The sequence below is a fragment of the Scardinius erythrophthalmus genome (assembly GCF_964197995.2).
Source record: "Scardinius erythrophthalmus genome assembly, chromosome: 6".
NCBI classification, from domain to species: Eukaryota; Metazoa; Chordata; class Actinopteri; order Cypriniformes; family Leuciscidae; genus Scardinius; species Scardinius erythrophthalmus.
In genome coordinates this window covers 26,965,044-27,088,123 of record NC_138226.1, presented here as the reverse complement: position 1 = coordinate 27,088,123, position 123,080 = coordinate 26,965,044, and the positions used below count along the sequence as shown (strand labels likewise).

Genomic DNA, 123,080 nt, shown 5'->3' with positions numbered 1-123,080 from the left:
TTCCGCACTGTCTCGACTGGATTGTGGCTCTCTCTCTCAGCAGGTGTGTGTGGTCAGATGAGACGAGGGCCGGTCGAGGACAAATGCCACTCCTGATTTGTCTGTACTTGCCTTTGAAATAGTTTCGCTTCCTTTATAGGTCTCTGAAAGCATTTTTTTTAAATAGAGTCCCCAATGCCACAAAAAACACTGTTTCCCGCGGATTGTGTTCAGAATTAGTCCTTGTATCTCAAATACAAACATGTTGTCATGATAGTTTCCGCCAAAACAGTAGCATAACTAGGCTACAGTTATTAAATTAAACTGTATTACGTGTGAAAGAAAGCCTCTTATATTTTATTTAAACACTGTAAAAAATTATACTTGATCAATAAGTTTTGACAACATATGTTTTTTACTTTGCTTTAACTCATCAAAATAGGCCTAATCAGCCTATTTTCAGGCCTATTTTCAACTTTTTATAAATTACAAGAATCAAAATGTAGGCTAATGTAAGTTAATGACTTAAAATTGATTGTAGCCAACTTAAAAATTTAAGGCAAACTTAAAAAAAAAACTTTTTATACAGTGCATGCTAATTAAATTACAGATCTGAAAGTGGTCCAGTGCATAGAGTCAAACGAGTGAAACATTAATTGTTTCACAAACACTAAAACACATTTCACCCCCTTTTAGCTAATAAACTGTCAAATACATATAGCCTATGACATAATAAAGATGTTACTGCATGTATGGCAGGAATGGCAGCATATTTGTCGCAGAATTGAAAAATATGGAGTAGTGTGATGTTATAACCTCCTGAGAACCACAAAAAAGGTTTCTGACTTTTATATAAAGTATTTTTTCAAGTCATTACATTTTTTAGAGCATAAGAAACAATGGATTTTTAAAACATCAAAAAAAAAAAAAAAAAAAAAAGACATGGAATTTCATGTCTAGGAAAAAACAATGGGATTTATTTTCATTCACCAATCATTTTTTTTTAGGTTTCAGGATTTTTTAACCAAACTTTGTATAAATGCTTTGCATGTCTCAACTATGTTATAAAAGATATAATGGAATGAATTGATATACCATTTTACTTTATGCAATATGTGGTTAAAAATGCCATAATGTGTTCTTGGGGCAACATGTAATGAAAAAAGAAGTGTAATAATGAGAGTAATGATTGGCAACATTTTCATAATAATATTTCATGAATATGAATAATTCATTGATGAATAATTCATTAATAATTCATTGATATATAATAATTTATTTCCCTATTCACTTGTTCTGTCTCCCAAAATGTCTGATAAACACGCTGTAGGTCCTGGTGTCCTCCACAGTGGACATGTATGACATCAGTGTTATTTCATTGCCTATTTCATTTCTCATTTCCCAACTTCTCAGTACTGGTGTTGTTCCTCTGGAATTGAAAACTTCTGCCGTCACCCCGGTCCTAAAGAAACCTGGCCTTGACCCCTCTGACATGGCCAACTACAGACCAATCTCGAATCTTCCATTTCTGTCAAAGCTGCTTGAGAAAGTAGTCGCTGCTCAACTTAAAAGGTATGTGTCATCTCATAACCTACACGAATGTTTTCAATCTGGCTTTCCACAGCACTGAGACAGCACTTCTTAAGGTTGTAAATGATCTCCTTATGACCATTGGCTCCATCTTCATTCTAATTCTTTTAGACTTTTCTTCTGCATTTCACACAATCTCTCACAGTATTCTCATCTCACGACTCTCTGCTCTTGGGATTTCTGGCACTGTCTTATCCTGGTTCACTTCCTACCTGTCTGACCGCCAGCATTACATCCGCCAGACTAAGTCCACTACTGCCCGTGTCTCACACGGTGTTCCCCAGGGTTCAGCTCTCTGGCCTCTTCTCTTCATCATCTACATGCTTCCACTAGGTCACATTATCCGTCATCATGGCTTTAACTTACATTGCTACACTGACGACACACAACGCATCCGTTCTCACATCCGAGACATCTTACACATCCACATCTTACATCCGTTCTCAACGCAATGCTCCTCTCCCCACTAATTCCATATCAGCTAGTATTTATGCTATAAATTATTGGATGACCAGTAATTTCCTCAAACTCAACACTGATAAAACAGATCTACTTCTTGTTGGTTCACCTCAAACTACATCCCGTTTCTGTATTGACAATGTTGATATTGCTGGTATCTTGGTTCAACCTTCTACTACTGTTAAAAACCTCAGCATTATCTTTGGCTCCTCTCTCTCCTTCCTTCCTCACATTTCCTCGCTCACTAAGCCTGCCTTCTTTCACCTACATAATATTGCACGCTTGCATGCATCCGTTTTTAAATACCAACGATGCTGAGACCCTAGATCACGCTTTCATCACATCACAGCTTAACTGTAATTCTCTTTTCTATGGTTTACCCAATACATTAATAAATAAGATCCAATATGTTCAAAACTCTGCAGCTATAGGGTCCTCACATATACAAAGAAATATTCCCTACTCCTATCCTACTCAGACTCCATTGGCTACCCGTTTGCTTTTGTATTCAACACCTTATTACATTCAAAGCACTCCATGGTCTTGCCATGTTTGGTATCACTGAAAAGCCTGAAAATCTTTACAAGGACATCCAGACTTAAAACTGTGACATGTATGTTGTCAGAGAAATTCACTAAAACATAATGTCAGCTACAGTGAACAAAAATCTATTCCTGGGTCCCAGGAGGATAATGTAAATTCCACCTCATCCAGCTGCAGTTTATCTTCTATGGGACTGCTAGGCTGTAACCACTAGATGGGTGTCAAGGTCTTCCGACAACGCGCTCGTTTAGGTCTGTATTTATCCATCGAAAACATTTCCATGAAGCGATCTTTAAATACAGGTGGCCGAATAAACAATTAATAATACACTATTTCCACATCTTATAAAGACATCTTCTTTTGGCTCACCGTATTTGTGAACGAGGCGGGGTTTTAGGGCAACATCTCTGACGTAATGCGCGGTGACGTCAAGGCAGGGCGAGTCCACAATGCAGAGCAAGTGAACGAATTGCGGAGATCGCCGTGTATCAAAACACTGATCTGCATACTACCTTAAAATCATGGAGCATATCGGTGACTGGAACGTAAGTGATCACTTCTGCCTTTTTATAAAGCTGGTAATGTTTGCAGTCCGTGTGTAGTAATGGTTAAACGCTTGGAAGGGATAAAGAAAAGGGAATCAATTTTCTTTTGATATGCACAAAGTCCGTTATGGCAGAAATTGGGCGAGAGTGATATTAGCAGGTCGAGTAGTGTATTTTGAAAAGTTTTATTATAAAGCGTATTATAAGGCATAACGGAGGACGCAACCGTTCATTCAGTCGTCATCACTCTTTATTATTCCGTCATGAGAGCTGTTCAAATGTCTAACGTTAGATGTTGTCAGCTTTTGCTGCTGCAGAAGCTTTACGTTGTTTCAGTTTGCTCTAATAATGTTCCTGGAGGTAAAATAATCAGATGGGTCATACATTGTCTGTTGACATTATTAACAAGGTGCCGCTTGAACACATTATGGATGGAAACCTAGACCCAATTAACGTTACTGTTTCCATAAAATTCCGGAATTATCTTCTAGACGTTTGGTTTTCGACTTCTGTCAGCGCAGAAGGAACACTGTACTATAATACTCGGACAACGGTCTCTATACAGCGGTGACACAACATCATTATTAAAAATTACAACACGACACATACAGTGTCATTCCCCCTACTGAAGAATGACTCGGTTAAGCCGGTTCTCCGTAGTGAATCAAAACAATAGGGCTGGGACTCGATTCCAAAAAGAATCGATTCCTCGATTCCGAGGCGTTGGGAATTGAGAGTCGATTCCAAAGGTTGGAATCGATTCCATTAGGGGAATCGACTCCTCTTTAAAAAAAAAATTTTAACACAAACCGCGGCCTGTTGCCGAATTCATCTGTCAACGCAATCACGTCACCTGTAAAGAAATAAAGTTCAGACTACTAATATACTATAGTAGCCATTTATTGCATTCGCAGCGTGAGCTGGAGGAATGGTTACTGTGGGAACAGTGCTTGTGTGTAGGGGGTGCGTGCGAACCATAGACGGTGCGAATATTATAGTGTGCACGTGACCTACGTATGACACAGACAGAAAAGAGCTCTTTTCGTGCTTTATTTGTGTCGCCGCAGGTGTGCGTGTAAAGATTGTTTATATGTGTAAAGGCCTAAAACAAGTTTATATGTGTAAAGGCCCTAAAAAAAAAGTTGTGTAAACTAAAGGCCTAAAAAAAAGTTTGTATGTGTAAAATGTGCATTTGTCTGTTCCTGAACAAAATGCTTTTAGAATTTAACAGGAATTTTAGCTATAGTTTTATGATACTGGATGAAATATATGTACCACAAATAAATAAAAATCGATCTATCCACATACATAAGTGTATACACTTAGTATGTGGATAGATCGATTATGTGTGTGTGTGTGTGTGTGTGTGTGTGTGTGTGTGTGTGTGTGTGTGTGTGTGTTTAGTTAGGTATGTATGTAAAATAGAATCTACCGCATATGTATATGGTGAACATATTCCTAGTCTTTACACTATAGTGTCTACACCTGATGCAGGAAGCACGACGTGACAAATCCCCGAAGTAAATGCCTTGTTCTATTTATGACCAAGCACTCGCAAGTCGCAATACGTCTAATAGGAAGGACAAATGGATTTGCAACGGTCCCTTTGTCACGCCCTGTGTAGAGAGTTTCATGCTGTGTGGCACGGTAAGACGCGACATGTTAGACATGCTGTTGGTATTAAAAAAGAAAAGAATCGAAAATAACAGTGAGGAATCGATTCCAAGAATCGATTCTTTTCGATTCCAGAAACAGGAATCGGAATCGGAATCGATTCCAAAAAATCCGGAATCGAACAGCCCTACAAAACAAACAGTGCGACCAGTGTTGTACGATTCCTAAACGAATGATTCATTTGAGTCGGTTCTCCTTAGTGACTCAAAACAAACTGCGCGAACAGTGTTGTACGATTCCTAAACGAATGACTTGTTTGAGTCGTGCTTTTTAAGCAATTATTAAATAATTATTTTTGAATCAGTAACGCTTCTGAATCAGTCAGAACTATTAGTACTGACTTACTTACTTAACCGTAAATTACAATAGGCCTAGACAGGGGCGGAGTGGGACCAAAAAATCTACCGGGAAATTTCGTAGACCACCGGCCCTCGGTGGTAAAAAAAAAAAAAAAAAAAAAAAAAAAACCTTTGCTAAAAAATATAGCAGTGAATGAGAGAATATTAAATAGATTTTTTTTGTTCCTCTATAGTTTTTTCACAACTTTCTAAAAGAGTAAAAAAATTGCGAGAGATGGATAACGGCAGTCAGAAGAACTCAGAAGAGAGAAATATAAGTCACTTTGTCATCACTCCCACAGACGCAGCATTAGAAACCCTCACAGCAGCATTAACTCGTTTTTTTTTTGTAATTTTATTAAAGGTAATATAATATAAAATAGTGTTAAATGTAAATACATATTTTTTTCAATTGAAAATATAAAAAAAAACTTTCCAGGATTTATGCGGATGATGACCGTTAAAACGTGTCATCATCACCCTGTTGAAAAGGGTCTATGGCATTTTCACGGTGACACGACACCTTGCTCGTTAGCTTCTGCTAGTGTTAACATAATCTGTATACACTTAACATAGCAGCAGCAGCCAAGGGAGGTTACTCGTTTTAAAACTAGGAAATCTGCCACTAGTAGCCTAGATAGTCACTCAATAGTAAACTTTTTATTTGTCTCATATTTACCACTGCTACTTTCAAATTACACAAGCTTTTGGCTGGCTGGCTGCATAGCTGGTGCTAATTCCCATCTGTGCCTAGCTTTGACAACATGTGCTTCAGTTTATTTCATCTGTAGTATCTTTGCTTGTTGATGCCCGGAACATGTCTGTTATTTTGGAGCATTTCACTGCCTCCTCCTCCATAATTTTTGAGTCTGACCTTCTCAGCGCCATATTTTTTTAACGCTTGTGCTGAGGGGTGCTAGATCATTGACGGGGGAGCTGCGCAGTTATACAAATAATAATTGAGCAAAACTTGGCCACTAAATATTTAATATTCAATTATTTTAATGATCACAATTAAAGTTTTAATTTTATTAAATTGAACAAGCGCAACATTCAGCATTCAATCAAATATTCTAAAAGATGTAGGCTATTAGTAGCTTATTAATAAGGTTATTTCAACATAATATTTCGTTATTTCAACATTTATGTGCGTGCAACAAGCAAGATGTGCATTTGTAAATCCGGTAACGCGTGCATTGATTTTTAGTAATAAATTAGTGTTTTCTGACAGTGTCGGGTGTCGGCTGCAAAGATGAAGTTGACGATCGCCATATATAGTGAACGCGCCTAGAGAAATGCATGATTACGTAATCAGAGAGTAGGCAAGCCTTTTTCTTTTCGTTTTGAATTATTTCGTTTAAAGTTATTTCAAGCTTTGTGTATTTGATGTGTTTCGCATGTCTGTGTGAGGCATACACTGAGTTTCGTTAACTTAGTTCGGATGAGATGCGCTCAGTTAACGTGCAATGCAATTGACCGCGCGGGCGCCTCCATGATTAGGCTATATTGTCTGTTTGTTATATTTGCTTATTATTATTTAAAAAATGATTAAAATTAAGATACAATTTATACAAAACGAAATTCACTTTAATGAAAGGTTTTCTACAAAACAAAACTGAATGAAATGGTCAAAATCATGTCTGTCTGACCCTCTGTCTCTTGATAGGCATCATATCTTATTCGTGCTGTTCACTTTTCATAAATAAACATAAATGGAAAAGAAATGACATTATATATTTTAACAAATATGAAACTAAATGCGCTTATTTAATGGCTACAATAGGCCTACAGACTCTCTATTTGTGCAAATTGCTGCACATTCATTTAATTCTGAATTTTGCACAAGTTGAAAGGCGTTTGTTCAAATCAAGTTCACGGATAATTGTGTGTGCATTTATTAATCATTATGATACTAAAAGCATAAAAATGCTATGTAGCCTACTAAAAATCAGATGAGCCCAGAATATGAACGCAACGTTTAATTACACGTTAAGCAATTTCCTCCCATAGAAAACCATTAGGCCTAAGAACGCTTAATGTAGGCTAGCTTAATGCAGATTAGAATGCCCCCTTATTATGTCGAAATAACGACTTATTATGTCGAAATAACGAGATATTATGTTGAAATAACGTCTTAATATCTCGAAATAACAAGATAAGTTTTCTTTTTTGCCTTTCCATCATTTAACTCACTCTTACGGACGTTAGACTTCCAAGACGTGACGAGGAAAAAGAGGTGTTCGGCGGCTTTTTACATCAAAGGCCGACCCGATTTTGGGAGGGGCCGCTCACTGACCCCCCTATGTTTTTGAAAATCCTATAGACATGGTTGGACCTGCCGAACGGGTTGAGCACTTTTATATACTGTGTTGAGCAGAGAGGCTGCACAGTTTGACCAGCGAGAAGCGGCCGCACATCAGGCCGCCAGACGGGTGTTGCTAAAATAACTCGCAATGTATAACTATTATCAGACCGGCCCTCCGCGGCCTCAAAACACTACCGGCCCACCGGGAAAAGTCCCGACTCTCCCGATTGCCACTCCGCCCCTGGGCCTAGAGTTCTGTAATCAGTGGTAGGCCTATTTTATAAAAATGAATGAATGAAACATGTCGCCACTATTTTGTTTTAGTATTTGAATTTTATATTTAGGAACAATTTCAAAGGCTTGCTTTTATGCCACATGTAAAATATCTGAGAAAAGATTCATTGTAACACCTTTTGCAATAATTGTATTACATTTATTTCTGATTTGTAATATGAAATATGAAATGATCTTATCACTTAGCCCATGATCCCTAGAAAACACAAGGTTTACGTAGAGAGCCAGGCCCCCGTTACAGGTCAGATAACTGGTTGCAGAATCTTTGATAGCTCTGATATGACTTGATTTGATGTCAACCCTACGTCGCAATCAGAAAAAATGAAAATAAAAAGATGTGTGATAGTGTCACCTTTTATGTTAAAGTCTGTATAGTTTTTTTTTCCCATTGTAAATACAAGGGCCTCAGGGCAGTCCCTTTCTTCCTCAAAATTTTTCTAGTTGTTCGTTATATATAGGATTGTCTTTTTCAATTGTGACCTGTTCTTGTTGTTACATATAAAGGTTCACTGGACTTTAATATTCTCAGTACCTGGATTAATGGCACTATTGATTGGTGGATATGCCAAATACTCACATGCTGTACTTATGAAACAGTTCACAAAAGCCTTCCAGTGAGAGATCTGGGTTACTAATGAAAAGATTAGTTTCTCAGTCCTATACTTAGTGGATTCACTAGTGAATTGTTCATTTATTTATTTTGCCGTGTGAAAAGGAGGTAAATATATGATTGATCTGGGAAGAATTCTAGAATTTAAAACTGTTAACGAAAGTCTGGCGCTTTGTTTCTGTTCTAGGCTATATCATTTGGCTTGATATAAACTGATCAGGCAAATACTTTATTTCCCTATAAAAAAAAAAAAATATATATATATATCCAAGAGGTACTCACTGACCTTTACAGAGACAACTGATGTTGTAGGTTTATAACAAAAAATATAGCTGCGAGCAGCGATTACGGGCCCAAGCCGGTGGCACCGCAACCCCGATGCCTTTAGTTACCTAAAGGCACCGGGGTGGCGGTGCCGCCGGCTTTGGCCCTTCATCGCTGCTCGCAGCTATATTTATATATATATATATATATATAATCTTGAATGTATTTTTTATCATGTTGAAAAAGTTTGGTGTGAATAAAATAAACCACTTAGGAGGAGTAACTAAAAACTCTGACATATCCAAAAAATCCACATTCAAACCAAAATATCTGACTTCCTGTTGCTCGGAGCTAATGACTGTAAATTAGAAAGTTGTCCGGCTCGATGAGACCAATATGCGTACTGATTTTTGTAACTGTGGGTAAAAGTAACCCCCCCACTTTTGATAAAAGCATTTTGAAAGTGACACACTTCCTGCTACCAGTTGGTGGCGCTATAACTTTGACTCACAATAGTTACATCCATCTGACCGGCCTCTTACCATGAACACACTGCTGAAGTTTCATCAAGATCAGTTAATGTATGCAGAAGTTATAACACTTCGTGTTTCTCTTTTCTCGCCATAAATTTGTTTCCTCGCCACGGCCAAACCGTTCGAGATATCAAAAATCCGTCCGCAATTTAGCATCCTCAATGTCTTGACTTCATGCACACCGAGTTTGGTGGGGATTGGATGAATTCTCTAGGAGGAGTAGTTCACATTCCACAGCAAGCGTTTTCCAAACAACCCATAATAGCTGACTTCCTGTTGGGCGGAGCTAATAACTTAGACTGCGGAAGTTGTTCGGCCCGATGAGATCTATATGTGTACCGAGTTTCATATTAATTCATGCAAGTGTGTTTGACATATGGACCAAGTTTTCAGACCGTGTTCAAGGGGGCGCTGTTGAGCCCCCTGCCACGCCCGGGTACCAGCTTCAGCCCGGCACTGATGGCCGTGGGTTCTGACCTGTGTGTAAAGTTTCAAGAGTTTTTGAGCACGTTAAGGACCCCAAAAGCCCCTGAAACCTTGATTAACAATATAAAAGCAATAGTCAAATCCCCCCCTCCCCTCACACACACAGAGACACAGAGAGAGGGAGAGAAAATTCTTCAGAAAATCCACATTCAAACCAAAATATCTCTTTTCCTGTTGGTCAGAGATCGTTAATGTAAATTAGAAAGTTGTCCGTCTTGATGAGAACAATACACATACCAAGTTTTGTTGCTGTTGATAAAACTAACCCCCCCACTTATGACTAAAGGTGGCGCTACTGAGCCCCTCACCACGCCCGTTTCTGAAACTTTGCACAAATCTACGGGCTAATAAGTGTGATGTGTCTGTCGAGTTTCATTCAATTTCAAGTATGTTAAGAGTCTCAAAAGCATCAAAAAACAATATTAAAGTTTGATGCGTTGCCACGACAACAGTATTAAAGATATCAAAAATCCTTTCACAGGTCTACATCTGCCGTGTGTTTACATTATACACATAAAGTTTGAAGCAAATCGGGTAAAAATAAGAGGGTGATTTCAAAGCATTTTGAAAGTGACACACTTCCTGCTGCCAGTTGGTGGCGCTATAACTTTGACTCACAATAGTCACATCCATGTGTTCGGCCTTACAACGAACACACTGCTGAAGTTTCATCAAGATCAGATAATGTATGCTGAAGTTATAACACACTTCCTGTGTCCCTTATTCGCCATAAATTTGTTTCCTTGCCACGGCCAAACCGTTTGAGATATCAAAAATCCGTCCGCAATTTAGCATCCTCAATGTCTTGACTTCATGCACACCGAGTTTGGTGGGGATGGGATGAATTTTCTAGGAGGAGTAGTTCACATTCCACAGCAAGCGTTTTCCAAACAACCCATAATAGCCGACTTCCTGTTGGGCTGGCGTGAAACTTGACAGAGGGAAAGTTGTTCGGCCCGATGAGATCTATATGTGTACCGAGTTTCATATTAATTCATGCAAGCGTGTTTGATATATGGACCAAGTTTTCAGACCCCGTTCAAGGGGGCGCTGTTGAGCCCCCCTGCCACGCCCGTTTCTGAAACTTTTCACATGTCTACTGGCTAATAAATGTGATGTATCTGTCGAGTTTCATCCAATTTCAAGCATGCTAAGAGTCTCAAACGCATCCGAAAAGAATATTAAAGTTTGATGAGTTGCCACGGCAACAGTATCTAAGATATCAATAATTCTTTCACAGGTCTACATCTGCCGTGTGTCTACATTATACACATAAAGTTTGAAGCAAATCGGGTAAAATTAAGAGGGTGAATTCAAAGAATTTTGAAAGTGACACACTTCCTGCTGCCAGTTGGTGGCGCTATAACTTTGACTCACAATAGTCACATCCATGTGATCGGCCTCTTACAACAAACACACTGCTGAAGTTTCATCAAGATCAGTTAATGTATGCAGAAGTTATAACACACTTCCTGTGTCCCATTATTCGCCATAAATTTGTTTCCTCGCCACGGCCAAACCGTTTGAGATATCAAAAATCCGTTCGCAAGAATTCATCCTCAATGTCTTGACTTTATTCTCACCGAGTTTGGTGGCGATCGGATGAAATCCCTAGGAGGAGTATTTCACATTCCATTGTATGCGTTTTCCAAACAACGTATAATAACCAACTTCCTGTTGGGCTTTTGTAAAACTTAGAGCACGAAAGTTGTTCGGCCCGATGAGATCTATATGTGTACTGAGTTTCATATTATTACATGCAAGCGTGTTTGATTTATGGACCAAGTTTTCGGACCCCATTCCTGGGGGCGCTGTCGAGCCCCCCTGCCACGCCCCGGTACCAGCTTCAGCCCGGCCCTGATGGCCGCGGGTTCTGACGTGTGTGCAAAATTTCAAGAGTTTTTGAGCATGTTAAGGGCCCCAAAAGTGGCAAAAAGGCAAAAAAAAAAATAATGAAGAAAAAAAAAAAAAAAAATATATATATATATATATATATATATATATATATATATAAATATAGCTGCGAGCAGCGATTACGGGCCCAAGCCGGTGGCACCGCAACCCCGATGCCTTGTGAATAAAATAAACCACTTAGGAGGAGTAACTAAAAACTCAGAGTCTGACATATCCAAAAAATCCACATTCAAACCAAAATATCTGACTTCCTGTTGCTCGGAGCTAATGACTGTAAATTAGAAAGTTGTCCGGCTCGATGAGACCAATATGCATACTGATTTTTGTAACTGTGGGTAAAAGTAACCCCCCCACTTTTGATAAAAGCATTTTGAAAGTGACACACTTCCTGCTACCAGTTGGTGGCGCTATAACTTTGACTCACAATAGTTACATCCATCTGACCGGCCTCTTACCATGAACACACTGCTGAAGTTTCATCAAGATCAGTTAATGTATGCAGAAGTTATAACACTTCGTGTTTCTCTTTTCTCGCCATAAATTTGTTTCCTCGCCACGGCCAAACCGTTCGAGATATCAAAAATCCGTCCGCAATTTAGCATCCTCAATGTCTTGACTTCATGCACACCGAGTTTGGTGGCGATTGGATGAATTCTCTAGGAGGAGTAGTTCACATTCCACAGCAAGCGTTTTCCAAACAACCCATAATAGCTGACTTCCTGTTGGGCGGAGCTAATAACTTAGACTGCGGAAGTTGTTCGGCCCGATGAGATCTATATGTGTACCGAGTTTCATATTAATTCATGCAAGTGTGTTTGACATATGGACCAAGTTTTCAGACCGTGTTCAAGGGGGCGCTGTTGAGCCCCCTGCCACGCCCGGGTACCAGCTTCAGCCCGGCACTGATGGCCGTGGGTTCTGACCTGTGTGTAAAGTTTCAAGAGTTTTTGAGCACGTTAAGGACCCCAAAAGCCCCTGAAACCTTGATTAACAATATAAAAGCAATAGTCAAATCCCCCCCTCCCCTCACACACACAGAGACACAGAGAGAGGGAGAGAAAATTCTTCAGAAAATCCACATTCAAACCAAAATATCTCTTTTCCTGTTGGTCAGAGATCGTTAATGTAAATTAGAAAGTTGTCCGTCTTGATGAGAACAATACACATACCAAGTTTTGTTGCTGTTGATAAAACTAACCCCCCCCCATTTATGACTAAAGGTGGCGCTACTGAGCCCCTCACCACGCCCGTTTCTGAAACTTTGCACAAGTCTACGGGCTAATAAGTGTGATGTGTCTGTCGAGTTTCATTCAATTTCAAGTATGTTAAGAGTCTCAAAAGCATCAAAAAACAATATTAAAGTTTGATGCGTTGCCACGACAACAGTATTAAAGATATCAAAAATCCTTTCACAGGTCTACATCTGCCGTGTGTTTACATTATACACATAAAGTTTGAAGCAAATCGGGTAAAAATAAGAGGGTGATTTCAAAGCATTTTGAAAGTGACACACTTCCTGCTGCCAGTTGGTGGCGCTATAACTTTGACTCACAATAGTCACATCCTTGTGTTCGGCCTCTTACAACGAACACACTGCTGAAGTTTCATCAAGATCAGATAATGTATGCTGAAGTTATAACACACTTCCTGTGTCCCTTATTCGCCATAAATTCGTTTCCTTGCCACGGCCAAACCGTTTGAGATATCAAAAATCCGTCCGCAATTTAGCATCCTCAATGTCTTGACTTCATGCACACCGAGTTTGGTGGGGATGGGATGAATTTTCTAGGAGGAGTAGTTCACATTCCACAGCAAGCGTTTTCCAAACAACCCATAATAGCCGACTTCCTGTTGGGCTGGCGTGAAACTTGACAGAGGGAAAGTTGTTCGGCCCGATGAGATCTATATGTGTACCGAGTTTCATATTAATTCATGCAAGCGTGTTTGATATATGGACCAAGTTTTCAGACCCCGTTCAAGGGGGCGCTGTTGAGCCCCCCTGCCACGCCCGTTTCTGAAACTTTTCACATGTCTACTGGCTAATAAATGTGATGTATCTGTCGAGTTTCATCCAATTTCAAGCATGCTAAGAGTCTCAAACGCATCCGAAAAGAATATTAAAGTTTGATGAGTTGCCACGGCAACAGTATCTAAGATATCAATAATTCTTTCACAGGTCTACATCTGCCGTGTGTCTACATTATACACATAAAGTTTGAAGCAAATCGGGTAAAATTAAGAGGGTGAATTCAAAGAATTTTGAAAGTGACACACTTCCTGCTGCAAGTTGGTGGCGCTATAACTTTGACTCACAATAGTCACATCCATGTGATCGGCCTCTTACAACAAACACACTGCTGAAGTTTCATCAAGATCAGTTAATGTATGCAGAAGTTATAACACACTTCCTGTGTCCCATTATTCGCCATAAATTTGTTTCCTCGCCACGGCCAAACCGTTTGAGATATCAAAAATCCGTTCGCAAGAATTCATCCTCAATGTCTTGACTTTATTCTCACCGAGTTTGGTGGCGATCGGATGAAATCCCTAGGAGGAGTATTTCACATTCCATTGTATGCGTTTTCCAAACAACGTATAATAACCGACTTCCTGTTGGGCTTTTGTAAAACTTAGAGCACGAAAGTTGTTCGGCCCGATGAGATCTATATGTGTACTGAGTTTCATATTATTACATGCAAGCGTGTTTGATTTATGGACCAAGTTTTCGGACCCCATTCCAGGGGGCGCTGTCGAGCCCCCCTGCCACGCCCCGGTACCAGCTTCAGCCCGGCCCTGATGGCCGCGGGTTCTGACGTGTGTGCAAAATTTCAAGAGTTTTTGAGCATGTTAAGGGCCCCAAAAGTGGCAAAAAGGCAAAAAAAAAAATAATGAAGAAAAAAAAAAAAATAATCCTTACGAAAACAATAGGGCCTCCGCCCTTTCAGGGCTTGGGCCCTAATAATCCTTACGAAAACAATAGGGCCTCCGCCCTTTCAGGGCTTGGGCCCTAATTATCCTTTTTTTTCCCTGTCTGACCAGTGTCACGATGGTCCATGAACCTAAAGTTCATGAAACTAAAGTTAAGACAATTGCTGCCAATGACAGGCGTTTTACAGTTATTCTGCCAATTCATGCTTGAAACACAAATACAGAACATATGTTACTGTATGTCTCTTGTCTGCCCTTCTGCACTTGTTATGATTTCTTCACACCATTCAGCTGTGTGCCATGAGACAGACAGTGACGGATTGATTGGCTGCTCATTCTTAAGAGAAGCAGAATTTTCCTCAGCCATATGAATTGATGTAAGGTCTAGAGATGAAAGGAGAGCATGGATAATCATGTTTTCACCCAGACGATGACTCATCACTAAAAGGAAATGGCTGTTCACTATGATTGTTACAGCTTCAATTACACAGTTTGATATGAATCCAATCAAAAGACAGTAAATGAACAGAGATAAAATTTGATTATTTGGCATACACAGAATTTAGGGTCGACTTTTTTTTTTTAGTCTTTGCTCGAATTAACTTATTAGAGACTTAAAGGTATAGATCACCCAAAAATGAAATGAAAACTGTGATTATTTGCTCCAGTCCTAATCATTTGACTGCCAAGTCACATTTGTTTATAGCACACATGAGAACAACTAGCATCTGGCAATGATGTCAAACATGGCGCAGAAGGTAAGGGCTCAAATTTCAGATTTAAATTTGAGTCTGGTCAATATATAATATTCAGAGTTCAGAAGACTTGTGCATGAGTCATATGGACTCACTGCTTTAATGGTGTTTTGGAGCTTGACATTTCACTATGGCCAGTTCAGACTGCCAGAAAAAAATCAAGATTTTTGCATATCCAGATTTTATCCAGATGGGTTTTTGAAAGTCTAGACAGCAAAAAAAATGGAGTTGGTTTGAAATGCGATTCCAATCAGATCTTTACGGGTGCATCTCAGTCTGGATGCTCTGGCTGCTCAAATTGGATTTCAAACTGTCTTTTGCGTCACTCTTTACGCGGCACACATCAAGCGTCAAAACTGGTGGTCAAAATGGTATGTCCAAAGATTTTGGCATTTTCCTGTGCGATGGAGATCTGCACCTTATTTGGAGAGTGAGAGGATGCACCTCCATTTTTCCAACATCCGTTTTGAAAGCCTTGCAGATGCAGATAGGTTGGTTATGTCTGGAGTCTGGACGCACAAATCTTATTTGATCACTTGCAAATGCAATTATTAGTGTTGACATTCTGCCTGAAAAGATCTGATTTGAGAAAAAAAATCTGATTTGCCTGCAGTCTGGACATTGACAACAAAAGCAAAGGTTTGAATTGGCATAAGGGTGATTAGCCTAGATATTAACAGAATTTTGGATGAAATATTCCTATTAAAGATGACATGTTTGATCATATAAAGACTTCATTCTTCTGTATGAAAGTTTAGAGATGCACCATTTCATTAAGAAAAGCATCCACTCTTTTTCTCTGAAAAACAAAAATGGGTAAAAGGCGAAACTTCCAAGCACTAGCTAAAAAGTTTGGGGCCGGTAAGATTTTTCAATGATTTTAAAAGAAGTCTCGTATGCGTTTATTTGATCAAACATGCAGTAAAAACAGTTATATTGTGAAATATTATTACAATTTAAAATATGTTTCTATATTAGCCTATTTTGAAATGTAGCCTAATTTATTTCTGTGACGCAAAGCTGAATTTTCAGCATCATTACTCCAGTCATCAGTGTCACATGATCCCTCAGAAATCATTCTAATATGATGATTTGCCGCTCAAGAAACTTTTCAAATTATTATCAGTGTTGAAAACAGTTTCATGCACCTGTGCTGAATAAACAAAAATATTCAAACAAACAAAAAACTTTTGAACAGTAATATACTCATGGATTAGTTTATTTATGCACAGACCCACATGCTCGTAAAGTGCTGTTCATGCAGAACATTCTCACGCATGGATTAATTTCCTCTATAATGTTTATCATGCACATAAGAACTGTGCTTAAATAGAAACAAGGCTCAGTTCTTGGCTTATTTTTATAATTAATGTTTTCTTTTACAGATAATTTTGTGGCATGGTTTCACATTACATTGCTGTCAATGATACACACATTAATATTTGTATAGTCCAGCACAGAATTTCCACTCAACCTCAAAGTGTACATGTCTGCTAGCTTTTTCTAACTTAACCCTGACTAAACCTAGTAGGCCTCAAGATTCATCTCACTCTAATCTGTGTTTAGACTTGAAAGATGTATAAAACGCCTTCACTGACTATACCGCCTCCTCTGTAGTATTGCTTGCCTCTGTTCCTCTTTTGGTTTCAGCGAAACTGTTTTCCATACCATAATTACATTCCACCTACATTAGATCTCTTGTATTTTTTTTTTTGCCAAAGCGTTTCAAAGGATACAATACGTCCAGCACTCTTTTGATATTCTTTATTTTTGTTTCATTTCCAGTTTCCTGTCATGGATTTTGATTACAAACCATATAGGAGACAGGTTCTCTTGTTGTGTACTTGCAGAGTTGCATTTTACATCCATGAAGTCCATGAGACCGTGGGGTGTCCCACAGTCCCAGTTGACATTTTAGGTTTCAAGAAGGTGCTCACAAGTGCTATGTTTGCGGCCACTTTGCACCATGTTGTTGTCAAGCCCACACTGGATGAAACTGCTGCATTATGACCCTAGAAACAGCACTGCAACAGAGGTATTGATTATTAGGCCTGAATGTCTGTAGCATGCATACACATACCTCTGCTGAGGTAACAGTTTAACCGAAATTCTCTGCTTATTGACAGTCCCAGAAAGCTCAGCTGAAGAGAAAGTCACTCACACTTCCTGATTAAGCAAAAGGTCAGGATGTGGTTGTGAGAGGAGGTGGACTGTGTGGCAGACTGAGAACTGACAGTTTAGCACGAGACTGCAACAGCATGCGTGTGATGGTCTGTATGCTTTGGCATAGTTGTGTTTGGTCCGTCACCCATTGTTCACAAAAAATAACTGTTTTCAATCAGGTCTTGAATGTGTGTAAGTGTAAGTGGTTTGAGCTGAATAAATTGCACAAAATTGTCCAGAAGAAAAAGAAGAGAAATGAATATCACTCCGTCCTCAGTTTGTTGAATACTGAAATGTGAGTTGTATTTGTCCCAGCGTCATGTGCACAACTGGCACAAGCAATGTGGCGTGATGAGCCAGAAATAAAGTGCACTCCCTTTATTATTATCTACATTCGAAGTGTCCATGACATTGAGCTTTCAGTTTACGGACACCTGTATTTGTATTCTCTGACGGTCTGTATTTCTGACGCTGCACAGATAATCCCTGCCTGAACTGTTATTTATTTATTAATCATGAATTTGAAAAAATGTACACTACATTTCAAAAATCGGTATATTGTTTCTTAATGTTTTTGAATTAAGTCTCTTATGCTCACCATTGGCTCTGTTTTTTAATCAATGGCTTCTTCTGTACCAGTCTCCTGCACAAAGCTCAATATATGGCTGACCTGTGCTCTAGTTCCATTTAAAGTGGGCTTCTCTGTGACTTCTCTCACAAGTCATCTCCATTTTTACACAAAGAGCTTAGAGAAATGACTTCTTTGAAGCAGTGTTGGTTGTAACTTCCACTTCCTGATAATTGAACCAACAGTGCTCACTGGGGCATCCAAACACTTTTTATGCTCAGTTAGATCTGATGCAAACTCCTCGCCAAGCCACGTATCGCCTGTGGTTTACTCATCATTATATGACTAAATCGTAAAGGGTCTGTATTTGTTGAATACAATTTTTCACATATACTTTATAGCAAATACACAACACGCACATTCAGCATAAAGTTATACCCCATGAGTTGTGTGATAGAAATATTTTATGTAATGGGTATTTTCAACATTAAATGAGAAATGCAGACTAAGGATGCTCAGGTCAAAGACCATACAGTTACTAAAAGCCATACTTACCCAAAAAGTGCTTAACACGGTAGAACTAACAGTCATATGATTAGCTTAGATCATTACAAACCAATCACCAGAACAAATCACAGTTAAGAAGACTTGAGTGACATTGATTTTTACTCAATGTAGGCCTACATCTATCTTTCTATTCAGGAGACTCACTTGGTTGTTGTGACCAGTGATCTCCTGGTCGTGAATGAAACTTAATTCCTGCAAAGCACAACTTGGGAGTCGTGTCAGATATATGCTGCGCAGCTGAGGAATAGAAGTGCTAAAGATTCTACGCTTGAAAAACAACAAAAGAAACACAACAGTGATAGTAGCTTCTTGACGGGGCGCCGTCAGCATACTTCAGGGAAGTATTGTATTGTAAGTATTCAGGGAATTACCTTGAGATACTGTAGTAAGAAGTCTAGTCAGATTTAGTAGGTTTTGTATTGAGAATTTCCACGACAGTTGCATCATAATTCAGCCATAACAATAGGTTATTTTTGCGCGGTGGTCATTTCTTATTTTGGTGAAATTCATGTGAAGGGAAGTAGGTTTCTTCTCAGAATGGTGAGATATAAACTCGGAATTGCAATAAAAAAGGTCAGAATTGTAAGATAAAAAGCTGCTTCCACTGCTACTGCAGAACTGTCACTGCCACCAGGCAGGCTTCGCCCACAAAATACGTCTTCGCTGAGTAGACTCGAAAAATGTAATCCTTCCCTAAAAAAAAAAACACGAACGAGAACGTTTGAAAGCAGCATCTATCAGCGGGTACCGAACATACCCGGTACTCAGTCGGTACTACCAGTACTGCTGCAGAAATTATCATTAATCATTAATAAGAATGTCTTTTACTTTTAATCAATTTGATGCTTCCTTACTGAATAAAAGTACTGTATTAATTTCTTTCAAAAAAATCTCACTGACCTCAAACATTTGAAGATAGTGTGTAATTGAAAGAATAACCTCATTATGATTTAACCTCAATCTTTTTGTTGAAAATCACCATCACCCAGCTCCATTCTTCTCTCCATAAACCTGTCTTTTCATATTGTAAGTGGAAGTGGCAGTGTCTCTGTTAAATGTGTTTGTTGTGCTGTGAGGGATTCAGATGAGTGACTACAGCAAAAGCCTCAGGGTGAGAGACGTTTAATAAGCATCAACAAACTTCTCAACACATTCACTGTCATCTGTTTTTCCATGTGTTTCCATATTATCATTATCCATTTGGCCTAACTACTTTTTAGACATAACCTAAACATGCATAAAGTCTGAATGAGGCTTGAGAATGAAAGTGCTGAGATTGGTGGTTACTGTGCGTGAAATGTCAATGCTAATATGAGTGTCTGAGGTAATTATCAATCCTTCTGCCACAGTTTATGGAGGCGGGAGATGACTATTCTGATGACGGCCATTTCTATTCTTGATTGGTTTTAACACATTATGATAAAAGTGTTGTTCATTGTGATTAGTTTCTAGCCTATAACAGGCAGATGGATGGCTGGTGGGTTGTTGGTTGTGTGTGAATCAGCCGTCCACCCCTTCAGCCCCAGACTGCAGCCATACTACCTGCTGTTTTGCCTACGCCACAGCCCAAAACCCTCCATCCGCCACTGATGTAGCGTATTTGCATCCTCATCCATTTTCTGTCCCCCCACCTCTATGTCAGGATTCAATTGGATTGTTCAGTCCCAGCATACAGTAAAAATGATTTGCAGCTAAAGACTCAGAATGGGAAGTTGCACCACGAATAATTGCGTACAGCTATTTTTGTCGAACTAATTTGGTGTGTGCGTTAACACTTAGTTGGTTTGCATAATTGCTTCAGTGAACTGGATGCTAAAACAGCGTAAAGAGCAAATAAATATCACTATCACCACTGTGCCCGGTTCATTCTTAGTGAATGCTGAAAGACTTGCAACCTCATTTTCAGGTTTTGGTGGTAGATATAATCCTTCACTATGTCTCATATTCTTTATCTAGGGCAAAGTCAACACCATCGATTCATTTTATGAAGGGATGCATTATACAGTCATATCAGCATCAGCTGAAAACATAATATGAAAGTAATATAGGTTAATAAAATATACATTACTTATAGTATATTTTGTTAAACAATAATAAAATGGCATTCATATTTATATTTTATATCAGTGGCACACTGATATTTTGTTTCTTTATTCTATGTTATATTTGTGATAGTAATATTGTCCATTTTACTCTTAGAAATAAAAGCTGGTGTTTTTGAACAAAGTCTATTATGCTCACCAAGGCTGCATTTATCAAAAATACTGTAATATTGTGGAATATTATTACAATTTAAAATACTGTTTATTTGAATATATTTTAAAATGTAATTTATTTCTGTGATGGCAAAGCCAATTTTTCAACAGCCATTCAGTGTCACACAATCCTTCAGAAATCATTCTAATATGCTTATTTGATGCTCAACATTTCTTATTATTAGCATTGCTGAAAATATTTGAATATTTTTTTTGTGGAAACCATGATCCAATCAAATGTTTGGAGTAAGTAAATTAATTAGTACATAGTTATTAATTAGTAAGTACTTTTATTCAGCAGTGATACATTAAATTGATCAAAAGTGACAGTAAAGACATGTTAGAAAATGTTTTGATTTCATATAAATGCTGTTCTTTTTAACTTTCTATTCATCAGAAATCCTGAAAATTGTATCATGATTTTCACAAAAAAAAAAAAAAAAAATTCAACATTGATAATAAGAACCATTAATAATACTTAAGTCCCTATTAAAATATATAGGCTATGAATGATAAATAATTGATAGTAAAAATGATAATAGAGTACCAAATCAGCTTATCAGAATGATAGTTCATAGGCCTAGGCTACATTTGTAAAATGGTTGTGAAATAAGGATGATTGTATTCTGCCGTATGTGATGTTTGGTGTCATTTGAAGCATGTGTGATCTTCATTAAGCTATATCTATATAAAGTGATGGCCTGAAGCTAACAGCATCCTCTTTGTGAAACATTTCCTTTTAGTCATGAATTATCCAGTCATAAACTTAAAACAATTCTCTGGCATGACTCTCTCTGATTGCAGGTCTATCATTGTGTTCAATTATAAATGCCCTCCTATGAAACTGCATAAATATTGCAGACATACATAATGTCTTAAGATCAAGGACAAGTCTCATTCTTTAGTTGTCTCAGGTTAACCGCCTCGGGGTTTGCTGGCTCTTTAGTCTCCACACAGTTGGTGACGCAAATATTTACTCATCCTTTTTGTCCCCTTTTCTCTTTTACTTTCAGATTCAAAACTTTTAGACTGAAGCAGAGCCTGGATTACTGGAAAGAACTGTACTTGCAACATAAAGTGTGAGTGTAAGGGGTAATCCTATTGGTCACTGTAGCTGGCGGCAAGATGGCGGGAAGAGAGCGCAGTCCACGCCACAGGCCGTGGTCTGTGTACCGAGCCAACACCTTTGACCTGTCATCTGAGATGATGGGTTTAGCGTTAGCAGGTGAGCAGTTATTAGATTTTTGGCACTTAACCTTTTGAGGTTTTGGACATTTAACTTTTGCCTGTTCAGCAAGTTCATACCATAGTGATCTAAGATATGTCAATAACACATAATCAGACGTTTTCCACCAAGAAAAGTAGTTACGCTAACACTACAAAAGGACAGTTTAGAATTTTTTTTATGGAATTAAAGTGCTGTAGGGGTTTCAAGCTAAATGAAAGCATTATATTTCTGCTTTTAAAATCTCTGCTTTTTTGTTTTACAAACTGAGAGATGAGATATGTGTTACGTAACGTGGTGCTCACGACGAGGAATGACTCTAGAAGAAAGATTTTAATCATCAAATATTTAGGAACCAGGAAAAACGCTGGAGAAAACCAGATAACATCAAACGTTAACGAGAACCGGCAGAGACTGAGGGAGAACACAGAGTATATATACATGAGACAAACAAAGGACCTTACCAAGATCATTAAAGACACACAGCTGAACCAAATAAACTAATGAAGTCGGTAACCATGGAAACAAAGGAGTGGCGCGAAACAAACAGAAAGTCCAGAAACAAACAGAAAGTCCAAACACAAACTGGAATGTAACAATATGATCTTCTGAGGTAATAATTAGCATGCCACAGATGCTCTAAAGACCTTAAAGAGACAGTCCACCCAACAAACCTGTATGACGTTTTTTTCTTCTGTGGAACACAAAAACAAGATATTCTGAAGAATGTTGGCAACTAAACTGGTTTGGTTACCATTGACTTCATTTTAATTGACTTTTTTTATTTTTTTTTTTTTATTAAAGAAATCATTTGCTAACAAACTAATAAAAATACTATGGAAATTCTGTGTTGTGTTTAGGAAACAGTCAGGATCCTGATGAGCCAGTGCTTGAGTTCAGTCTGGGTGAGTAACAGCAGTTCAGTCAATCATAAAGTGATTACGGTGCCGCGTTACTAAAGTATATGTAATATAAGCCGCCAAAGCAGATATCCACTCATTCAGGAGATTATTGTACATCTGCATCCAGTGAAGAGTCCATCTCCTCGTATTCTTTCTCCTTTTTTGGCCTCCTACACTTCTACTAACATCCTACTTTATTTGTGTAGGAAACAAACTGTTTATCAGTCATACCCTCTTAGTTCACATGCAATAAACATTCATGCAGCTTAAACATGCAGCTTATCTATGGGCTGTTATTGTGCTAGAAGCTCTGGGTTTTGTCTGATTTTAGCTGTACTCTCTGACAGTTATATTACTTTTTCCATGATGAAACATCATGTAGATTACAATTAGCCACCTAGAGTTATTTGACATTTTTATGTGCCGTATTTTACTGTTCATCTCAAGACTCGTTTCAGATAGTTGCTTACACAGTCTGGATTATAATGCTTCTCTGAGTACAGTCAAACTAAATCACTTCCCTTCTTTCATGATTAACTTACCGAATTGTTGTCCTCCTTTTCCCAGCATGCAGTGAGCTGGTCACTCCATCACTGGACCGTAAGCCCAGTAGCTTTGTAGCAGTGAGTTGCACCACCCCTCCACAGGCATTTTGGACCAAACATGCACAGACTGAAATTATAGAGGTAAGGATGGATTCATGGAGACGTGCTAGAAAAACTACTATGGAAGTAAAATAATGTCAAATGTTTTTGAAACAAAAAGCCTGTTGAATTGCACTACTTGAAAAAAAAAATAGGCATTGCATTAACCATGCTAGCATTTTAATGCATTGTATTTTTAGGGCTTGCATTTTTATGGGTTGAAATTCAACATGGTTGAATATTCAAGCTGTGAATATTTCAATTAAAAACATTTCAAACACGTTTTCATTATTAAAAATTCAATAATCCATATCACCTTTCATATTTCACTTCCAAAATATTCAAACTGTTTAAAAATACAACCTATAATATAGGGCTGGGCGATATGGCTGAAAACTGTATCACGATATAAGTGTTTCATATCGGTCGATATCGATAATTATTGAATTTTTTTATAACATATTTAAAATAAGGACCAGTCCAGGAGACAAATATATTACATTTAAAGATTTTTTATTTTAAACTTAACCTACCTCTGATTATAATCCCATCAGTTATAAAGGCAGAAATGTCAACACGACCATGGAAAACTCAAAAGTTTAAAATCACAATGAAGACTTAACAATTATCTCTTAACATTAAGGTGCAAAATTAAAGAATACGTAAGAAATGCTTTATAAAGGGGTGGGCGATATGGCAAAAATATAATATTACGATTTCTTTCTATAAATTCTATAAATCTATTTCTTTCTATTTTCTATAAATTATACATTGATACTTATTAAAGCTATTAATAAAGTTATTAGTCAAGAGCAGTGAGTGATTTTCTCTTTACATTTTGTTGTTTTATTAACATTAAAGGGATAGTTCTCCTAAAAATTCTAATTTTCATAATTTACTTTCTCACGTTGTTTTAAACTCGAACAAGTTTCTTTCTTCTGTTGAAAATAAAAGTTATTTGGACGAATGTGGGTAACCAAACAGTTGATGTACCCCAGTGACTTCCATAGTATATTTTTCTCCTATGGAAGTCAATGGGGACCAGCTACTGTTTGGATACCCACATTCTTCAAAATATTAATATTAGAAAATATTAGAAGGCAATTAGTACAGGTTTGGAACAACATTAGAGTGCGTAATTAATGAGTTTTATTTTTATTTTTGGGTGAACTATCCCTTTAAGGACAAGCGGCAGCGTGTTTACTATTACTACTGTCTCTTTAAGAGCTGCGCGCGACGCGCCTATTATACACGCATTTGACAAGCAGATTTTCTCTCAATTTTCTCAAGTTTGCTTTCACTTTAGACATATCCGACTAGTTTATGTAAACCTTGTGTGTATATAACAGTATTAGCAAAATAAGACTCGAAAGATAACTTAGTATTCAGGCGCTGGTAGACAGGCTTTTAGTGCATGTGAGCTTCACATGTACGCGCTGAGAAACACACTCGCTAGAACAGCGCATCAGCACGCGAATAACAGAGAAACTGACGACGGTCTTGCATAATCTGCAGACGACATTGGTCTGACTACGGTCAGACTTTAAGTCAGGCGAGCTGACTTTTTCTGTTTTATCTAGTTATAGAGAGTGAGTGCCTTTGTTCATGCAATCAAACTTGCTTTGCTGGTTTCTTCCAACGAAAAAAAAATAATAATTATCGAACGTTTTATCGAACGCATTTTATATTGATATTGATTACGTGTCTATCGCGATACATATCGTTATCGTTTTATCGCCCAGCCCTACTATAATATTCAACAGGCAATTTTCGGTCCATTTAATTTCGCTTTGCAAAATTCGCTTCCACAAATTCAGTGGTTCAAATTCGACAGTAAATTCAACGGAATTGCAGGAAAAGCAATAGATTACCGAGATACTGTCCATCTGCTGTTAGTCAACCTCACCAGCAGGTGGTGCAAAAGCGCGTGTTGTTGACGAAAACAGAGCAACAGTTAGAGCAAGCCATTCATTCATAAAATGAAAATGAGCTGTGTCAGTATATGCGGAAAAGATGATAAAGACACAAAAGCTGTGTTTATGTTTCATTCAATAACTTCATTGTTACTTTCCCTGTGTAGCATGTCATCAGCTTTCTCTACATGAACAGGATTATAATCGGTTTCCCTCAATACCTCATACTCAAGGATTCCCCTTCTGTCGGGACAAAACGCTTAACGTAGTTTATGGACTAATACAGTGATATAAAAGACCAAACTCGCACCTTATTGGGGATGTAGGCTATAGGCTAATATATAGGCTAGATGGACTTAGGGCTGTGACGGTATAGGATTTTTTCTTACCGCGGTGAAGAAGCAACAAATATCGCGGTTTGGCGGTTAACCCCCCCCCCCCCCCCCCCCCAAAAAAAAAATCACCCGCGTCCCCATCACACACTGCAGACGCGATCAAGACCGCATGTAGCTTGTAAATGACAATGGAAATGAATAATCATAAAGCAGTATTCTTTATAAAAAAAATAAACAAATTAACATTTATATTAAATTGCAAATATTAATAATTAACTATTAATTAGGTAGTCTTACGGCCGGCGACACACTGGCTGCATGGTGTGAGTGTGGCGTTTCTGTTGCTTGTCAGCTGCGTGTCTTTTTCTACGTCTTTGCACACCAGAAACATCGCTGCTGCTGCTAGGTGACATATAAGCCTCATTGGTGATATATTCGACATATGGAGAGAGAGTTGTGGAAGGCCTATAGGCTACTTAATGTTAAACATAAATATATAGCAGCAAAGACAGCGTCGGCAGTATTGACGGCAAAATAGGCAACAGAATATTTCGTTCTACTGACAGGTGCAATATTTGAAAATCGATAATATTTTTTTAATTACATTTATATCTACATTTATGTCAAAACCTTAACTTTCAAACATCAAAATGTCATTTATTAATATGTATTCATGTCAAAATGACATACAAACATCTTTTCCTATTCTATTTTGCCAAGAAACGCTTCCAACAGGCTTGCGTGTCGCGTGAAAAATAGGCGTTGGTTCTATTTCTAGCATAGGCCTACACGCGTTTTCCGCGCGGCTCGTGCCACAACTGAGAAGCGCGTCTCACGCAGGCAGTGTGCAAGCTCTAACCTGTTAACATGGGAGCCGAAATAAAAACGGACACGCCACGCAGCCAGTGTGTCGCCGACCTAAGGTAGGTGTGCTGCACTTTAGTTCTGCAAACGCCACAGGATGTTTAATTTTTCTAAGATGTGGTAGTTATTGGTTAGTGGTATTTCCTCACGAGATACTTCTGTGCGCCTTGTCCAAATTCACCGGCTTCCCCTTAATTTTCACCTGCCTCAAAGGCGACACAGTATAGACACTAGATTCGTGGCAATTTTTTTAATCATTCGGCTAGCGCCGTCAACTGTTATTGCCTATACCATATAAGAGAGATCGCTACTTGCAATTAAAATCTAACTCCAACTGTTTACGTTATGCTTGTCTTTTATTCCTGTGTTTGTTTGTATTTAATTAGACATTATCTGTAGGCCTAAACATCACAAAACCTTGCAGTTAATTAATAATAATCAGACACAAAAAAAAAAAAAAAAATCCCCCATAGGCTATGTTTAACGGACTGTCCCTCGACTCCTTCCCTTGCGCAGGAAGCGTTTTTTTTTCTCCAGAAGCCCTTGAACATGGGACTCGCAGAATACAGTAAATTATAAGCAAAATATTAATGTGTTTATAGTTCATATCAAACACCATATGCACTCCTGTAACTTTCAGCAAAAAAAAAAAAAAAAAAAAACGTGCGGTGATGACCTCACACCGCGGTAGGCATCTCATCAACGCGATATTGCGGTGATGCGGTTATCGTCACACCCCTAGATGGACTAAGAATATGAATGTAACGTGCAAAGTTTCATGCTGAGCGTTTCGTGATATACTGGCATAAAATCAACACTTGATCAATACTAACACTTTCTCTTCTCTTTTCTCTCTCTCTCTCTCTCTCTTTTATATCACTGTAATTAGTCCATTAAGCTATACGTTAAGCGTTTTATATGTCCAGCTGGGGAATCCTGAAGTATTGAGGGAAACCCTAATAGCCTGCATGCAGCACATCGCCACAATGTAAAGTTAAGGCAACTAAACAACCAAGAGAAATATATGTCAACCTCAAAAATGTAATATTGGATCTGTATATCCGCATCGGGGAATAACATTATAATCTTGTTCACGGTAGAGAAAGATGCTTGTAGGCTACACAGGGAAAGTAACCGTGAAGACACTGAATTTAACATAAAACCGCCGTCATAATAATCACAAATACACTTGCATTGCTGTTAAATGAGTTTTATGAATGAATGGCTTGCTCTAACTGTTGCTGGTCTTCGTCAACAACACGCGCTTTTGCACCTCCTGCTGGTGAGGTTGACTAACAGCAGATGGAGAGTATCTCGGTAATCTATTGCTTTTCCTGCAGTTCCGTTGAATTTACTGTCGAATTTGAACCACTGAATTTGTGGAAGCGAATTTTGCAAAGCGAAATAAAATGGACCGAAAATTGCCTGTTGAATATTATAGGTTGTATTTTTAAACAGTTTGAATATTTTGGAAGTGAAATATGAAAGGTGATATGGATTATTGAATTTTTAATAATGAAAATGTGTTTGAAATGTTTTTAATTGAAATATTCACAGCTTAAATATTCAACTATGTTGAATTTCAGCCCATAAAAATGCAAGCCCTAAAAATACAATGCATTAAAATGCAAGCATGGTTAATGCAATGCCTATTTTTTTCAAGTAGTGCAATTCAACAGGCTTTTTGTTTCAAAAGCATTTGACATTATTTTACTTCCATAAACTACCATGATACACCTTGTTTTTATTCTTTGGATTTCATTTCAAACAACATGACATGGTATAACCATCTGATCTGGTCGATTTACATGTTAGTCAGTTCTGTCCAAGTGAGTGGTTATCAACCAGAATATGCTGGAACACATTTTAAATGCAATCTTACTAAGACATTATTGGGAGATATATGCTGCATCTGAAATTGCATAATGTATAGTAGGTACTACATTTGATTTAAACCTTGCTTCACGACTGTTAAAATAGTTTTGTATAGTATGAATGAAATTCAGACGTACTACATCCATCATGTTGTCACTGTCATGTGACCTGCAGCATCAGTTGCGTTATTCACAAATCCTCTCCCGCGGCCTCATGGGATAGTAAAGTATGCATCGGTTGCGCACTACAGAATCTCGCCGGTCATCCGGGTACCTTTCGTCTACGTTTTTGTGAATACAATGAATTCAGACATATTAATCTGCTCACATACTGTTTTTCGTCTACTATATACAATGGAAGTACAGTAGCCGTACACGGATGCAGGGATAGAGTGACAACTGATATTTAAATGCAATTTATGTATTTAAGTAGTTGGCTATACTGTTATAAATATCATTGATTTACATTACAAAGCTATCAGAATTTCATCTTACTTTTGGGTCTTATAAATATCAGCAACTTCTGCCGAACTGTATAATTTTGCACATTTGCAATCTCCATATTCTCCTATATGATACTATATGAGCCATAAAAGACACGTATCAAATATGATACTCAAAAAAAAACACGTCTTTTTTTTTTTTTTTTTTTTTTTTTTTGTCTAAAGGTTCAAAACCCATTTCTATTTTTATAGAAATGCTTTACAGGGTTAATATAATCTAATGGTTATGTTTACACTTTATTTTAAGGTGTCCTACAGTGCAATTATGCATTGAAGCACTAAGTAATAATAGCTAACTACATGTAGTTACTTTAGGGTTAGGGTTTGGTTTATGGTTAGTTGTGTGTAATTATGCATAGTTTATATGTATTACTATTGTAACATTAAACGTGTAACATGGACACTGTAAAATAAAGTGTTACCAATATAATTTGCGAACAAACTGAAAGATTATGTGTATTTTCAGTCATCTTTAGTCAAATGCATTTACATTGTGACTGTGCCTCAGAATGCAATTACTCTAACAGTGTCAGTAAAGGTGTGAACCAAATGGCCTGTAGAAAAAAATAGGTGTGAATAACAAGGAAACAGCAATACTCAGAGAAGTTTGCAGGGTAGATTTCTCATATGGCAGCTCACTATTGTTTGTAGCCCTTTCGTATTCATATATAAAATTCTGACTCGCAGACAAGACTTTGGGTTAAGATTCTTTGAAGGACGACATGCTAAGATCGCTGCTGAAGAACTGTTACACTAGAAACCTTCAATAAATGATTCTCCCCTCAAGAACACTGGTCAAAAATTAGAGAAATCTAATACATTGGCAAGCCCCCAAACAAACACTCAGCCAAATATAGAGAAATCGAACAAAACAATAAAAAGCTTGGGCATTTATGGAAATCCTGTTTAGGAAACAGTTTTATCTCAAGGATGTTTGCTGCTACAATCCATCTTTGGTGTGAAATTTGCCCTATAAAGCCTAAAAGTATCAGATTTAGCATTTCCTACTTTATTTTTTCGCAGGGCACCAGCAATCCAATCTTCTTGAGCAGCATTGCCTTCTTCCAGGACTCTCTGATTACCCAGCAGACTCAAATCAAACTGTCTGTCTACGATGTGAAGGACCGCTCACAGGGGACTGTAAGACAGAAACATACATTATTCTTAACATTCTGCATCTGTTTTGCTCAGCCTCATAAACTCGACTCTCTTTTTTTATTAGATGTACCTGCTCGGTTCGGCTATGTTTACAGTAAAAGAGCTGCTTCAAGACAAACACCACAGGCTACACCTCACACTGCGGTACGTGAGATAAATATAGGTACAAAGCCAACATGTAATCCCATAGCATAACATTAGCAGGAATTCCAGGAAATGTAGTCTGACGGGTGTTTGTGTGCGTTTCGCTGGCTCAGATCAGCAGAGAGTGAGCGGATGGGTAACATCACCATCATCGCATGGCAGATGGAGGAGAGGAGAGACCAGAGAGCTCCTCTGGCACGTTCAGACACAGTGAACGGCAGGGTGAGTGTCCATTGGCAAGACTTTCAGTAGTTTTTTAGCAGTGTCATGAAGGTTTTTTAAAACTATTAAAAAATTGTTTTAATTAAAATAAAACTGAAATTAAAAATAGAAAAGTTGAAATAAAATAAAATATTAATACTAAAATGACTAAAAATGTTAAATGAATAAATTAAAGTTAAATGTATAAATAAAAAATAATAAAAAGTTCAAAAGCACCTAACACAATTACTAAAATTAAAGTTAAAACTGAAATTTAAAAACTAAAGCTAATTGAAAATGTTAATAAATATAATAGTACTGTATATAAATATTACTAAAATAACACTGGGGACTACACTGCTGTTAAAGAGATATTTCACCCCAAAAAAAACCATTCTGTCATTAATTGCTCACTCACGTGTCGTTCCCAACCTGTAAGACTTTTGTTCATCTTCGGAACACAAATGAAGATATTTTTTATGAAATCTGAGAGTTTTCTGTCCCTCTGTTGACAGTTACGCAACTACCACTTTACATAAAAGCCTAAATTCAATCTGTTCATCATATAAAGCGATCAAGACTCTTCAGAAAATATGGATTAAACCGCTCAATTCATATGGATTAGTTTTATGATCTTTTTATAAACTTTTTGAAGCGTCAAAGTGGTAGTTGCTTAGCTGTCAATGGAGGGACAGAAAGCTCTCAGATTTCATCAAAAACATCTTCATTTGTGTTCTGAAGATGAACGAAGGTCTTATGGGTTGGGAACGATATAAGGATGAGTAATTAATGACGGAATTTTAATTTTTGGGTGAATAACCATTATATCTCTATTTAAGCCATATTTAATTCTGTAAACCTGTGTCTGATGACATCTTCAATATAATTTTCATGTTTCTCACAGATGGTGTTACCGGTGGATGAAAGTCTGACCGAATCTATGGGAGTAAAAGCTAAATCTGCCTCCTTATGTAAAGACAGTCTTTTAAAGGCAGGTGAGTGTCTAATTTTGTCTATATACTGTACAAAACCTGTGCATTTTTATTTCTTAATTATTATAGCTACATTCCATCTGGAGGCAGCGGTTTATTTCTAAATGTGCCCCTCATAACTGAATCAATGGGCCATAGCGTTCACTTCCTGCTGTGAAGATTCATGAATGCCACAGGCATCATGACAGCTGTGAAAGAGGTTCGGAAAATGGTTCCTGCATCCATTAAAGAAACACAAGAGCAGTTATTTCTAGAGTGTTAAATATTGGATGTGAATAGATTATAAAGACTATAATTAGATTAGGATTGCCTTAAAGAAATACTAGTGCTTTGAGGAAGCAACATTTTGTGTTATTTAAGTTTTAAGACTTTAGTTGTGCATAAGTGAAATGCTGCATTATTTAGCATATATCTTGTTTTCAGTTATTGCACGCAAGAATCAACAGTAGTCAAATGCATGATAAATGAATGATTAGATACAACCTACCATTCAAAAGTTTGGGGATTTTTATGATTTTAATGAAGATTTTTTTTTTTTTTGCATAAGAAGTCTCTTATGCTCACCAAGGCTGGATTTATTTGATCAAAAATAAAGTAAAAACATAATGTTGTGAAATATTTTTCCCATTTCAAATAAGTGTTATTGTTATCTATTTTAATATATTTTAAAATGTCATTTATTCCTGTGATGGCAAAGCTGAATTTTCAGCATCATTACTCCAGTCTTCAATGTCACGTGATCTTTCAGAAATCATTCTGATGCTCAAGAAACATTTCCTCTTATTATCAATGTTGCTTAACATGTTTGTGGAAACAGCATTTATTTAAAATAGAAATAATTTATGATACAAAAGTTTTTACTATCACTTTTGATCAATTTAATGCATCCTTGCTGAATAAAACTATTAATTTCTTTAAAAAAAAAAAAAAATTACGAAAATTGTACTGACCCCAAACTTTTGAACGGATATGCAAGACAATACCACTTACAATTCAATATGAAAGTATAATGTCAAAACTTCATCAATGCCGATTACATAATTTTATTTCAAACGAATGATTTCAAGTAATAGTACACAATGCTTCAGTTACAATGATTCAATGCAGTAAAATGCAGGACAAAAATGTATAGCTTTTCTTTTCCATGCATTTTCCAGTTGCATACAGCGATTCACTGACTGCCTGATTGATTGATTGATTGATGGATTGATTGATGGATTGATGGATTGATTGATTGATTGATTGATTGATTGATTGATTGATTGATTGATTGATTGATTGATTGATTGATTGATTATTGATTGCAGTGTTTGGAGGCACTATTTCACGGATGTACCGATTTCCCACCACGGATGGAAATCACCTGCGTGTGTTGGAGCAGATGGCAGAGAGCGTGCTTTCCCTGCACATACCAAGACAGTTCGCCAAACTACTGCTGGAGGAAGATGCTGCCAGGTAAACCCAATTCACAGTTAGTGCTCATGCTCAGAAAGAATCTTATGAGTTCTTTTGAAGAATCAGTCAAGCCTTTCATTTGTGCAGCGCATTGCAGTAATGTGGCATTAGCGTGTCATTAGCCTCTAACTAACCACACTCAAACACTATGAATGTATATCATATTTCTAAATGAGATTATGGTTTGTTATTGCACATTTCTATCTGCACGCAGGGTTTGTGAGCTAGAAGAGTTGGGCGAGTTGTCCCCTTGCTGGGAGAATCTGAGGAGACAGATCATTACTCAGTACCAGACTATCATCCTCACTTATCAGGAGACTCTCAGTAATCTACACGAATACAAGGGTAAGTTTGGTGGCTCCTACTCAACCAGAAAGATTTCATATGTTAAGAGATAATTAAAGGTGATATCAACATTTTTATCTGATTCCTCTCACCTACTATCCTGCAGGTCCTTCCTTCAAATCTAGCTCTCTGAAAGGAGAGAAAAAACTAGAGTTCATGCCTACAAACCTCCACGTTCAGAGGATGAGAGTGCATGGCGAGTCTGGCTACGGTGAGATGGTCAATATGTGCATTTCATATCAGACATTCTTCTGTGGAGGGCTGGTCTTTACATAACGTACATCTTTGATCAGATCGCACATATGACGTGGTGACCACAGGGGCTCCTGCGGCGCATCATCAGGGCTTTAAGGGCAGTGGACTGAGGAAACTCATTCAGAAATTTGAGGAAGCCAAAAAGCAGTAAGACCTTTTATTAAAAAGTCTTGGTGAAAAATATTAATAACATTTTTTGTGTTGCTCTGCTAGGTTTTTGGCTTTTTTAGTGTGTTAAGACCTGTTTACGCCAAGGATGATAACAATAAAGATATAGTTCTAAAAATTATTCTTAACCCTTAAATGCATGAATGTTTCGCTAATCATAATTACATATTTGGATCTTTAGCGGATCTGTATCTAACACGGATGGATCTCTACCTGTCGCGATACTATAAAACTCTCCTGATATTAGAGTAACAATTACAGAAGAATAAAATAAAGCATATTTTGATACCTTTTGGAGCTTGGAAGTGTTCAGTTTGAGCAGATGTTTTATACCATCATCACTGTCCTCATTAGAGCTCATTTCTCAGTACATTCAGCATCTGGCTAATATTTCAAGTTTTGCTGATGATACTTCCTATTCTTTTGTTTTCTGCGGTAACTATGAGTGAAACTTCACTTCATCATTGTGTAACAGACATTACCACCTTGTGGAATAAAGTCATTAAAGATTCAATTATTGTTGTGCAGAAAAATATATACTTACACTGTTACACACCTCGGCTCTTTAGCAACCCTTTACAATTTTAAAAAAAAAATGAACGGGAAACAGGCATAAAACAAAGTTCTAGTTATATTGTTTATAATCACTTGATTGGGGAATACTAAGAAGATTGATGTCTAACAGGGTTAATATAAAAAAAGCAGAGTCACCACAACTATAATGATAACAGCATAGAGAAACAATATTATTGGAATTATTCATCTTGAACTCAGCATTTAAAGTTGCAGACAAACAAAACTGCAGTGCCTGCTTAGACTTACCAGACTTATATCATCCATTGGTGTGGACGCTAATATTGTTATCATTACAGTTATTGTTCTTGGTGTGAACGGGCCTTAATTCTTGTAGTGTGAGGATACGTATATATTATATGTATATGTATATGTTGCTGTTTTATTTCACATTTAGCGCATTAACTGCGACTGTAATCAGTTGCCCTTATGTTGTTTGCTTTCTGATCCGGCTCACATTTTTTTAAATATTGACATTTTATTTCACACTTATTACGTGACTGCGATTGTAATCAGCTGCCCTTATGTTGTTTGCTTTCTGATCAGTGCAAATGAGGGTGAAAGGTGAGTTTCAGGGTTGGTGACTGTTTTCCTGTCATTTTCACATGTGAAGGTGTTTCATCCTGTTTATGATCAGTCAACGTCGAGTCCTTTACTTCCATTACATCTGAAGGATCTTTCTTGTTTGCACCAACATTTGTGGTTTCAATGATGATGTGTTAGCACAAAACTGCTTTCCTACTCCATCCGATCGTGTGCACTTTGTGTTTGTGTACGTCTTCTGTGTGTGCTTGAATATCACACCATCTCATTTGCAGTATAGTCCTCTTGGTCACAGCTTGCGCAGCTGATAACTAATGGGGAATTGGAGACTGTCTTGTTGTTTTGTTTTTAATGCTCTGTCTCATTTCAGTGCTGGAGAGTCAGCTCCACTCTCAATGCGATACCAGCCACAGGATGTGGTGAAAGCTAAAGAAATCATTTCCCATATCAACACTCTCAAGACGCAGGTCAGCTACTACACTGAGCGGCTGTCCCGCGCTGCCAAAGAACGCTCAACCAATGCGCTGGAGAGGACTCTCGCTATCCTGACAGAAAAGGTTAGAGGCTTTTGCACGGACCACGTACTGTTTACTGACCGTCTAATGCATATTGCACACAAGAGCAGGGTGAATTCATCTGATTGGCTGGCTTTACGCAACTTAAAGGGATAGTTCACTTTGAAATTAAATTTTGGTATGTTTTAGCTTACCTCAAGGGCATCCAAGATGTAGGTGTTTTTTTTTCCGCAGTAGTTTCAATTTTGATATTTTTAGGTCAAACCGTTCTTGTCTGTCAGTCATATAATGCAGGTCTATGGTCACTGTCTCAAAGAGCATGTACAGAGTCCAAATTAAAACAATTCCCCGTCGTCCAAATTAAAACAATTCCCCGTCGTCCAAATTAAACAATTCCCCATCGTAAGTACACATTGATGGCCTAAGACACGAAACGAGCGGTTTGTGTGAGAAAACGAACAGTATTTATATCGTTGTTACCTCTTGAACACAACCACGTCCAAGTGATCTGAGGGCGCGGGCGGGTATAGATGTCGCCTTGGCTACGGTTTCGTTCCAATGAACTGCAGTAGCCAAGGCGACATCTAGTGTATATATCTATACCCGCCCGTGCCCTCAGATCACTTGGACGCGGCTATATATATATATATATATATATATATATATATATATATATATATATATATATATATATGTATATGTATGTATATATATAATTTTATTTTATTTTTTTTAATGCCAAATTATAAAAAAAATGTCTTTTGGAAAGTCATTGAAACGCTATTGTGTAATCTTTTTTTTTTTTTTTTTGCTATTAGAGCGAAAGGGAAAGCAAGTAGTAGTTTTCATTCCGCATTATTAGAAGTTTACCCAATTATGATGACTTCTGCTTCTGAGAACCCCAGAACTATTGTAGATATTATGTAATGTTTCTCATGCTCAACAGATCTTCCAAGTAAAAGCTTTTGAGATCCACTTAATGAGTAAGTGCAATGTCTGCGCCGTCCTCTCTGTCTCTCTCAGACGCGGCAGCTGGTGACAGTGTGTGACAGTAAGCTGCTAACTACAGCTATCCAGGCACTGAGTGCTGCGCGTCCGGAGTTCATCGCGTCCAGAGGCTCTCCGTCCACCCACGACACTGAGCGTGTGGTCCTGAGGAGCGATCAAGGCTCTCCACAGGCCAAATGGAGCGGGAAGGGGAACAGAGCATCCATGAATTTAAACTGGCAGGAGGAGGAGTGGGTAAGGTCATTCAGAGACCGACATTATACCTTCATGATTTGACTTCTGAAAATATGTCCTCTGTAATGTTCGCTTTCTCCTCCAGGAAAAGATCTGGCAAAATGTGGACAAGAGTCTGGAGTGTGTGATCCGCTGTGTGGACAGGCTGCTGACGAGAGAACGGTTGCAGAGCGACAGCAGTGAAGACGTCTTCCTGTCTGACCAACAGGCCGACACCAGCAAGAGAGGTAGCCAGGGCAATGCATTCTGGATCAACCCTGGTGACAGGCTCTTCTCCCCTTCCTCCTCCACCGCCCTGACCTCATCACAACCTCTTTCAGATCAGTCCTCTTCACCTTCCTCATCACCCTTACTGAACCCTGCATGTCCATCCAGTCCTAACACTCACTCCTGTAGGTTCCATCCTGTGTTAAGTTTTCTTTTAATTCCTTTTAAAAACTGCTCAAATACCACAGATGCTTTCAGTTTTACATCCTCTTTTAGTGGCACATGTGATAATGCTGCATTTTTACTTGATATCACCAAATTAAAAATAATGAAAATGGAAAAAGAAGTACACTTTAGCATAGTTTTAAAAGAGTACTTTTTACGTAAATGTAATATTGAAGTATGCAATGTTAGCATTTGTTCTGCATGTGCATGATCATCAGCAGCGAGGAACTTTGACTCATTCAAACATTTTATTTGCTTCATAAAATTATTGTTTTATTTTGTAACTTTTGACTCACTCAAACATTTTATTTGCTTTAAAAATGAGTGTTTATCTTGTAACTTTTTATATCTCTTTGGGTGTCACCATATTTGTGTGACATCTTTATCTTCGCAAAATTATGGATTTCTAAAGTTGCACTATTTAAAGTAGTAAATTAATTTCCAGCATTTTCCGTGTTGAATGGAATGCAACATAATACATGGTTGTTGTTGCTTATATTGGGATATACATGCGTCTATGCTAACAACCCTAAAACGACATCACAAGATTCATTCACAGTGTTCGCATAGTGTTGGCTTTTTTTTTTGTACTGATTAATGTATTATTAAATTATAATATTAAAATAATTAGCATTATCATAGTTGTCTTTAACAACCCTTATTCTCTATCTATCCTACTTTAGATAGTCCCAGTGTTGAGGGGTCCTCTCCTGGTAAGCTTCTCAATGCAAATCATGTTTACCATCTGCAACTATATATGTGGGCTGTCCAGTTTTATGTCTATTCCTGATGTTAGCTGTGTGGTTTATGGCTCTAGGTGAATGGAGCGATGCTCTGTATCCCCTCCTTACCACTCTGAACGAGTGTGTAGCCATGATGAGCGACAAAGCCAAGAAGTCCATGGTGTTTCTACTGATGCAAGACAGCGCTCCCACTATCGCCATGAGTTTGTCACTACAGTACCGCAGAGATGTGGTGTTCTGTCAGACAGTTAGTACAAGATATATTAAAGAGATACACAACATCACTTTATTGAGAGTCAGATATAACCCGGCCCACATGAAATGTGCTCCGTAGAAAGTTCCAATTACTTCTATCGAAATGGGACCCCTTTTCATTTATAAAATTCTGTGAAATTAATTCTGTTAAATTGTCAGAGTATCAATAAAAATACATTAAGTCATTTTTTCAGGGCCTGCCCATACTGAAAAATATATATTTTCAAATGTATTTTTAAATATATTTCAAATTATATCAAAAATGTCCAAATTATATGGCTATATTTACATAAATATATCTTTGATAAGATTTTGTTACTTTATATTTCCTATTTAGTATTTGTCCTATTTATTTTTACATATATTTTTGCATTTACCCAAAATGGGTAATTTTTTAAGATTGGAAATGAATTTTCCTGCCAGTTTTAAGTACATTTTGTGATATATTTTGTAATATATTAAACCTTTATATTTAAGGCTTAAACTAAAAATATTTTAAATTTGAATAAATATAGCTTAATATATTTAGCATATATTTGATACTGTGGCCAGGCTGTTTTTTTTTTTTTTTTTTGCCATAAGGATGTTTGTCCCATAATGCATTAGTTTTACCTGGCTTGGCAGTGATGGCAAAATCATTGCGACTTTCTGAAAAATTCTGGGGGTCAAAAAACTGCATTGTGAGATATAAATTAGAAATTGCAATTCCATAAAAAATTGGTTCTACTTTCAGTGTACTCTAAAAAGATAACTTTAGTAATGCAATAATGCTACATTGTCCAGTGTACAGAAATTTCCCCAGCTGACTGTAAATAAGCATTTCATATCCATTCTAATAAAATGCATTTTCCTCCGTAGCTGACGGCATTGATCTGTGGATTTGTGATAAAGCTGAGGAACTGTCTAAGTGACAGTGGCTTCCTCCGACAACTCCACACCATCGGCTTATTGGTCCAGTTTGAGGGTCTCCTGAGCACCTATGGTAAACACACAAGCACATTTCAATTCAGCTTTCACATTCAGCTTATTTATGTATGGTGGTAAATGTATCTGAATATGTTAACTCAGAGCTCTTCTTTCGTCTCAAAGGGGAGGAACTCTCCATGATGGAAGACATGAGCGTAGGCGTCATGGACCTTCGGAATGTCACCTTTAAAGTTACACAGGCAACCTCCAGCTTCAGCCCCGACATGCTGCCTGTCATCACAGGCAACAGAGATGGGTTTAACGTGCGTGTTCCGTTACCGGGGGTGATGTTTGATGCGTTGCCACGGGAGATCCAAAATGGGATGCTGTTGCGTGTTCAACCAGTGTTGTTCAATGTAGGAATCAATGAGCAACAAACTCTAGCGGAAAAGTAAGTGTATTGAAATCTACCAAGCAGTTTGCAGCCCGATTTTAACAAGTAATGTATTTATTCATTGTACATTCTGTATAAAAATAGTTCTACAGTTCAGCTTTAATATATATGTTTATATCATTATTAAGGTTTGGAGACACTTCGCTGCAGGAAGTATTGAATATGGAGAGTCTAGCTCGTCTTACATCTTATTATGACCAGTTTAAAGAAGTGCTGCCTGAAGACTGTGAGTCCCGAACACTCATTTTTAATACACTGACTGACCTATACTGCTTTAAAAAGAGATAAAGATATAAAATACTTTCAAAGAATATAATTAAGAGTGAAGTGAATGTAATGTTTTCAGTCACTTAATTGCAATTAATGAAAGTGTTTTATAGTTTGAGTGAACCACTCAATTTGTACTTACTTTATATGTAATATGTAGTCTTTGAAATATGGTTAAAGTGAACTGTCGAATGGTCTGACAAGCATTTATGGTAAACTAAAATATACCTTAATGTCATTATATGTCATGTATTTAAATATATTTGTAACTAATTACACATTTGTAATGATGAAGTTGCAATTTAGTACATTTAAAATATATTAACTAGTCTTTTTCACATGTCCCTTTATGAAAGAAAGTTAGTGGATGTTTTCCATCAGTCCTAACAAGTTAATTGTCTCCATCCATAGGTCTCCCCCGCTCTCGCAGTCAAAACTGTGTGCCTGAGCTACTCAAATTCCTCAGTCAAAATGTCAATGCCAGGAAGAGCAAGAATGTGGACATCCTGTTGCTGGCAGCAGAGGTACAGCAATCCGCCATTACTATTGTTCATTTGTGCCTGGAGGTCTGTTCATACCACTAATAATGTTCGCCACAGAAATGCACAATTTTTCAGACCAATGAGTGAAAAACAGCAGGCGGGTTGAAAGAAAATGCAGATTCACTCTCTGACAGTAGATGGCGCTTTTAGAAAAGCAGAAATACTCCCCGGTACAAACTTTTTTTGCCACCTGCTTGTCACATGTTTTCATGAAAAGAGAGCCAGTTCTGGGCTGCGTCTGAAATCTCATAATTCCCTATAGTAGACGAAAAACAGTATGTGACAAAAGAAGTATGTCCGAATTCACAGTACTCATAAAAGAGTAGGCAAAAAGTACCCAGATGACCAACTACTTCTGGCGAGTTTCTGAAGCGTGCATACGATCAGCCTCAGATGTGAGCCCACGGTCCGTTGGCTAATCGTCTGATGCGTATGGCGCACAAAATTGGAAACATGAAGTCGTCATCTGATTGGTTGAATTGTACGGGATTTCCAGGAGACGTGTGCGTCGCGTTCTTTAACGGTCCGCCTGGAAACAAAGATGTCGTGAAGCCAAACCCCCTCATGGAAGAAAGCCGTTGTCTTTACAACTGTGACAATAAGTGCTTATCAGAATCAACTAAACGCTGGATTTTCAAAAGTATGTAAAGTGTGCGTCATAGACTCTGTAAATACGTTGACTAACGCCACTAAACATGACACGGAACAAAACGAACTGTGATTGGTTGCTTTACAGTCCTTGTCAATCGACAAAATTCGAATGTTTTGTGCATTCATTATTTACACCAAATATTAAAGGGATACTCCACTTTTTTTGGAATTAGGCTCATTTTACAACTCCCCCAGAGTTAAACAGGCGCTGTGTCATATCATTACGCCTGCTGCACTCTTGGTACGGCAGCAAAGTTTCTTGATTATTACGCAAGAATGAGAGTATAGTTCTTAGCCATATCAGCCTAGAAAATCGCAACTTTTCGTTTTCCGTCGGTCTTAGTGCACGATGTAACTACAGAAGAGTCAAGTTTTAAATAGGAAAAATATCTAAACTCTTTGGTCATTTTTTTGAGAAAGATGCTAATGGTCCTGTCCGATTCAATGATCTATGCTAAGCTATGCTAAAAGTGGTACCGCCAGACCCGGAGTTCGGCTGAATGGATTCGGAAACGGTAAAACTCTGGAAACTGGAAACTGTTTAACTCTGGGGGAGTTGTAAAATGAGCCTATTTCCAAAAAAAGTGGAGTATCCCTTTAAACCTTATTTTTGTGTGTGAAACTTTTCATCAAAACAGAAATAACATAAATATGGGAACTTCTCACAACTTCTAGTAATAGCCATTAACGCAACGACATCTTTCTCATTCGTTGCTTCAGGTTTGTCGGCGTCTGAATGGTGTGCGCGTGACCAGCTGCAAGAGTGCAAAGGATCGCACGGCCATGTCGGTGACCCTGGAGCAATGTCATATCCTCCAGCAGGAGCACTGCATGGCCCCGCAGGTCTTCACCCAGGCCTTGGATTGTATGCGCAGGTGAGACCACACTTACAGTTAGGGGTCTTTCATTTACGCATTATTCCATCCCCGTCTCTCAATCACCTCTCTGGTCCCACAGCGAGGGCTGCCGGCGAGAAAACACCATGAAAAACGTAGGCAGTCGCAAATACGCCTTCAACTCCCTCCAGCTGAAGACTTTCCCTAGGCAGTACAGACCACCAGAGGGCACCTATGGGAAAGTGGAGACCTGAGCTGACAAGAAGTCCGCTGTTCTGGCCCGCTGGGACTAGAGCTGCATGTTTCTCCTTGTTCGCTTTACTTTATTACCACATATCTGAAGGAAAAGTTTTATTATGCACAGTCATGCTCTGGTTATCATCCAGATGACACTGTTAATATTTTCAGATCCCCGAACCTCTTCTATGAACCGTGGCTCTGAGAAAGAAAGGAGATAGGGAAAGAAAATCATATACGTGAAGGTATATGAGTTGCTCGCTCGGTTGTTGCACTGAATGCAGGTAAAGACCCTGATTTAACTTATCAGAGCAGTTCCCAAAAAATCCCAAATTCATTCCATCTGTGTTTAGTTAAGTACATTTTAAATCCATTTCCAGCACCACACTTGGTCTTTGTATTGAAATGCAAAGGTTGAAACTATCAGCACTGAAGCAAAGCTGTGTTTTTATCATACTTTAGATTGTATTCAAAGTTCAGTAGGTTATAGGTAACGTGTATGTGCTGTGGTATAGTAGATGATTTGTTCCCAAAGCCAGTTTTAACATTTCTAAGGATAAGTCAGGTTAAGTTAGAGAATCAATGTATAGACCCCATTGTTAATCATCACTTCATTTCAAGTATACACAAAACTAGCTGCCTTAAGAGAGTCCACCATTGCAAACTCATTTGTTTAGATAAATATGTAGATATTTCAAAATCTGTGTGTGACTGTTTGTGATGTGACAGATTGTTTTATTTATTTACCGTAAGACTCTCTCTTTACGAAAGTGTTAGTGCTTTAATGCAGGCCTTTGCCCTCCTGACTTGCATTGTACGGGTTGTAGAGTTTAAGTTTAAGAGGACAAGCTTCCTCGTACTGTTGCCAAGCACAGCTAGTCTCTGTACAGTGAGCATACAGTGTGAATATACATTCTTTGTAAGGAAATATGTGAGAAGACACTATTGATATGTTCATTGACTGTCTGTATATGTTTTCATAGTTCAAAGTTTCTCTGATGGACGTTTGTATTGGTTGATATGAATGTCCGTACTGATCTAATAAGGAGCACTGCTGCAACTGGTCCTACAATGTGAAGAATATTTCTTGAATTTTTTTGTTGTTGTTTTCCGAAAGCAGAGGGGTGCATTTACACTTATTTATTTTATTGTAATAGTTATAAGAAAACCGTAATGTTGCATTACTGAACATAATAAAAGACTATATGTAATGACCACAGTGAGAAATCATCAGCCTTTGTATCTGCACAAATAAATGCACAACTGGAGTGTAGTTCCTGGTTTGTATATTGCAAGATTGAACTACTGAAAGCTTAAATTTGCAACTTGGGAGACAAGAGCATGTGTCTTTCTTAACCTCTGCTAAAATGATTTAGATCTGAACCAGATGCACTGCATGGAAGGTAGGCTACTAGTGTTATTTCAGCTTATACTTAATTGCTATTTTTAATAAATGTATATTTAATTATTTTACAACTTTGTTCATTTAATTTATTATGTTTCTTTCTTCACTATTGTAAGTGCAAAAGCACTGCTATGTTGTTAGAGAATGGTGTCCTATTGGTCTTTCAGTGTGTTTTTATTTTTATGTATGTTCAAATACCTTGCTGTACAAAATGCCTCTTTCTTTCCCTAAACATACAGCTTTAAAATTAAAATAACATACCAGCGTAAATGTTAAGCTACTTTATTGCTTTGTTCACTGCTATGTTATATAGACAGACAAGAAACTGAAATGATACAATAATTTATTAGTATGATGTAGACCCTCCTTTTGCAGCAAATACAGCATCAATTTGACAAGATACACGTCCTTCACAGTGGCCAGAGGGAATCTGAGCCATTCCTCTTCCAGAACAGTGGCCAGGGCACTGTGATGCTGGTAAAGGAAAAGGGTTTTCTGACTTCTAAACTCCAAAACACTCCCAAAGTGGCTCAAAAATGTTTAGAACAGCTGTGCTATAATTCAACCTTCACACTCTGCTCTTACTGGTGGAGTGTGAAATCAGTGAAGTGAAGCGCATATAGATGTGTAAATTTTATGTTTATCTATAAAATGGATCCACCATTCTACGTTCATTCTACAGCGCTTTGTTTTACAACTCCTCTTAGGCCCTTTGTCAGCTCTATGCTGGCAAAAATGTATCAAAAGAATTTTGCTCCATAAAAGTGTTCAGCAGATACGATCTGACATATTTGCTGGGTGTGGCCCATTCTGACTGTTATTCATATATCTTGTGTGCACAAAGTCCAAACTTCTCACAAGTTTGTATGTATGGAGAGCAAGTCATTCTGAGCAAACATGCTTAGTTTCATAGGTTTCACCAGATAAGAAATCTCTTATGTCCATTCTTTATCTGTTTCCACCTGTTTGAATGATAAATAAATGCTTAGAATCAGTTTATTTGTAGAACTATGCACTGGCAAGATTTATATAGTTAAGTTTACAAATAAATATGTATGTAATAGATCATTAATGTTAATTTTACTTCTATAACTATTTAAAAACATATTTGTTACATTGATAGACATGATTAAATCTATTTCTGTCCATTTAAAATGAAAAGACAATTTATTTTTTTCTCAGTTTTAAGATAATATATTTCTATGAAGAGACAATAGGCCAATTTAGCGTTATGAAAGGCATTTCACAACAGTTCACACAAAACAGTTTTACGGGTTAGAAGGCAACATAGTATTCAGAATAGAAATAAATAAGATAAAAATTAACATACTTTTGTCGCCTAACACATTTTTGAGCTGAAACTGATTATCTTCACACTCGTTTGAAATGAACTTATGATGACGTTTGTATAGCTACTGGTGTAGCCTGTGGGGGGAAAAAACACGTTATACGATGTCATCATATTAATTTCAAAAGAGTGTGAAGATAAAGATATCACTTTCAGCTCAAACATTTATAAGTAGGCTAGTCTACAGAAGTATCTTAATTTTTATCTTATTTATTATTATATTTTACATAAATACGACAGTAGGCTAATTTATTTTTTTACAGAGAGCCCCCAATATATAGGCTACAGTATATAATAATAGGCTAATACCGTTATTGCATTATACCGTTATTGTATTGCATGGATAGGTAACAGTGCAGCTAATACACCGTTTCCCGTGCAATCCTCCAGGGGGCGCTCGGCCCCGTTACAAATTACAAGACTCTTTTCTTTTTCTTTTCTTGGATACAATTGTTTAATAAAAAATAAGAATAAATGAAAACTATTATAAAAGTAATATCAACCAGCAATTTCTGGGAAATAATTAATTCCGTTTTATTTTGAAATTGCACACCACTGTGATTGGTCCACCCTGTGATACACGACGTTGCCTACTGAAGCACTGGTATTCAGTGGCGCATGCCAGTCAAATACAGATGTGCCACAAAACTACAATATCACTAAATTAGGCTATTCATTTAGGATTTTGTGTCAGAATTATGCCAGTAATAGCTGCTCAACTCATCTGTCAATCAGGTGTCACAACACCTGTGACAGTGTTTCGCAAGGTGTTTCGACAGGCCACTATCCACTGGCACATGCCCGGATGTGTCACTAAGCATAAGCGATGTGCCATTGGCTTCTGTGCGTCAGATGCCAAGTCACTTAATGTTATTAATACCTCCTCTCCTAGAGAAAACCCCTCCTCTCCTGGGGTCTCTGAGCTGGTGTAATGCATTTGTCAAAAAAAGTTAGTGTAGTATTTATTTATTTATTTATTTTTCTTCTGACAAGACCGACCCATGAAACACGTAGACAAGCGTCCCATTGGTTCCTTTCTTAAGTGACACTAGGCTGGCCCAATCACATCTTTAAACATCTGTCGTGTGCATCTGTCATGATGGGGAATAACAGGGAATAGTCATGATGGGGAAGAAACGTAAGGGAAGCGAAGAGGAAGTGCGCGAAAAAGAGAAACAGGCAAAACGTGTAAAAATAACCGACGTGTTTCCTGCAGCAGCAGCAGGAGGAGGAGGAGGAGGAGGAGGACCCGGCACGCACAGCGAGGATCATGAGGAGAGGGAGAGAGATGAGTGAGTGTGTGTAGAGCCTGGGCTAAAGCACTAAGGCTATGTCATGAGTGTAGCAACAAATAACCCCTTGAGGTGGACAAACTAGCTGTTTGCAATATTATAGTGATAATAACACTGAAAGAAAATAATAAATAATAATAATAATTGCACGCTTGCTGTATGACTGCGTCAGTTTTGCCTTGATACATTTATGAGCGCGGGCCGTGTAACGTCAGTTGGTTAGTGACGTCAGTGTTACCCTCAGAACAGTTTACACGTTGTGCACAACTGGTTAAGACAATCCTCAGATATGTCATGTCTTTCAATGCGTCTCTAATACGTTGTCTTATTGAAATTGAGAACATTATTTTGTTAACCATTCATCAACAGTGAGTCAGCTGGCACAGTATTTTTGGTTTGTTCATTTCTTATAGGCTGTAGGTGAATACTGTACTTTTGAGACCTGACAAAAATGTGTTTATAAGGAAGCCTGAGTAGGTATTTATGGACACTATAGGCTACTGAAATGAAATTTACATCCAGACTTTATTTGTTTAACAACTTTTTGTCCATTTCATATGGTATTATGCCAACGCAGCTTATAGCTTGTTTTAGAATTCATCACTGTTTCATGTATTAATAAATATTTTTCGGAAGTTTTTAATGTGTCAACTCTCTCTCATACAGTACGTGCTTACTCATTAAATGGCTTTAGTGGTTTTGAGGAGTTAGAGTTGGTATTCAATGTGTAGAGATGGTGTTTATGATCATAGTCGGCCAGCTGGTTCAAAATGCCAGAGCCGATTTTTTTTGTCCCAGTCCAGCCCTGGTCCTCGGTTCATTGAGCTGTTATCTTAAATTTACCATCATTACGAAAGATCCGCTCCAGCCGCCTAAACCGAGTCAGAACCATGAACGAATCATTTGCGAACGGTTCATTAAAAAGACCCGACCCAAAACATCCGAATCGTGTGGAAGTAATGCAACATTCTAACGTTAGATCAGAGAATACGGGCTCTGGTTAGATGTAAACACCAAGGAGGAAGAAGATTAAGAAGATCCGGTTCATCTGAAGTGAAACTCTACGGACACCGTTAACGCCTTATATTCGGACGGTAATTGTTTCTCATGTCTACGTCTGTAAAAAATAAATGTGCATGGCACCTCAGTGATAAACGGATGGCGATTTATTGACGGTGGAGGAGCGAGAGTGTTAAGCCTGTTTTTATACTTCTGCGTCGGACCTACGCCGAAGCCTCTACGGTGTAGGCAACGCGTTGGTTTTCATTTATACTTCTGCGTCGTTGTCCGCGTTGACGCACAATCCCACGGACGCGCTGCTCACGTGGTCAGTCGCATTGTTCGCTGTAAATAAAATGTAATATGGAATGATACGAATACATATTTAATTTAATAATAGGAAAATAATGTTGTATTTATTGTTAAATTATTTAAATCTAATTTTTAAAAATAGGAAACGTATATCGCTATTTTTGAAATTGTTGTCTGTGTCTTACATTTTATCTCAAAAGGATGTTATTTTCAAAATATGGAAATCAGTGGAAACAATTGTTGCAGCCTCTTATTTACATGAGGTAAAATAAAGCTGCTTGGTTTGTATTTTTGCTGCCACAATAACGCCACATTTCAAATGTTTAGGCCTAAGTTTTAAGTTTAAAGGGTTTCTCTCTCTCTCTCTCTCTCTCTCTCTCTCTCTCTCTCTCTCTCTCTCTCTCTCTCTCTCTCTCTCTCTCTCTCTCTCTCTCTCTCTTATTTTTGTTTGCTGAGGTGGAGCGGTGATGAAATTGTTCTTGTAATACTTTCCAGCATTTCAGAAAAAAAAATATATTTTTAAAAAGCATGCAAATTACAGTGAAACTAGCGGTGATCAAAAAGGATTTAATTTTGAAGTGATCTCTTATTGTAAAATCAGAGATAAATTCGCAAGGCAATTAAATTACCACAACCTGGTGTTTGCCAAAAAACAGTACGTAATTCGGCCGGGGATTTTTACGCGGGATTTTTTTTTTTTTTTACTTTTTAAGGCGAATGGCGGACTTGGCAACTATGTCTACTTCCTGCTGATATTTTTTTATAACAAGATCAGTCAATTGCATAGAGTGCGCGTGCACTTTAAGTATATGTTCTCTTCCGCATTATTTAGATGGACCTTAGTGTTTCTTAGAAGACAACAGACACTTGGATTAAACAAAACTCGGTAAACAGTTACTCCCGGTTTGTTTTGTGTTGATTTTGGGTTGGCTTACCTACAGTAACGTTATATCTCAGAATATGGGGGAGCGCGCGCTAGTCTAACACATGTTTAATGGGAAAACCTTAACGTTATATGAAACATGATTGCGTAATAACTATCCAGAGTTCCTCCGACAGATAAACTGACTCCTCTTACAGATACCGAGAGCTCGCGACTGCATCAGACAGCTTTAAAGAAACTCACACGAACATCTGCAGCCACTTCACTACAGGTAAGTTAAGATAAATCCTCAGAGTCCTCAGTCATTCATGTAACGTTACTGATCTAATTGGTCGTTTGTCTGACATGACATGTTTATCCTAAGTGTCCACCAGTACTTTTATGAAGTGTCTTGCTCAAGGGCACAAAGGCATGTGGGTTTTGAATGTACTACTTTTACAAGCCTGGACAATCAGAATACACCACCAATTTTTGTTAAACTAAATTACATTTGTTCTCATATCTTTGTGCAGAAGTCAGCATGAAGAAATTGCTTGTGGACGTGGACTGTGGTGTGGACGATGCTCAGGCTCTCATGATGGCTTTGGCGGTGCCGGACGTACAGATCCTGGGCATCACCTGCGTTCACGGCAACACTTCATTAGAAAACGTCTGCAAGAATGTCTTGCGTGTCCTAAAAGTGTGTAAGCGTCTGAAGGTGAGATATGCTTGGAAAGTGGTGTGTGGTAGATTTTTCTTCTTTCGCACCTGACTGATAATCGTTTGCACCTTGGAACCTATTTCAGGGAGTGTGTTCACGAGACACCAAGCACTGTTTTGTGCGGATGGGCAGCGTTGAGGGTTTTCTGTTTGACCGGTGTCGTGTTAGCGGCCCCTAAGTTAATAACTAATGATCTTTACAAAGGAAGTGAATCAATCTATGAAAACTAACTTTAGCTGGACAATAAGTTTATCCTAGAGCTGCTGTAAAGCCTGAACAATCTATGTTACTTTAATTTCCTATTATCACTGTAAAGCTGCTTTAAAACAATTCATATTGTTAAAAGCGCTATATAAATGAAGGTGACTTGACTTGACTTAAATTTACCCGGGGCGTCTCCAATGGACACCCAATAATCTTTATACTCTAGCTCTGCGTCTACAGTCGACAACTGGCTTCGAGTTCGGACGACGTCTCGTCCCTTTCCTTATAACACTATCAAAGTGTCAAGTAAGCTTCACTAACTATCTTGGTGCGCAGCATTAATCAGACAGACTCCAGACAATGCCTTTGACTATGCTTCGGAGGATCTCAGACAAATTTCAGAGAGAATCTCACCAGCCAAAAGAATACAACAGTTTTTATAGAATAGGAGCATGGCAAAAAGGACATGAAACATTACATAATTTCCCTACAAGTTGATTGGTTCTTCAAATGCAAACCCTTCTGTTCCTAGGTAGAAGCAAACTTAGATCTCAAATCCTTAAAAAAAAATGGAAAAGAAGTTCAGTTGATTACTCAATATGTCATGAGACTATTCTAGACTGTTATATTTTTTATTTTGTCTAGCTCAGAATTTTAGGCATTAGAACTTAGAATGTTAGGCCTAAAGAAGAAGTAAGATTAGGTGTTAGAATTATTATTAGTTTAAAATACAGTTTACTATTTTAATTATTAAAAAATCCATCACAGTGGTCAGTACATACCACAATGAGATTGTGTAACAAAACTAGCCTAATGGCCAATCAAAAGTAGCCCATTTATCGTATTCCAAATCACTGATCTATATAATGACATTCTATAAAGATCAGTGTTCCAAATACAAAAAATATGCCTCTCCCATATCTAAATTATTTTCAGTCACTGTTATGCAAACATGAAATCCACTTGATTATATCGTAATAATCATGAACACAGCTTATCTAGCACAGTTTTATCATTGGTAGAATATAAAATATTTCAATACAAGCAATTCAGTCAAATATTATTAATAGGCAAGAGTTTTAGGTTTAACCCACGGCAAGAGTTTAAAATTAACCCAATTTCACAAGAAAAATCAATTGCGGACTCAGCAACTCTGTATCCGAGTGAAATGGCTACTTGAACAAGGAAAAATTAAGGGCGGGACTTGATTTTGTCCAACGGTAATGGGGGTTATGTGCAACAAACTTCCGTATTCTGAAAATCAGGTCTCATCGGTTCCGATTCAGGTCTCTTGTATGTGCTTCCTGCTTTGTTAAAGGGTTAATTCACCTAAAAAAAAAAAGTTTATAAAAAAAAAAAAAAAACACACTTTCTACAACAAGCGGAGGCGGTGAGACCTCCTGTTTGTTCGTGTGTCGTTCTGCAAATAGCTTATTGATTGGATGGTTGAATGGTGGTTATTTTGCTATTGTTCTGATGTGAGTGACAGGTTGTCCCCCCCTCATGCCAGTAAACACGTCATCAGAGAAGAGAAGAGAAGAGAGGAGATGTTGCTGTGAGCGGGAGGAGAAGATATTTTAATTAAAGATTACGAGGTTACATGAATTTAAAAAAATAATGGCATGCACGGATTAATTATTTATAAAAATGCTGCAATATTCCATAAACAAGTAATAAAAACTCGGTGAGTGTTTTAGCGCAATTTTCTCACCTCATGGGATCACAACACTAAGAGATAGTAAATCTTTTCCTGGATTTTTTTTGTGCGTTCCCGAGATTAGACCTTCCTTAACATAATGCCGAAAACCCGAAGTCTCTAGGTGGTCTGGTTGAGGAGGAGATAGAAGTGCAAGATTGGTGCGCACAGACGCACAGAACAGAAATCATGAGTTAACAAAAGTCAATTTTGATTTCATGGATTTTCAATGAAGTCAATTGGCAAATTTTTGATTGCATACTGGTTTTGTAATTACAATACTAGCTCCTTTTTGTCAATTATTTATTTAGTAATAGAGGTTTTTCAAAGAGCTTATATTTGGACCCATTGGTATGTCTTACAAGTATTGTGCAATGTTTGCGTAACTGTAACAAACTGCAAAAATTGGTGAACCATTCTGCTCCGCACTAACAAAGGGACTCATGAACAACCAGCTCATAAGAAAAAAAAAGTGGATCATCTAGGTAATGACAGCATTACGAATCATGCATATGTGAACTTTTGAACTGGTTTATTTATATTTTAAATAAGCTATTATTTTATCTGATGCACTGTAACGACCCTTCACTGTTTTTAAAAGTTTAGGGAATTAGTAGGGGATATGTTAAATCTAGGTGTAGTCAAGGTGTGTATATATTTACTGTATATATATATATATATATATATATATATATACATACATATACATATACACATATATACTGGATTTCTGTATGTTCAGAAATATATTCTGTTATAATTCTAGCTGTTTGCATGGATATTTTGAGCTCAAATAACTGAGTAACTTTTCTTACTGCACAGTAATGTATTTATCCAGCACATGACAGCCATTCACAGCATAATTAGAAAACCTGATTGTGTCTCTGAATTCTTAGATTCCTGTATTTCGTGGAGCGACTAAAGCGCTCTTGGAGCAAACCGTCACTGCTGGAGATTTTCATGGCAAAGATGGACTCGGGGACGCCCCAGACCCCCAAGCTCCTGGTCTGGAACTGGTCCAGAAAGAGGGCGCCGTGTCCGCCATGATCCGAATAGTCGATGAGAATCCTGGAGAGGTGTATATGATTCTACAGTAGCAAATATTTGATTAATGGAAGTATTTTACCATGTGTTGTTCCTGCTTCTCTAAGGTGTCTTTAGTGGCCACGGCTCCGCTGACGAACGTGGCTTTGGCGGTGAAACTGGACCCCTCCTTTCCCAAGAAACTCAAAGGCCTTTACATTATGGGTGGCAATACAGACTGTGAGTCCCTAAAACGTACTGTTATATCAGAATTGGATGGGGCAATATATCCAATATTAGTGCTGTTAAGTTTCATTTATTTCAGTGCAGTTTAATGTGACCACTTTGATGAATTGGTTCAAAGTAAATCTCTAGAAAAAATTACGTTTTTCTAAAAACAAACTTTTACTCGGCAGTGATGTCAGTTTAGCTGCAATGATGGCTTCTCTCAATGAAATAAATCGAAATGGCCACAATTTAATAAAAATGAATCAAGGCCTTTAAGCCATGTCAAACCACAAATAGAAATATAGAGATAATATAGAGATTTTTGAACAAGATGTCTCTTATTCTCACCAAGGCTGTGTTTATTTGTTCAAAAATACAGTAAAAACAGTAATATTGTGAACTATTATTACAATTTAAAACTATTTTCGTTTTGATTGTAAAATGTAATTTATTCCTGTGATGCAAAGCTGAATTTTCAGCATCATTACTCCAGTCTTCAGTGTCACATGATCTTTCAGAAATCATTCTAATATGATGATTTGGTGCTCAATTAGTATTGGTGCTCGGTTATTAATAATGGTTCTTGTTGTTATCAATGTTGAAAACAGTTGTGTTTCTTAATTTGCTTCCTTAATTTGACCAGCAGTGTATATTTTTTTCAAAGGATGAATAGTAATTTTATTTTATGCAATACAATATTGCCCAGCCCTAAACCAGAATCATGAGCACTTTAAATGCAAACATTATTATCAATCTGATCTGTTTTGCTGGTCTTCCATATTAACATGTTTCATGCAGGTTAGAAAAATAACGACCGCTTCTCTTTAGCTCGTGGGAACACCACTGTGTGTGGAGAGTTCAACTTTGCAGCTGATCCTGAAGCAGCTTATATTGTCCTGAATGAATTCATTTGCCCAACTTACATTGCAACCTGGGAGTTCACCTGTCACAGTAAATTACCCTGGGTGAGATCCTCATGTCTTTAAAAAATATATAACAACCTAAATAGATGATTGTGTATATTGTAAATACAACTGTTGGTGTTTTCTTGTATACACAGCATCTGTGTCATATAATATTCGCGCATGTGTGTTTCAGGAGTTCTGTGACGGCTGGCTGGCCCAGGACACAGATAAGGCTCGCTTTATGAAGCAGATCTTTAAGCACAGCATGGAGTCCAGCCGGAGCGAGAGGATTGAGAAGGAGCTGGTGGCGGGGCAGGGATTCATCTCCTGTGACTCTTATGCCATGGCAGCGGCCATAGACGACAAATACATTGTTGAAACCCAACAAAGAGCGGTCACTGTGGAGCTGGCGGGGAACCACTGCCGGGGAATGATGGTTGTCGATCACCTCGACCTTCTGAAGAAGACTCACAAAGTCTACATCTTGAAGAAGGTGGATTTAGAGAGGTTTAAAGTGCTCATGATGAATGCTTTGAAATAAATGTTCGTTTGCAGCCATGTCCATAATTGGATTATGTTATTGCTAGATCATTCCCTTATCAATGTCACACATTTAATGAAATCTTTTTTTTACTCAAATCATTAAAACATTCGTCACACAGTAAATTGGTTTGAATGACGTACATCTGTTTAATGGGATATGCATTTTAATAAACTACTATTGGATATTGTTTTAGTTTGTGGATGCAGTGATTAAATGAGAAATCATTCAGAACTGGAAAGACATTTTATTCGATGAATTCTGATGTTGGTGCACTCATGAGCATCATGATTGAAGGATAACTATTTTCCACAAGAAAAATGTGCTTAAAAAGCAGAATATTTACAAGATTACAAGAAAGCTTTTTCTTATGTTTTGTCATCTTCATCCAAAACACAGTGTTATTCAGTCTCCCTTTCTGCCTCTGAATCGAGATCGGGTGTCCAGCTGTAATAAAAAGAAAGGGATTTTAGTTACAGTACATGCACTTATTACTATAAAAAATAAATACATAGTATGTATATGCAGAAAAGGACTGTAAGATACGTTGGCCTACTCCAAAAATGTTAATTGAAACAAAATAAATCTAAAACAACTTGAACTTATATTGCTTTGGCAACTACCTGAAATAAGTTTAATTCATTATTTCGTTATTTCTCAAAGATACTAAAATAATCTGTACCACAGTACAAATGCTAATAACGTGGTTCAGAAAGATGAACACATTTGTGTGTAATGGTATTCCAAGGCGGCCGCCGTTTAAAAGTTCATACTTCAACAATAAATTGGTGTAGAAACATAATTATATCATTCAAAATTTCTGCTTTTATTTGAGTGTTGATTGAATCTAAAAAATAAATAGCCAAATAGCAATTGAAATGAATAGCGATCCAGTCTATTGTTATTTGTATCATTTCATATTATAGTAATGTACCAACTGACAGGATTCCCTGTATATAGGCTAGTTTACAGCATTAGTTTTGAGAGTCTGATTTCGTTAAGAAAAATGTGCATGTACTATATATACTGATATACATTCAAACAAATCAAGAGCTTATGAATCAGAAAATTAAATTGATTCGTGAAATCTGTGTCGATACCCAGCCCCAAAAGACTATCAAAGATTTTTTTCCCCAAGGAAAAAGGAAATTGGAAACTGACCATGGATCTCTTGCACTCAAAGAAAGCCACCTGCAAGCCTTTGCAATGTCCTTCCTTCAGACACTCACTGGGCTTCTTACCTTCCTGTGGACACAACAGAGACCAGCACACACTTAGACACAGCTGGGGGGAAATAACATCTATTTACGTTCTGCCAGTGAGCTTTAGGTATTTTGTAGGTCTTGCTACTGACTGCACTTTTTTATTAACTGTAACTTTTGAACTTGGTGTACACCACACCGGACATCAGAATGCTATGAAGGAATCAAAAACAAATGCCTAGCATGTCATTCAGTGGCCCCAGATAGCAAACGTACTGCTAGATGTCTGTTAAAGACCACTTGATCTGGAAAGCATCTGATAGACCTCTTTAAGATGTCAGTTTAACATACATTCTAAATCACATGTTAACCCTTTCATGCATGAATTATGATAACCTCAGTCAGGATTTTCTGTCCTGTGTTTGTATTGCTCTTAGGGCATGAAAAACAAGATTTGAAATGTTTTTTTGTTTTTACACAAGAGATTTTCAAAAGTCCACTTGAGTGGAGCATGCATTTATGGTTAAAATTTAAGAGATACTGTATTAAACATAATACATACAGCAATATTGTTTGTATTATAACTTAACCAATCAATAAAATTATATAAAATCATGTGAAAAAAATATATATAAATGCGAAATATTGCAAAGGCAATTGAACTTCGTGCAAGTTGAACTTCACGAATCTTTGATATCAGAACATGAGGACGTGATTCCATCAGGTACAGATTCTGTCAAGGTACAACTGTGGAAACCCAACTCAGATGCTTCCCTAATTGTACAATTTACCCCTATTAGCTGATAATTCTGATTATGTTCAAGATGGACACATTTCCAACATAGCTCTCCTTTGAGAAAACCTAGCGATGTGTTGTGTTTTCAGTCTCGTCTGAAATGAGCAGTGTTTTGGGTAACGCATTACAAGTAACATGCATAACGCAATCAGATTACTTTTTTGACGTTACAAGTAATGTGTTACAAGTAACGTGCATTATGTAATCAGATTACTTTTTGATCTAACAAGTTAAGTAATTCATGGTAATCAGATTACGTTTTGATTTAATTAGTAAAGTAACGCATTACAAGTAATGTGCGCATTATGTAATCAGATTACTTTTTGATTTAACGAGTAAAGTAACGCATTACAAGTAACGTGCATTACGTAAACAGATTACTTTTTGATCTAACAAGAAATGCATTTAAAGTAACACGCATTACGTAATCAGAATACTTTTTGATGTTACGAATAAAGTAATGTGCATTACGTAATCAGTTTTTGTTTTTTACGTTTTTGATGTAATGAGTAAAGTCATGCATTACAAGTCACACATTATCATTATGTAATCACATTGCTTTTTTGTTGTTAATGCAAATTACATTCTAATAACACAAATACATTTATTTTCAGTAAAAAAAAAAAAAAAGTTACTGCAGATTCAGTGTTTTCAAAAACAACAGTCACAGTAATAGTATGAATTGTAGCTAAAATATAGCCATAGATGCATGAGGTCCACTATTGTGGACAGATGATTCATTTTAGATTAATCTAAAATCAATTGTTGGAAAGTTTCACTGTGATATGACTCATTAGATATTGTTTTTTTTTTTGTTTTTTTTACCTGCAAGAGTCTCCTAGGATAGAACGAATGAGTGGATATAAAAAATCGACACACAACGGCTTGCCACTTGGTGGCAATGTATAGGATGATCCACATCTTGCAAACTTCTAATTGACATCTGACAGAAAACGTCCTAAAAGACGTAGGCCTATTGCAGATGAGCAAACACTGAAAAATACGTCTCCCAGATGTAAACACGCACATCAAATAGACGACTCCGTGATGTACGTGTAGCCTATTCATTTAAAAAAAAAAAAAAATCATTCGCTCAAACCAAAGTAATTAAATTAGTTAGACCATTATGTTTATGTAATTGTGATATTGTAAAACTACTATAGTATCCATTTTTTAAATTGTGAGTTTTATATATCGCCCAATATAACAGGAATGATCCATATATGTGTTGTGATATTACCTTCACTACACAGTCATGCTGAAGGAGACAGGCTTTGAAATCCTCTCTTACTCCAGCGCAGGCGCGTCCATCTTCCTCTTTATCTTCGAAATATTTGGGCATTCTGTAGCGCTTTCATCCAAATGAGTTTAAGCGAAATATGGAAAAAAAGAGCAAAACAAGCTACTGATAAGTCAAATGTGAGATTATTATGAAAGCGGCCATGTTAAATATGACGTATGTGCGAAAGTGGACCCGAAGTGCGTTGTGGGAATTGAAGTTATTTTATTAAGAATTTGACTGTCCCTGTAGCAGTGCAAAGTATTTACATTGACCAGAAGATGGCACTAAAATAATGATTTTGTCCCCCAAAATATTTGTACACTTAAAGGGATAGTTCACCCAAAAATGTTTTACTCTGTCATCATATACTCACCCTAAAGTTGTTCCAAACCTGTATGAGTTTCTTTCTCCTGCTGAACACAAAATAAGATATTTTAAAGAATGTTGGTAACCAGACAGTTGACGGTAACCATTGACTTCCATCGTATTTTTTTTCCTACTATGGAAGTCAATGGCTACATACTACCAACATTCTTTAAAATATATTAATTTGTGTTCAGCTGGAGAAAGAAACTCATACAGGTTTGGAACAACTCGAGGGTGAGCAAAATCTTTATTTTTGGGTGAACTATCCCTTTAAACCACACTTAAAGATAGACTACATGAATTTTATTGCTTTAGATTAATTGTCAAACCACGTGGCAGTTATTTCAAAGAAATGCGGCACAAGCACACTTAAAGAAAAATGTTTCACAAAAATATATGTAGGTCTATAAGAGTTTGGACAATTTATTTTTGTAAGATGTTAGTGGAACATTTTATAGTTAGTCCAGGTGGTTAAGACACAGCAAAAATGGCTCACAAAAAGTTATTTCTTGCACGTTTGCAGATGCTGCCTGATATTTTGTTTTCTTTCAAAGATTTTAAGTATGACTGTGTGCATGACATTTATTATAATACAATAATTGCCTTAAGAAAATATTGTTTAGGCCCTAAAATGACATAAATCATACATGTTAATGTCACATCACAATCTAGCCTACCTTTTCAAAGCATGAAAATGTCGCTCACAGTTGCATGGTAAATAAATGTGTAAGATGCAATGAGGGAGACACTATAGATGCAGAAAATGATGAAGTATGTCAAGACTGGTTAATTTTGGAAGAGTTTATTCAAATCAATGTCAGAGCTGGAGAAAGACAGATGAAGGCACATGAAAGCCTACAATGCACCATACAAGAGGAGCATGTTTCATGTCTGATTCATCTCAATGCATGACTGAAGGGTGGATTTCAAGATGGACATCCCAGATGAGAAACGCCTCATGGGAGTTTAATAGAGCAACAGATAAAAATCCATCTTTCAGTGCAATAACAGGTGTGGAAACAGATCACTGAGAGCAAATCTGCAGCAATTTAAAAGAAAAAAAAGGCAACAATATGGCAAAACACTGAAATTCACTTGTGTTTTCACTTGTCCATTCCCAAGAAGTCACGTCACATGAGCATGTCAAGAAGGGTGATACAGTGCTCCATGTCAGATCAAGGATTTACCTCAGTCTCTCCTCTCAGGAGAGGTCATAAACAAACTGTAAACAAATGCTATGACAGTACATTGGCTTTCTATTACAAAACACACATTTCTCAAGTACTGCAATTCACAAGCAGCTCCAAGTAGTCACAAAGAGGAGGGTGTATGTAACTAAGGATAAAGGATATGCTCTGAAACTTGAAGCATCAATGATTCTACAATGATACATTATGCCAGGCTGAACTAAAACTTCCATATTATTAAAGATATATACAATCACATGAGATGAGAGCACTTTGGAAATCTATACAGCAGTTCATTCAAAACCAAGTCTCTACTACGCCAGGAGCTACAAGCTTTACAATGTAATAAACGTACAGTGTAATAAATCCATGTGTTGAAAGCAGCACACTTATTACTACTGAAATGTAGCTGTTCCATTCAATTTCCATTGTAAGTCTATGGTTCTGGTAATATTTCGCTTCAGACCAGGCCCACACAGAATCTGCACATGTAGAACTTTGAACGCTGTCAATCAAAGTTCTACACGCTTTTACATATTGTGGTTATATGGTAGTGACGGTTCCCTTAAGCGGACATGGTGATGGGAATAAATATGCGACGGGAGGTAAAATTTATGCTTCAATGCTTATTGCGTTTGTTTGTTTGAAATTATTTTTCAAAAATATTGCGTTCCCCGAGAAACTTTGCATTGCCTTGCAAAACTTTTGCATTCTCTCACAAAAGTATTGCGTTCTCCTGAGAAACTTTGCATTTGCTCGCAAAAGCATTGAATTATAGTTTTTCCTCCCACCTCAAGTTATTTCAATCAGATTTTTTTTTTTTTGCGTTCTCTCACAAAAGTATTGCGTTCCCCAGACAAACTTTTCATTTGCTCGAAAAAAGCATTGAAATATATTTTTTTCCTCCCACCTCATACGACGTTCTCTCGCCAAAGTATTGCGTTCCCCTGACAAACTTTTCATTTGCTCGAAAAAAACATTGAAATATATTTTTTTCCTCCCACCTCATACGACGTTCTCTCGCCAAAGTATTGCGTTCCCCTGACAAACTTTTCATTTACTCGAAAAAGCATTGAAATGTAGTCTGACTTTTAGCTGAAATACAATCTCATTTTCCCAATCAACATGTCCCTTAAGGGTCCCACAAGTATATTGTGCTTTCAATACCCTCAGCTTCATTAATCACATTTTACCACCAGAAAAAAAATAATCAGCAGATTCCATCTGGACTTAATCATAACTCACTGAACATTCAGATACTCTTGATACAGCATAGAAAGAACATTTTCTGACTGAAAGCAGATGTTTGAAATGAAAATGCTCAATGAACAAATGAAAACACGAAAGATTCTGGAACACAAATATGGACGATTCATGCTCTAAACTTAAAACATCCCACTTAAATCAAGCATATAACAAATTGTCCTATTCTATGATTTAAGCGTTTTGGCAGGGCGCAAGGCAGTCCTTTACCAGGCCCTCAAGGGACGCTGGATGTTAAGGCACAGAGGTGGGCGGCCCTGCACCCCTCTGAACTACACAAAGATACAAACATCAACCATCTTCACTCGACTTCAAGCCACGTCATAAATTTCCAATGAATATAAAAGCATTTACTTCTTGTAGAAATTAAAGATTTATTTCAAATAAATTAATTCACCTTCATAGATCGTCATAATAATAACAAGAACAACACCAGCAATTAAAAAAAACCTTCTGATTGAAAGCCATTATTGATTGGTTGACAATAAATTGACAAAGGGAAAATCCACTCGTGTTGACCAGGCCTAAGATACTGTATGCTGTTCGTTTTAAGAAATATATTTTTTTAGATTTTGGCAAAGTAGTCAGTAAAATAATAAACTGGTTTTTCAAAATGTCTTTAACAGAGGGCCAACATCAACATCCTAAAACAAAAACCTAAAAAAGATTTAATACCGAAATAAAAAAAAGTTGACGTTTCTGTCGCCCTACTCGCTCGTCTTCCAGCCGTAGTCACCTGACCCAGGGTTTGAGGTCAGTCACAGTCCATGACGGCAGAGCGCTGAGGACGTTCCTCATCAGTAGGGGACATTTTCTCCAGCATTGGGTGCAGCCTCGAATCCTGAACTTCAAACCTTCACGACAGCAATGATTGCAATTCTTCACGACACAAATTCAGTGTCTGGAAACATTCTGTCAAAAAGTGTCTTTTTCTGTACAGTAGTAGTCACATTCACGCAACAGAATTCAGGCAATAGTAAAAGGAAAAAACGACAGAAGGGAAAGCCAAGTAGATGAGAAGAGAGAGTGGCGAAGCTACCAGAGGAAGACGAAATGACAAAAAAAGTAAAAGTTTAAGAGCAAGGGTTCCTCCACGCGCTCTGATATAATGTCACGGTCACTCTTGAAGCGCTGTAGATGCGAGCAGCACGTCCCTGTCTAGATGACCAGAGGGTCTCAACCACTGGACACATTCAGCTAGTTATCCAGGTATCCTCTTGATATGGATCTGACAAGAGACAGAAACCAGATCTATGAAGAACATCATCGTCTATGCACATCCAAAAACATGTTCTGGTTTTGGGCACATAAGATATATTTTGGCTCGCTTCCACTGAGTGGTACGGTAAAGTACAGTATGCATTTATTTCCGTTTCCACTGTCAAAAGTTGTGAATGGAACAAAAATGTCGGTACCCTTCCGTTGGGGTACCTAGCACAGTGGTACGGTGCTAAAGGGTTAAACGTTGATTGGTTGACAGAGTGTCGTCGCTTGCGCGTGCTACAAGGGGAATGACAACATAAGAGGTGCCATTTTTTAATATATATACAGAGATAACCGGAGTAGCAGAGTGGTGCTTTCAGAAAACGCAGCTGTTCTATTAGCAGAATTACCGGACTCGCGTCCTCGGGAGTCATTCTCCTGAGTCGGACTTAGCAAGTCCAAACTTTGCGTACTTGGTATTGAGAAACGCATAATGTCGGCGCTTGTCTTCATGTGACAAACATGCCGAGAAGCGAGAACAAGATCTGTAGGCCCTACGTCAGCCATTGTTGTTTACAATGTCGCTTTCTTCTTCGCGCAATATTGACGTTGATCGCTTCTTTCCGGCACAGGCTACACCACGCCTATCAAGTAAAGGTACTGTTGGCGGTGGAAACACAAGCCGGATTAGGGTTTACCGTCCCAAATCGTACTGTACCGTACCGCTTGGTGGAAACGAGCCATTTGTGTACAGCAAAAGATAAGATTATTAAAGGAGAACTCCGGTCAATTTTAACATTGAGCTCATTTTTTTGTACATTTGGAGTGCTGTCAATACAGAGAACAACGACAAAAATCGGTGTTGCCTACACCGAGTTATTCTATTTTTAAAATTTGCACCCTGTTGACTTCAATGGGGCAAGTACTAAACCTGCTTTTAGCCTCTTAACATCCTTGATGTGTCATTACAAGTGCACAGACAATGTGAGTGATTCCTTCAGAGTAAACACGGGTGAATCTGACTGCAGTAGATGTGAACGATATTAATAAAAATGATGTTATTTAAAACTGTCACCGTCCCGTATACGGGACGCCTAACTTTACTTCCCTATATTACTATTTAATCCTAATCTAATTATGACAAACTATATATCGTTGGAAAGTTCTAAGACTCCTAAATAGATATTTAGGACTGTTTTTTGTTATAAATTATGTAGGAACAGAAATAGATGAATTTATGACAAGAGTGCACCTCAAAAAATCTACATAATAACAGGAGTTCTGACCTTCGTCACAAAAAGTTGACGCACACACTTTTAATAATTGATATGTTGGTTTTTATGCTAAAATTTCATTAGAAAATATATAATTCTAGTATTTGTCAATAAAAAAATATAAAATAATATTATCTTCTAAAAAGTATAATATATATATTATCCTCTAAAATATTGTATTATATTTTTTTATCGCTTTTTTTTATTATATTACATATTTTATTAGTTATCATAAATTAGGTATCATTTGAAAGCTTATGATCTCAGAATTCATCCTGTGAAAACTGTTTTGAAATTGGACATTGTGTTACCATAGAAACAGTACTCTAAATTATTTTATCAGGCTCCTCCCCTTTTGGGCATCCTTATGTTTCATAATTTATGATCAAAATATTTTCTAATCTTGACAAAACACATATTGTCAGAAAGGTCTGAGTCTCAAGGTTCCATATTTTGTGACAGAAGTGATATTTGGACAGAAATTTATTAATTTGTTATGGTAGAATGCATACAGTAAAATTCAATGGAATTCAATGACACCCGGTGGCTATTTTTGGTAATACGCCCAAACAAAATCTCATGGGAACTTCATTTTTTGAGATATCAACTTCAAATTTGGAACACAACTTGGTTAGATATTTGGCTTTGATTTTATAGTAATTTTTTTGTAAAACATATTTTGTAAAATATATATTTTATATAAAATAAAAATATTAAATAAATTATATTTGATTTAATGTAAATTTAAACTTCCATAACTTTTTCATACTTTAATTTTTTGAGGTGCTTTCATTTCAGCAATAATCTGCTATTTTTTACCTTTAAAACAAGACCAAACTTAGGTCTATACTCCAAAGCATTCTTGAATTACAACCATTTAAGCTTGAATAGTGCATTTTACTGTCCATTCTCAAAAAGGGGGGTGACAGTTAAGGAGTTAAGCCAGCGCAAATACCTGTGTTTACATCCTGTTTTCGGTTGAAGTCCAAAGTAATCGATTGCCGAGTTCACACGCGTGATCATAGGTAACTAAACCTATGCACGTGAACTCGGCAATCGACTACTTTGGACTTCAACCGAAAAACAGGATGTAAATACAGGTATTTGCGCTGGCTGAAATAACATCATTTTATACATATCTTTCACATCTACTGCAGTCAGATTCACTCGTGTTCACTCAGAAGGAATCACTCACATTTTCTGTGCACTTGTAATGTAAGAGGCTAAAAGCAGGGTTAATACTTGCCCCATTGAAGTCAACAGGGTGCAAATTTTAAAAATAGAATAACTCGGTGTAGGCAACAACGATTTTTGTCGTTGTTCTCTGTATTGACAGCACTCCAAATGTACAAAAAAATGAGCTCAATGTTAAAATTGACCGGAGTTCTCCTTTAAGATTAAATACCAAAATGACAAATAAATGTTGAGTCTGGATCAGTTCAAAAAGAGTCTCACATTATGCAATACTTGAATTAAAACAAAACCAATAATAATGAATATAATGCAACCTGCAACAGTAAAAATACAGCAAAATCTCTGCTAGCATATATACTGCCCAACCCTAGCCTGGTCTAAAGCAGAGGAAGCAAGCAGACCTCGCTAATAATCGCCCACACGGCGGAGTCTTTCTGGACCGTCAGACGCACAGCCACCACAGGGTTAAAGGCGGGCTCAACCGTCCCCTCTGCCAGTCCTTTCTCAAACTGAGCTGAAGAAAGAAATATTGTTACATTAAAAGGGGAGAACAGGAGCGATTGTAATATTTTACAATATTCATTTAGCAGACACTTTCATCCGAGGCGACTTACAAATAAAGAAAATCAGAAGCAATTTGAACAAGAGAACAACACTTGAAATACTGCGATGCCATTAAGTAAGCAGAGAGTAGGGGAAAAAACAAGTTAAGTGGTTTAGTTATTGGAAGAGGTGTGTCTTCAACGGTTTCCTGAAGGTTGTAATGGTGTATACTGGGTATATATATAAAATAATGATTCTTTTTAGCTTTGTGTTTTGACAGCTAAAGTACTATTGGGACCTACACTACTGTTCAAAAAATGTGGAACAATATTTGAAAAAAAAAAAAAAAAAATCCTACTTTTATTCAGCAAGGATGCATTAAATTGATCAAAAGTGACACTAAAGAAATTTCTAATGTTACAAAAGATTTCTATTTAATATCAATGATGTTCTGTTGAACTTTTAGCTGAAAAAAATGCACAGGAATAAATTACATTTAAAAAAATATTAAAATAGAAAACAGTTATTTTAAGTTGTAATAATATTTCACAATATTACTGTTTCAATGTGGTATTATGCAAATAAATGCAGTTTTCTATTAAAAACATAAAAACTAAATATCTAACTGAACCCATGGTCTAGTAAAACTGTGTATGGTAGCTACCAGTTCAAGTGTTAGCATTTGCAAATCACGTTTGTGATAAAACAGATATGAGTTTACATTTAAAAACATGGTCACATGATCTAAAGACATAAATAAAAAACAAAGTAAGAGCATATGCTGAATAATTGTTATTGTAAAAAAGCATACATTTCTTTAGTGTGTAAAGTTGCAGTGTGAGGATGAAAAAGGTCTGTTAAGTCACAAAGCACAAAGTCACTGCAAAGGGAGTTATTCTCTATATCAGTATCTGTTCTCACTAGGGCTGTCACTTTTGTGAAAAAATCCTGTTCGATTTTTGCGACATAAGTATTCATTGAATCGATTGTAAAATCGATTTTCCATGTCTAAAGACGTTTCCATTTCAAACGCCAAACATAGGCAAATCCACGGACAACTAAAGCCGAGTTCAGACTGCACGATTTTCAAAAGAGTCGGGTCACTGTTCTTTTCACACTGCATGACTATGCAGGGTAAGATTAAGTTGCTGGTGTGTTCACACTGCACGATGCATCGGCGACAGGAGGTTTCACACTGCATGACTTTCAGGAGGAAGAATCGGCGACAACTCCTGTCTGGCCCGCAAACTACGTTTCGCAACCAAACACACGTGAGAAGTGATAAGGAAATAACGCAAAATCCCGCGTGCGTAAGACCGCAGCTCTCGCGCGAGACTGAAATTGTTATTAAAAATGATAGCCTGCAAGAAGCTTGCGACCCAAATTGTCTGTGCACTGATTTGCAGCGAAAAGGAGAAAAAGAAAAACATTATGCGTGAGGAAATGGCTGGGAAGACAAGGGGAGCAAGGACTGTGTGTTCTGCAAAGAGAGTTTGGGGTAAATAAATAATGTTGCAATGTGTTGCTGTTGCTGCTGGTCAAGCAAATGTTTGTGCTTTGTTTCTGTTTGATATAATTGTAAATATATCTATTAAAATACTGATATCGTGGCCTATAACTCCTCCCCGAACTCCCCGCTGCTCTGTATCTTGCTCTCTCATTGGCTGTCGGTCATCGCCGATGTAGTTTTCAGTCAGAACACTTTTCACACAGCAGGATTTTGAATCGCCGACAGGTCCAGATATTTAGCATGCCAAATATCTCACGGGCGTCGGCGACTCGTCGGTGATTCTCTCAGATCGCGTCTTTGCTCATTCACACTGCGTGATTGTCACTCGCGTGAACGAGCACCAATTTGCCTGTGATTTCGGGCATTTGTCGGCGATTTCTCAAAACCTGTCGGCGAGCCAAAATCGGGGCTAAAATCATGCAGTCTGAACTCGGCATAACAGGCATTAGGACGAACGTAAAGAGGGCGCGCCACGCTTGAGTCAGCAAATATTCCTGATGATTTATTGGCGTGAAGTTTCATGCACAATGACAAACAGGAGCGCAACATTCTCGAAAAACAATAACCAGACTGCCATAACATCACTGACAAACATCACTGCAGTCTTCAACATGCCTGTGTTTACGGTTAGAAATGTCAAACAAATTTCACCTCCGTAGGCGATTGTAGACCATAGCCCGAATCTGTATCTCTATGCATGAGACTGTCTGAATACCGGCAGAATTCACAGTTTTGTAGTAAAAAGAGACACATTATGCAGAAGAATGATTTGCTGTTATGTGTGTGTGTGTGTGTGTGTGTGTCAGAGCCTGCAGTCGCTGTGTGACGCGCGTTCGCTGCGGGCGTATCGTGACGAGCTGGACGCGCTCCGAGAGAAGGCCGTTAAAATCGATTCCCTGTTTTTGTTTTCGAAACTTGTGTTGGTTGGTCCGATCGATTGTGCAATCGATTTTCGAACGTAAAGTGACAGCCCTAGTTCTCACTGAAACGCCTCAGTTGTAGTCTTGAGTTTTCTATCAGGAACATACACGGTACAATATTCTTTATTTAAATAAAGAGCCCAAAACATATGCAAAATAACATGGGGCGAGGCCTGGTTGAGTTGCATTAGTAGTGTGTTGAAACTTGCAGTTATGGTAAGGGCTGTGAGATTTCAGAAACACGCTTGAAGCAGTTGACCAATCACAACACACTAGTCGAGCCGACCAATCAGAGCACATTGTGTTTTTCAGAAGGAGGGTCTTTATAGAGACAGGAACTAAAAAGAGTTACTGACAGACTGGGAAGAGAGGTGCTGCAACAATATGAAAAACATTGTTTTTTTCACATTTAGGCATGAAAACCTATACTAGTAGACCCAAAAACAAAATCAAGACTTTGTAAAAGAGACCCTTTAAAGAATCAATGGTCTCCCCTATTTGCAAGCAAAGCACAATAATTTGCTTCAAGTGCAAAAATGCTGATTTATGCGTGCATGTAATAACTCACCAAGTTTATAGAAGCGATCTTCTGTCCGTTTATATTTCTCTTTGGTCTTCACCTCAGTGTCCTGCAAGAGATAGCATCCTCATTTAGAAGCACTTAAAGAGCCTGTGTGCAAGGGACCACCGCGATGCTTAACAATGTTAGACAACTGTGAGAGCATTGTTTGTATATCACGATAAAAAAGTAAGTAAAACCAAGCACACGAACCCATTTACACAAACTCGGATGTATTACCGGCCTCATTTATTCAAGGAAAGTCTTCAAAAACAAACATCAAAGCCCTTTTGAAGGCTTTTTAAGCTCTGTATCACAGCAGGATGGCAGTACGCTGCCTCATTACCACGGTAGCTCAACCTGCGATGGACTGAAATGAGCCCTGGTGGCAGCGTACACAGGAGACCTACACCAGATATTCCTGTCAACCTGCTGATGTTAGACTCTGTCACCTGGGGCTTGTTTGGACATTTAGAGGAAACCATGGAAATATAATTTTTTTTTTTTTTTCTTACTGAAAATGGCAGGATCTCGACAGTAGTGTTCTCGATTTTGTCTCCTGGGTGCTCCTGGTTTCCACTGCGAAAAAGGAACCTGCCAATCAAAGGCTGATTGTTAATGAATATGCATGTACAGGCACAAACTCATGAATATTCATCAACACGCATGTACAAACACTGGCAGGACATGGACAAGAGTCTAACTTACACTGAACACACACTGGCATGCACACAGATAAGGGGGCTCTAAACAGGCCCCTACTTGAGCTGATAATTAAATACAGTCACACGTAAGTAAAATGACACTTCCATCTTGTCAGCACTGCTTATGCTCAAGACAAGAAAAATTTGAACGGATATAGATGCGGACAGACAGTCTTGATCTGAAGTACTCATAATCTCTCTGTCCCATGCTTGATGTTCCAGGAGCAGTGTGAGAGAGTCTTGGGCCTTTGAAAATACAGTAAAAACAGTCATACTTTAAAATATTACAATTTAAAAAAAAAAGTAAAAAAAAAAATTGGAATATATTTTAAAATGTAATTTATTCCTGTGATTAAAAGCTGAATTTTCAGCATCATTACTCCAGTCTTCAGAGTCACATGATCCTTCAGAAATCATTCTAAAATGCTGATTTGATGCTCAAGAAACATTTGTTATTATTATTAACATTAAAAAAAGTTGAGCTGCTTAATATTTTTGTGGAAACTGTGATATATATATATATTTTTTTACTGAACAGAAATTTTAAGAGACAGTTTTTTACTGTTATTCTAAACCTGTATGACTTAAGGCCCGTTCACACCAAGCACGATAACTATAAAGATAACGATAAAGATAACTATATATGCGTCCACACAAACGACCGATAACAGTCTTTTTATTCTAAGCACGCGCGCAATGTTAAGTTTTTTATATAGATCCATAGATCCATTTTAAATGCGCGAGACCTTTAAATTAGAATGGATTCTGATTGGCTGTCAGTGTTTTATCGTTCGACAGCTGGAAAAAAATCGTTCTGAAAGTGATCCCAACGATATCGTTCCTCATATCTTTATCGTTATAGTTGTGGTGTGAACTCTGTTATTCTTTAATATGGAGAACGATTTTTAGAATTATATCTTTATCGTTATCTTTATAGTTATCGTCCTTGGTGTGAACGGGCCTTTACTTTCTGTAGAACATGAAACAAGATATTTTGAAAAATGCTTAAAGGGTTAGTTCACCCAAAAATGAAAATTCTGTCAGTAATTACTCATCCTCATGTTGTTCCAACCCCGTAAGACTTTCGTTCATCTTCGGAACACAAATTAAGATATTTTTGATGAAATCTGAGAGCTGGCTCACTCCTTCATAGGCTTCTATGTAATCCCAGACACAGTGAAAGCATTCATGCTCCTCAGAAGAAAGTAAGTCAAACAGGTTTGGAATGACATGAAGATAAGTAAATGATGACAGAATTCTGTTTATTTATAAGTGTCATCAACTTAATATCCAGTTGGCTGACATAGATGAGTGTTTTTACAAATTGCAATAATGACCGGAATGATCACAGCAGCAGGAATGGGTTATTTCAAAAGAAATGATTTGTTGTAAACTTAAAAGAAAACTTAACATTTAAAGTAAATTCTAAATGTATTTTTGTTAGCACTTTACAGTAAGGTTCCTTTGTTAACATGAACTACATTGGTACCATGAACTAAGAATGAAAAACACTTCCAAAGCATCTATGTTATATTAGTTCATTTTTTAACATTTGCTAATACATTATTAAAATCCAGAGTTTGTTAATATTATTTAATGAGCTAACATGAACCATCAAATGAACAGTTGTATTTTTATTAACTTACATTAACAGATATTAATAAATACTATAACAAATGTATTGCTAATGGAATGCATTAACTAATATTTTCTGACACACATACAGACTCGATGCTAAAAATACGGGCACTACTGGCAGGGCAACCAAAAATCTGAATTTGATGTACTGACCCAGATTTGGCCAGCAAAATAAATAAATAAAAATCAGTCTTTCAAATAAATCTAATTTCATGGAGATCTGTGCATCTGCTCAGCAATGTTTTCTCCATTACACCTCTCTCTGTCTTCCTCTCCAGAGGTTTTTGGTTACCGCGTCTTATTTTAGAAGCTTCTCATTAGCCACCTCTCCTCCCCTGTGAGGACAGTGAGACGTGTGAATGATGTGTCCTGATTCGAGCTCAGTGAACATCACTTTTAGGAGAAGGTGAAGATTACAAAAAGAAATCATTTGGGTGTGTGTATGAATGGTGAATTACAGCAATGCGTATAAATGCAGCACTGCTCTTTAGTTTGGCCTGAACCTCTCTCACACCAGCCCCAGGTCATCAGGCCATCATTACCGCCCAGCCCTGTAAATGTCTGTGTATCTCTCTCAGTCGCAGACAGACTGACCTTTCTATGTTGACAGGCCGATCAAACTTGAACAAGACATAGTCTCCAGCCATTGGAGTAATGGCCCAGAAGAAATCCTCGCCCATGTAGGTCTTCTCAAGCGTGTGGCCTTGATACACTTTAAGAGAGGTGGAAACCTCCGCCGGTGGGTTCACGTGAATCTTATGCAGTAGAGGTTTCAGGAAGTCTTTATCCTGACAGAGTAAAAGACAGAGGAACTTATGACTTAAGTCCACAGGAAGCATGGCTGATGGCCAAGCTGATTTATAACAGTCCTTAAAAGTAAACACAGCTAACTAGATTTGGGAAAAGTTCAGCTATTTAAGAAAAAAAAGAAAGTTTGTCAAAAGAAAACAGGATACAGGGGTAAGACGAGATGTTATAAGATAACAGGAAGCTTTGTATGGAAGAGAATCAAACTTTAAGAGCACACTGTTGTTTCAGCTTAAAGGGTTAGTTCACCCAAAAATGAAAGTTATGTCATTAATGACTCACCCTCATGTCGTTCCAAGCCCGTAAGACCTTCGTTCATCTTCGGAACACAGTTTAAGATATTTTAGATTTAGTCCGAGAGCTTTCTGTTCCTCCATTGAAAGTCAATGGACGGCATACTGCTCACATCCAGAAAGGCAGTACAGACATCATCAAAGTAGTCCATGTGACATCAGTGGCTCAATCTTAAGTTTATCAAGCGACGAGAATACTTTTTGTGCGCAAAAAGTAAACAAAAATATTGACTTTATGCCACTATTCATTTCCTTCTCTCTGGGCCTCAAGTGAGTTCGCGTAGTGTTTTAGCGTAGCGCGTCTGTGTTGTACGTCACACGTAGGCTCACTATTGGCCGACGCTGGTCATGTGTGATGTACAACACAGACGCGCTACGCTGAAACACTACGTGAACTCACTTGAGGCACAGAGAGAAGGAAATGAATAGTGGCATAAAGTCTTTATTTTTGTTTACTTTTTGCACACAAAAAGTATTCTCGTCGCTTGATAAACTTAAGATTGAGCCACTGATGTCACATGGACTATTTTGATGATGTCTGTACTGCCTTTCTGGATGTGAGCAGTATGCCGTCCATTGACTTTAAATGGAGGAACAGAAAGCTCTCGAACAAAATCTAAAATATCTTAAACTGTGTTCCGAAGATGAACGAAGGTCTTACGGGCTTGGAACGACATGAGGGTGAGTCATTAATGACATAATTTTCATTTTTGGGTGAACTAACCCTTTAAAAAAAGTAAGTGTTCGTGCTGCAAAGTTTAGTCAACTCAAATTTCTAAAGTCACTTAGTACAACCTCACATTTCAAGTTGACTAAACTTAAAATTTTAAGGCAGCATGAACACTTTAAAGGGATAGTTCACTTTGAAATTAAATTTTGGTATGTTTTAGCTTACCTCAAGGGCATCCAAGATGTAGGTGTCTTTTTTTCCGCAGTAGTTTCAATTTTGATATTTTTAGGTCAAACCGTTCTTGTCTGTCAGTCGTATAATGCAGATCTATGGTCACTGTCTCAAAGAGCATGTACAGAGTCCAAATTAAAACAATTCCCCATCGTCCAAATTAAACAATTCCCCATCGTAAGTACACATTGATGGCCTAAGACACGAAACGAGCGGTTTGTGTGAGAAAACGAACAGTATTTAGTGTCCAAGTGATCTGAGGGCGTGCGCGCATCCTGGTGTGTGACGTGTACGCAGACTGGTGCATAGAGATATACACTAGATCAGGGGTTTTCAAACTTTTTGTGTGTGTGGACCACTATTTGTAATCAAGAATTTTCGCGGACCACCTCATAATACACATAATAAAATATGTCTACACAGAGTCCTACCTGAATTAATCTGCACCTCTAAATAGGCTTACTAGCTCTAAAACTATCATTGGTCATCACATCAGTACAACAGGCTTGTTAAAAGAAAGTTTACTGCACACAACGGCTGCCACATATTTAATTTATTTATTTACTCAAGCGCCCGAGGGCATAATCAGGTTCATTTGAACAACAGGCTTATTTCCATAGCAATGGAGTATGAAATCTATACAGTAATAAGAACACTGGAATATAGTCAACATTTCAAAACCTTTGGTGATTTTAGGGGATTATTAATCTTCAGAATTTTACAACTCCTCAAAAAGTACCTAGGCTTGAGTTTGTCCACTTAAGAGCACATCCGCAAAACATTTCAGAAACGCGAGATCAAGAAACTAACTGGAAATTAAAATAATAACAGGCCTTATTCATTCCATTTATAAACATTTCGTTTCATATAAACTGCCTATGCCTAACTGTGCGTTCACACCGGACGCGAGCGCGTCAAATTCAAAAAGGGATCATATGTCAAAATCGCGCCTGCCCCGTCTAGTGATACGCTTGACCACTTTGTATCAATTCCCGCGTCATAACAAAAGTTTGAAGCGAAATTTCGTCCGGTGTGAACGCACCATTAAAGGATATGCGTGTGATGTGATAATGAGATAATATTTGCCTCTGCCCTTTTCCAGTGTTGCCAGATTGGAACGGTGATTTCCAGCCCAAAAGCTCACCAAAACCCGCCCACTACAAGAAAAAACCGCCCAAAATTTTACTGCCAAAATAATATGATATAATTTCATTACCATGTCATTCAAGGTTGATAAGCACAATTTGTATCTCCTTAAAACAAATAACAATGATAAAAAAAAATCAAAAAAAAAAAAAATCCAGGAAAACAGATCAAAACGGCAATAATTAAGGAGAATTAGCCAATATGACTAAAATGTCCAGATGGACACTGTCAAAACGGCAATCAAGAAATGAACCGATGACTTTAACCCTCGGAAGTACACATTGCAGAACATAACGCAGAATTTAGCAGTCAAAACTGATTCATCGTTGATTCAAACCTTTTTCAGCAGGTGTCAGGGGCGAGTATAGTGCAGTCTGGACGGTGTAAAGTTGCCGATGTCTGGTACGGTTAGGCTAGTGTGCACATGACCATGGACATAACTGTGCTCTCCTCTCAGAGTTATAGTCACCATCGATATATCCCACCACGTGTACATTTTTAGAGTTGCTCACTATCTCACTCTTTACTGTGTACATACAACTTAGTAGAGGCATTAGCCATCACTTGAATATACAGCTACAACTTATCGCGCTCAATCGCATCTGCCTGCTGATCGCTGATTGGCTAAAAGTGCGTGCTCGTCGGTGATGTCAACACCAATGCCAGCTGACTCTGCATGGGCGTGTGTGTACAGTAATGTCATGATGACTGATTTTATGGACTACATGCACACTTTATTTTAGTTTTTTAACCAATTAGACTTTAAAATGTAGATGTTTGAAAACCGCCGAACTGATACCAAACCAGCCCAAATTTTGTCCACCCGCCCAAACCCTTTTTAACCCGCCCAATCTGGCAACACTGCCCTTTTCTCTTCAGAGAACCTGTTGCTATCCACCGAACCAATGTTGTGGTTCTAACGGCACAGACTTGAATGTCACGGCCGAACACCACTAGGCTTTTTTAGTAATCACACAATAACTTGACAATTTAATTAAAATGTTACATCAATATAGGCCTACATATTCTTTTTACTTTTTTTATGTGAATTTCCTGGTAAAATGAAGGTAAAAAAAATATTATTTTATATTTCATTTTGCCTTTCCACGGACCACCTGCAGTACCCTCACGGACCACTAGTGGTCCGCGGACCACAGTTTGGGAATCGCTGCACTAGATGTCGCCTTAAAGACATTCGTTTCAATGAACTGCCGTAGACAAGGCGACATCTAGTGTATATATCTATGCACCAGTCTGTGTACACGTCACACACCAGGATGCGCGCGCGCTCTCAGATCACTTGGACGTGGCTGTGTATAAGAGGTAAAAACGATATAAATACTGTTCGTTTTCTCACACAAACCGCTCGTTTCGTGTCTTAGGCCATCGATGTGTACTTACGATGGGGAATTGTTTAATTTGGACGATGGGGAATTGTTTTAATTTGGACTGACCATAGACCTGCATTGACCATAGACCTGCATTAAATGACTGACAGACAAGAACGGTTTGACCTAAAAATATCAAAATTGAAACTACTGTGGAAAAAAAGACACCTACATCTTGGATGCCCTTGAGGTAAGCTAAAACATACCAAAATTTAATTTCAAAGTGAACTATCCCTTTAAGTTGAAACAACCTTTTTTTTCTTCTTTTTACAGTGCAAGATGAAAGATTTGACAGATGTCAGAGTCATGAAGATCTTACTAGTAATAATGCCTATCTTAGATGATCTGATCACAAGTTGTCAGCGACAGGTTTTGGATAATGATCACTAAAACTACATTTGTAAAGTAAACAATAATTTGTTCTGGATAACAAATGAAGGTCCATCTACTGGCTTGTCAATTATCCACTATGCTAAAAAAAATGGTTTTAAACTTTGCTGGTTAGGTCATCCAAGAATGTTTATACTAGGTGTAAAGAGTGGCTAGAAAAATATAACAATCATGAAATAAGAGTTACCGTCAGTTTCTGGATTTTCCCAGCAAGGGAGGAGTGCAGGCCTACATGCTGAAACAAAGAGGGTCTGAAACGAATGCGCAGACTCGACTTCTGTCTCTCACAGTGTTTCTGAAGAGAGAAAAAATGAGGAGGACACGTACAGTAAACTGTAAGAACGAAGGAATAAAAATAGGGTAACAGTTATAAATAGTGACATAATGTGTACGTGTTTGTAGAGAGAAAGAAAAATAAATATGAAAAACACACAAAAAAAGTTCCCGTTCTGCTAAAAGCCTCTCATGGTCACAGAAAGACACTCGCAGGCAGAGAGTATTAACTTACGGCATCTTTCTCTGGGTTGCATACTTTGACCCAGAGTATGTGATCTAGCAGCCAATCGATGGGCTTCTCCTTATAAAACATGAAGATAAACTCCACAATCAGATTTAGATCTGGGGCTTGGAACATTTTACCTGAGAGAGAAAAAAAAATTCATTCAAAAATTTGGGACAAACCAAGTTAAGACAAAGGCTGCATTTATTTGATCAAAAAAAATGGTATATGAAATATTATTAGTTTAAAATAACTGTTTTCTGTTTTAATAAATCACGTCACATGATCCTTCAGAAATCATTCTAATATGCTGATTTGATGCTCAAGAAACATTATTATCAGTGTTGAAAACAATTGTGCTGCTTAATGTTTATGTGTGAACCGTGATACTTTTTTTAAGGTTTCTTTGACGAATAGAAAGTTCAAAAGAACAGCATTTATTTGAAATAGAAATCTTTTGTGACAGTAAATGACTTTAATGTCACTTTTGATCAATTTAACACATCCTTGCTGAACAAACTTTTCTGAAAGAAATACATTTTTTACTGACCCAAGTGGATTTACAACCAATGGCAGGAAGTCTTAAAGAGATGGTTCACTCAAACAATAATTCTGTCTTCATTTACTCGCCCTCATGTCATTCCAAACCTGTTCTTTCCTCAGTGGGACACAAAAGGAGGGTAACACTTTAATTTGATGGACCACTTTAGACATTCTACTAACCATAAATACCTTTGCAACTACATGTCAACTACAGTCATTAGAGTAGTAGTAGAATGTCTTATTAATATCTGCTAACACTTTATTTTGATGGTCCGCAAACAGACATTCTATTGACTTGAAGTAACTTCACAACTACATGTCAACTTATAACACCTAACCCAACAGTCTAGTAAAACTCTAATGAGAGTTAGTTGACATGTAGTTGCAAAGTTACTTATAGTTAGTAGAATGTCTAAATTGGACCATCGAAATAAAGAGTAACCAAAAGAAATGTTTTTGAAGAATGTTTATGTAACTCAAATATATATGAAACACTATTATGGTGCTTTCTGAGGCTTGATATCTCCTGGACACTGTGTGCCTCTGTTGTATGGCCAAGAGAAGTGGGATCATTCTTTAAAATCTCTTTCAGTGGTCCACAGAAGAAAGTAAGTCATACAGGTTTGGAACAACATGAGGGTGAATAAATGATGACAATTAAATTGATATCTGAATAGCTGTACATATTAAACAAATAAAGATATTAAAAACATAAAAGTCACACCAATGAAGCCCAGCTGTGAAAACTCAAGGATCATCCAGTCCTCAGTGGCGAGTTGAAGGGCAAAGTTTTTCATGGTTGCAAAATAGTTGGGCTTGGCGACGATGTCATCCTCTAACTGTAAGAACAACAGGAAACAGATATGAATCATACAGCACAGCTCATGAACCACATACATTTACTGCACCTACTAAAAATACACAGTATTAAACTAAAAACCCCAAGAATAAAAAAAGCAATTCTAACATCACACTTCACACACAGACACTCTTGCCACTAATATACGTAAGCACACACAAACACTAAGTTAAAGCATGTCGTCCTATATCCTTGAGTAACTTGAGTTCCCCCCAAAAAACATGAAAGCAATACCTTTCCCCTCTCCTAAGAGAGCACAGCGTGTACTGAGAGCACAAAGACACGAAGACACTGGAGAGATTTATTGAAAATTAAACCAAAAAAATAAATGAAAACATTCAGTACAGTGCAACACACAGACTGACAGAAGCACGTGAGAATGAGGAAGACATGAAAGTTGAAAGACATAAATGAACATGAATACAAAATTATGCTTTTTTTTTTTTTGTCTTGGGAAAAGGTGAAAAAGTTAGGCAAGAAAGACACTTAAAGGTGCAGTAAGTGATTTTTGAAATACGCTGTTGAGAAGTAGATCAGACTGAGCACCAAAACACACTTGTAGCCAATCAGCAGTGAGGGGCGTATACACTCATGATGGAGGAGGAGAGAGAACTCAGAGGTCACCTTTCCGCCGGATAAATATTGATATTTTTCTTAAAAAAAAAAAAAAAAAAAACGCATTGCTTCGCATGAGAAGGCCTTTATAACCCACTGGAGCTGGATTACGTTTTTGATGGATGGGTGCGCTTTTTTGGCCTTTTTTTTATTTTTGTTACCATTTAATCCCATTATAAAGCTTGGAAGAGCGAGGGTATTTTTAATATAACTCTGATTGTGTTTGGAATGAAAGAAGAAAGTCATATACACCGAGGATGGCTTGAGGATGAGTAAGTTATGGGATAATTTTCATTTTTGGGTGAACTAACCCTTTAAGGAGCAGGAAGTCCTGAAAATGGACGCCGAGGTTGCGTTATTGCTTCTCGATACACAAGTTAGTTTCGAGTTTGTTTTGCTGAGGTTTTTCACAGAACTAAGATATGCTGTCTTTACTTGAATATACTCATGAGGCATCTTCACTTGTTTGTTCATAGAATTATTATTAGCCTGGAACGTCTAAGCCTCCACTGCCCGTTTCAAGCATCTGCTCCCAAAGTGTGTCAGAAAAGTGAGATTACATACTCCTAATGTATGGTTTTTCTTTTCTTTTGGTTCCCCTTTTAGTGATCGCTATAACCCTTTCTTGTCTCATTTGTGATATATTACTTACTATTTTGTTATGATCTTTTCTTTTTTTGGGACAGAATTTTGGAATTTCTAACAAACTGCTTTCACTTAGTCATGATATCATCCCCTCGGTTTCACATCCCCACAGCAGATTCCACTATAGTCATTGCCTGAGTTGCATAATGTGTGTGTGAACTGTGAATGTGGGGGCGGAGGAATCAAGATAGGGTTTTCCTTTGGGGTTGGGTTGTGTTTGTTTTTGGAGATTTCAGATATCAACATCATTTACCAGAAAACGCTTACTGCAACTTTAATACGCAAAACAATTCACTACCATTCAAAAGTTTGGGGTTGGTTTTTGAAGAAGTCTCTTATGCTCACCAAGGCTGCATTTATTTGATCAAATATACTGTGAATAATTCTGAAATTTTATTACAATTTAAAATAACTTTATTGTATTTTAATACATTTTTGAAATGTAATTTATTCCTGTGATGGCAAAGCTGAATTTTCAGCATCATTACTCCAATTACTCCAAAAAATAAATATTTTGTATCATACATTTTGGGAAGTTGTGCATAAAATTTTCATGGAAACTGTGATACATTTTTCTCAGGATTCATTGAGCAGAATTTCAAAATAACAGCATTTATTTGAAAAAAACTTCCAAATAAAAGTATTAATTTCTTTCTGTCAAAAAAGTCTCACTGACCCTAAATTTTGAAAGATAGTGAAAATGCAATAAAATACATGAAATGTTTTAGCTTTTTAATCAAGAGCAATTGGAAAAGTAAGAACATATTATAAAATCTCATCATCCTCTATTCACAAGTTTGATACTAACTCCTCGTTAGTATAGTGGACAGTATCTCCGCCAGTCACATGGAAGACCAGGGTTTGATTCTCCAACGTGGCCTATTGGTTAGAGCGTTAGACTTGCAAACTGAAGGTTGTGGGTTCGATTCTCAATACTGCAGAGGACAAATACTGAGGCCTTCATGCCATGTGATATCGCTTATATCCTTAACATAATTTGGGACAACTATGAATATAAAAATGCATTTAATACTCAAAGTCTTGTTGCAGCGCATGAACTGTGCCAGGTGTGGCTTGAGACATAAATAGAATTTATATGATATGCATAATATTCACTGTAACTGATTTGATGAAAAGCACACATTGGTTGCAGAGCACTAACCATGAGGGATTACAGTTTACATCTCGCATGCGAACAAAATTATCAGTTGGCAGAGGCTTCTGCTTGGTCTCTTACATCATGTTACGGTTTTCACGTTTGTTTGTCCTCCAGAGAGAAACAAATAAGAGGTGTCATGTCGAGTGCTAAACCGCTTTAAATCTGCTGCGACCATGTACAGCTGCTCTGACTGTAGCGAATTCTTTCCCCTGATCATATTCCCAGCTGTAAAATCATCATCACTTCACAAAAACTGAAATGTCCAAACCACAAAGTCACGTTCCCATGACAACCGCTACAGAGCCAAAGGATGTCTTTAGGGTAAATCCAGATAAATGAGTTACCACAGCAACCCTTGAGCAAAGAGCTTTTGGTGTATCTGATTCTGATTCTGAACTGAAGAGCTTTCAGTGGGGATCTGGCGCACTAACTAGAAACCTAAACAGAAATATGCATCGCTCGGGAAACTGACTGTAAGAGGAAAATTCAATCAAAAGATACTTCATAAGCATTTTAAGCTAAACACAATGGTCTCAATTGTTCAATTTCACATGTATTTGTGACATGCAGTCACTTAGCCAAGACAATAGAGACGCACAGACTGAGGTATAATTATATTTATATATTTATTTCTAAATAAAATAAAAACATAACACCAATACAAATTTTCTTAAAAGTGAATTTGGGCATTACAAAGTACCATATGAACATATTGATTTTGAGATTGGTTGAAGATTACATTTAACACTGTTATTTAATTATTAGCGTTTTTAAAAATGAACTTAAAAGGTAATCTAAACGTAAAAAAAAAAAGTGGAAACTAACCTGTGCAAATATTAAGTGTTAAATATTCAATATATGTGTCTATATAAACCCATGAGCCAAAACATTATGACCACCTGCCTATTATGCTGTTGGTCCTCCGCTTGCTGCCAAAACCGTGCCGACCGAACAAGGCATGGGCTCTTCAAGATCCCTGAAGGTGTCCTGTGGAATCTGGCACCAATACATTATCAGCAGATCCTTCAAGAGCTGTAGGTTGCGAAGTGGAGCCACCGCGATATGGTGGTATGGATTGAGCTTGTTGGTCCAGCACATCCCATAGATGCTCAATTGAATTGAATTCTGGGGAATTTGGAGGACAGAGCAACACCTTGAACTCTTCATCATGTTCCTCAAATCATTCCTGGATGATGTGTGCAGCGTGGCAGGGGGCTTTATCCTGCTGGAAGAGGACACTTCCACCAGGGAACACACCTGTCATGAAGGAGTGTACCTGGTCTGCAACAATGTTTAGGAAAGTGGCACGTGTCAAACTGACGTCCACATGAATAACCAGACCTGGGGTTTCCCAGCAGAACATTGCAGAGCATCACACTCCCTCCAGCAGCTTGTCAACGTCCCACAGTGGAGCACAAGTACATGGATGTCCACATAATGTAAAAGAAAACAGGACTCATTGGACCAGACGACCTTCTTTCATTGCTCAAAGGTCTATTTCCGATGCTTGCGTTACCATTCTACAATCGAACATGCACTTCCGACAGTCATCAGGTGCACCCTGACCGGTCTGCAGCTACGCAGCCCATACGCAGCAGGGTGCGATGTTGTTACACATTCCTCCCATAACCATCATTAAAATTTTCTGTGACTTATGCCACTATAGCCTTCATTGCCCTTGTGCATCAATGAGCCTTGGACGCACAAAGCCATGTTAGCGATTGTTTGTTGCTCCTCGGACCATGAGCATCCCACAAGGCTTAACTTTTCAGAGATACCTTGACCCAAGTCATCCTGCCATAACAATTATGCCCTTGACAAAGTCTCTCAGGTCTTTACACAATAGAATACAATAACTGATTGTTCAGTAATCATCTAATCTAGAACTAGAACTACTAAGATCTTGGCATGTGTCATTGTTAGGAAATGATCAACATTTTTCCGCTTCACCTGTGAGTGGTCATAATGTTTTGGCTCTTTAGTGTATACACAAACACACACACAAAATTGACAAAATGCTGACACAAATGCTGACAATTAACAGTTTTGATCGTCATACAGGTGATGTAATTGTAGCAGAGACAAATATTTTTAGTATATTTTATATGCAGAAAGATCTATAAGTGCATAGCTTGATTTACCAAACGAGTGTAAACACTAAAGCTTTCAAAACAATGCTCTGTTTCTATTTGCATTCTGACCAGCCTGAGACAACCACACCGACTCAACCAAAGGAGTGAGTTTGGGGCGGGACGATCCGTTTGTCAACCAATAGCAGATAGGGGAGTGTTTGGGGAACCTTTATGACAAGTCATTCTGTTCAGGTACACTTGTGGTGTAGATAGTAAACAATTCACCTTAAAAACTGGTAATTTGATTACCTGGACATAATAGACCCCTTTGTTGACGGCATACATCATTAGAAAGGAATAGTCCAAATTCTGCTTGGTCCTCCATCTACAAAGAAACACAAATATAATACATCATACATATGTTCAAAAAGGGAGATACACAGTGCATGTCCAGTAGCCTGAAAGCCGAGGTTGAACGTGGGAGTTAGCCTGTGGATGAGTCAGCTAACTGACCAGGAGTGAAACTCTAGATGGCAGGTGTACGACGAATGTGACTGACAGTTACAGGAACCAGAAACATACACACTGCAAAAGGTAAATAAGGGCAGTTTGAAGCTACAAACAAAAACACATCACTCACATGTCCTCAATATAACCTTTGTTATTCATTCGTCCTCTGCAGTAAGGGGTTCAGAAAATAGATTAAATAATCAAAAAGAATATTAAATACGATGTGCATCAAAGCAGCTCATTTCCTTTGATCAAACGGACTCAGATAAGTGGATGAGAGGAGAGATTGTGGTATAGTATAAGAACTCAAAATCACACACTTAAATCAGACACACACACACACACACACATCTGGTTCACTATCTTTGTGGGGACTCTCCATAGACTTAATGGTTTTTATATTGTACAAACTGTATATTCTATCTCCTCACACTAACCCTACCCCTAAACCTACCCATCACAGAAAACTTTCTGCATTTTTACATTTCCAAAAAAACTCATTCTGTATGATTTATAAGCTTGTGTACCCATGGGGACCTCGATTTAGGTCCCCACTGTGACACAAGTCCCCATGAGTCTGTGTGCATTCAGGTTGAAGTCCCCACCAGGATAGAAAAACATGTACACACACACACACACACACACACACACACACACACACACACACACACACACACACACACACACACACACTTTAAAGGGTTAGTTCACCAAAAAATGAAAATTCTGTCAGTAATCATTCACCCTCATGTTGTTCCAACCCCGTAAGACTTTCGTTCATCTTGGGAACACAAATGAAGATATTTTTGATTAAATCTGAGAGCTTTCAGTCAATCTATAGGCTTTTATGTTATTGAAACTTGCTGGCCTAGAAAGTTAGTAAAGACATGTTTAAAATAGTTCAAGTGACTACAGTGGCTCAACCATAAGTTTATCAAGCGACGAGAATACTTTTTGTGCGCAAAATAACGACTTTATTCAACCATCTCTTCTCTTCCATGTCATTCTCCTAAGCTGTTGACGTAGTGTAAGAGCGCAGCGCTTCAGGGTTGTACGTCAGAACGTAGGCTCACTATTGGCCGACGCTGGTCATGTGTGTGATGCGTGTGATGCTGGCCAATAGCGAGCCTACGTTCTGACGTACAACCCTGAAGCGCTGCGCTCTTACACTACGTGATCTCACTCAGAGGCCCACACAGAAGAAAATGAATAGTTGAATAAAGTCGTTATTTTTGTTTTGTTTTGCCCACAAAACGTATTCTCGTCACTTGATAAACTTAAGGTTGAGCCACTGTAGTCACTTGGACTATTTTAACGATGTCTTTACTAACTTTTCTGGGATGGCAGATATCGATTAACTAGCAGCCTATGAAGGAGTGATCCAGCTCTCAGATTTCATCAAAAATATCTTAATTTGTTTTCCGAAGATGAACGAAAGTCTTGAACAACATGAGGGTGAGTAATTACTAGGGCTGTCACTTTACGTTCGAAAATCGATTGCACAATCGATTGGACCAACCAACGCAAGTTTCGAAAACGAAAATAGGGAATCGATTTTAACGGTCTTTTCTCGGAGCGCGTCCAGCTCGTCACGATACGCCCGCAGCGAACGCGCGTCACACAGCAACTGCAGGCTCTGACAAACACGCATAACAGCAAATTATCTTTCTGCATAATGCGTCTCTTTTTACTACAAAACTGAATTCTGCCGGTATGCAGACAGTCTCATGCATTCAGATACAAATTCGGGCTACGCGTCTACAATCGCCTACGTAGGCGAAATTTGTTTGACATTTCTAATCGTAAACACAGCCATGTTGAAGAATGAGGTAATGTTTTTCATTTATGCTATGGCGATCCACTCTGCTTATTGTTTTTCGAGAATGTTGCACTCCTGTTTGTCATTGTGTACGAAACTTCACGCCAATAAATCATCAGAAATATTGCAGACTTGTGCGCGTCTCAAGCGCCCTCTTTACGTTCGTCCTAATGCCTGTTCGTTGTCCGTGGATTTGCCCATATTTTGCGTTTAAAATGGAAACGTCTTTAGACATGGAAAATCGATTTTACAATCGATTCAATGAACACTTACGTCTCAAAAATCGAACAGGATTTTTTCACAAAAGTGACAGCCCTAGTAATTACTGACAGAATTTTCATTTATGGGTGAACTAACCCTTTAATATTTTGAGTTTCTGTTGAATAAACTAATCTCTTTGTATCAACACAAATTTTTAGTTTAAATGAACTCAGTTTTAAGGCAACCAGGTTAGGCTACTTTAAAAGGCAGGGTAGGCAACATTTTTTTGTTATGCTTGTTGAAAGTCTCTTCACATCCTGACATCCAGTAGGAAATATCACTTTACATTTCCAAACATTCCTTTTGCCAATAATTGCAATAATCCAGTTAGATTTGTGTATGCACAAGGAGTCTGACAACAGCCGGTATGATCTGATCTCACCATCATCGAGTCTGTATGTGATTACATGAAAAAACTGAGACAGACTAAATTCAGAAGAAACATGGCAATGTCTCCATAACACTTGAAGAAACAGCATTTATTTGAAATAGAAATTCTAAATGTCTTTACTGTCACTTTTAATCAATTTAATGCATCTTTGCTGAATAAAAATACTTTCTTCTTTTTAAATAAAATCTTACCCCAAACTTAAACTGAAGTAACACTGAAACAAGTATTTTCTGTAAAGCTGCTTTGAAACAATATATATTGTAAAAAGCGCTATAAAAAAATAAACTTTTGAAGAGGAAAAAAGAGAAAAAAAAAAATCACATATTGCTTTAATTTTTTACTAATTAATTGCCATTTAGCTAAATAAATAATTGTTTACTTGAAAAACTTGTTTACTTAATTTAGAAATAGTCGAAGGCTACATAGCACTGATTTTATTTAATTTGTTATATTGCCATTTAATTTGAATAAAGCAGTGTTGAATAGCACATTCATTGCTATTGAATATTTCTGTGGCATTTAAATTGGTTTTGAAAATAATAATATTCAGCATTGGCACAGAATATTTTTCAATTGTGACAACACACAGAATCAAAGTTATGAACGAGGGAGCGTGACACCAAGAGATAGAAGAGGCAATGAAAGAAAGAAAGAGATACCCAGAGTGACTGAGATTAAATTGAGACAGCTGTGGATGAAAGATTTAGGAAGAGATGAGAAGAGGAGTCCTTTTAGGATAGAAAAAGAAAGAGAAAGAGAAAGAGAGGAGGAAGGAGGGAGTGAAGGAGTTGATGTCTTTGACCTTGAGCTTTACTCACTTCCTGTCTCACAACAAATCTGCAATGCCTCTCTCTCTCTCTGACATCTCTTCCTCCCTAATCACATTTGTGACAGTAAATCATCTCCGACTCTGGCACTGAAATAGGAGATCCGGTCCAATCAAAACTTTATTTCACCCTCACCACAAAAATTGCCCACAATCTCTACAGTATGCGCGCAGCGATGCCCGATGGGTAGCGCAACATCACAACAGACCACAAACACCTATGCACACCACCAGTCAAACGTTTGACACGCTTGACTGAAATTATGTTTCTCTTGATCTTAGATTTTTATGTAAATGCTTAAAACTATATTTGTCGACAAATACAAATGACATCTTTTTGTAAAGACCAAAGATTGTCCTTTCATCTCAACTCAAGTATTGTGTAGAGACAAAGAGTGATGACTTTGAGGAAGATGAATTATGATAGTTTATATAAAGTAAAGTTTAAAATATGTTTACTATTTTGCTCGCTACACAATTCAAGTTCAGTTATGCATAGGCATGTTTTTGAGGGAGAAAAGAGAACAACATGCATACTACTGTTCAAAAGATTTTTTTTTAAGAAATTAAGGACCAGATTTATTAAACGGGAAAAATTTGCATGAGAGCACAATTCCACAAAAACGCAGATGAGAGTGGAAATTTCTGCTCGTGATCTACTGCAAATTAAAGAACACCAACGCAGCCGGATCATCTCTATAATGACCAACGCAATCTAACAGTTAACATTTGGTTTAAAATGTGCTTTTTTGGGGCGGTAAATAATGGTGCAAATACCAGCAAATTGACAAGCGCAAACCTTAGTAAATCACCCTGCGTGATTCTTTTAAATATTCTCCTCTCATACATGTTGTGTCTGAAAGGGAAACTCCTACAAATGCAAATGCAATAGGGTCAGCTGAAAAAAATAACCCTGTCCATGCCTTTTCAGCGCTAATTCCTCACTGTGTGTCTTTAGTAAATCCTGCCAGTAGTTTTTTAATGCAAAAGAGGGTTTGTGCTGGAGCAAGCTGTTAGTAAATCTGGCCCTAATACTTTTATTTAACAAGGATAAAATTACATTGATAAAATGTGACATTTATTATGTTTTTTGTTGTTGTTTTCAAATAAATGCTGTTCTTTGGAACTTTTTATTCAGATATGATATGATATATGATATATGATATATGATATATGATATGATATGATATGATATGATATGATATGATATGATATGATATGATATGATATGATATGATATGATATGATATGATATGATATGATATGATATGATATGATATGATATGATATGATATGATATGATATGATATGATATGATATGATATGATATGATATGATATGATATGATATGATATGATATGATAGGATAGGATAGGATAGGATAGGATAGGATAGGATAGGATAGGATAGGATAGGATAGGATAGGATAGGATAGGATAGGATAGGATAGGATAGGATAGGATAGGATAGGATAGGATAGGATATGATATGATATGATATGATATGATATGATATGATATGATATGATATGATATGATATGATATGATATGATATGATAGGATATGATATGATAGGATATTATAGGATATTATAGGATAGGATAGGATAGGATAGGATATGATAGGATAGGATACGATACGATACGAATCATATTAGAATGATTTCTGAAGGATCATGTGACACTGAAGACTGGAATAATGATGCTGAAAATTCAGCTTTGCCATCACAGGAATCAATTATACTTAAAAATATATTCAAATAGAAAACAGTTCTTTTCAATTGTAATATTTCACAATATTACTGTTTTTACTGTATTTTTGATCAAATAAATGAGGCCTTGTTGAGACTTCTTTCAAAAACATTTTAAAAATCTCACTGACTCCAAACTTTTGAATGACAGTGTATGTTGCAATTTTCAGGTGTAGGTAGGTAATAAATTTAGATAGATGTATGCAACAAGAGAACTGTTAATTACACAACCAGAAGTATGTACATTCTTTCTAAGTATCTGGCTACTGTAGGGGATAATATTTCCTGAATACTTACTTCACCCTCTCCTTCGAGTCACCAAAGGTCTCTTTCAAGTTGTTGAAGTCTGGATAGTAGCTGGCAGGGGGAGATATGACCTCCAGTAACCCAGAATTCAGTTCTGTGTAGAACCTTATGGACAACGATAGCCGAGAACAACGGTTAGCAAGGTATCTTTAGGTTAAATGTACAATTTAGATCATTGTCACGTAAAACAAAACTTGAGGAATTGGCAAAAGAAAATATCACTTACTCTTTTTCAAGGCCTGCAACCACACTGTTTACATAATCTACGTCCGTCTGTGAGGAAGCAAACAAAGAACTGGTCAGCACACACACACACACACACACACACACACACACACACACACACACACACACACACACACACACACACACACAAGCAAAGGCTCTGCAAAAATACAGGTGGAGTAACAACTGGAAGTAAATACAACGCCAGTGCCTGACAGCCTGGAAAAATACCAGAATTGGAGTGACTGCTCCGGGATGTTTGTTATCTCGGTGAGGAGGATGATTTGTCTTTTCTCACTGATTTTGTTCAGACTACACCACGTGATGAAGTGGGAAGGGATATCCTCTCTCTCACACACACACACACACATGTGCTAGGGTAACACATTTTAGATCCACTGCCACTGGGTGTTTCCTCAGAACCTAAATACCATTGTTCCAGACAAGAGCAGCTGATGACAGATCACGCAAAGAACATCAGCTAGCAGATCTAACCACAGCCCACAGACACTGAGGCGGATACACACCGTACAAGCACTGGAGGAAAAACTGGAGGAAATTAACTGAATTTATTATGCACAGACAGGCAATGCATCGAAACACTGTGCAAGGCTCCATATAACGATTAATCCAATCATTTGTTCTCTTCTACTGGTTGCCTTTTTTCCAATACTGTAGATAGGCAAATGTACATGCCATGTTATGATAACCTTCAAATTTCATACCATGATATACAGTGAGACTGGTATACCTCTGCAACCCTAACATAAACAGTGCAACTCATAGCAATGTTGACGATTACATCAACGTGTCTTTTTGTCCAGTGTACAAGAGGATGTTTGTAGAAAAGCCCACTGCAACACAGTAACTGCATTCTCTGATTATAATTATCTAATGTAGACAAATGCTAACTTATGAATGATTATAAACTTAAAAAGAAAAAACTGCCTCTTTTTATATAAAAACAAGTTCGTATTACTAACAAACACTAGTAATTATTGGAAACCACCAACATTTTTACATTTTAGTAAGGTCATGTCCTTAATTAGATCAATTATATGTTGATGTTTTTGAAAGAAGTTGTGCTTCTTAATATTTTTGTGGAAACCATGGCACATTTTCTTTTTCAGGATTCTTTGAAGAATAGAAAGTTTAAAAGAACAGCAAATATTTGAAATAGAAAGCTTTTGTAACATTATACATGTCTTAACTGTCATTTTTAATCAATCTTAATAAAAAGATAAGATTTCTGTGAAAAATCTATGTAGGTAAATAGTCCTGGCAACCATAGGTGTCGATCCAAGCACGCAAAAACACAAGATATACTCCATTCATTTTAAGCAAAAAAAAAAAGGACATTCGAGGACATTTCTATGGCGTTATTTTAATGACAAATGTCTAGTGCATTATTGTAACGCAAGAGAACATCCATGTAACGAATTTTGTGAACCGCTACTGATCATCAAGTAGTATAGATATCAGCGAGAGCGTGACTTGCGACAACACTCATGGATAGAATGTGCTTTTGTTTGGTTGGTAATGTATTTGCAATTTGTGCTTTTAATAACTTGTTTAATAAGACACTAATAACTTGTGTGCAATTCATTCATCAAGCGCACCATCGAACGAAAAAAAAAGACAGTAGCCTACTCTTGAAAAACTAACAGTAGGCTATAATTAATGAGTAATGAGAATATTAAAATGTTTTAAGGGGCATTTGTTGCGTATGTGTATAATTAGCCCAGTTATTATTTGCTTGTGGAAACAGAGGTGATTAAAAATGTGTTTTATATTTGGCTGGGAATGTATTTGCATGTGGGGAATGTGGGCATCCACTGGCAGAAACATAACACGGCGGCTAAGCTGGCAACAATGTATTTTTGGCTGAAATGACCACCCAATCAATTTCAGAACAAATATTGAGATATAAATTAAGTACAATAAAAAATGCTACAAATATAGAGAAATAATTCAACAATATCACTATGCTTTCTCTACTTTTAGACTTACTAAATTCAAGAACAAATTTTCCCTACCACTGTGTTCAGACGTACAACATTGTGGCAACAGATGAAGCGAGAGACAAATCCTGCCGGGTATGTCTGCATGTCTCCTCTTACTCTGCCCTTCAGACAGCATCATGAAAGCATCAAGACCCCTGTTCTCAGTGTGTGCCGCCCACACCCCTCCACGGGTGGTAACAAGACAACAGACAAACTGTTGACCCAATTTAACCATTCACAAAGGCAATGATGGTCTCAGTACATCAAGTGGAGATGCAACACAAACCTATTAAAACTGGACAAAAGTAAACAAAATGTTCTTAAAATGCTTTTCCCTCCAGTTGTCACTAACTCATTAGAACGTAGTTGTTTGCGTGGTGAGCATGGCTTGGCATTTCCCTCAGAACTATTTATAAATCTTCACACACAGGAAGACAAAGCAAGCCACAATGCTCGCACATAAACACACTGTCTCAAACCGCGAGAACGCTCACCTCTCCCACGAACACTATGATGACGCAGTCGAGCTTCTCCTCCGCCGAGAGTTTATCGATGAGCGAATGAAGCGTCTCTGACAGGTATGACTTTACTTTCCGCTTCACCGTGGGGATGCCCATCACCATGGAAACTGCATAGGAAAGAGAACAAAAACTCAATTCGAGGCTCATAAACCCAATTCACAAGAACATCATGCACTCATGCAGAGGGGGTTTCCACAGAGGCATAAGAGTGCAGTCCACATATTAAGGTGCCCAGGGCAAACATTACTCTGCTCTATTGTACTGCATCTCAGAGGAACATAAAGGAGATTCTGACTCCTGACACAGTCAGAGAATAAAGACCCCAATATACTTAAAGCAAAATCAACAAAGGATCTTGTGTGACCAGGCAAAAACAAAGTTTGTTTTAGGAGACAGAAACAGTTTGCCAAAGCGAACTTTGAAGTTCGGTCTGGCTGGTATACACCTTCGAACTAACTCTTGGACGTGGAAATGTTCTACAGGTCAGAATTCGTTCCCACCATGCCTTATGGCCACATTTGATTAATTTGTTCCCACATTTTTGTTAAATCATGGCCGTGTTATACTAATTCATTCCCTCATTTTAATTTAGTTAAATCATGGCCATGGTTTAACTAAAGCGAGGGAACAAATTCTTAATTTGTGGCCACGATAATATCTTTTTTTCCACCCCATGTCATGTGTGGTGCTCTGTGTACATTCCATAAAAAGAAGAGAATTTTTCTAAAAATAAAACATTAATTAAAACAAAATATGTTTTTTTTGTATTATTTTTTTTTTTATTTAAATTTTTACGTATTTTTTTAAATTACAAACTACAAAAATAAATAAATCTGGAAATTTTTTAAACAGTAAACCTGGTCTTTGAATAGAAAAAAAAAAAGAAAAGAAAAAAAAGAAAGAAAAAAACATATCAGTGATTTACATGCTTACCCAGAAAGAAATTAAGCACAGAGACAAAATGTCAGCAACAGACGGGCACTTTTCATTCGAGTGCTGGATTGAGCTGCTGTGTCTGTGTGTGTGTGTGTGTGTGTGTGTGTGTGTGTGTGTGTGTGTGTGTGTGTGTGTGTGTGTGTGTGTGTGTGTGTGTGTGTGTGTGTGTGTGTGTGTGTGTGTGTGTGTGTGTAAGCAGATTTGAGTGACAGACTGACAGAAGCTCTGTCACACTTCATCAGCACCAAACAGAAGACAGTAAAATATGTCCCCATTTTGCACTGCTTCCCACTGGAAGGCAGAAAAGAGTGTTTTAAAAGAGAACACCACGTGGTGAAAGAGTAAAGTAGGTTGAGGATGAAAGAGAGACAAAGAGAAAGCGCACATGAGGGAGAACAAGCTTATCAGACAGAGGTAAAGCACCTGAGACACCAAGAAAGAAAAAAGATGAAAGGAGCATTTTGTAGAAAAAAAAGAAGAAGCATGTTTTAAGTTAATGTGCATTCAACACAAGTCATCCTCTCCTACGCCACATCTTCTCTTTCACAAAAGTAGCGTTAGGCCTTCAGGCACTCGGTTACATAAAGAGATGCTGAGCTGCACCATTCTCCAAGAATGCTCTTTCTTCTCTCTTCAGCAGCGGTGTGAAGTCTTTATGATTCTCTTTGAGACAAACACTCAACGTGCCTTGAGACTAAACTATGGCAAATTATATCCAGACGGTCTCTAGGGATGTTACAGTGCCTTACTGAGGAGAAAACGAGTGTTTGAGACAGTAGGGGATTTCACTGAAACCCTGTATTGTTGAGCATTTTCATTTTCTAATGGGAGCATCTCTCAAACAATCCTCTCAAACTTGTCAGACCGCTCTTTTTCATTGTGTATATCAAGAGTTTTCAACCTTTGCAGGTTCAGAGACCCTCCATTCAGACTCTCAGCTAACACACTGAATGGCATGAAGCTCATTCTTGAGATGTTTTTAGTTCCGATTTAAAATTCATTTTGATATTCATTTAGGGGCATAAAGAAAAAAATATCAGTGTGATACAACTGTCCTGATATCAAAATGATGAGGAAAAAAAAAACCTATTTACAAGGATAAAACTTTTGAAGTGAAAACCTTGAGGAGTTTGACATATTCCTTCTTATTATTATTTAAAAAAAAAACACATTACCAGTAATATAACAGCGCTATTGCTTATTTGAAAAAGTTTGTCTGTCAAATTAAAGTCATGCGGTGTGACCAAAAAAACAAAAAAAATGTGTCAAGGTCAGGAAGTCTCTTACAATTTGACCTTTTTATTAGGAGACACGGTCAGTTGTAATAAGCTGTAAAATGTCATGTGGTGCAACTCTCCAAAAACATGTTATTTTTAATAATTCATAATTCAAAAATAGTGCACATATTCAAGATGTAAAGACATTAGTGCTGTCAAATCGATTAATCGATAAAAAAAGTTTGTTAATATACAGTATGTGTGTACATATATATACATATACATACACATAAACATATATATACACATATATACACACATATATATATATATATATATATATATATATATATATACATATATACACATATATATATATATATATATATATATATATATATATATATATATATACATATACATATACATATACATATACATATATATATATATATATATATATATATATATATATATATATATATATATATATTATTTATACACACATATATTAAATGCACAAAAACTGTTGGATACAATTAATAGTGATTAATCAATTTGATAGCACTAAAAGAAATATAAAATGACTTGGTTACACCATAAATTTAATTTCCTTTTCTTCATCTTTGTCATCGACTGCTTATTAGACCATTCATTAAATGTTCATGCAAATGTCATAAATATTTGTATAGATCTCCTCCATGGGCCCTTGACTTTTCAACTGTTTGCAAACCCCTAATTCTACATCGATAAGGGGGTGGCGATGAGTGTGAGAAATATGGTGCACAGTCTCTAGGGTCTGGACAGAAGAAGATGTCCCCATTTACAGCTCTAAGATTATCCTCTCCTAAGCCACGATCTCATTGAGAAGAGAGGGACCGCTGGCATGGGCACGAGCCAGAGCCAGACGCAGTCTTGCCACACAGACAGCGTGGAAGAGGCGGCTGAGATTACAGTTAGCCAGTAGGGGAGGTCCATCTGTGGGTTTGGAGGCGGCGGGCATAAAGCATGGGTGGGCTTCAGCGGTCCAAAAACAACGAGTTCTCACTCTTTTTATATGCTCAGAAAAACACCCTCCTCGTGTGACAGAGGTCAGTCACACAAGGTTTTTTTTGACATTCTCTAACGTCATTGTTGTCATTCACTGCAGTCTGTCCCAGCATAGGATGTCGCTTGTAATAAAGCCATCTCGACGTTGACTTAACTCATCTGTCGTTAACCCACATACCGCCGGATACAGTATAGTGTGGTACAATGTGTCATACAAACAAGAACAAAATAAAGCTCACCACAAAAGAGCACGACAGCTCCAGGCTTATGGTATCGACTAGCCAGATCAGTGGATTGGTCACTATGCCAGTAAAAAAAATTCCATCCAATCAAGCAACCACTATAGACATTGAGGGGGACATGAAACCCACAATATGCACATTAAAGTTCAAACGATTCTTAAACTTTTACATTTTGTCTTCCAATCTTGTATATTTGGTTAATTTGGATCATTTAATCCGGTAGATCTTAAGTGATCCAGTAGTTCTCTACTGGGTGTGATCTAGAAATGCGTTGCACGTCTGCACTGGTACTGTTGTGGAAAGTGATGCAAAATGCAACTAACCACATGTGTGTGCACACAGAAGAAAAACAAATAGGCTTGACAATTCAAAGCGAGAAAAGTGCATTTAGAATGTTGCCAGTTTACCTGTTCAGTTTCAAAGTCAATGTTAATGATTAACAATAACATTAAAATGTAAAGATACCGTACCTATGAAAAGTTTGGAAACTTTTTTTTATGAAAAAAGTATATTATGCTCACTAATGCTGCATTTATTTAATCGAAAATACAGTAAAAACAGTAATATTATGAAATATTATTACAATTTAAAATAATTGTTTTCTCATGTGAATATACTTAAAAATGTAATTTATTGCTGTGATGCAAAGCGAAATTTTCAGCATCGTTACTCCAGTGTCACATGATCCTTCAGAAATCATATTAATATGTCGATGTGCTTCTGAAGAAACATTTATCATTATTAAAGGGTTAGTTCACCCAAAAATGAAAATTCTGTCAGTAATTACTCACCCTCATGTTGTTCCAACCGCGTAAGACCTTCGTTCATCTTCGGAACATAAATTAAGATATTTTTGATTAAATCTGAGAGTTGTCTCACTCCTCCATAGGCTTTCAGAGGGACCGAAACTTGCTGGCCCAGAAAAGTTATTAAAGAGATCGTTAATATAGTCCAAGTGACTACAGTGGCTCAATCTTACGTTTATCAAGCGACGAGAATACTTTTTGTGCGCAAAAACAAACAAAAATAACGACTTTATTCCACTATTCATTTCCTTCTCTCTGGACCTCTAGTTGGTTCACGTAAGTCAAGTCAAGTCAAGTCAACTTTATTTATATAGCGCTTTTCACAATACAGATTGTATCAAAGCAGCTTCACAGTATTAAATAAAATAGTACATCAGTGTTTGTTTCTGGTGTAAAACATCCACGTTTGGTAATGCTGATCAATAGCACGTAGTGTTTTTGCGTAGCGCGTCTGTGTTGCACGTCACCACGTAGGCTCACAATTGGCAGAAGCGGGTCATGTGTGTGATGCGTGATGACGTGCAACACAGACGCGCAGCGCAAAAACACTACGAGGCCCAGAGAGAAGGAAATGAATAGTGGAATAAAGTCGTTATTTTTGTTTGTTTTTGCGCACAAAAAGTATTATCGTCGCTTGATATACTTAGGATTAAGCCACTGTAGTCACTTGGACTATATTAACGATCTTTTTAATAACTTTTCTGGGCCAGCAAGTTTCGGTCCCTCTGAAAGCCTATGGCGGAGTGAGACAACTCTCAGATTTAATCAAAAATATCTTAATTTGTGTTCTGAAGATGAACGAAGGTCTTACGCGGTTGGAACAACATGAGGGTGAGTAATTACTGACAGAATTTTCCTTTTTGGGTGAACTAACCCTTTAATATCAACGTGCTAAAAAGAAGCCATTGAGCATCGTCGAGAGGCTAAAAGGAATTGGACAGAGCCGTAACGACTCTGGAATTGGATTGGATTAAACCCGCCAATAGCGCGCCAGGTGGATAAGCCAGTTTGTGATTGGTTCCTGTGATTGGTTTTGTATATATATATATATATATTCCAGTTTTTACTGTATTTTTTATTAATTAAATGCAGCCTTGGTTAGACTTATTTGCAAAAACAATTTTTTTTTTTATGTTTCCAAACTTTTGACAGGTACTGTATGAAAGACAAATATTCAATTTACATGTAACAAACAGATTAGTGTTTTTAAAGAAAGCTGTAAACTTTACACTGTAAACTTTAACCTTCATCAGATTGCGGTCATCTAATACTCAAATTGAAGATTCAGAGTAACAAATGTTTTTCTTTTGAATTCTGAACAATTCTGGAAGTGTGTTGGGTTCTTGCTTTGTGTCTGATGTAAAATCTGGGTTCTAAAGCAAAACCAGTTTGCTTTAAACCACTGATTCAAAATCAAGACTGAAGTATAAATCAAGTTTCGGAAGTCCCAATCCCATTCTTGCAGCTTCCACCATTACTTCTTTTTCGTTCATGTCCTCTTTCTTCCCATACTACAACTGTCCTCTCCATAACCCTCGCTGAACCCAGGAGGGCTTGATTCCTCAAATGAGAATCTGATAGGCCTGCTGTGGGTGTGTGAAGGAGGGACAAAAGGTCTCCGTGCCTCCATTCAGGGCCGCTGGCTGCAGCTTCAGCTCTGACACACTGACCCGGGCCTGTGACAGCCCGTAGATAACAGGCGTGTAACACAATACGACAAGCAAGGACACGGCAGACCGCAACACCCCGCTGCTTGGCTGAAAACGTGAGAAATGGAGGGTGAAAAACAAATCTCACATGACAGCTCTTAACAAGGCCATTACAGTGATTAACATTTGTCTAGTGAACTTGGCTAAAGCCGGGCTCAGACTACAGGAGTTTTTTAAAGGTGACATTTCATGAAAATCTGACTTTTTTCCATTTTTTGCATCTACCAACCCAGAAAACATGAAAAGTGACAACCCAGTAACTTTGTTTTGGTAAGCCTTTCTCTGCAAGCATGTCAAAAAATAAGCCGATCAGGTTTCGCTCCCCTTCTGACGTAGAAAGGGGATCTTATTATAATATTACCGCCCCTTAATCTGCACGTTTCCAACCACAGCACCACCAAAAATTTGGTTTACAACAGTGTAACCAGTTCTAACGCAATGGCAAAAGTTTGAGCAAAGCACGCAAACTGTCCCGTCAATGGCTGCACAGACGAGCACAGAACACTATTTGACCAAAAATGTCACAGCTGTCTTATAAAGACCTCATTTGCATTTAAAGGGACACACACAAAAACAGTTTGATTTTGCTCACACCCAAAAAGGGTCAACTTTGACAAGCTATAATAAATGATCTGGGGGGTATTTTGAGCTGAAATTTCACAGACACATTCTGGGGACACCATAGATGTATAATACATCTTGTGAAAAGGGGCATAATGTCACCTTTAAATCTTAACCGCTTATGAATTCTGATTGCATCGTGCACACTTCACAGATTTTCTTCGTTCAAATCTCAAACTTGGACACAATGCAAGATTTGAAAATCATGGTGCATCAAACACTACAAGATATTCTCAAGATTATCATGTCAGATTTAGCACCTCACATGATCTCACGGGGGAAGCGGATCTAAACAAAATGGATACTGTCTGTGTCATGGCAACTTGCTGTAGACATAATATGAGGAGACATTATAAAGGCAGTCATTTCGACCAACCGTTCCTCCATCTACGTTGTCCACTGGACCAGTTTCAGCTGCTTGTTGTTTCGTGGTCGCCATTTCAAATGTTCCGTCACTTCCGTCGCCATGTAGTCTTGCCTCTCACTGGCTATTGTGAAAGCACTGGCGTCATCATAGTCGTAATCATGCCGATTTAAAATCCTAAATATCAAACATGTCAGGCTCTGATGTGTCAGCGAGCAGATCGATTTAAGATTTGATCTGTAAACGCCTACCATTACCAGATAATCTGGGCCGAACATCGGGAACCGACCGACGGGTAAATGACAATGACTACTTCTGTAGTCTGAGTCCGGCTTCAAGCACAGTGAAAAGTAGCACATTTAAGTCATTAAATCGATGGTTTAATCATATTCAAAAAACATCCGAACTTGAGTGCTTATTTAAATATTTATACTTGATTTTGTTTTTGGGATCTACAAGAATATGTTTTCATGCTTGAATGTTCAAAACACTAGGGCTGGATATTGTCACAAATTTCCCGATTCGATTCGCAAGCTTGTGTTTCAATTCGATTCCAATTCAATTCAATCTGATTTGATCGATTAATTTGGATATGAACTAAACAGGGAGTCAGTTGATATTACATTACTATAATATTGAGAATCAGTGAGAAGTCAGTGAGGCTTATGAAGACCCTCCTTCCGAAAAGCACAATGTGCTCTGATTGGTCGGCTGGACCAGTGTGTTGTGATTGGTCAACTGCTTCAAGCGTGTTTCTGAAATGTCACAGCCCTTACCATAACTGCAAGTTCCAACACACTACTAATGCAACTCAACTAGGCCTCGCCCCCTTTTTGTTGCATATGCCTTGTGAGGGAATTATTTTAATGAGGAATCCCGGAAGTTCCCGGAAGAAAACTAAAGACTACAATCGAGGCGTTTCAGTGAGTTCAGAAACAGTGCTTACTGATATAGCGAATAACATTCTTTGGAGTGACTTTGTTCTTTGTAACTTAGCAGACATTTTTCATTCTCAAACAGCAACATTACACAATAAAGAAACTCTCTTTAGAGAAAGTGCTATTTCAGTTCGTTTATCAGACTACTTGAAAAGCGGATGAAGTAAGTTGTTTCGCTCACCCCCGGTACGTCCCTGGCCCACCTGTACGGCGGGGTGCAGACTGCCTTCATTGTTGAGCAAGTGAGGCAGATGGTGATAGATATTTGGCACCTGGAGGGGCTTCTTGTGAGCCAAATCCTTTAACAACTTCTGCGTCTCATCTGTAAGAAACCAGAGTATTTCAGCATTATTAAAGGATGCATAAACTATGTGAATGTTCTAATCCCAAGTAAAAAGTTCAATACCCTAAAATTCATCAAAACACTCACTTATTGATCCTCAGTACTAAGAAGCATGTAGGAGTGGTTTAAATATATAATCCAAAAAGGGAAAGCAAACCACACTCAGGACACAACTGAATTATCAAGTATAAGAATGTTCCTTGGAAACATAATCAACAAGTATTTGCCCTAAATTAATGTTTGGCTTGGGGTGTGTGTTTCTTCTGTTGTTAACATTTTACAAGACATCAGCTAAGGCATTTGAGAGATGTGGCTGTAATTCTCCTACACATATTTTTATGTGCTGACTATGGGCAAAAATGTGCAAAATGTGCAAAACTGAGCTGAAATTACAGCACTCTAGTAGTATTGGTTGCTGAAAGCAAATATCAAATTAGTCAAAATAATGAGCTTACAAGATGCTCTGTGAGTGCACCAATCAGGTTCTGGAAGTAAATATCCCATTCATTTTCTTCATATGGGAATTGATTTTGAACGTAAACTTTTAAACATTTAAAGACAGTCCTCTACACCAGTAGTTCCCAAAGTGGGCGCCAACAACTGGCTAGGGGTGCCGCGGAATCTCAGCTTTTTTCTAATTTAAACAGCCTAAAATAACTTTCATACTAGGGCTGTTGGAACGAATTCCGAAATTCGAATATAATTCGAATATTAAAAAAATCAATACTATTCGAATGCTGAAGTTCCTATTCGAATATTGCTTTTTTATGTATATTAAAAAAAAAATGCAATCTTGCCTTTCTCGCCGCCTTGGCACACGCATGTGAAAATTAAATGCTTTTGTTTCGTCTGATAAACAATAAAGTTTTTGAATCGTAACACAATTGTGCACATTATCCACGCTGTATCATCATAACAACTGTCAAAAATCGCGGAGAGGAATGTCTCCACGGTAACGGAGATCAACAATTTGATTCACAGTCCACACTACAACGTGAAAACGGCGTTTTCAAATGTATCCACTTTGGAGTGCGTTTTCATTTATAAAAACGCCGTCTCATTGTGGACGGAAGGCCAAAACGGAGAGAAAGATATACCTTTTTTTTTATGACAACTTACAACCTGACAAGCTAGGCGATCTGTCCGAGGAACCGCAGTGCTAAACCAGGCAAGAATTACTTATTTTCTGCCTCTCTCATCACGGGGCTTACCAGCTGTCCGCCAAAAGGCAATAACAGACAAACTGATGGTTTATCTGTGAAGATATGAGACAGATCAACATCACGCATTGGCGATCCATTAGACTGTGTAATGTCGTAAATATTAATAATAGGATGAATTTGAGCATTTAATATTCGAATATTATTCGAATATTAAATAAAATAAGGAATGGAATTCGAATAGTATTATAGAGGAAGACTGACAGCCCTATTTCATACCATATAATAACTTTTTACAACATATATTAAAAAATATATCAAAACACCAACGTATGAGCATGTCCGAACGAAAATACATAAGCGAAAAAACACTGATATATTTCATTCATATTTAAAGTTTAAATCGCCCAATGAGCTCTGCTCTGCCCTTTGAACTGGTGCGCGCTCAATTTTATTTTTCATGCAGAGATTGACAGGATGGGCAAAGATGGAGCGAACATTCTAGAAAAGCAAAAAAAGGCAGCACCTGTCAGTGGAGCACGATCTATGAGTTGCACTATCCTCAATCTACCAATGCCCTCGACACAGTTCCATACACAGATATTTTAGTTTCATTTAAGTTATAAGGTCAGGTTTGAACAAAGCAAATGAGAAACTAAAGAAAAAAGTGTTAGGTATCAGTTAAGTCAAGTATCAATCTTTAAATGTGTTTTGTTCCTATGATTTGGTTCAAATCACTTACTGAAACAATCATTGTCATAGAATACACTTGTCTGTTAACAATGAGTTTGAACGATCTTGTTCACTTATTTATTTTGAAGATCTGAGGTGAATTGTTGCTTTCAGTTAGGCTATAAAATACACACAAAATGATATTCAAACTCACACAGACGCTTTTAACATTAAATAAAGCATATAAACAGTACCTGAGATTATCATACTTTCTGTTGTTGTTCCAGCCGCGACGTCGCAGAAATAGAAACCGTTTCTAAAATAGAATCTTCGAGTGTCGCCGTCGCAGCTGGATAGGACATGGTGTTAGGCCATCTGTTATGATAAATTCATGCTGCTGTTCATGCTTCATTTGTTGTTTGCTCAACTAGATAATTTTTTCTATATGTATCATGTATACATGTATGTTAAGTTTAATTGGGTTGGGGTGCTGAAAAAAAAAGAAGAAGAAAAAACACACTACAAAGTGGTGCCATGCTTTCAAAGAGTTTGGGAACCACTGCTCTACACTCTCAAACTACTTATTTTGTGTTTATAAGGTCTAAAAAATTCTATATACACAACCAACATCTTTATATGGATAGCTTCATATTTCTCCATTGTTTTCGTTAGGTTATATTGTTTGCAAAGCTACACAGGCTTGTAGTTCTTTTCCTCATTAAAGATTTTTTGACTTTCAAATACTACTTTTTGCTTCAATGTTCAATGTAATAATTCACCTCATAGCTGGGTTGCTTTGGTTCCTGGCTTATAAGTCTTTAACGAAGACTTTTTATAAATATCAATAGGAAAAATGAATAGGAAAAATACTTCCAGAACCAAGGACACTGAAAAAGTGGATGAGCACTTTGGCATTCTATAACAATATGAATTCCTTGAAAGAAGCAGCTATACAAAGCATATTTGTTCCCACTAATTTATGCGATACACATGCCAGTTTACGGCATGACAGATAATAATAGTAAGTTTATAATGACACACACACACAACTCTTTTGTGTACTTGGTAACATGCAGTAACCTGAGAAGTTGGCGAGAGCATCTTTGCTGCCGTTGGTCTCAGCGATGGCACGTCTGAACTGCTCGAGGATGGCGTTGAGCTCAGAGGAGCGCTGAAGGGTTCGGTGCTCTGCCACGCGCAGACGCTCCCTCAGGGCATGAAACTCCCTCTGATAGGCTACCAGCTTTTCTGCAGAGAGAATAGACAGAGAGAGAAGGATAACGTGAGGCCAGACTGAAGCAGTGCTCAAGTCCTCACACGGGAAAGTGGGGTAATTTGTGCCCCTTTTTTATTGAGTTACGTTGTTCTCTAGGCCAGTGTTAGTTTACATTTTTTAAATAAATAATAGAAATAAGATTAAAAATTCGGAAAAAAACTGAATTAAAGTAGTTAAATAGAAATGTTAAAAATAATACAACACATAACAACACTATTAAAACATAACTAAAGTGAAAACTGCAAATATAAAATACAAGATAATAATATAAATAATACTAAAATAACACTGTTCCAAGCAAGGAAATATAAGAGAGGTATGATTTAAGTTATAAAAAAATTTGATAACAAAGGTATGTGCCTAACATTAAGGGTGAACTGTCACATCAACAGTAAGTTGAATCATTGGGGAATATATAAACAACTTACATTTACATAAATGAACACAAATGAGAACGAGAGAGAGACAACACACAAACAAACAAAAAAACTAACGCCAACCCTATTCCAGCCTTATTGTGCTGCACATTATTTACATTTTCATATAGCCAAGACAAGGCTTACTATTCAAAATGTTTGGATGTAGCACAACAATATATAATAGTGTGTGTAACAGTTGGTTGCAACAAAAAAAAAAAAACAGATCAACAAACATCAACATGGGATTGTCTCAAGTTTGGGCTGAATAAAAAAAAAATAACCTCAGAAACGTTAAGAACTGTCCAACACCTAAAGCCAGCAAAAGCATTATTTTCAGGAAACAGACCTTCCTTTTCCTGATTCCATCAGTTTATGTGAAACATGGGGTTTCCAGGAAGGCTATCTTACTGCTGCTCATCTTGAAGAAGAGCGAGAGAAGAGAGAGAGAGACAGCTTGAGGTCTGAGGCAGAGCCAGTGGGAAGTGCCCTCTGTTACAGCAGATTAGCCTTGAGTAACACCGCCTGCTTTATTTGCAGACTCAACATGCAATCGCTCAGACCTCACCCTGAAACAAGACCTTGCATTTAATGCATCTGAAATGGTCTCAGAGCTTCAGGAAGCTCAATGTTTTGGCTCTACACACAACGTAGGCTGTGCGTGTGGTTTGCACCTGACTGAAACAAACGGTCAAAATCAACTTTGATTTTCTTCTAAGGATCGGAAAACTCATGGTTCAGTTTTTGTGAGGATTTTCATGTCCAATTGTCCGCAAGAACATCGATTTATGTGTAGAAATGTCAGACTCTCTTCATTCAGACGGGAGCCTGATCGCTTTGAACTTCCGCTATGACAGCTGGAAGAATGACTGTTTGTTTGACCTCTGCAAGTCTCTCACAGGTTTCCTCTTGATCTCGCTTTTATCCCAAACTTCAACAATCCCAGCGAGCTCTATCTTACAAACGAGGGGGTTTTGCGAGGATCCAGAATCTCAGCATTTTAGTTTCCCCTTCAGCTACAGTAGGACAGGGTTTATAATAGGGTTGTCACAGTGAGGAAATTCTCACACCGGTATATGAACTTGCGACAACACCGGTATTACAGATAACACCGGGAGAGAGGTGGAGAAGAATTGCTTTTGAATGTGCGCTAGCTTTGCTTTTGAGTTCACAATCACGCTTACTCTGTGTATAGGCCTATAATTTAAAGCCATCAGGGAGCCGCTTTCTACACGGGGGTATTGAAATCGCTTTTGAATGTGGCGCTCGCTTTTCGAAATTTCTATCACGCGTAACCTGTGTTTAGGTAGAGGGTGTTATCGACCGAACATTTCACAAGATAAGATATTTGTCAATGACGCTCAGGATCTGTTGTGCACCAAATCCTCCGCCATCGCCCTGTCAGTCATCTCTCCTTACTCTCGCCACATTATAAGTGAAATCTGACTCCTGCTGCGACTTATAATTGTCCAACTGAATTAAATTACATTTTCTATAAAAAAGCAAAATGACAGTGTATACTAAATTACATTTCGTATACTAAATAGTCTAATAGTGAACTGCTGTTTTTGACACAACCTTTTGAAAATAAACTTTATTGGTGGTAAAATTGCTGGTTGTGGTGGAAATAATTCCACAAATGAGGGCTAATCGTACATTTGAAAAAATATATACAAATTATAAAAAGTTCCGGTGGTTAAAGAGACAGCTAAAATATATATCTAGACAGATACAATTTACACAAGACAATAAAAACTGCAGGAAGATGGTACCCTGGTAATCCAGAGTTCTCGTGAGAGCACAAGTTGAATTTCCTCAGCGAGTTACTCTGGTGTCGAGTAATGATGCTCATTAAATATGACCCTCGATCTGAGCTGCACCAATCACATCGGGTTATCTGATATAGGCGGGCCAGAGGCGAGCTAAAGAGATGACGACAGCGCTGCGACGTCGAAGTCATTAGTAAACATTGCAAGATGGCTATGAATGAATACCAGTTGTTTGAAACGGCTTTGGCCGCTACAATGAACAAGTTAGACTTGGCTTTTTATCTAAAACAGGAACAGAAGACGGCGCTCGAATCATTCCTTTGCAAAAAGGAAGTTTTTGCTGTTTTGCCGACCAGATACAGTAAGAGTCTAATCAACCAGTTAGCTCCGCTGGTATCTAAGCGTATGGGGTTTATAGTCGTAGTGTTATCCATTGCGTGCAGTGAGATTTTCAAATGCACGCTTGGTGCCGCCCCTCGAGCTGGCCGATTTTCATTAGTCGACGCCAGACCATTAATCTTTTAGATTTAGGTCTGGATTTCCAGGCTAGGAAGATGGTGTCTGGTAAACCAATTCTGAGTAATATATCTATGCAAGAAGACTGATGCATGTCTGCATCTAAAATCACAACAGCTCACTGTGCTCAATACCACATTACTGATCAAGCTGAACTGTTACTGAACTCCTCTGTGGTTTGGGCAGGCAATCATCCAGTGCTAATGGGAAACTCTCATATTCCAAAAGATAATGACTTTAGTATGTTGAAGAGAAAAGGCACCCCATCCAACAATAACAAGGGCATCAAATGACATGTTTGTTAGCAGATCAGCAGATTTTCATAATAAATCGGACACCGTCGGCAAACAAAATGTAAATGTTAGGCCTGTGTTGCTGTAAAGAAAATGACATTACGCTGAGTGTGGGCAAGATGTGTTCAGGCTTCTAGGTTGTAATCTAAATTAAGAAGGCACACTTTGAAGGGCTGCAGGGCTGTTATGTGTTAGTGTCACTCAGACACACATAACCACAAGTTTAATAAGATGAACGGTGTTGCTGCAGCCCTGGGCTGAGAGCTTGTTGGGGGCTGAGTGATGTACGAGAGACAATAGACGTGTGCAGAATCAGCTGCTTCCATCCGGGCTTTACACCACACACACACAGGACGAAATAAGTGTTTTGGCTCAAACAAAAACCTGTATACTGAACAGCTCAGTACATATTGGGCCTGCACAACTGGTCACATCATTTGTTTCTACTGATCATATAGCTATATGGTTTGTTAAAACAGTTGCATTTACACTTGGTTACATAAATGTGTCTCCGAAAAAACGAATACAAATCTGATCTTTTAATTCCCACACTATATGCACATTTAACAGAGTTCACGTCAATGAAAGCAACAGATGCGCTGCGTTTTATTTATCGTCAGCTAATTTCAAGATCAAAGACCTCAATAGGAGAAAGAGCTGCATCAGCTTTGTCACACTACTTTGAATGAAAATGTGTGGTGAGCATCTGCGACTTTCAGTTTCATTCTAGATGCATTTACAATTCCCAGTTTCGCCTGAAGTGATTTGAGTGATCGGATTTAAATAGTTCTCGAAAGCGTTTCGGAGGGCATTTATTTACACCTGGTCTTTTTACGATCGGATAGCTATCCAATCGGAGAAAACGCATTAAGTGACCAGGTGTAAACAGGCCTGTTAAAAACAATCTATCTATTCATCAAACTATCCTGAAATGTACCACAGTTTCCGCAAAAATATTAAGCAGCAAAAAACTGCTTAAAAAGAAATGTTTCTTGAGCTGTATATTAGAATGATTTCTGAAGGATCATGTGACACTGAGGACTGGAGTAATGATGCTGAATTCAGCTTTGCCATCACAGGAATAAAGTACATTTTAAAATATAGTTATTTTAGATGGTAAAAAAACATTAGTTTTTACTGTATTTTTTGTCAAATAACTGCAACCATAAGAGACTTCTTTCAATAAAATCTCAGTGACACTTTCTCAATCCAGAGCTCCCTCCTCAGTACACTCAGACCATTCACGCCGCAGAAAAACATCTCCTTTGGAAATTTTCATGAAATTGACGTCAGAACCGGAGCACTTTACTGCCTGTGTTTACATACCTACATACGCCTCTGCAGTATTTAGTAACCTCCCTGTACAGTTTCACATGATTTATAGAAGTCTTATAGTAGCAGTGAGAAAAGCATTAAAAACCTGTTTAATTCTAATTCCCTGTTCACACAAGAACAAGCACAGTTATAATGAAGCTTGCGTCGTCGTTCAACAGTCTTCATTTATCTGTCTGTCTAGGTATACACATAAAACAAGGCATAAACAAATATAATTTATGTATTGAATACGTCGCCTCTCACTTTCATAGCAAACGCCGAGGCCAACTGTAGTCTGGATAACGTGTAAAGAACAACGCCAAGCTACTTCTAAGTCCAAATCTATGTCTGTTAGTCCAATTTCACAAAACAGACTGGTACAATTTCAGTCGGACAAAAACTTTGGCATTATTGACAAATTATTGTATCAGCCCGGATTAAATCAAAATTTTAAAGTGCATGTGTTTGGTATAGATCAGTGATTCTCAACCTTTTTGATTGAAAGGCCCCCTTTCTCATATAGGCTAAAATATTTTTGGGTTTATATCTGCAAATATGGAAAAGCTGCTTGTTTTACAACTGTTTATTAACAGAAGTACAGACTAATGATATATTTAATTAACCATGTTTCATTTTGTGATTCCAGAAGTTTCAAGAACTGTATATTCTTCAATAAAATAAATTGGTTGAGGTGGGAAAAAGAAAAATATGAAATATGATTTCTACAGATCCCCTAAAGCAGGGATGGGCAACTTCAGTCCTGGAGGGCCACTGTCCTGCAGAGTTTAGCTCCAACCCTAATCAAACACACCTGAACAAGCTAATCAGCGTCTTAGGATTATTAGAAAGCTACAGGCAGGTGAGCTTTATCAGCGTTGGAGCTAAACCCTGCAGGACAGTGGCCCTCCAGGACTGAAGTTGCCCATCCCTGCCCTCTCTTTTTCTTTCTCATATATATATGAGAGAGAAAAAGTATGTCAACGCTTTTGTGTTCTTGCACAAATGTTTGCGTTCCCCCCAAGAAACTTTTTTTCCACAACCATGTCCCTTTAGGGGCTTTTAATTAATTGAAATACTAAACTCATCCTGCGGCCCCATTGGAAGTTTACTGAGCAAAACCCAGGCCACTAGTTGAGAACCACTTGTATAGAGTACTTCTCAATTAGTTCTTTATGCATCACAATATCATGCAAGAATCTACAAACCAGCCATGAAGGACACTCAGCCCTTAAATCAGCATTACCCTAGTGTTTGTCTCAACCACAGATAGTCCACCTAATATCCTGACGGACTGCAGCCACTCTAAATGGATTAGCACATAAACTGTTGCACATCCCACTAATCTTGTTATCTTTTTCTCTCCCTCACAATCCCTGCCTCCTATCTCTTTGCGTTGTTTCTCCCAGGCCTTTACCCAGATGTACATATAAGAAGTGCATGTGATGGATGGGACAGAGTGTGTGGGGACATTCACTGCATTTCTGATGTAATACAAAAGTTCCAACCAAGTTTTTAAATCCATTTGGTGCTGGATAAAGCTTACTTTGCTAAGAAAAGAGCTGTTGATTTACATAGAGATGACAAAAAATTGACATATTGTTCAATCACGCTGTCAACCTGCCTATCAACGAACAGCTCTGAGGAAAATAATCTTAATCCTACACCAAATGGGTTTTAAAATGGGGTTGTTGTTGCTTCTGTATTTCATTACACAAACATATTTGATGTGTCTTGATGCACAATGTCATATATCATCAAAAAGCTGGCAATATAGACACATACTCAGGTCCATTCAGATACCCATCTGGAGGCATCATAGTAATCAGTGTATCTGACAACAGAAAACTGCATTTGCAACCCATTAAACTTATATAACGTGACACATGCCGAAGTGAAAGAGAATATTGAGGTGGAAATAATGTAGGGCAAGAGCTGATTTTATCCATTGGGATTTGACTGGAGCCAAAGAGGTGAAATACTGTATATGTTATGCAATGAAATAAGGAATAATGTAGTCATATAAATCACAAAATAAACCCTGTGTTTACTATAATGACTGGCTGACTGTATTAGCTCACTTACACTGCTACTTGAGACATATGGATCTTGCACAGTTATGCAGGAAATCAGCTGAACAGGACAATTGTCATTTATAGAGTTTAGCAGTTATTATAGAAAAGTAATAAAAAAATTCTAATAAGTAATAAAAAATTTCAGCCCAGCATGTAGTATTAATTAAAACAAAGTCACATTAGTGAAATTTTGGTGAAATTTCACAGGCAAAAAAAAGGTCCATTGCCCATGACTGCATGAAGCATTGCTCACAAAGAACTTACCTTCAAACCAAGCAGCTTTCTGCTGTCAACATGGCGATTTGCGTTAACAACTTGAACATGGGCGAAATACGCGTGAACTTTTATATTCAATCATGGAACACTCCAGAATTGGATTGAAGTGGATTTCAATTCAAACGGCGATATTTTGGCAAGCAACGGTAAATGTGATCGCAGTGTACTTTTTTGAGGGCATTATGAAAAGCTATATTTTCCACATTTATTTAAAAAAAAAAAAAAAAAAAAAATCATTTTCATTTGAATAATTGTTTCTTCCTAGTTTTTTGCTATCCATTATGTACAGTAGGGTTTTATGTATACGTTTTATTTTGTAACCAAGCAGATCTCGCACCTCCCCCAGCCCAAAGAAAATAAAGATTTTTTTCTTCGCCACTTTGGCCTAAATGTCTGGCATTCTTTTATATTTTATATTTTGTTACCTAATAAGGCTTTGTTTTTAAAATAGGGACATTAGTTTGGCTGTTTGTCACTTGCAAAATAGTATAACCAACATGAAAAAGAATCGTGATCAAATCTTGAATCGTGATTTTCCTGGAAAAAAAAACGTGATATGGTATTGTAAAACTGGACAAAACTGGAAGAACTGGAAGAGAGGGCTACTCTCTGAGAAAACAAAGGAAATTAACATTTGTCACACCCTCCTTGCAAATTTACTTCCCTGATCACCTTCTAATTTACAGTATTTTTGCCATATCGCCAACCCCTAATTGGGAGTTGAGTGGAAAAAGGCCAGACCGCATGTAAGTTTGCTAAAACAAAGACATTATACTAGCTATTTAACCAATAGCCAATAGTATCCTATAGCCAGTGTGGCCTACTGTAAGTGATGCCAGCTGATAAAGTTAATACATTTTAAACAAACATTTATATTTGGAATAACATGCACCAATAAATCATTTAATTTTAGACCAGAAATGTGCATTAAGAAATTAAAAACGGTTAAAGTAGATTGGATGTTGCACCAGATGCCAGACTGAAAACTGATGAGAGATTAAAAACTGAAGTTTATCATTTTAAAACAGGAAGCCTCTGGCTGCTTTAGACTGGAAATTAGATTTCACTACTTTCTAATGATGATGAATACTGCACGTTAAACAGAGGAACAGGAAGTTATTTAAACAAAGTTGTAGAACCGACACAAGCACTTTTGAGAATCACTGGGACAAGGGTATACAGCAAAACAAGGTTATCAGAGTGTGTGTGTGTGTGTGTGTGTGTGTGTGTGTGTGTGTGTTAGAGAGAGTGTCTTTAGAGGACAGTCACATGCTTTCAACGCATGCTTTTTAACAAGGACAGAGTGCAGAGGTCAAGACCCAAAGGGATACGCAAAGTTCACAACATGTTCCTTCTGTCGCATACACAATAAATGAGAAACAGGGAGAGAGCTGCAGCTGTTTGCAACCAAGATCAGCTCGCCAAAGGAAACTAACCCACCCTCTTTATTTCCTCCTCTACGGCTCATTTACAGTAACCATTCTTAAAAATGTTAGTGATCACAGTAATAGTAATAATAATACCTTAATGGCCTTATTTATAAATATCTTTAAAATGTCTTTTTTCCAAATAAATGTTTAGCAGATTTTTGTTGTATAATTACACACACACACACGTAAGGAATAATTGACGACGGGCCATTAAATTATTAGAAAAATAAAGCACACCCGAGTTACACGGGTTACCACACCTCAAAAAAAAATTCAGATGATGTATTTAAAGACGTTTGTCAGGTTCTTGTCCTAATTTGACTAATTTCTTACGCATCTCACCCCAAGCCTCCGTTGCTAATTCCAAAACGCCGTTTTAGAGCTAGTAATGGAGGCTTCAGCCACTGATAGCGGTCTAGTACAGTTATATAGAGAGAGACAGATTAAGCATGTGTGAATACCTCAGTCCGTCCGTCTCTACCAGCGTCTACTACTAGCGGAACTACGTTTATCTGCACCTCGTGAGAAACGTCATGTAGCTTTTAAGTTGCTAAACTGTTTGACTGATAAAATCTTCAGAGCAGCGCTGAAAACACGCAAGTGTGTGTCATATCAGGCCCGTACTGTATGTGTGTGCGTTTGAGTGGGAGACAGAGAGAGCACGAGAAAGATATGTGATTTACATAACAACTAATAAATGTGTAATACATAATAAAATGAATTTTGTGGCCAAAAACTTGTTGTTTTTATCCTATTCTTTACTATATTTATAGTATATATATATATTTATAGAGAGAGAGAGAGAGAGAGAGAGAATAAATATAGCCCAGTAGTATAAAATAAATAAATAAATATAATATATATATATATCTCAATAAATTGTGTGTGTGTGTGTGTGTGTGTGTGTGTGTGTGTGTGTGTGTGTGTGTGTGTGTTTGTGTGTGTGTGTGTGTGTGTGCGCGTACAAAATTGCTGAACACTAATTTGAAAAAAAAATAAATAAATTTAAAGACATCCATAAATAAATAACAATATAATGACCAATTATTAATTTAACGCTAGCAATTATAAAGTGTGTGTGTGTGTGTGTGTGTGTGTGTGCGCGTACAAAATTGCTGAACACTAATTTGAAAAAAAATAAAAATAAATTTAAAGACATCCATAAATAAATAACAATATAATGACCAATTATTAATTTAACGCTAGCAATTATAAACAAACCTGGCCAATTAAAAGGGAAATGCACGTAAGCGGATTTTAAAATCAAAATCTGATATTTTACTAAAAAATGTGTTACTCCCATCATGAAGCCAGACTGACGGCATCAGTTTTCACATTCAGAGTGAATACATGAGTTTGGCATCTCCAAATCAATTGCACTGAGATCATGTTTGGATTCATCACCACTAGGCTTGTTTAAATGAATGAAGCTAAACATAAAAAGCCTATGAATGAGGGATGCAGACAGAGAAAATGTGACAGTCACTGTGTTGGTCATATGACATGTGGTCGTGAATTGTTTTGGGAGAGAGAGAGAGTCATGAGCCAGAACAAAGGGAAAGGTAGGGGTTTGGAATGGCTGGGATACAAATGCAGTTCTCAGACCGTACAAACAATGAATGACTTCATCTTTCCTCCTCTCCTAGTTAGCTCATGTGTCGGGAAAGCAAGCAAGCAAAGGCATTCATTAATTGCAGGACATACAGAATGATGGAAATCCTCAGTCTTTTCTAATAAGTTGTAACACAAGAGAGCAGGGCCGGTGCTCCGCACACGCACATCACGCACTGCGCGTAGGGCACCAAGTGCTTGGGGGGGCACCAAAAAATCTGGGTCGTGAAAAAAAAGAATTTTTTTATTTATTTTTATTTGGTGATTTTCGTTTTTTTGCAGAATCTGTTAGTTTTACAAGCCTCTGTATGTTTGAGATAGCAGTATTGGTATATTTAAAAGCGTACATTTTGATTTTGAAATCGGCTTGTTTTTCGGAGATTCTAGCACGCAGTAGGGGCGTGTCATTGTCTGTGTGTATTTCCATACTGAATAAGCCGGCGTGGCTACTTATGATGCAGCGCTCTGGCCGGCTCTATCTGATTTCAAAATTCAATGACGATGGACGCAAATAACATTACGATGTCCAGCAATCGATTTAAATAGTAGGTTACATGGGGTTTAATTTGTCATTTAATGAGATGTAGCCTAGTACATGTTGTCAGTCCCAATATATAGATCCGCCATCTAAATTAACGTGTATCTCAATGGTCCAGTGGTAGAGCTTTCGCCAGCCGTGTCAGAGGGTGTGGATTCAAATCCGCCCTTGTATAGGTTTTTTTTTTCTCGTATAGTTTTTTTTCTCTCATCAAAACGATTAGGCTATGTTCATCCGTGGTTGTATATCAAGCAGGGACAAGCAAACATTTGCATTATGTTTTGTGATTTCAACAGAATGAATAGAGAGTATTCACAAGTTGTTTTCACTCGACGCGCGCTTCAATCCGTTGCGTTGCGATTGAAGCGCGCGTCGAGTGAAAACAGTGCGGTGTGTGCGCGAGCCACGCGAGAAAACTCCGTATCCGTAGTGCCACTGAGCGCGGCGGCAACGAGCACTTGATCACCTGAAATCATAAAATTTTCATTCCATTATTGTTTAAAAGTTTACAAACCCTTGGTTCTTGATAATCTGGCCAGCATTAATATTGATGTAAACCATATATATATATATATATATATATATATATATATATATATATATATATATATATATATATATATATATATATATATATATATGCTACATACCGTATATGCAACTTTCTGTAACATGTCAAACAGTTGGTGCACCGCTCACACAAAAATAGAGTAGTGCAGGGGCAACGTATTTTTGTTGGCCAAAACCTGGAAATGAGTTGGCATTTTATCACTTCCGGTTCCATTCTACTGAAGTCAGTGGGTTTTTTGTATGGTTGTTGGTTAAATGCTTGAAACAGCTACAGTCTGTGTCATACTTATAAGGAAAACAAACTTTCAAGGTAAATGTTGAAACTGAAGAGAGTTGTTGGAAGCTTAGTGATGTGACACTGAAGTCATGCAACCGTGGTGTAAAGTCACATCAACATCCTACTGGGTTTTTGACGAGGGAACCAGGGTGATGCTAACTTTTGGGCTGGCCTACAAAAATACCAACACCACTCTATTAGAACCAAGTTAAAATAACTATAAACTATATGTCTTGTGGAATAATTGTAAATATCGGGTTTTGTAAAATAGCTTCATCAGGGCAGAACTAAAAAAAAATGGATAATTTATCATATCAAAAAAAGATGCACATCTTGTAGATTCTGCAAGCGGTATGAGCAGAATTCTGTATTTATATAAGCAAAAACCACCATAAAATAAACAGATCAATGATGAAATATGAGAGAGTGGAAAATCCTCAAATAGCTGTAGGCTAAATCTGATGAGTAATCACATTAAAACACACACACACACACACACACACACACACACACACACACCGATGCAGTGTACATCTGTAAAACACCTAGTCAGACCCACTGCACAAACAAACATCTACAAATATGATAGCACTGTTATTACGTTGTCTGTAGCATGTTTGACTAACCTGAGCACAGTAGGAAAAAAAATCCAATCCCATTCCTCCAGAGGGAAAGAGATTAAGGGGGAATGAGAGTCAGAGAGAAAGCGTGAACAAAATCACATAAACATAACTGCATTAAATACTGGTTCACTTGAGGTATGGTAATCTGGTGCCTGTGAAAATGGAGCCATCAATAAGGGACATTTCGAAACACTAGCTAAAGAACATCATTGAAACACTCAGTTAATGCGAAATTTAAAAATGTTTCAGATTCAGCCTATCGTGTTCATTTTTGTTGGCCGTATGTATGCAGTTCAATAATAATACAAAGGACAATCTTTACTAGGGCTGCCCCCGACTTAAGATTTTTTTCCAGTCGACTACTAGTTGTTTATTTAAGCCTTTAGCTGACTAATCGCCCATTTATGATATTATTTTTATTTACTATATATATACCACCGGAAAATGGTTAAAGAATATTAGGTTTGTGTGTAGCATTGCTAACACTGTTCGACATTACAGAGAAATATTAAACCATGATAATGAGCACTTCAATATTTATTTATAAACTAGTGTTTTCCAAGTCAATGTCAGAGGCAAAGATGAAGTTGATGACGCTGACTCATCTCCACAGAACAGTAGATGATGAATGCATGCTAAGTTAGACGTCGCTGTACTGTACTTATTTAGCTTCCACACTCCACACAAACACTTTGTGTCTGATAAGAACGTACATTTATCTCGGTTAACATTAATGTTAGAGCTCGCGGCCATGTAAAGTGGCTAACGTTAAGCTAATGCTAATTAGGGTTGCACGGTATATCAGTATTGGGAAAAATCTGTATATATTTATTTACGATAAATAATGATATCATGATTTTGCTTATTTCGGTACATGATACGCTGCTGTTCTGAACGCTAGGTGGCATTGTACTACCCACACTAATGTGACACTGAGGAACAAAATGGACAAAGCTGGTGAATCTCACTCAACGCGACCAAAATTTCCTGATTGTCATTATGACAGCTTTTTTATTTATGGAATAGCTAATTACTTAAAAAGGAAAAACTGTGATGGCACCAGTTTGCAGTATATAATCTAAACAACATGATATAAAGTTATCAAATTTTTATTGACATTTATCAAGAATATTAACATAGTAAAGTTGGCATTGACTATAAATTGCAAAATTATTTTTACACGTGTATGAATATGAAGGAAACAAATGGCACCTGCAGAATGAACGTTCCTAAGTATTTCAATACAATGTTCCTATAATAGAACCAAATGTTCCAGTATTTTCCGGTTCTCAATTACCAACCCTACAGAGAAAGAATGTAGCACACATTATTTTATACCTACACACCACCTGACATTGAGTGAGTGAGTGAGTGAGTGAGTGAGTGAGTGAGTGTGTGTGAGTGTGACAGAGATGTTACAAAGAGAGGCAAAAAACACCTTCCAGAAATGACATCACAGAAGCTCAAGTGACAGCTATCGAGAACTGCTGCCGTTGGCACCGGAAAAATGGGGCGCATGAGATGGTGAAACTGAAAAATGTCAAGGGCTGGAAATGTTCAAGGACACGGCTCGACGACAATGTACTCGTTCTCCAGCCTAATATGGAGGAAGAATGGCGGAGGATGCCACAGTGATAAGAGTATAATGGCGACTCAATGAGGACTTGTCTGAAACGCTGATAGCAGAATGATCTGGAATGATCTTGGAGCCAGAGCATGGGAATTATGCAACTAGCATCACTCTGAACAAGACAATGGTTATTAATGAGAACATTCTGGTTCCTTACATGCTGAAAAGTCTCAGAGTTCATTATCTTTCTATTGTAAAACTCTTTTTCTCTCTCAGAAGCGTGCTTAACGCGGCCCCCTCGCTCTCCTCTCGACAGGGCACGCGTGGGCTGAGCTCCTCCCGAAGCTAAACAATCCAGCCCAAACAGAAGCACAAGCACAAGTGTATGTGATGAGCGTTGAGTCTTCTCCGGGAGCTCCGTTAGAAAACTGCGCCCTCCCTCACTGCTCCTCTTAGGCTTATCAAGCCTTCCCCGGCCTGCTATTTTTGGCCCATTGTGCTTTCCACACACCCTGAGGATGCGAAGCCTCAGCGGAGGAGAAGAAAAGAAAATAGGATGTATTGATACTTTGCACATGACGTCACAAGTACTGGCTGGCGGGCAAGAACGTCGTTCTACAGCAACGAAACCCAGTAAACTAATCAAGGGTCGCCAGTTTTACTATACAAAAGTTGGTGTTTTGAGGTGTAAACGACATGCCAGATAGTTGTTGTGCAATTGGATGCACAGTATACACACGTCTGTGCAAATTACCATCAAAGGTAATTTCAACATTTGTTTGAATACAAAGGGTGTATGATCATGTAATTAATCGTGTCTTTAAAGGGGGGGGTACAATGGTGTTTCATGTATTCAGAGTTGTTTACAGTGTTAAAGAGATGGATTCACATGCTTAACATGGCCAAAGTTTTTTAAAAATATTTTGGAGGAATAACGGAGAATTTCTGTGCCGAAAATCTTACTTCCGGGTTGGTACAAGTTTCGGCTGTTTTTTGTTTGACCGTGGATCTAATGACGTAGACCAGAGTGGAACTCCTTATATGAGCATTTCTCCCGGAAAAGCGCGACCGCGCACCTCAACGCGCTTCAACAGGAAATCATCGGCAGCGCTGCATAGTGTCTCCAAAGTGTTTTTGGTGAGGGAAAGCTTACCAAAGAACCCAGCGTTAGGAACAGTGGATGCAGAAACGAGTTTGTTCCCTGCATTTCGACGATGAATGTTTTATAAACAAAGCCCAGATCGACGGATTCTCTCTATGGCTCTGGCTTCGCCCACACGGCCCGCCTCCAGACGCTCGTTTTTTTCCGGAAAGACTCGGTACAGCCAGGGCCGGATTAACCATTAGGGCAACTGGGCACTTGCCCAGGGGCCCATGACATCTAGGGGGCCCTGACAGGTAGGAAATACACAGAAATTTAATAAAGTTATCAAACTCTTTACGATCTTCTTCACTGCATAAAGTGCATCTACGCGGGTTCACGCGACTTTCCTCCCTCCCCGCTGAACGCCAGATTACTCCCGCTGGTTGAGCGTGGTAAAGTTCGTTTCAGTTTCGATATTAGCCGGACATTTGTTCTATAGGGTCGGTAGTCTAACAAAGATATCAATAGCAAGATTAGTTTTAACATTATGTGACCATTGTATATCGACATGATGAAATATTCGTTCAAAATCATTCGTGCATTAATGCTGCATAATTATACCTGAGAATGCTTTGACGCGTTTCCACAGCGCACGATGCTTAAGGGAACGTCTGCCAATTCCACGAACTGCGGTAAACGTAGTCTATAATTTGTATTATTTAAAATGACTTTTAACATTTAAAAACAGACGTTTTCAAATTCCAAAGCTTGCAGAAGAAGGTTCCTAATGTCAATAATGACTTTACAGCTATACAGCTTTCCTGGTAGCCTTGAGTAAATTAACGTCTAAGAAAATGATTCATAAAACGTATAAATATCAGTTGAGCCTATGTTTATTTTCGTCACTGACACAGACGAAAATGAAAAGACTATCAGTCAAAGTTCAGCTTTAGGAGAGGTAGAAATAGGCCAGTATAAGAATACTGAGAGAATAAGAAATATGAAGATGAGGAGAGAGCAGACCAATAATTTAATGACAAGGTTTTAAAGCTAGCCTATTTCTTATAATTTTTTGGTCTTCAAAAGTCCTAAATTGCACGTATGTAGATCAGAGAAATCCAAATTTTCTCGGGGGAGCATGCCCCCGAACCCCCCTAACTACGGGGGGCCTTGAGTCTTGTTGCCCAGGGCACAGGAAATTGTTAATCCGGCCCTGGGTACAGCCTATTTTCTCTTATAAATATAATAAAACTAAAAGACTTTTTGGAGATATGAAGGATGCAATACTACTCTATAGGTACTCAAGATTAACAGGAGATTGAGTGAAAATTAGCATTTCACCCCCCCTTTAAGTTACTGTAGTTTTGTTAATCAACACCACCAGAATTCACCAGCTGGTTCGGCGAGTCAGCTGTTTGTGTTATGAGTCTAAGGTTAACTGTACGTTCACACCGCCACCGGCGAGAGCGGCAAAATTCATTGAAAATGAATGATTTTCGGGCACTTTGACGCTCTCGCCGGTGGCGGTGCGAACACACAGTAACAGCTGTCGTCTTTTGCTAACAACAACAAAAGTGTGTGATAGGTTGTTTTGAGGTTTGCGATATCTATGATTTTCAATGAGAACCAGAGATGACCCAACAGTAGAGCTAGATCATTTACGGAGGAATTATTACTGCTCGATTATCTTAAAAAAAAATTGTCTGCTTTACACAATTTAGCTACCTTGGAGTTAATCCTAGTCCATAGTTATGCAGCTAGCTCGCTAACAGACTTGATAGCTACTAGAAAGTCCTGGAACTACAGGACTCTACGTTGAAAATACCCGTTTGTTGCCCGCCAGGTATCCGTGGTAGTCACGTGACTGCAAAGTATCAATAAGCCAATGGTGCAATTTTAACCTCTGGTACTAAAACAGGAGAGCGAGTGGAATGATGTAAGGTGCCATCTAATTACTAATTTGATTTAGCGGTCACTTTTATCCAAAGTAACTTCCAGCGAACATATTAAAGGGCCCCCTGGAGTTAAGTGCTTTGATCAAAGGCATAATGAAGAGTCACAGATCAACACTTATGGGCTCTGAAGATATAACCTTTCAGTTCAGAGGCCAGATCTTTCACCATGCCACACTAAACTACAGAAGCCTTAGCCATTAATTAAAAATATTGTTAACCAAAACAAAAATACAGTAAAAATAGTAACATTGTTAAGTGTAACATTTTTTTTAAATGCAATTTATTCCTGTGATGGCAAAGCTGAATTTTCTTTCACTAATCCAGTCTTCAGTGCCACATGATCCTTCAGACATCATTGTAATATGCTGTTTTGATGCTCAAGAAATATTTCTTGTTAATTATCAACGTTGAAAACAGTTGCTTAATATTTTTATGGAAACCGTGATAGGCCTACTATTTCCAGGATTCATTGATGAATAGAAAGTAGCCTAATAAAAAAAAAAAAGCATTTATTTGAAATAGAAATCTTAATTATAACATAAATGTCTTTACTTTTACTTTTGATCAATTTAAAGCATTCTTGCTGAATATAACTATTAATTTTGGTAACACTTCATTTTACAGTGTCCTTGTTACATTTGTTACATGTACTTACCATAGTAATAACAGTAAATTATGCATAATTACATGTAATTAACCTTCAACCAAACCCTAATCCTACCCTAAGTTGCTTAATATTACTCAGTACTTAAATATATAATTACACTGTAACAGTGACACCTTAAAATAAAGTGTAACCTTAATTTCTTTTAAAAACAAAATCTTACAGAGCCCATATGTTTGAAATTGTGTGCATTGTTTTAACGTTACATAAAAATGAACAAAATACTTTAAAATAATGTAAGTAAATATAAGTTGTTGCTGTGGTATTGAAAGTGTTATTAAAACCATACAGCAATGATTGTTAAGTTGATTAAAGGAGAAAATCCCCTCCCCCTTTCAGTTTAATTTGAACAAGCTTGTCATGACACAATACATACTGTATGTGATTCAATGAACCATGATGCATCACAACACAAGATCATATTCATAACTGACTCAGCAGTCAGCACAGCCCTATTTTACTTCCTATGTAGCATTCACTGAAGTGAACAAATCAACTACTCTGACAAGTATATACTATGAGAATGAGCATTGCATACCACTACAGTAAGACACCCACAACAACTGCAAATATATTGAAGTTCTTATCAGGTTGAACTTTAAACCTTAAAGGGAAATAACAGTGCAATAAGACTGAAATTACAAGATTGTAAATGTGTTGGCCCATACGAACAGCGAACAACACTCGATATCACGCAGAGCAAGCCTGACTGAGAAAAGGCAACATAGCAGCAAGTCAATAAGAGAATTATTCAGACCCGAGTGGCATCGAGCTATGCCATAATGAGTCACTACATACAGTGACATCAATGCCCTCCACACACTTCCGAGATGTGTACATATGTGGGAGGGTTTCATCATGTCAATGAATTCTGTGACCTTTCTCTCTTAAAGCTTTTTCGATCTGACTACAATATTCATCAGCTAAAGTTATGCATCACATTTTTTAGATTTAGCTTACATTTCAGAGATTAATCCAACAAGCTGACACACAAGTGTCTCTTTGTACCTTCAAGCTATAAACAGCATCTTCAATGAAATTAACCTAAACAGGATTTTTAATTTTTAAGATTCCTCTCCAGGACTGTGGTCTACTATACAGCCTTGAGTCTTGAATTTTAAGGTTGATTTAGTAGAAGATCCTGTTTATAGCTTGATGGTACAAAGAAACAAATATATAGTAAGCTAAATGTCTGTATAATGTGAATGTGTGTACTGATTAATAAAATGGTAGAGAGAGAGAAAAAAAAAAGACATACAGAAATGTAATTGCAGAATTCAATTCACCAAAATCAAACAAACGGATTTGCAACACAAATCTCCCAAGTACCAAAGAGCAAAAATGTCTCTCAACAGTTGCATGAAAACGGAATGAAATATCTGTGATAACGCATTGTGTTACAACATCTCGTAGCAATTACAAATGTATTCCCATTTGTTTGTGATGGGAATATAAATGATGCGGAATGCAAATTGGCCAACCTCTACATTTGGCTAAATCCCAAGGAGAAATCTTGCATAACACAGAAGCGAAAATCAGATCAGAGCAGAGTTTTGCAAAGATCATCAACAAGCATATAGAACTGTATGTTTTGCTGTATACAATTCTAATCAATACAGGGATGGATTTAATTAGAGAATGATCGACTATAGAGCTGTCACAATGTGCACCAGAGCTCATCGATTTCCAACTAGAGTACTTGGGGTATTACTCTCTCAACTCAAATTTCCAACATTAAGACATGTCCAGAGTTCCCTTTAGACACTTTATAGACAGAAAATATGAATTCCTTTAAGGTTAATGTCAACTATAGTGCAGCTAACTGGAAGTGTTCTCACAACCTGTGGTGTCCATTATCAGTTTATTGATCCCCTCTTGTGGGGTTTGAACTTATAACCTTTTGGTCACCAGCTCAGCTATTTAACCATCAAGCACCTTGTAAATTATAACCAAAGTAGTTTAGGCCAAAATACCACAGTTACTACAATTAATAAAATTCACGCACCCTACCACTTTCAACAAAAATGGAAATTAAACAAAAAGGGTGTCTTAGTTTGTTTTAAGGAATTGCATGTTAATTATACACCAGTTCTGGTCCTCTACATTGACTGGTGAGATGGCATTCCAAGCATGTCGATATTTAAGCACTGAAGCACTGATATCATATCCATATATGGCAGAAATAGTAAGAGTAGAATGCTATTCAGAATTCAGCCTAAGTGAGCAATGCTGAGGAAGTCAGTTAGTCCGGAAAAAAACAGCACATGAAGAGTATTATGTCCGAATTCACAGTATTCATAAAACAGTATAGCCGAAAACTACATTAAGTCAAGTCAGCTTTATTTATATAGCGCTTCATACAATATAGATTACAGATTTCAATACAGCTTTACAGTGATAACAGGAACATGATGCATTTCGGCTGTTGTTCAGCTGAAGTCTGCTCAGTGTGGATTCAGTTCCATTGTAAAGATCATCAATTATTAAATTAGTTCATTTCATCTATAAAGCAGTTCTGCAACAAATGATGTCATCGTCCAGCTCAGTTCAGTTCTCATACAACAGCGTCAGTGCAGTCAGATCAATAATATTGTTGAATATTAAGTATCCCCAACTAAGCAAGCCAGAGGCCACTGAGCGGCAAGGAAACCGAACTCCATCGGGGACAGAATGGAGAAAACAAAAACCTTGGGAGAAACCAGGTTCAGTCAGGAGAGGAGACCAGTTCTCCTCTGGCCAATGAACAAACACAATGTGATTATGGTTCAGGTTGCATCACAAGTCTTATTATTGCATTACTGGTCTTATTATTGGGAGATACGAGGGTCTGTCTGGCTAACTTAGATCAAGTGTGCCTTGATAACCAATCACATTACAGTCTTGACGTCATTGATTGAGTTGCGTGACAGTCAATCACTGTTTGCGGATACCATAGAAATTAATGAGAAGTGCCGTAAACGGAATCACGTCAGTGACTTCTCTAATAAAACAGCATTTTGTTTTTTTCATTTGTTAAAAATAAATAAATCCACTAATTTTTAAGAGCAAACATGTTGAAGATCAGCCTATGGACTGTCGATTTGTTAAATAAGCCAGTTTCCAACAAAAGCGGTTCATTCAGCGTAGTGAAACCCATCCTCCGTTGAAATCCATTCAAGAAAAGAGGGCTTCTGGTCTTTTTCCCTGCATACCACAGTGTTAGCAGGCATTGCACTTTTTTTCTGACTTCAAGTGGCTTTGTTGCAACTTACGCTGTGGGTCACATGACATTGACAACATGACGAATGCAGTACCTCCGGATTCCATTCATACTACATACATTCATTATAGACAATACTTTTTTATCAGTAGCCAAGTAAGTTCTTGATCAAATGTACTACCTACTGAGACAGTATGCGATTTCGGAGGCAACAAGTGTTTCTTTTACTTTACTCTGCGTTCGCTTAGAGTGGGTTTCTCTCACTAGAGTGACTAATGAAAAACCCGGAGGTGGAGCGGAGTGATGACTGAATGACTTGAGTGGGTAGCAGGGGAAATCTTGCTGATGACTTTTAAGACCAGATTTTAGACTCAGTGATGCTTGGGTGACACAAAGTTTGTTGGTTTCTATTGGAACTATTTTATTTGGCCAGAGAAGTGATAAACCAACTAAAAGGCCAAATTTATTCTGCACTGTAAATTACTGGATAACAATACATTTGTTGCACTTTTGTATAAAACTTGCACTTGCAATTGTGTGATACAGCATAACTGAATGATTCTCAGAGATGAACTCACCTTTGCCATTTTGCCAAGCCGTGTACCAGGACAGACTGAGAAACGACGTGAAGAAAACAATCGCAGTGGCAACAGTTCCATGTCTGAGCCTCATCTCATTTCAGCGCCTCCCCGTGCAGCTGGTCCTCTGGTCCTCCAGATCCAGGCGTGCATAAGCGTTTCAGAGGATCATATACTGTCCTCTTCCTCCTCCTCCTCCTCCTCCTCCTCCTCTCGGTCGCTGCTGGAGTCACGAGGCAGCCCAGCGGAACTGATGCATTTCCAGTGAAAGATGTGCAATCCTCATGCCTGCCGTTACTGGAAGAGATCATGAATAAATGAAGATTCACGGAAAGGCACAGAAATAACGTTAGACGTGAGAACATATATTGTCTTTGTTTCGGTCTTCTTTTTTCCACCGCATTGATTACACCATAGTTTAACAGATAGCTGTTTAAATATGCAACCATATTTCAAAGGAAATGAATCACTGCAGAGGAAAATGTATATAGGGGAGGGGTTATTGAGTAAAATAAAACATTGAATGGTTAGAAAAGGACAGATAATTAGGGGCTGTAAGATAAACAGAGTTGACTACCTGTCGGAGGACCCCAATTGTCAGACTGGCATGATCAACAGCCCCAAGTTCAACACTTCTTACCTTTCAGCCTGTTGTTGAACAACCAACCGGTCCGCTTTGATCTCATAAGAACTGAAGATCCAGCAACAACAAAAAACGAGCAGAAACACGTTTTGTAATGTTCGTTAAAATAGCCACATTAAACGCACCGTCCTGCCAGAATCTTCAGCGGTGGTGTGATCTCTCAATCAAACTTTGCTGAAGAACACACCCACACAAGATACGATCGCCCAACCCAGACACATGATTGGCTGGAGTCAACAGACCCCACCCATCAATGACGTTGATTGGCAGGAGCCAGCAACAGCTCCTGTCTGCCGCCACACGGCGGACTGAACCTATCGCACACTCACTCACTCAAGTATTATTTATTTACTTATTGATTTTTTAGTTACTATTTTTCTTTCTGTTAAATTAAATATATTCCATTGTCAAAGCCATGTGCAAGTAAGCTCACACGGCACACATGCACACAGCAAATTTCATATTGAACATATTTTTCAATTTAGGAAATTGAATGTTGTATAGTCAGTAGTCAGTCATTAAATTACTTTAAATTCACATTTAGAAAATCCATAAAGAGGAATTTAAATACTGAGTGTACGTGGTATAATGATAATTATATTTTTAAATTTCATGTGTGTGTCTTTGTTTTGTTTTTTGCAGTTAATGTTATAAGGAAGTTGCATACATACAATGGAATTATAACATATATTATATTTTTCATTTTATACATTACTTTAAAAATGGAAAACTTACCCATAAATATTGCAAGCCATAAAATGTCCTAATTTCTACTTTACTGAGAATAGCCTACTTATACTACTCATATAATAATACTGCTCATAAGTCATCTGTCATATTTAAATACATTTAGATGTGTGTGTATGCCATGTATGAATATTGGCGCCAGAGGGCACACACATTTAATGAATAATTGATTGGCTTATCTGACCTTCACTATCACTGATAGCTTGTGGGCCTGAACCTTTATTGTATGCAACCCTCTCTCATATCTTTTCATTTATTTTCCCTATTCTTGTTATTGTAATGTAGTGTCATCAAAAGTGATATTACTGCGCCCCATACCAATTGCAGTCTGTATTTAAGCCTATACTTTTGCTTTCGTCTTTCCTAATCTCTCATTGACGTAGTCTTTTCATAGACTGCACTCTGTCTCCCTAAGTCTATTTTTATTTCTATGCACATCTCTTCCTTTTAAACACTAAAGCCTGCAATTTAGTCATATTTTTTATTTATTGTTGTGTAACTGAAACCAGTGCTACCTATGTGCTTATTTATTTTCTCATGTGTTTGGTTTA

General features: G+C 37.6%; 4 protein-coding genes across 18 annotated transcripts; 2 read left to right on the top strand and 2 right to left on the bottom strand.

The window, feature by feature from the left end:
- The first annotated feature begins 3,001 nt into the window (after positions 1–3,001).
- Positions 3,002–43,622, top strand: inpp4aa (inositol polyphosphate-4-phosphatase type I Aa). 3 transcript variants are annotated; one of them, XM_081368966.1, is made up of 23 exons: positions 3,002–3,116; positions 21,784–21,995; positions 22,856–22,900; positions 23,465–23,583; positions 30,054–30,170; positions 30,253–30,332; positions 30,446–30,554; positions 31,438–31,528; positions 32,833–32,980; positions 33,195–33,325; positions 33,432–33,536; positions 33,619–33,727; positions 35,235–35,421; positions 36,403–36,621; positions 36,707–37,013; positions 37,737–37,766; positions 37,871–38,043; positions 38,910–39,033; positions 39,141–39,408; positions 39,540–39,637; positions 40,090–40,202; positions 41,592–41,746; positions 41,829–43,622. In XM_081368966.1, exons 2-23 carry the CDS (start codon positions 21,896–21,898, stop codon positions 41,959–41,961), a joined length of 2,961 nt encoding a protein of 986 aa, XP_081225092.1. In that variant the 5' UTR covers positions 3,002–3,116; positions 21,784–21,895; the 3' UTR covers positions 41,962–43,622. The 3 variants fall into 3 exon arrangements, with proteins under 3 accessions (XP_081225092.1, XP_081225093.1, XP_081225094.1); XM_081368967.1 differs by having other exon boundaries at positions 36,707–36,848; positions 41,829–43,616; XM_081368968.1 differs by having other exon boundaries at positions 3,023–3,116; positions 30,253–30,351.
- Positions 43,623–45,786: 2,164 nt separating this feature from the next.
- Positions 45,787–53,672, top strand: LOC308692443 (nucleoside hydrolase). 12 transcript variants are annotated; one of them, XM_081368463.1, is made up of 9 exons: positions 47,073–47,316; positions 47,501–47,563; positions 48,133–48,186; positions 48,381–48,454; positions 48,696–48,880; positions 51,680–51,859; positions 51,935–52,046; positions 52,863–52,999; positions 53,133–53,672. In XM_081368463.1, exons 2-9 carry the CDS (start codon positions 47,502–47,504, stop codon positions 53,478–53,480), a joined length of 1,152 nt encoding a protein of 383 aa, XP_081224589.1. In that variant the 5' UTR covers positions 47,073–47,316; position 47,501; the 3' UTR covers positions 53,481–53,672. The 12 variants fall into 12 exon arrangements, with proteins under 12 accessions (XP_081224583.1, XP_081224591.1, XP_081224584.1 ...); XM_081368464.1 differs by lacking the exon at positions 48,133–48,186 and having other exon boundaries at positions 47,055–47,316; XM_081368468.1 differs by lacking the exon at positions 47,501–47,563.
- Positions 53,608–56,956, bottom strand: coa5 (cytochrome C oxidase assembly factor 5). Its single transcript, XM_081368470.1, has 3 exons — positions 56,719–56,956; positions 54,642–54,725; positions 53,608–53,927 (listed from the first exon to the last, which is right to left on the bottom strand). The coding sequence occupies exons 1-3, from the start codon at positions 56,818–56,820 to the stop codon at positions 53,886–53,888; spliced, it is 228 nt and encodes a 75-aa protein (XP_081224596.1). The 5' UTR covers positions 56,821–56,956; the 3' UTR covers positions 53,608–53,885.
- Positions 56,957–57,524: 568 nt separating this feature from the next.
- mgat4a (alpha-1,3-mannosyl-glycoprotein 4-beta-N-acetylglucosaminyltransferase A) lies at positions 57,525–121,965 on the bottom strand. Of its 2 annotated transcripts, none has more exons than XM_081369380.1 (16): positions 121,780–121,965; positions 121,140–121,436; positions 100,189–100,356; positions 97,115–97,255; positions 89,024–89,157; positions 86,528–86,574; positions 86,293–86,406; positions 80,748–80,823; positions 75,813–75,927; positions 74,555–74,685; positions 74,234–74,341; positions 69,716–69,909; positions 67,295–67,373; positions 66,789–66,849; positions 63,649–63,761; positions 57,525–60,804 (listed from the first exon to the last, which is right to left on the bottom strand). In XM_081369380.1, the coding sequence occupies exons 2-16, from the start codon at positions 121,231–121,233 to the stop codon at positions 60,778–60,780; spliced, it is 1,602 nt and encodes a 533-aa protein (XP_081225506.1). In that variant the 5' UTR covers positions 121,234–121,436; positions 121,780–121,965; the 3' UTR covers positions 57,525–60,777. The 2 variants fall into 2 exon arrangements, with proteins under 2 accessions (XP_081225506.1, XP_081225507.1); XM_081369381.1 differs by having other exon boundaries at positions 67,295–67,358.
- Between the last annotated feature and the right edge of the window lie 1,115 nt (positions 121,966–123,080).

Bases quoted from the DNA above. Each gene is read 5' to 3' on its own strand.
- mgat4a (XM_081369380.1), bottom strand. From the start codon at position 121,233: ATGAGGCTCAGACATGGAACTGTTGCCACTGCGATTGTTTTCTTCACG. The intron at 80,824-86,292 runs GTAAGTATTCAG...GTTTCTTTGTAG, and splicing joins GACTCGAAGGAGAGGGTGAA to ATGGAGGACCAAGCAGAATT. The intron at 60,805-63,648 runs GTCTGCTTGCTT...GTCTCTTGTCAG, and splicing joins TGTGGGCGATTATTAGCGAG to ATCCATATCAAGAGGATACC.
- coa5 (XM_081368470.1), bottom strand. From the start codon at position 56,820: ATGCCCAAATATTTCGAAGATAAAGAGGAAGATGGACGCGCCTGCGCT. The intron at 54,726-56,718 runs GTAATATCACAA...TTGTGTCCACAG, and splicing joins AGCATGACTGTGTAGTGAAG to GAAGGTAAGAAGCCCAGTGA. The intron at 53,928-54,641 runs GTCAGTTTCCAA...TTTTTATTACAG, and splicing joins TTGAGTGCAAGAGATCCATG to CTGGACACCCGATCTCGATT.
- inpp4aa (XM_081368966.1), top strand. From the start codon at position 21,896: ATGGCGGGAAGAGAGCGCAGTCCACGCCACAGGCCGTGGTCTGTGTAC. The intron at 30,333-30,445 runs GTACGTGAGATA...TCGCTGGCTCAG, and splicing joins AGGCTACACCTCACACTGCG to ATCAGCAGAGAGTGAGCGGA. The intron at 30,555-31,437 runs GTGAGTGTCCAT...TGTTTCTCACAG, and splicing joins CAGACACAGTGAACGGCAGG to ATGGTGTTACCGGTGGATGA.
- LOC308692443 (XM_081368457.1), top strand. From the start codon at position 45,820: ATGATGGGGAAGAAACGTAAGGGAAGCGAAGAGGAAGTGCGCGAAAAA. The intron at 48,455-48,695 runs GTAAGTTAAGAT...ATCTTTGTGCAG, and splicing joins CTGCAGCCACTTCACTACAG to AAGTCAGCATGAAGAAATTG. The intron at 51,860-51,934 runs GTGTATATGATT...TGCTTCTCTAAG, and splicing joins TCGATGAGAATCCTGGAGAG to GTGTCTTTAGTGGCCACGGC.